This window comes from Oryctolagus cuniculus, chromosome 19, assembly GCF_964237555.1.
Source record: "Oryctolagus cuniculus chromosome 19, mOryCun1.1, whole genome shotgun sequence".
Taxonomy (NCBI): Eukaryota; Metazoa; Chordata; class Mammalia; order Lagomorpha; family Leporidae; genus Oryctolagus; species Oryctolagus cuniculus.
This window is the reverse complement of record NC_091450.1, coordinates 5,828,101-5,932,218: the sequence shown is the minus strand read 5'-3', so window position 1 is coordinate 5,932,218 and position 104,118 is coordinate 5,828,101. Positions and strand designations below refer to the sequence as shown.

Genomic DNA, 104,118 nt, shown 5'->3' with positions numbered 1-104,118 from the left:
TGGGAGAACTTTGACCAAAGCCAATGCAGCTTTCCTGCTAACTTACAGCCTCACAGCCTGGTTGGTCTCCTCCTCCTCCTCCTCTCCCTCTCTTCTTCATTCTTCTTCCTTCCTTGATTTATTTATTTATTTGAAAGTCAGAATTAAAGAGAGGGAGAGGGAAAGGGAGAGGTGGAGAGAGAGACAGAGACAGAGACAGAGACAGAGACACAGAGAGGTCTTCCATCCGCTGCTTCACTCCCCAAATGGCTACAACAACTGGGCTGGACCATGCTAAAACCAGGAGCCAGGAGCTTCTTCCAGATCTCCCATGCAGGTGCAAGGGCCCAAGCACTTGGGCCATTTTCCGCTGCTTTCCCAGGCCATAAGCAGGGAGCTGGATAGGAAGTGGAGCAGTTGGAACTAGAACCAGTGCCCATATGAGATGCTGGCACTGCAGGTGGTGGCTTTACCTGCTATGCCACAGCGCTGGGTCCCTGGTTTCTTCTTACCTTAGGCCTTATTTCCCTTCTCCTCTGACATTTACCTGCTAACGGGCAGGTGGACGTTGTCTGTTGGCATTTCTTCTCTCTGATGACAAAGTCACTTTTCGTATGGAGGTATTAGATGCAAAAAGAATCTGTAGAAGAACATTAAAAGCATCCTGTGGCAAATTAAAGAGAGACACAAGTTTTTTTGGACACAGTTCTCATTGAGAGATGAGATCTGCATGTCTCTCCTTGGTTGTGGATAACCTCTGGGACGGCTTGAGCAGTAGAATGTGGCAGAAGCGGTACTGTCCGTTTCCAGATTAAAATCCAAAGAGACTGGAAACTTTCCCATCCTGCCTTATGGAAGGAACGCTCGCTCTGAAAATGCAGCCAGCGTGCTGGGAGAAGCCAGAGCCATCGGAGAGGGCACAGGCAAGGGGCTCCAGGGGACAGCTCCTGCAGCAGGCAGCAAGGCACCAGCCGTGAGCGTGACTGGGAGATGGGAAGCCCGAGTGAGAAGAGTCTGGCCCTGGTTCCTGATCTGACTGCAGTCATGTGAAAGACTCCAGAGAGAACTTCTGAGGTCAGGCAGTTCACAGCACCGTGAGTGAGAAACTGCTGTTTTCAGCTGCTAAGTTTGGAATGGTTGCTGTGCAGCTATAGATAACTGGAACTTACTCACAGTCCTCCCAATTTGGAAATAGCTGATTTTGTTTTGCCTGCATACACACACACACATATATATGTATATGTACATATGGAGATTTATGTATTTGAAAGAGTGACACACACACACACACACACAGAGACAGAGAGACGGAGAGATTTTCTAGTTTACCCTCTAAATGCCTTCAACATCCAGGGTTGGACCAAGCTGAAGTCAGGAGCCTGGAACTCCATCTGGGTCTCCCATATGGGTGGCAGGAACCCAGCCACCTTCTGCTGCTTTCCCAGGTTCATCAGCAGGAAGCTGGATCAGAAGTGGGGTAGCTGGGACTCAAATAGGCACCATGATATGGGATGTGGGCTTAACACACTTAACATGCTGAGCCACGATACCTGTCTTCAACACACATATATCTTTTTTTAAAAGAATTATTTTATTTATTTGAAAGAGTTACAGAGAGAGGTAGAGTGAGAGCGAGAGTGAGAGAAAATCTTTCATTGCACTGGTTCACTCCCCAAATGACTGCAATGGCCAGACCTGGGCCATCCAGAGCCAGGAGCCAGAAGCTTCCTCTGGGTCTCCCACACGGGTGCAGGGGCCCAAGCACTTGGGCCATCTTCCACTGCTTTCCCAGGCCATAGCAGAGAGCTGGGTTGGAAGTGGAGCAACCGGGACTCAAACCGGCGCCCATATGGGATGCTGGTGCTGTAGGCTGCAGCTTTACCCACTACACCACACTGCCAGCCCCTGCAAAGCATCTTGTTGAGCGACATAGAGACTGGCCTTCCATACTGATTTGATCCACATGCATACTTCAGATACACACTCCAGGAGCCCCACCCCGATCCATTCAGCTTTGTTTTTTTTCTTTACTTTAAAAGCATTGAAACAATTTTGGGAGGGGGAGATTGACAGTCGCGGTGTGTATTCATAGGGTACAGTGTGCAATGTGAACTGATATCATCAGACGAATCAGCATCTCCCCCACTGCAATTGACCTACCCTAGAAGCAAACAGGTGACAGATGGCACCTTTTGGATAGTGATCTTGGTGGTTTGGGCCAGGAAGCGGGGTCAGGAGGGAGAGGGGGCTGTATGCAGTCCCAGGAGTGAGGTCAGGCATGGCCTGGTGCTCACAGGGCCTCCGCCCTCTTCCTTTGGGTCTTTGCAGACTTCTGCTTCCTACTTCTCTATTTTTGGTCTGCCTGGCTTTGGTGGCTTCCTTGAAGTGGCTCAGTGGAGCCTACGACCTCAAGACTCTCACTCCTTCCAGGCCCCTGGCTCTTCCAGCCATGACTTACAGGATCCTTCTGCTAACAGGTGCACCTGGGGCTTGGGGTGGGGGAGGGAGTGGGGTTGAGGGGCTCAGGGTGGAGGAGGGGAATTTTTTGTTTTTGTGGGTGCTGAGAGATGAGTATGTCGGGGTTGGATGTTGCAGGCAAAGGGGATTTGGGGGAGGGTGATGGATGGAGGACCATCAGAGCGTAGAGTGAGAGCAAGGTGGGATGGCCAGGAGGGGCAGAGACGGTGCAAGGCCATTTGGTTGGTCCCTTCACCTCTCATATCAGGAAACAGAGGCCCAGAGAGGTGAGGTGAGCTACCCATGGGTGCACAGCTGCTGGATTCTTCTGCTGTGGTGTTTCTTTTTGGATGCCACCAGACCCCGCCACCTCCCACTGGTCCCATTTCCCAAGGACCCGAGTATGGATGCTTGTTGAATGACAGATGATTCAAAATGATTCCTGTTTCTCTTTATGCCCATGTTTTGTTGGGGAGGGGCAGTGGGGAATGGGTCACAAAGGGAAGGAAATGATTGGAGCCACGTAGGAAGGAAATTGTCAAACAGAGTAAAGCTGTAGGAACTTGACCGTTGGGCAAGTCACTGGGGTGCTGGTACCAGTGGAAGAGCTCCTTGGTGTGCTCTCAGAGGCTGGCTGAGTCCACCCCACGCTGGTCTCCGGAGGCTATGAGCCAGGGTTGGAGATGGAACATGGGCAAATCCACTCCATGATGGAGGAACCCTCGTTCTGTGAAACGCTGTCTTCCACCACCCTCCGGAACCCCATTTATCTCACTAACAAACCTGTATTCAAAAAGAATTGTACTCAGCAATCCATTTCTGAATTCCCTTAACAAAGTTACAGGATACTTCACCAAGTCCTTGGAAAAGTGGAACTGAAAGAGAAGTTTTGGGGGTGCAAAAAATTTTGAAATCTGTGCATAGTTTTTTTTTTCTTTTTTCCATGAGCTTCCTGGAGCCTCTTGGCCTACAAAGGCTGAAACATTTGCTATCTGGGCTTCTATAGAGAGGAGGGCAGGAGGTGTAGACTTCCCAGGCCGGGGCTGGAGAAGCTGGACTGGAAGGTGCCCGGAGCAGGCAGGTGCACCCTTCCTGTACTGATCCTCGCCCCTTGTTCTCCCTCCAGCCGTGGCCTTGTGTCATGGGTTCAACCTGGAGACTGAGAACACCATGACCTTCAGCAGAAACGAGAAGGGCTTCGGGCAGAGCGTGGTCCAGTTTGAAGGCTCCCGGTAAGCATCTTGCACAGAGTCCCCTCCCTCACGCACTTAATCTCTGAGACTTAAATTCATGTGGAAAACAAATCAATTAAAAAAATTACTGGGGTTGGCACTGTGGCGTAGTAGGCTAAGCCTTCACTTGCAGTGCCGGCATCCCATATGGACACTGGTTTGAGACCTGGCTTCTCCTCTTCCAATCCAGCTCCTTGCTATGGCCTGGGAAAGCAGTAGAAGATGGCCCAGGTGTTCGGGCCCTTGCACTCACATGGGAGACCCAGAGGAAGCTTCTGGCTTCTGGCTTTGGATTGGCCCAGCTCTGGCTGTTGCAGCCATTTGGGGAATAAACCAGCAGAAGGAAGACCTTTCTCTCCATCTCTCCCTCTCTCCGTCTGTAACTCTGCCTCTCAAAAAAATAAGTAAAATCTTAGAAAAAAATTACTGATTTTGAAAGGCAGAGTGACAGAGAGTAGAGAAAAAATCTTCTATTCACTGGTTTCACAATCCCAAATGATCACAAAAGCCAGGGCTGGACCAGGCTGAAGCCAAGAGCCAGGAGCTCTGTCCAGGTCTCCCATGTAGGTGGTGAGAATTTGAGTACTTGGGCTCATCTTCTGCTTCCCAGGTGCAGTGGTAGGAAGCAGAGTAGCTGGGATTCGAACTGGTGCTCTGATGTGGGACACAGGCGTTCCAAGTGGCAGCCCTAGGCTGTCTTGTGTTGATTTTTTAGACTGGGTAATAGTCTATAAAAGGATGTTATGAGTCAAATCCTCTTTCTCACCCTCCTCCCACAGTTCCCTTCCCAGGAGGGAGGCTGGCTGATTGTTTCTGGTGTGTTCCCCTAGAGAGATTCCACACCTGCAGAGGTCACCTCCCTTACCCGACCCTGCACGCACTTGGTCGCTTATGTTCCCTGTGCGTGGCAGCCTGCCTGTTGCAGGCACCTCTGTTTGTACATGACTTTTCCTGGGCACGGCCCCGCCCACTTGTCACTTGCTTGTGCTGCTACCGTGGCCAAATCAAGTAGCTGTGACAGCGATTTCACAGCAGGCAAGGGCCTAAAATGCTGACCTTCATAGAAATAACATTTACGGCAGGGATAATTACCTTCATTTTTAAAAAAGATTTATTTTATTTATTTGAAAGACAGAATTACAGAGAGATGTAGAGCCAGAGAGAGAGAGAGAGAGAGAGGTCTCCCATCTGCAGGTTCACTCCCTAAATGGCCGCAACAGACAGAGCTGAGCTGATCCGAAGCCAAGAGCCAGGATCTTCTTCCAGGTTTCCCATGCAGGTGCAGGAGTCCAAGAACTTGGGCCATCTTCCACTGCTTTCCTAGGCTATAGCAGAGAGCTGGATCAGAAATGGAGCAGGGGCCGACGCTGTGGCGTAGTGGGTAAAGCTGCCACCTGCAGTGCTGGCATCGCATGTCCTTGCTGCCCCACTTCCAATCAAGCTCTGCTATGGCCTGGGAAAGCAGTGGAAAATGTCCTGGGTCCGTGAGCCCCTGCACCCACGTGGGAGACCCAGAAGCTCCTGGCTTCAGATTGGCACAGTACTGGCTGTTGCGGCTAATTGGGGATTGAACCAGTGGATGGAAGACCTTTCTCTCTCTGCCTTTTCTTCCCTCTCTGTGTAACTCTGCCTTTCAAATAAATAAATAAATAAATAAATCTTAAAAAAAAAATAAAGGAAGTGGAGCAGCCAGGACTCGAACTGGTAGTACCTCACAGCAAACTGGGGCAAGTCTCAGTTCCCATCCTGCACCCCTCCCCCCACCTTAATCTGACTCCATCAGATGTAGGTGTAAAGAGATAAAGATAAAGGCAGAAAGTGCTTGCACCCTAGTCTGTCAGGAGGCGGGACTGCGGTTCACTATTGCTTTGCAGTCAATCTCTCTGAGGATTCTTATTTTATTTATTTGAAAGACACACACACACCCACACACACACACACAGATATCTCCCATCTTCTGGTTCACTGCCCAAAAAACTCCAACAGCTAGGGCTGGGACAAGTTGAAGCCAAGAGCCAGGAGCTCAGGGCAGGCTTCACACAGAGTGGCAGGGACCTGAGTATTTGCCTCCCAGGGAGCGCATTAGCAGGATGTTGGAATGGGGAACAGAGCCAGAACTCAAAGCCAGGCCCTTGGATCTGGGATGTCAGCATCCCAAAAGGCATGTTAATCGCTCTGCTGAACACCTGCCCCTAGATCTCTTCTTAGTGGATGCAGGGATTATTTCCACACTTTAGTGGCATGGACAATGCTGTCATCTTGCACATGAACAAGCATGTTTGGAAGTCAGTCCCTGGAATTGGGATTGCTGGGTCGAAGGGCTATGCATGTCTATGCAATGTTCATAGATCCTTCACCCCCAAGATATCTGGTGTAGGAATTTAGGAGGGCGCCTGCTTCCCCAGCCCTTTGCCATGCATCCTGCGCTTTGCCATCGAGTAGAGGAGAGAGGTGGTATTGCAACGCACAGGTTTCCTCTGGCTGTGAGAGCGGTGTTTCCTTTCCCTTGAACACCTGTTTCTGATCCGTTGCTCGTTTTTTGACTGTTTTGCCCTTCCTGGTTTGTAGGAGCGCTGAGTACTCTATCGGGTCTGCACTGGATTTAACCAACAGCATGATAGGTTTTTGTCGCTTTTGAATGACCTCTGGGTTCTGTGTCATTCTTAGCAAGATCTTCTTCATTCTCAGACTTAACATTTTCCCATTTTCTTCCCCCTTCAAGGCTGGTTCTCCTTCCTGTTGTGGAAATTGAGGAATTGGTATGCAGGTCGGGGCAGAACTTCTCATGTTTTTTTCCTTCTCTCACGTCTGTTCCTGCCTCTTCCCCAGGGTGGTGGTTGGAGCTCCCCAGGAGATAACGGCTCCCAACCAAACAGGTGGCCTCTACCAGTGTGACTACAGCTCGAACTCGTGCGATCCCATCCAGCTGCAGGGTGAGCCCTGCACCTGTCCCAGCCCAGGGCTGGGACCCACCTGTGTGCACATACCTGGACTTACCTGGCATTCCTGAGTTCTGGGGGTGCAGGGGTCTGCTCCCCAGCCTCTGTTCTGTCTGCAGAGTCCCCCAGATACCCTCAGGAAGCCCCCCTTCCCATGACCCTGGGTGTCCCAGGGGACCCCTGCCCAGCCTTTCATCCCCCTGAGGGTGATTGTGCGCATATCTGTCCCCCAGTACCCCCCGAGGCTGTGAACATGTCCCTGGGCCTGTCCCTGGCGGCCTCCACCAGCCCCTTTCAGCTGCTGGTGAGTTGTCTTGGAGGGCACTCAGGGGGAGGTGTGGGGACCCGGGCTGTGGGCCTGGGGGCCTTGTGGAGGTGCCAGGGTGAAGGAAAGGACAGAAGCAGGGGCGGCTCCTTCCATGGGCACCCTTCCCCCTCCCCCCAGGCCTGCGGCCCTACTATGCACCAGTTTTGCAAAGAGAACACGTATGTGAATGGCCTCTGCTTCCTGTTTGGATCCAACCTGCTGCAGTCACCCCAGAGGGTCCCAGAGACCCTCAGAGGTAGGTCGCTGGAGTGCAGGGGCAGGGGTGGGGTGGGGTAGGAGCTAGCTGAGGCCTGGCTGAGGTCTGGAGGTGAAGGTGAGGGTGGGGGAGCCAAGTTCCATCAGACAGGGGTCCAGGGGAGGTGCTAGGGTCCTACACTTTCAGGAAAGTCCTCATGCAGCCACTCACCTCGGCGTGAGGAGCAGACAAGTTCTCACAGATGTCCTGATCATTGTCATCTGAGTAAGGCCTGAGCCTCCCAACCTTGGTCTTTGATGGTCTCCATGGTGCAGCCCCCACCTACCTCCAAGATCCCCCCAGCTCTTGCACTGCTCCAGCTGCTCCAAGAAACCACTCCAGCTGTGCCTGCCCCAGGGCCTTTGCACTGGCTCTTCCCTTCTCCCAGCATGCTCTCCCCCAGTTCTCAGTGGACAACCCGTCATTGCCATCTGAGCTCAGATGTCACCTTTCTGAGGAGGCCTTTCCTGTGTGGCTTTCTAATCGTTTCCACCATCACTTCCTGCCACACTGCTCTATTCTACCATCTTTCTAGCTATGTATTCGCGCATGTCCTTCCTTCTGTAACAGAGGGGATATTGTCTAAGCTTGTTCACTGCTATATGCCCTGTAGCAGAACCAATCACCCCTGACCTCAGTGGTGTAAAACCACCAATACTCATGATCTCAAGATTTCGCTAAGTCAGGAAGCTGGGGATGGCTTAGCCCCTGCCTCCGCCTCAGCTTCAAAGTCTCTTGTGAGCCTGAGGTCTGGTTGTCCAGACAAGGTTTTGGTCTCAGCTGAAGGCTTGACTTGGCGAAGATCTCCAGTCTACCCTGTGGTGTTGCATAGGGGGGTCCTGGTTCCTCCCTGGCCACGTGGACCTCTCCATAGCTCACAAAGTAGACCTGGGTCCCGACAGAGTGAACCAGAGAGAGTGAGAGCCGGAGAGAGTCGACCCCTGAGACAGGAGCCACAGTCTTTTCATAACCTAATAGCGGGAATGACGTCTTTTGGCTTCTGCCATGATCTGTCCTTTCAAAATCAGTCAACAAGTTGCAGCTCACACTTGTGCATGGAGGTGGGAATCTTGGGGGACCACCCTCGGGGGTGCCTACCACACCCCTGCTCCCCAAACATTTGTTGATTGAAAAAGCAGGTGAGTGAGTGCATCTCCCCAAGGGCCTTCTTCAAGTGGCTTTTGTTCAACTGTGAGGCCATCTTTATCCTTGTCTCCAACTTGACTCTGGAACCCAAGTAGATGTCCCAAAGTAGATGGGTCCCCTTTCCCAAGCTCTGCTCCTCCATCCACAGAGAATACAGGGTTCTGTGCTGGCACCGACTTTGGCAGCGTCTTGCTGGTTGTCTGTCGGCTTTGCGTGACCCATCCTCCCATCCGGGCTCCTGAGGATCTCTCTAGCCACCTACGGAGCCGCAGCTCCTGTCATTACATTTTCTCCAGGAGTTTGGGGTCTCCCCTTTTGCTAAATTGAACATGTGTGTGCTACCTGGACCCTAGTGTTGTGGGCTAGGCTGAGCCTAAATTAATTTTCCAGCCTCTTGTCTTTTACTTGGAGAAGAATTCTAAGTCCGGGCACAAACACGACCTGCAGTGTGACTGGCTTTATTTACGAAGTGAGAAAAATACACAGGCATTGGGAGCAGCAAGCCACAGAATCGGGTAGCAGTCACGAGGCCCCTCCCTCTCCCCTTCACCCCGGCCACCTTCTCTCCCTCTGCCCCCGACGCCTTGAGCGGCTCCTCCAGTCTTTTCTGCGTCTCCCCCCACCCCACCCTGTTCCACAATTCTTCATCCCTGGAGGTCTGGCTTCTGTCCACCTCGCACACACCTTGCTCTTAAACTGTGGCATCTCTGACCCTGTAAATGCCAAATGTTTTCCATCCCCATGTTCATTGACTTTTTCTTTCTTTTTTAAAAAATATTTCTTTTTTCATTTCAGATGAGTTACAGAATCATGGAGAGAGAAAGAGAGGGAGGAAGGGAAGGAGAGAGAGAAAGAGAGAGAGATCTCCCAATTGCTGGTTCATTCCCCAAATGACTGCAATGGCCAGGGCTGGGCCAGGTTGAAGCCAGGAGCCAGAAGCTTCATCTGGGTCTCCCATGTGAGTGGCAGGGGCCCAAGCACTTGGGCCATCTGCTTCTGCCTTCCCAGGTGCATTAGCAGGGAACTGGATTGGAAGTGGAGCAGCTGGGACTCCAACCAGTGTCCGATGTCACTGGCTGTGGCTCAATCCACTGTACCAGATTTGTGAATTTTTAAAACACATTTTCCATAACCACCATTGTAGTCAGGATACTCAAAAGTTCTGTTCTTCCACCCAAAGTCCTTCGTACTATCCCTAGATGGTCAGATTTCCTCTCCCTTCACTCCCAACCCCAGGCACCCGCTGATGGATTCTCTCTCACTGTGATTTTGTCTTTTCAAAAATGTTACACAAATAGAATCACAGCCTTTGAGATGAATCCGTCTTGCTACACGGGTATCAGCTGTATCCATGCAGTGTGTACAAGTCATCCATTCCTTTTTCCTTGCTGAGGAGTGTTCTACTGTATGGATTTGCCACAGTCCCAATCACCAGATGCTTACATTGTTTCTAATGTTTGACACTCAGACCTGTAGGGACTCACTGCCCTGGCAATCTTCCTAAATTGCAAGACAGCTCCTGTTGCCTTCTTTTCCTAAGAACCTTCCAGCTCCCCGTCACTTGAGGGAGCTCCTCTGTACGAGCCAGTGTCTTAGCTGGGACAGCTATCACCATCCAGTTAGGACAATGTGAAGAGGGTTGACTTAAAAAAGGTCTGATTGTAAAGGTGTCGTAGGCCTAAGGGAACCGCAGTGATAGTCCAAGAGCCCAGGGCAAGCACTGGCAGAGCTGTTACCTCCAGCTGATGCGACAGGCAGAGCGAGGAGTCACCTGAACCCGAAACGGGAGAGAGTGGGGAGCAGGGGTCTTTGGTTGAGGACAGAGATGGCCCAAGGCGGCCTCACAGGGAAGGGGCCAAGGGGAGAGTATTCTGACCTCACCCTCCTGTAAGCCTCCAATTGGCCAAATCCAGCCAGCAGCGGGGGAGAAGGGAACCCAGCTGATGTGGGCCTTGGGCCCCCCGCAGAGTGAAGGTAGGACGTAGCACTGGGGGTGGGAGAAGAGGGAGGAGCACACCCATCCCCCGGCACCTGTGCCATTTGTGTTCCCACAACCCCTTTCTCCCTCTGAACTCTTGACCAGCGATTTCATGTCCTTTATGGTTCAGCCCAATAGCACCACTTCCCTTGAGTGCGTTGGGAAGAATGAACCAACAATTTCTGTGCCAGTTGGTCTGGGTTTTAAATATATTTTATTTGTTATCAATGTCCAGTCCCAACACCTTTGCAAACAGGTTCTCTTTTTCTCCACATCCTCACCAACATTTGATAATTCTTGGTCTTGGTGGTAAATAGCGATTCTAATAGGTGTGAGGCTATGTCTCATTGTGGTTTTAACTTGGATTTCCTTGATGATTAAGTGACAGTGAACATTTTTCCATGTACCCATTGGCCATTTGTATGTCTTTTTTTTGTGAAATATCTCTTCAGTTCTTTGCCCATTTTAAAACCTTATTTGTTTTCAGTAATTTATTTTTCCAAAAAATTTTTAAAAATGTTTATTTAAGTTATACAAGTTTCATGTATTTCATGTATACAGATCTAGGAACATAGCGATACTTCCAACCTTACCCTCCCTCCTGCCCATGCTCCAACCCCTCCTCCTCCTCCCTCTTCCATTCCCACTCTTAATTTTTACAAAGATCTATTTTCAAATTCCTTTATATTCATAAGGTTAACCCCACACTAAGTAAAAGAGTTCAACAAATAGTAGGAAGAAAAAAACACTGCTCTCCAATGGGAGAGACAAGGGCTATAAACAATCATTGGATCTCAAAATGTCCATTTCACTCCAATACATTACATTTTAGTTACTCTATTAGTTAACTCAAATCAGGGAAAACATATGGTATCTGTCTTTTTGGGACTGGCTTATTTCAGTAATTATAATTTTTCCAGTTGCATCCATCTTGTTGCAAAACAGTATTTCATTTTTTTTTACAGCTGAGTAGTACTCCATACTGTATATAGACCATAATTTCATCATCCAGTCAACAGTTGCTGGCCATCTGGGTTGATTCCACATCTGAGCTGTTGTGAATTGTGCTGCAATGAATGTGGGGGTAGAGATAACTCTTTCATATGCTGATATCTGTTGGTTAAAATCTTATTTTTATTATTTATTTATGTTTTGCTATTGAGCTGTTTGAACTCTTGATATTCTGGATATTAGCTTCTTGCCAGATATATAGACTGAAAACATTTTTTCCCCATCCTGTAGATTGTCTCTTTACTTCGTTGGGCAGAAGCTTTTCAGTTCAACACAATCCTGTTTCTCTAGTGTTGACTTTGTTGCCTGTGCTTTTGGGATCTTATCCAAAAAAACTGCTTATCCAGACCCAGGCCAGGAGGAATTCCCCAATGTGTTCGTTTGGTGGCTTCCCAGTTTCTGGTCTCGTATTTAAGTCTTTAATCCACTTTGAGTTGGGTTTGTTATGGTGAGAGAGTGCTTTACTTTCATTCTTCTGCATGTGCATAGTCCATTTTTCAAAAACAATTTATTGAAGGTACTGTCCTTTCCCCCATGTGTCTTCTTGGCATGTTGGTTGAAACTCAGTTGTCTTTAGACCTGTGCATTTATTTCTGAGCTCTCTGTTCTGTTCTGTTCCATGTCTGTTTTTATGCGAGTAACAGTTTTTAAGCTTTATTTATTTATTTATTTATTTGAAAAGCAGAGTTGAAAGAGAGAGAGAGAGGGTGAAAGAGAGAGAGAGGACTTCCATCTGCTGGTTCACTCCCCAGCTGGCGGCAACAGCCAGAGATGCACTGATCTAAAGCCAGGAGCCAGGAGCTTCTTCCTGGTCCCCTGCGTAGGTGCAGGGACCCAAGGGCTTGGGCCATCTCTACTGCTTTCCCAGGCCACAGCAGAGAGCTGGATCTGAAGTGGAGCAGCCAGGACTTGAACTGGTGCCCATATGGGGTGCCGACGCTGCAGGCAGAGGCCTTACCTGCTACACCACAGCGAGGCCCGTAACATGGTGGTTTGGCTGCTATTGTTTTGTTGTGTATTTTGAAGACAGGTACTGTGATGTCTCCAGCTTTGTTCTTTTAGGGGTTGCTTTGGCCATTTGGGGTCTTTTGTGGTTTCATTTTAAGGTTGTTTTGATTTATATGAAGAATGTTATTGTTGTTTTTTTTTTTAAAAGATTTATTTATTTATTTAAAGTCAGAGTTACACAGAGAGAGAAGGAGAGGCAGAGAGAGAGAGAGAGAGAGAGAGAGAGAGAGAGGTCTTCCATCCGATGATTCACTCCCCAATTGGCTGCAACAGCTGGAACTGCTCTGATCTGAAGCCGGGAGCCAGGAGCTTCCTCTGGGTCTCCCATGTTGGTGCAGGGGCCCAAGGACTTGGGACATCCTCCACTGCTTTCTCAGGCAATAGCAGAGAGCTGGATCAGAAGTGGAGCAGACGGGTCTCGAACCGGTGCTTCAGGCCAGGGCTTTAACCCGCTGCGCCACAGCGCTGGCCCCTGTTATTGGTGTTTTGATAGGGATTGCATGAACTCTGTAGGGAGCTTTGGATATGATGGGCCTTTTGACGGTCTTTTTTTTTTTTTTTAAAGATGTATTTATTTTATTTGAAAATCAGAGTTATGAGAGAGAGAGAGAGAGAGAGAGAGAGAGGGAGAGAGAGGGAGGGAGAGAGAGATCTTCTATCTTCTGGTTTACTCCCCAAATGGCCACAATGATTGGGGCTGGGCCAAATCCAGGAACCAGGAACTGCATCTGGGTCTCCCTTGTGGTTGATAGGGGCCAAGCGCTAAGACCATCTTCTGCTGCTTTCCCAGGAGCATTAGCAGGGAGCTAGATTGGAAGTGGAGCAGCTGGGACTCGAACTGGCACCCATATGGACAATACTAATTAAATTTTTTTGTTTATTTGAAAAGCAGAGTAACAGAGAGAGAAGGAAAGAGAAAGAGGGGGGAGAGAGAGAAGAGAGAGAGATCGAGAGAGAGAGAGATCTTCCATCTATTCCCCAAATAGCCTCAATGGTCAGAAGCCAGGAGCCAGGAGCCTAGAACTCTGTCAGAGTCTCCCACATGGGTGACAGGGGCCCAAGCACTTGGGCCATCTTCTGCTGCTTTCCCAGGTCCATTAGCAGGGAGCTGGATCAGAAGTGGAGCAGCTCCAGTGCACAGATGAATTGCCAGCATCACAGGCAGTGGTTTTACCTGCTGTGCCACTGCACTGGGCCCAACAATATTGATTTTCCCAATCTACAAATACAGGATGACTTCATTTTTGTGTCCTTGGCAATTTCTTTGGTCCGTGTTTTATAATTTTCAGTGTAGAAATCTTTCAAAACTCCTTGGTTCAATTTATTCCTAGCTGCCCACCCCTGCCCCCTTTTTGGTAGCTATTGCAAATGGAATATGTTCTTTTTTTTTTTTGACAGGCAGAGTGGATAGTGAGAGAGACAGAGAGAAAGGTCTTCCTTTTGCCGTTGGTTCACCCTCCAATGGCTGCCACGGCCAGTGCACTGCAGCCGGCGCACCGTGCTGATCCAAAGGCAGGAGCCAGGTGCTTCTCCTGGTCTCCCATGGGGTGCAGGGCCCAAGCACCTGGGCCATCCTCCACTGCACTCCCTGGCCACAGCAGAGAGCTGGCCTGGAAGAGGGACAACCAGGACAGAATCCGGCACCCCGACTGGGACTAGAACCCGGTGTGCCGGCGCCGCTAGGTGGAGGATTAGCCTATTGAGCCGCGGCGCCGGCCTGGAATATGTTCTTGATTGTTTTTCAGAGAGCATATAAAAACTCTATGGAATTTTGCATACTGATTTTGCATCCTGCAACTTGAATGAAATCATTTTTGTGGTAGTTTTCTGGTGGAGTTTCTAGGGTTTTCTATATATAAGATCATGTTGTCTGCAAACCATGATGGTTTACTTCCTCTTTCCCAATTTGAATGCTTTGATTTTCTTCTGGCCACTTGCTCTGGCTTGGACTTCCAGTACTATGCTGAATAAAAGTGGTCCAAGTGGACATCCTTGTCTTGTTCCACATCATAGAGGAAAAGTTGAAAACTTTTTCTTATTTGGCATGATGTTAGCTGTGGGTTTGTTGGATATGACCATGTTGAGGTACGTACATTCTGTGCCAAAGTTTTTGAAAGTTTTTATCATGAGGGATGTTAAATTTTTTTTTTTTTGGCAGAGTTAGACACAGGGAAAGAGACAGAGAGAAAGGTCTTCCTTTTTCTGTTGGTTCACCTCCCAAATGGCCGCTACAATCCGAAGCCAGGAGCCAGGTGCTTCCTCCTGGTCTCCCACGCAGGTGCAGGGCCCAAGCACTTGGGCCATCCTCCATTGCCTTCCCAGGCCACAGCAGAGAGCTGGACTGGAAGAGGAGCAACCAGGATAGAACCGGTGTCCCAACCGGGACTAGAACCTTGGGTGCCAGTGCCACAGGCAGAGGATTAGCTTAGTGAGTCGTGGCGCAAGCTAAGGGATGTTAAATTTTGTCAAGTGCTTTTTAAACATTAATTCAAATGATCCCCTATGGGATACTGGCATCACAGGCAGCCCCTTAACCCACTGTGCCACACAGTACCAGCCCCAATAATGATCTTTGCCTCTTGTGACAATATTTATTTTTTTTTAAAGATTTATTTACTTATTTGAAGGTCAGAGTTACACAGAGAGAGAAGGAGAGGAAGAGAGAGAGAGAGGTCTTCCATCTACTGGTTCACTCCTCAATTGGCCACAACGGCTGGAGCTGTGCTGATCTGAATTCAGGAGCCAGGAGCTTCTTCTGGGTCTCCCATGTGAGTGCAGGGACCCAAGGATTTGGGCCATCTTCTACTGCTTTCCCAGGCCATAGCAGAGAGCTGGATCAGATGTGGAGCATCCGGGACTTGAACCGGCACCCATATGGGATTCTGGCACTGCAACAGTGGCTTTATGTACTATGCGATAGTGCCAGCCCCAACAATATTTATCTTGAAGTCAGGTTAATCTGATAAAGTCATAGCTGTTCTCTTTTGGTTACCATTTGCATGGACTATCTTCTTCCATTCCTTTACTTTCTTTTTTTTTTTTTTAAGATTTATTTATTTATTTGAAAGTCAGAGTTACACATGGAGAGAAGGTGAGGCAGAGAGAGAGAGAGAGAGAGAGAGAGAGAGAGAGAGGTCTTCCATCAGCTGGTTCACTCCCAATTAGCTGCAATGGCTGGAGCTGCACTGATCGGAAGCCAGGAGCCAGGTGCTTTTTCCAGGTCTCCCACCCGCAGGCAGGGGCCCAACAACTTGGACCAACTTCTACTGCTTTCCCAGGCCATGGCAGAGAGCTGGATCGAAAGTGGAGCAGCCGGGACTCCAACCGGTGCCCGTATGGGATGCTGGCACTGCAGGTGGCGGCTTTACCTGTTATGGCACAGTACCAGCTCCCCCATTCCTTTACTTTCAGTCTCTGTGTGTTTTTAGGCTAAAGCAGGTCACTTGTAGGCAATAGATGAATTTTCTTTTTTTTTAAATTATTTATTTATTGAGAGGTGCACACACACGCACTTCCCAAATGCCCACAACAGCCTTCTAGGGGCTGAAGCCTCGAGCCAGAAACTTAATCTGGGTGTCCCATGTAGGTGGCGGCAGGGACCTAACTATATGAGTCATCACCTGTAGCCTCTCAGGGTGCCCATTAGCAGGTTGTTGGATCAGAAGAGTAGCTAAAACTTGAAACTACACACTCCTCATTTTTGTGTATACACACACACACACATACTTTTTATTTATTTGAGGAGGGGAGAGAGAGAGGCCGGCGCCGCGGCTCACTAGGCTAATCCTCCGCCTAGCGGCGCTGGCACACCGGGTTCTAGTCCCGGTTGGGGCGCCGGATTCTGTCCCGGTTGCCCCTCTTCCAGGCCAGCTCTCTGCTGTGGCCAGGGAGTGCAGTGGAGGATGGCCCAAGTGCTTGGGCCCTGCACCCCATGGGAGACCAGGAAAAGCACCTGGCTCCTGGCTCCTGCCATTGGATCAGCGTGGTGCGCCAGCTGCAGCGCGCCGGCCATGGCAGCCATTGGAGGGTGAACCAACGGCAACGGAAGACCTTTCTCTCTGTCTCTCTCTCTCACTGTCCACTCTGCCTGTCAAAAAAAAAAAAAAAAAAAGGTGGGGGGGAGAGAAAGAAAGAAAAGAGAGAAGAAGAGGGAGGGAGAGAGAGAGAGGGAGAGGGAGAGAGGCAGAGAGGGAAACTGCTGGTTCACTCCCCAAATGCCAGCAACAGCCAGAGCCGGCTGGGCTGGAGCTGTGAACTGGCAACTCAGTCCAGAGCCGGCTGGGCTGGAGCTGTGAACTGGCAACTCAGTCCAGGTCTCCCTTGTGGGTGGCAGCAGACCGATTACTTGAGCCTCCGAGTCTGCATTAGCAGGTGCCAGGATCTGGAGGCAGGATTTGAGCCCAGGTACCCTGATGGGAGGTCTGGGTGTTCCATCAGCTTTGTAACTGTCAGACCAAATGCCTGCCCGATTTTAATTTTGATGTCGCAATTGATGTCTTTTTATAAGATGTAGCTCTCAAATGATCATAGCTGTCCTTATTTTGGACTATCTTGAGTTTTAACCTTTATATTTGCAGAAATCTTCCCCACAGGGAGAAGTCCCTTCTGTTTCCAAGCTGATGTTGGCTGTGGGATGGGCTACTGAGCCGGATGTTTGCTTCCATTCTCTGTGTGGTCATCTTGGTTTCTGTACTCCGTGGCATACTGCTACTCCTTTGATAGACACTGATGCTTTCCTGTAGTTAATTGTCTTTTAAAAGTTTTTCCTCTCCTCCCTCCCTCCTTCCCTCCCTCCCTCTCCTTTCCTCCCTCCCTCCCTTCCTTCCTTCCTTCCTTCCTTCCTTCCTTCCTTCCTTCCTTCCAGGGTGCATATTACCATTCAGAAGCTTGAACTGAGAGCAGAGCTAGGACTTGAACCCAGACACTCTGATATGGGGTATAGGCATCCCAAGTGGCGTATTAACTGCTGTGCCAAATGCCTACTCTAATCACTTCTTGGCCACTTGGCTAAGATCAAGTATAGTTATTCTTATCAAAATGTAGTAGTCTGGGGCCAGTGCTGTGTGGCCTAACAGGTTAAGCTGCTACCTGTAGTGCCAGCATCTCATAGGGATGCTGGTTTGATTCCCAGCTGCTGCACTTCTGATCCAGCTCTCTGCTAGAGCGCCTGGAAAAGCAGCAGAGGATGGCCCAAGTGCTTGGGCCCCTGCCACCCACTTGCAAGACCCAGATGAAGCTCCTGGCTTCAGCCTGGCTCAGTTCCGGGCATTCCAGCCCATTTGGGAAGTGAATCAGCAGGTGGAAGATCTCTCCCTCTCTCTCTTTCTGTGACTCCACCTTTCAAATAAAATAGATCTTTATAAAAATTAGCATTGTCTTTAAAAAAAGTAGCAGTTTGTGATTTTGTCTGTCTGTGGGATGGACAGGTGTTAAAAGTTTCCAAAGGGCACTGGCACTGTGGTGTATCAGGTAAAGCCGCCGCCTGCAGTGCCGGCATCCCATATGGACGCCGGTTCGAGTCCCGGCTGCTCCACTTCTGATCCAGCTCTCTGCTGTGGCCTGGGAAAGCAGTAGAAGATGGCCAAGACCTTGGGCGCCTGTACCCACATGGGAAGACTGGGAGGAAGCTTCTGGCTCTTGGCTTTGGATCGGCTCAGCTCTGGCCATTGCAGCCAATTAGGGAGTGAACCAGTGGATGGAAGATCTCTCTCTCTCTGCCTATCCTTCTCTCTCTGTGTAACTCTGACTTTCAAATAAATAAATAAATAAATAAATCTTTAAAGAAAAAAAAAGAGTTTCCAGCTGGGGCCAGTGCTGCGGTGCTGGCATCCCATATGGGCACCAGTTTGAGTCCCAGCTGCTCCACTTCTTCTTTTTTTTTAAAGGCAGAGTTAGACAGTGAGAGAGAGAGAGAGAGAGAGACAGAGAGAAAGGTCTTCTTTCCATTGGTTCACCCCACAAATGCCTGCCACAGCTGGTGCGCTGCACCGATCCGAAGCCAGGAGCTGGGTGCTTCCTGCTGGTCTCCCATGCGGGTGCAGAGCCCAAGCACTTGGGCCATCCTCCACTGCCTTCCCGGGCCACAGCAGAGCCAGCGGCTCCACTTCTGATCCAGCTGTCTGCTAGGGCCTGGGAAAGCAGTAGAAGATGGCCCAAGTCCTTGGGCCCCTGCACCCGTGTGGGAGATCCGGAAGAGGCACCTGCTCCTGGCTTCAGATCAGCGCAGCTCCAGCCGTTGCAGCCAATTGAGGAATGAACCAGTGGATGGAAGACTTCTCTCTGTCCTGCCCTCTCACTCTCAAATAAATAAAATCTTAAAAAAAAAAAAAAGAGTTTCCAGCTGGCCCTCCTGCTGAGGTCCAAGACGTCGTCTATATTTTTATTTAGCTGGGTTTCGTTCACCTCTTAGCCTCATTACCCAGCAGAGAGCTGCTGGGCAAACCCACGGGAGCCTCTAACTGCTCCATCAGCTTCCTCTCTTTCCCTGCCCCCCAGGATGTCCTCAGCAGGAGAGTGACATTGCCTTCCTGATTGATGGCTCCGGTAGCATTGACTCAACGGACTTCCAGAGGATGAAGGAGTTTGTCTCCACCGTGATGGAGCAATTCACGAAGTCCAATTCCCTGGTGAGGGCCGGTGGGGGGCGGGTCAGGGCAGGCAGGCGGGTCCGTGGCGACCTCCGCAGGGTGGTAACTGGCCTTCTCTGCCATGATTCTCGCTCGTGCTGTGTCTGCACGCAGCCTCAGCATTCTGTCTGCCCTGTGCCCGCGTGGGGGTTGGCATAGGAGAGGAACCCTGCGAGCCATCTCGGGCTGAGTTCTAGGTGGAGAAGTGGGAGCTGCGGAGCATGGATCTGGAAGGCAGGGCTTGTGGGCGGTGGGGGTCGAGGGCGCCTCCCCCGGGTGACGCCAGGGGTACCCGCTCCCGCTCTCCACTCCCCGTCTGCCAGTTCGCCTTGATGCAGTACTCCGAAGAGTTCCGGACTCACTTTACCTTCAGTGACTTCAAAAGAAACCCCAACCCTAGAGCGCTGGTGAAGCCGATCCGACAGCTGCTTGGGAGGACGCACACGGCCACGGGGATCCTCAAAGTCGTGTAAGCGCGGGTGGAGGCGGGGACATCGGGGTGGGGGACAGGTGTTTCCGTGGGGGGAGCAGCATGAGGAACACTGTGAAGCGGAGCTGTGCTCCGAGTGTGTGTGTGTGAGTGTAGGTGAAGGTGGGGTTGGGACAGACATCTGGAAGATGATCCAGTGTGCAGTGTTACAGAAGTCTGATGAAGGCCTGGTGAAGTTTATTTCTTTATTTTTTAACATTTGAAAGTACTGGTGTGCAGTTTAAATAGCAAACGATGCCAAGGTATGTGAAAGCAGCGGGGGGTCCTTTCTGCCCTCCCCTTGCTCCCCGCTGCTGCCTGTGCAGGTCTCAGGGCCCTCACATGCAGGGTGAGGTCTCAGGGGAGAGAGGACCCCTCCGGGCTCTGTGACGCTGCTGGCGTCTCTTCCCAAACCTTCACGGCATCTCTGCCTGCTCGGCTTGGCCATGTGTCTCCTCTTCCCCGCACAGGACAGAGCTGTTTCATAGCAGTAGCGGGGCCAGGGCGAACGCCCGGAAGGTCCTCGTGGTGATCACGGATGGAGAGAAGTTCGGCGACACCTTGGAGTATGAGGATGTCATCCCGAGGGCAGAAAGGGAGGGCGTCATTCGCTACGTCGTTGGGGTAGGAGATGTGGCCGCGTGCCTGGTGCTCTGTGTGGATCGGGACTTTGATAAGTCCTCCCTTCAGTTTGCAAACAGCAGTGGGATCAAGGTGCAGTTTGGGTAACTTGTAAGCCATGCGTGCTCACAGAAGTTACTTGTCGTCACCGTTTGCTAGGGAACACTCTATCCCAAAGAGCAGTGCCTTAAAACAGTGAGTAAGTCTGCAGTCAGCTGGGCATTCTTTCTGGCTGCAGCTGGGCTCTGAGCTCTGCGGATCTCTCTCCATTTCTGAGGGTCTCCAGCTGGATAGTGGCCCTTGGCTGGACCAGCTGTGCCAGCTGGCCCTTCTACTCCCGCGATTTCTCCTTTTCCGATGGGCTAGCCTGGGCTTAGGCAAGGCACAGGCAGAGGAACAAGAGAACAAGTGGAAATGGGCTGTCTGCATTGTGCTTGTTAACATCCCTGGGCTACAACAAGACCTGTGGCTGAGCTGAGTCGATGAAGGGCACGGCAAGGCTCTGGGGAAGGGTCTTGGATATAGGAAGAGGTAGAGTTAAGGTCATCAGTGTGATCAAACTACCAAAGCACTTTTGTGACATAAAACACTGTCATCATGGGTGCGTGGCTTGGCAAGGAGGAAATCTAGAATTTAAAGAAAAAGACTTCTCTTCTCTAGGATGGGTTGGTCCTACCCTAGGAGGCTTGGCACAGAGAATGGGTCGCAGGCTGGGTTTTAGCTCCCATGTGACCCTGTGCAGTAACCTGCCCAGCCACTCCTGACAGCTCTTTCCCCAGTGGTGCATCCCCTCCCTTGAGTAACATCCCAGAGTCTTTCCCCAGGAAGTTCTCTTTGCTAGGTGACACTGCTGCTCCCCATGCCGTGTCTGATGTGGCGTCTGTTCCTGAGCACAGGTGGGAGACGCCTTCAACAGTGAGCAAAGCCGCCAAGAGCTCAATACCATTGCGTCCAAGCCGTCTCGTGAGCACGTGTTCCGGGTGAACAACTTCGAAGCCCTGAACACCATTCGGAATCAGCTTCAGGAAAAGATCTTTGCAATCGAGGGTGAGCTGCCTCCCCCCCCCCCCCCTTCTAGAACCGTTCCAGAGATGGTACCCTCCCCTCCCCCAATCAGAGCATTTTTATTCCAGAAACAAGACCCTATTTATTCTTGTTACCCTGACTCTCGACATCAACTCTCCCAGGCGTCCTGGACTCAATGGATCAATTTCTTTGAAATTAAAAAATGTAGACTTTTTATCTGTGACTTTGCCAGTCTTGGCTTCAGGCTGATAAGTTGGAGTGCAGGGGAGTCAGGTGTCTCCCAACAGTTTGAGTATGTTGCCAGCATTTGTCTGTTTGGTTCACTGTGGTATCTCCCCTTTGCACTGAATTGTGTCCATACCCTTTAAGAGGGACAAGTGCCACCATCCCTTTAAGAGGGGCGTGCGTGCTTTCCTGTTCAACACAGAGCCTGCCTAAGCCCTCTTTTGCCTGGACGCCCCAGTCCTTGCGTCTCCAGCTCTTGTTCAGGGCCTCCCTGCTCGCTTTGATGTGTGTGTCCCACCCTCCAGGTACTCAGTCAGGAAGTACCAGCTCTTTTGAGCACGAGATGTCTCAGGAAGGGTTCAGCGCTGCCATCACTTCTGTAAGCTCCTGCCGTGAAATCCGGGCCAGGGGTGAGTGGGGTGTGGGGCAGGAAGAAGGCAGCGAAGAGGTGCAAGGGTTTGGGGCTCTTCTCTGTGATGGGCTGTTGTTGGCAAGTGCCTCTCCGATGGGCAGTCCTGGTCCCCTCTTCCTTTCTTCTCAGTCCTGTTGTACCCCTTTCCCTAGAGTGGCCCCCTACTGGGCTCTGTGGGGAGCTTTGATTGGGCTGGTGGAGCTTTTTTGCACACATCCAAGAGTGCCGTCACCTTCATCAACACCACGAGGGTGGATTCAGACATGAACGATGCTTACTTGGGTAAGTGGGGGTGGGGGCTGGGGGAGGGGAGGCATGGGTTACTTTTGGGGTCAGGATGTGGCCCAACTCAACTATTGCTGATGGTGTTGGATCTTTCATAGGCCTTTGGGATAGATTTCAAAGATTTCATTTTCATTATCTTCTCCAAGAGGAATATGGTGTAGGGCTCAGTTCCTGAGACCCACCAAACATGGGAATGTCTCATTGCTTCTGCTCAAAGGGTTGGGCCTGCATGGTGGAGAGGGGGCTGGGGTCTGCAGGGCAGAGCACTTTGCCTATGAGACCGCCATCTTCAGGTTACGCCTCTGCAGTCATCTTGCGGAACCGGGTGAAGAGCATAGTTCTCGGGGCTCCTCGCTATCAGCACATCGGCCTGGTGGTGATGTTCAGACAGAGCGCTCGCGTCTGGGAGGTCAACGGTGAAATCAAAGGCAGCCAGGTATGTGCAGAGGGTGTGGAGCAGGACTCCATGGACAGAGGCGCCCTGGAGGCTGAGAGATTCCAGGATGGGCATTGCCAGAGTTTTGGAGAGGAGCCTTCTGTGGGTTGAAGTTGAAAGATCATGGGATCAGCTTTGCATTCGAGATGGTTGTGTCCTTGGCTTGTCTAACAACAATAGACAGCAATGCTTGGCTGTCCAGAGCTCCCTGTGAGTCTGTGTACCCAGAGCTGGTAGTCAACCAGTACACAACCACTCAACCATGCTGATTGTGGACATATTGGAATAGTTCCCTATCTGTTGACCTGTGGCTGCTTCCCTGAGATGCCCATCTGCACTCATGCACTCTGACTGCTCCCCGTGGTGTTCTTTGGGCTTCCTCATGATCTAGAATCCCCAGGACCTGCCCCAGCCCCCCGTCTGCTCAGAACCTGTATAGCCCTGGTAGGTCAACATCTTGAACATCATTCCTGCAAAAGCATTGTGGTTGCACTTTAAGTGGGAGCTGGGAGGGAAGGCAAAAATACCTAGTGAAATCATTCTAGCAAATTCTCAAAATGGGCCTGCCTTTTTGGTGTTGTGCCTATAGTTCCGTGAGTATCCATTTAATTTTTATCCATGATTCTCTTTGACCTGCAATGAATGTGTTGTGTGTGGTTGAAGCCTCATACCCAAACAGCTTGTCTCCACTCCTTGCCAATAGTCAAATTCTTCATGTGGTCTTTCCTTGTGCTTCACTAACACCTGTGGGTCATTGATGGCATCTGTGCCTGGCACATATATAGGGCACGGGGCGAGAGGAATGTGTTGGGAATTCTGAAAGTCAAGTGCGGATACGATGCTACTTTTCTGCTTTGTGTGCATTGTTCAGGATTGCAGGAGCCAGGCTGGCTTATCACCCTCACTACACATGCATTCAGGTACATGCAAGTTACCATCAAGGGTGACAAATACTACAGCTGGGAGTTAGAACGAATGAGAGGGCACCCACACAGGGCCTTAGGGAAGCTTCCTGGAGGAAGTGACAGATAAGCCAAGGCCTGAAGTGCGAGGACCAGAGAAGTGAAGAGCAGATGTAGGAGGAGGAAAAGGGCCAGAGAGAAGGGAGATAATGGGACAGGGTTCAGAGTGTGGGTGCTTGGGGTGGGGGGACAGCAGTGGGAAGGAGAGCGCGTTGGCTTTGTCCAAGGTTCAGAGTGTGGGTGCTTGGGGTGAGGGGACAGCAGTGGGAAGGAGAGCGCATTGGCTTTGTCCAAGGTTCAGAGTGTGGGTGCTTGGGGTGGGGGGACAGCAGTGGGAAGGAGAGCGCGTTGGCTTTGTCCAAGGTTCAGAGTGTGGGTGCTTGGGGTGGGGGGACAGCAGTGGGAAGGAGAGTGCGTTGGCTTTGTCCAGGTATGCAGGGAAGCACATGCTGAGGTTCCTATGGAAATGCCGGGCGCAGGGTAGTCAGAATGACTGGAGAAAAGGAGAACAGAGGTGGAGGACTCGCCTTTTCCAGGGGCAACCTCCAGATCCACAGAGCAAGAAAACAGACTTGGGTGGCCCAGGGTGGGGTGGGGTGGGAGTTGCCAGCGACTGCTCACAGAGACTTTACTTTCTCTCTCTCTTTTTAATGAGGAACTCAACTGAACAGTGGACTTTTTTTAGTCTTATTTATTTATTTGAAAGTCAGAGTTACACAGAGAGAGGAGAGAGGAGAGAGGAGAGAGGAGAGAGGAAAGAGGAGAGAGAGAGAGGAGATAAAGAGAGAGAGAGAGAGAGAGAGAGAGGTTTTCCATCTGCTGGTTCACTCCCAAATTGGCTGCAGTGGCCACAGCTGCGCTGATCTGAAGCCAGGAGCCAGGAGCTTCCTTTGGGTCTTCCCACGCGGGTGCACGGGCCCAAGGACTTGGGCCATCTTCTACTGTTTTCCCAGGCCATTGCAGAGAGCTGGATCAGAAGTGGAGCAGCCAGGACTTGAACCGGCGCCCCTATGGGATGCCGGCATTGCAGGCAGCAGCTTTACCTGCTACACCACAGTGTGCACCCCTCACAGAGAGTTTCTAGGGGAGATGGTCGTGTTTCTGAGATTGGTGCTGATGATTGCACAATCTTGTGAATATAAAAACCAAATACCCACAACAGCCAGGGCTGGGCCAGGAGCCCAGAACTCCATCTGGGTCTCCCAAGTGGGTGACAGGGACTCCAGTCCTGCCTTCCAGGACTATCACAAATAGAAAAGTGATTTTGATATACAGCAATGGAACTAATCATAACAGCAGATTAGAGAAGCAAAACACATACTCATCTTAATTAATACAGAAAAAAAGTTGACAAAATATCACACCTTTTCATGATGAAAAGCTCTCTGTGAGCTGGAATCCATGGAGAACTTCCTCAACCTGAAGAAGACTCGTGGCATAAAATTTATGGCTGACATCATGTTGAAAAGGGAGACAATGCTTCCCTCCTGAAGTTAGAACCAGGCAGAATATCCATTCTTTTTTTTAAGGTTTATTTATTTGAAAGAGTTAGAGAGGTAGAGACAGAGAGAGAGGTCCTCTATCTGCTGGTTCACTCCCCAGATGGCCACAACGGCTGGAGCTGAGTCAGGAGCTTCTTCCAGGTCTCCCAGGCAGGAGCGGGGGCCCTGGTTCATCCTCCGCTGCTTTCCCAAGCACACTAGCAGGGAGATGGATCAGAATTGGAACGTCCAGGACTCGAACCGGTGCCCATATGGGATGCTGGTGCTGCTGGTCAGGGCTTTAACCTTCTACACCACAGCACCGGCCCCAAGAATATCCACTCTTAATACTGCAACTCAATATTGTATCGGAAGATCTAGCCAGTGCAATAAGTCAAGAAAAAGTAAAAAAAAAAAAAAGCATATGGCATGGAAAGGAAGAAATAAAACTATCTCTATTTGCCAATGACATGATTGCATGGAAAATTCCAAAGAATCCATAGAAATGGCTACTATGTTACATTATTTCAATAAGTTCTCAGCATATAAGATCAACATATAAAAATCAGTTGTCTGTGTAGTGTCGTTGAACAAGTGGAAATTTAAATTTTAAAAAGGTACCATTTATGATAGAACCAAAGACCATGAAAATCTAACAAAATGTGTACCATATCTGTATGCTGAAAACTACAAAACACTAATGAGAGAAACCTAAGACATAAATAAATGGAGAGACAGACTGTGGTCATGGATTGAAAATTCCAAGTTGGCCTGTGGTCAATGCAACAAAAATCCTGAGGGTATCTTTTGTAGAACTGACAAGATGATTTTACAGTTTATATCTAAGTTCAAAGAAAGTAATTATGTAAAAGTTTTGAAAATAATTCAGATAAACACCATTAAGTATTTTTATTATTTTTAACTTTTATTTAATGAATATAAATTTCTGAAGTACAGCTTATGGATTACAATGGATTTTCTCCCCCCCATAACTTCCCTCCCACCCGCAACCCTCCCCTCTCCCGCTCCCTCTCCCATTCCATTCACATAAAGATTTATTTTCAATTCTCTTTATATACAGAAGATCAATTTAGTATATATTAAGTAAAGATTTCAACAGTTTGCACCCACATAGAAGCACAAATTGAAAAATTCTGTTTGAGTACTAGTTATAGCATTAAATCACAATGTACAGCACATTTAGGACAGAGATCCTACATGAGGAGTAAGTGCACAGTGACTCCTGTTGTTGACTTTACAAATTGACACTCTTGTTTATGGCATCAGTAATCACTCTAGGTTCTTGTCATGAGTTGCCAAGGCTATGGAGTCCTTTTGAGTTCGCTGACTCTGATCTTATTTAGACAAGGTCGTAGTCAGAGTGGAAGTTCTCTCCTCCCTTCAGAGAAAGGTACCTCCTTCTTTGATGACCTATTCTTTCCACTGGGATCTCACTCGCAGAGATACCATTAAGTATTTTTAAAGGACATGTTTTCCACATTGATTTTTTTGAAATATTTATTTTTATTTATTTGAAAGGCATAGTTACAGAGAGAGAAAGAGAGAGACAGAGACAGACAAAAAGAGAATTTCCACCTCACAGTTCACTCCCCAAATGGCCCCAAAGGTTAGGAATGGGGCAGACTGAAGCTAGGAGCCAGGAGCTACCTCCAGTCTCCCACGTGGGCACAAGGGCCCAAGCACTTGAACCATCTTCCACTGATTTCCTAGGCTACAGCAGAGAGCTGGATTGGAAGAGGAGCAGCTGGGACATGAACTGGCTCCCATATGGGGTGCTGGCGCTACAGGCGGTGGCTTAGTCACAGTGCTGGCCCCCCTGGTTTTATTTTTAACAAATTTTCTTCCCTCCCTCCCCATCAGGTAGTCTATACAAATAGCAAGAGTGTATATTTATAGTATAAAATGTACAATGTGCAAAGTTTGGCATATGAGTATGTATACATTGTGAGAAGATCAAATCAAGTATTAATATATCTATCACCTTGCATACTCATCATTTTTATAGTGAGAACTTTTCAAATGTACCCTGTAGTTCTCCAACACGTGTTAACTAAGACCACTGTATTTTATGATAAATTTATACAGAACCTACTCATCCTATCTGCTCATCTTCTGCCTCCCAGAATGTGCTTAGCAGGAAGCTGGAATCAGAAACTGGAGCCAGGTGTCAAATAGAGACCCTGATGTGGGCCACAGGCAACCTAACTCGTGTTTTATTCAACTGCTAAGTCACATGACTGCCCCTAACAGCCATTTCAAAGTGGGTTGCTTGTTTCCTTGCATTCCTTATACATTTGGATATTAACCCTTTACCAGATGAAGGGCTTGCAAGCTCTTGTCCCATTGCACAGGTTTGCTCCCGTCTTTATCCTGTCAACTATTTCCTTTGCTGTGTGGATTGTAGACTTGGATAGGGTCATATTTGGCTGTTTTACATTTGTCACCTGTGCTTTCGGGTCAGATCCAAAACAATGACTGTCCGGATCAATGTCAAGAAACTTTCCCATTGTGTTTTCCTCCTGCATTTTCACAGCTTCAGTCCTTAGCCCATTTTTGAGCTTTTTAAAAAAAGATTTATTTTTATTTTTACTCTAAAGTCAGAGTTACACGGAGAGAGAAAGAGAAAGAGAGAGAGAGAGAGAGAGAGAGAGAGAGAGAGAGAGGTCTTCCATCCGCCAGTTCACTCCCTAATTGGCTGCAACGGCCAGAGCTGCACGGATCTGGAGCCAGGAGCCAGGAGCTTCTTCTGGGTCTCTCACGTGGGTACAGGGCTCACGTGGGTACAGGTCATCTTCTACTGCTTTCCCAGGTCATAGCAGAGAGCTGGACCAGAAGTAGAGAGCCGGGACTTGAACCGGCGCCCATATGGGATGCTGGCACTGCATGCAGCGGGTTTACCTGCTATGCCACAGCACCAGCCCCTTGAGCTGACTTTTTTTTTAAAGATTTATTTATTTGAAAGTCAGAGTTACACAGAGAGAGGAGAGGCAGAGAGAGAGAGAGAGAGAGAGAGAGAGAGAGAGAGAGAGGGCTTCATCTGATGGTTCACTCCCCAGTTGGCTGCAATAGCCAGAGCTGCGCCGATCCGAAGCCAGGAGCCAGGAGCTTCCTGTGGGTCTCCCACATGGGTGCGGAGGCCCAAGGAGTTGGACCATCCTCTACTGCTTTCCCAGGCCGTAGCAAAGAGCTGGATCGGAGGAGGAGCAGCTGGGACTAGAACCGGTGCCCGTGTGGAATGCCAGTGCTTCAGGCCAGGGCGCCACAGCACCACAGTGCCGGCCCCGAGCTGACTTTTAATACACGGTGTGAGAAAAGGGTCGTTGTCATTCTCCTGCATGTGGATATTCAGTTTTCTCAACATTATTTGTTGGAGAGACTGTCTTCTCCATTGTGCGTTCTTGGCTCTTCTGGCACAGTTCCCATGACCCTAAATGCATGGGTTAATTTCTGGGCGTTCTATTCTGTCCCATGGACTGATGCATCTGTTTCTTATGCCAGTACTATGGTAGCTTTTGAAAAAATTCTTATGAGAACTGGTGTTATTTTTTTACTTGTAAGTTTTGAAAAAATTGATGTGTGATAATTGTGTACATTATGCATATATACAATGTGTAATGATCAGATTAGGGTAATTAGAATGTCCTTATCATTTCTTTGTGTTAGGAACATACAAAATCCTCTCTTCCAGCTGTTTTTTTAATAAAAGATTTAATTATTTATTTGAAAGTCAGGGTTACACACAGAGAGAAGGAGAGGCACAGAGAGCGAGGTCCTCCATCCACTGGTTCACTCCCCAGATGGCCGCAACGGCCAGAGCTGCGCCGATCCAAAGCCAGGAGCCAGGAGCTTCTTCTAGGTCCCCCACGCAGGTGCAGGGGCCCAAGGACTTGGGCCATCTTCTACTGCTTTCCCAGGCCATAGCAGAGAGCTGGATCAGAAGTGAACAACTGGGACTTGAATTGGCGCCCATATGGGATGCCTGCACTGCAGGTGGTGGCTTCACCCACTACGCCACAGTGCCGGCCCCCTAAGCGTATGTTTTAAAGGTATTTTATTTATCTCAGCTTAGTGTTGGAAGTGAGCTGTGGGTATTTATTTCTGCAGGAACTTGCTCTGCCCTCTCAGTCACTTCCCCATTTCTTTCTTCTCTTTTCTTTTGTTTGCTTCAAATTTAAAATTTTCTGCTGCTTTTTTAAAATTTTGATTCATATAAAGAGAACAGATTTCATAAATTTCCTAGATACAATTCTAAGATAACCATACTTCCCTTCCATCCTCTCTCCCTCCCTCAATCCCCTTCCTTCCTTCTGTCCTTTTTTTTCCTTTATTTTTTTTGAAAAAACATAATTTCAATCCACTCTTTAATCTCATATGCACCACTAACCACGAGATTAAAGAAGTAAAAAGTAGGAAGACCACAGTTCTATAGGCATATAAACAAGGACTGAAAGCAACAATCAAATCAGTGACTCTTGGTGTGATTTCTTCTGTACTTCTCCTTCCTAGAACTTGCCCGGTTTGAAACTGCTATCTGCATCTTCCTGTTTATCTGTTTACTACTCTTCCTCCCCCACCCCGCTGCACCAACAACCCTGGCAAGGCGTGGGGTCTCTACCAACAGCCTGGTGCTCAGCAAAGAGCAAAGCCCTTGTTTCTTGAATGCATGAATGCTTGAATGAATGGGTGATTAAATGGCTGAATACTATGACATTGAGTGTATTTAAAAAATCTTTTTCCTGGTAGGTAGCTATTATTTCCTTTTTTAAAAAATATTTATTTATTTGAAAGGCAGAGAGATAGAAAGATGAGAGAGATAGCCTTCTCATTTACTGGTTCACTCCCCAAATGCCCACAACATTCAGAGCTGCACCAGGCTGAAGCAAGGAGCCAGGAACTCAATCCAAGCTTCCCACGTGGGTGGCAGAGTCCCAGCTACTTGAGGGTGTACATTAGCAGGAAGCTGAAATTGGAACCGGGGCTGCCCAAGCAGTGTCCTAACCACTAGGTCAAATGTCCATCTCATGTCTTTCTTTTTTAAAAATTATTTATTTCTTTGAGAGGTCAAGTTACAGACAAACAGAGAGAGAGAAAGGTCTTCCATCTGCTGGTTCACTCACCAAATGGCCACAATGGCTGGAAACCAGGAGCCAGGAGCTCCTTCCAGGTCTCCCAGGGAGGAGGACTTCTCCCCAAGCACTTGAGCTGTCCTCTGCTGCTTTCCCAGGTGCATCAGCAGGGAGCTGGATTGGAAGTGGAGCAGCCCGGAGGTGAACTAGCAGCCATGTGGGATGCCAGCATGGCAGACAGAAGCTTTATCCTCTGTGCCACAGCACCAGCCCCAGCAACAGTTATTATTATTTTAAAGATTTATTTATTTGAAAAAGTTACACACAGAGAGAAGGAGAGGCAAAGGGAGAGAGAGAGAGAGAGAGAGAGAGAGAGAGAGAGAGAGAGAGGTCTTCCATCCGCTGGTTCACTCCCCAGATGACCGCAATGGCCGGAGCTGTGCCGATCCAAAGCCAGGAGCCAGGAGCTTCTTCTGGGTCTCCCACATGGGTGCAGAGGCCCAAGGACCTGGGTTGGGTCACCTTCCACTACTTTCCCAGGCCATAGCAGAGAGCTGGATTGGAAGTGGAGCAGCCAGGACTCAAACTGGTGCCCATATGGGATGCTGGCACTGCAGGTGGCGGCTTCACCCGCTATGCCACAGTGCTGGCCCCAGCAAGTTATTTTTAACCCAAACCACTTGGTTCCTTGTTGCTCAGATGCCAGCCTTGCCTTCTTACCCTCCCTCAAGGTGTCTGACGTATGCAAAGGATATCCTGTTCGCTTTTCTAGGCGTTTCTGTGGTTTCCTCTCTGCCCCAGTAATGCCCTTTTGGAAGACCCTTTGGGGTGAATCCTCACTCACTGCCATGCTCCCTGCTCCTCTGGCTGGCAGCACAGTGAACGAGTGTTTATCATGAACCATGTGGAAAATCAGACCCGCTCCAGCAGGCTTTCCCAGGTGTGCTGCGCTGCCTTCTCAGGAAGCTCCCGGCTGTTTTAGAGCTGAAAAGTGTGGGACCTTGATCTCTCTCTCTTGCAGATCGGCTCCTACTTCGGGAGCTCCCTCTGCTCCGTGGACGTGGACAGAGACGGCAGCACCGACCTGGTCCTCATCGGGGCCCCCCATTACTATGAGCAGACGCGAGGGGGCCAGGTGTCCGTGTGCCCCTTGCCCCGGGGGGTGAGTGGCTGACGGACCCAGGGCTGGGTGGGGCTGGGTGTGGGGCGGAGGGGTTGCCTGGGTGCAGTCTTGACGCTGATTTTCTTCAGCAGCGGGCTCGGTGGCAGTGTGAGCGTGTTCTCTCTGGGGAGCAGGGCCACCCCTGGGGCCGCTTCGGGGCGGCTCTGACCGTGCTGGGGGACGTGAATGGGGACAAGCTGGCAGATGTGGCCATCGGGGCCCCAGGGGAGCAGGAGAACCGGGGCGCTGTCTACCTGTTTCATGGAGTCCCGGGATTCAGCATCAGCTCTTCCCACAGCCAGGTAAGACCTGGTCACTGCCTGTGTCGTGACGATGGGCTCCTTGCTGCTCTGTTCTCTTCCAACTCCGCATTCCCACGGACTGCTTCTCCACTACTTCTTCAGAACCTCCAAAACCAATAACACCTGCTTCAGAGAAGCCTCCAAGAATCCTACTTCTAAGTCAATCTTTTCTACAGTGATAGGAGGTGCATGCTGTGGGGGTGGGGCACTATCAGCCCACTTTACAGATGTGTAGATTGAGGCCCAGAGATGGTAAATGGCAAGCTGGAGGTGTTGCGATGTGGGCATTCATTTCTTCTGAATCTGCCCTGGGGAGGGTGACCGAGAGTCCTACCTCACCAGATCTCATCCAGTTTAGCACTGAAAGTCCCACATCCCAGGGAGCCAAAGACTGTTCGTAGTTACAGCCCTGCAAGCTTTCTGGGCCTCTCGCAGAAGGGGCCTGGGCTGGCTGCAGTGCTCTGCTGTGGCCACGTGGAAATTCTACTCTATTGCTGAACAAAGGAGCGGGATGCTCATTTGCACTTAGGTCTTGCAAATGAGGCAGCCCCTCCTGGTGGTGGGTCACCCCGCTGGGTCCTGGTCTGCTCTCATGAGATGGCTATTTTGTGCTGGGGTTGAGGAGTCCACTGTCTGGAGGGACCTCTGTTTGGACACACCTCTGCTGTGCCACGTCCTCCCCCACTGTGGCCAGCTCTCTGCTCTTCCTTCTTTAGTCTCACATTTTTCTTTTATTTTTTTAATTTATTTTTTATTAAAAATATTATTTGTTTGAAAGGCAGTCTTTGAAAGGCAGAGTTATTGGCCGGCGCCGCGGCTCACTAGGCTAATCCTCCGCCTAGCGGCGCCGGCACACCGGGTTCTAGTCCCGGTCGGGGCGCCGGATTCTGTCCCGGTTGCCCCTCTTCCAGGCCAGCCCTCTGCTGTGGCCCGGGAGTGCAGTGGAGGATGGCCCAGGTGCTTGGGCCCTGCACCCACATGGGAGACCAGGAGAAGCACCTGGCTCCTGGCTTTGGATTGGTGCAGCTCTGGCTGTTGTGGCCATTTGGGGGGTGAACCAATGGAAGGAAGACCCTTTCTCTCTCTCTCTCTCACTGTCTAACTCTGCCTGTCCAAAAAAAAAAAAAAAAAAAAAAAAGAGAGAATGACTACAGCACAGCAGTTATAAAAAAAAAAGTCCATCATCTGGGAGAGGGGTGGTGTGACGCAGTGGTTGTACCACTATCCCATGTTGGAGCACCAGTTCCAGTCTTGCTGCTCTGCTTCTGATTCAGTTCCCTGCTGATGTATCTGGGAAAGCAGCTAATGATGGCCCAAGCGCTTAGGCCCCTGCCACCCACCTGGGAGACGTGGATGAAGCTCCTGGCTCCCAGCCATTTGAGGAGTGAACCAGCGAATGGAAGATCTTTTTTTTTTTTTTTTGGACAGGCAGAGTGGACAGTGAGAGAGAGAGACAGAGAGAAAGGTCTTCCTTTGCTGTTGGTTCACCCTCCAATGGCCGCCGCGGCTGGCGCGCTGCAGCCGGCGCGCCGCGCTGATCTGATGGCAGGAGCCAGGAGCCAGGTGCTTTTCCTGGTCTCCCATGGGGTGCAGGGCCCAAGCACCTGGGCCATCCTCCACTGCACTCCCTGGCCACAGCAGAGAGCTGGCCTGGAAGAGGGGCAACCGGGACAGAATCCGGCGCCCCAACCGGGACTAGAACCCGGTGTGCCGGCGCCGCAAGGCAGAGGATTAGCCTAGTGAGTCGCGGCGCCGGCCTTTATTATTATGTTTTTAAAGATTTATTTATTTATTTGAAAGTCAGAGTTACACAGGGAGAGAAGGAGAGGCAGAGCGAGCGAGAGAGAGGTCTTTCATCCATTGGTTCACTCCTCAATTGGCTGCAACAGCCGGAGTTGAGCCAATCTGAAGCCAGGATCCAGGAGCTTCTTCCATGTCTCCCATGTAGGTGCAGGGGCCCAAGGACTTGGGCCATCTTCCACTGCTTTCCCAGGCCACAGCAGAGAGCTGGATCGGATGTGGAGCAGCCAAGTCTCGAGCCGGCGCCCATATTCACCATTTTATGACAGAATACTATTCTAGTGTGTGTGTGTGTACATTTTCTTTCTCCATTCATCCATTGATGGACACTTTGATTGATTGATTTTATATCTGTGCTGTGATAAATATGATGTCTCTTTGTGATACTGATTTTATTTCCTCTGGATATATATGTCCAGAAGTGGGATTGCTCAATCATAGGGTAATTCTGTTTTGACTTTTCTGAGGGAACTCCATAGTATTTTCGATGAAAAGTGCACTAATTTGCGTTCCCACCAACAGGTGTAAGGTCTTCCTTTTCCCTTACATCTTCACCAATGTTTGTTATCTCTTTTCCTTTCTCCTGAGATCCACCCTAACATCTCATTGAGATTTGATTTGTGTTTCTCTGATGCTGACTGATATCGATTATTTTCCCATACCCTTGTGGGTCATTTGTATGTCTTGTTTTGAGAGATGTTTCTTCAGGTCTGTGGTGGTGTGGGTAGGGTTTGAAGGTGTCCTCTGAAGGTTCATGTGCTTGGGTCTCTCCAGAGCTTTGTCCTCCACGTGGCTGTGTGGAGGTGGTGGCACATTTAAGAGGCAGAACTTGTCAAAGGCAGCACCCTCAGAGGATTAATGCTGGTTTTGCAGAGTGAGTTAGTTCCCATAAAAATGAGTTGCTGTAGAGTGAGCCTGGCTGCTTTGGCTTGTTCTCTCATCTCCCGTCTTGCTGTGACAGGCATTGCTACCCTGATAGCATCCACCATGCTGTGACACAGCCAGAAGACCCTCACCAGAGCTGAACAGATGCTTGCACCTCCAAAACTATGAGCTAAATGAACCCGTTTTCCATATAAGTTATCCAGCCTCAGACATTTTGTTATAGCAACACAAAACAAACTAGGACAAGGAATGTTTCTTGAGTGGGGCTATTTCTTTTCTTGCTATTGAGTTGCTTAAACCCCTTATACATTTTGGATATTATCCCTTATCAGGTGTATAGTTTATAAACATTGCCTCCCACTCCGTAGGTTTTTTCTTTTTCTTTTTTTCTTTTTTTTGGACAGGCAGAGTGGACAGTCAGAGAGACAGAGAGAAAGGTCTTCCTTTTGCCGTTGGTTCACCCTCCAATGGCCGCCGCGGCCGGTGCGCTGCGGCCGGCGCACTGCGCTGATCCGATGGCAGGAGCCAGGTACTTATCCTGGTCTCCCATGGGGTGCAGGGCCCAAGGACTTGGGCCATCCTCCACTGCACTCCGGGCAACAGCAGAGAGCTGGCCTGGAAGAGGGGCAACCGGGAAAGAATCCGGCACCCCAACCGGGACTAGAACCCGGTGTGCTGGTGCCACAAGGCGGAGGATTAGCCTAGTGAGTCGCGGCGCTGGCTGGTTTTTTCTTTATTCTATTGATTGCTTACTTTGCAGTGCAGAAGCTTTTGAATTTGATGTAATCTGTGGTAGAGTCTTTAGGGCTTTATAAGATAATATTGTCAGCTGGTAGAGGCAACTTTACTTTTTCCTTTTCTACTTTTTCCCTTCTCTTTCTTTCTCTTGCCTAATTCTCTGGTTAGTATTTGTAGCACTAGGTTGAAAAGAAGTGGTTGAATGGGCATCCTTGTGTTGTCTCTGACCTTAAGGGAAGAGCTTCCACTTTCCATCATGGAGAACGATGTTAGCTGCAGATTTGTCATACATGGTCTTTGTTGTGTTGCCACATGGTGACTCTATACCTAAGATGTTGAGAGTTTTTCTCATGAAAGCATGTTTAATTTTGTCCTAATTTGCACCTATGGAGATCATCATATGATTTTTACCCTTCATTTTGCTAGTGTGATATATATCCCATTTGTTGATTTGTTTATGTCTAATCACGTGTGCATCCCAGGGATAAATCCAACTTGATCACGGTGAATGATAATTTTTGTGTTTCCTTGCATTCAACTTGCTGATATTTTATTAAGGAATTTTGCATCTATATGCATTAGGGCTATTGGCTTATAATTTTCTTTCCTTGTAGTGTCTTCATCTGACTTTGGTATTGGGGTGATGCTAATGTCTTCAATTTTGGGGGAAGAGTTATAGAAGAATTGATGTTACTGTTTTAAGCATTTGGTGGAGGTCGGCTATGAAGTCATCTAGTTCTGTGCATTTGAGAAGATAGTCGCCCCCTCCAGCTTTGCCTGTGTTCTTTGGTGGCTATGGACCTCCACTATTGGGTCTAGTCTAAGGTTCTGGTGGGCTGGCTGGTGACAACCTCCAACAGGCAGACTTTAGTGTCAGATTTTCTGCTTTCTTCCGGTACCCTGAGGTCGAATGGTACTGCTACCTGGACTCCTGGCTGGACTCTGCCTTCAGGTGGGGCTGTTGGTTGGGCTCTGCAATTGCCTCTGCATGACCAGCATTGAAGAGTGTATTCTTTGGCTGGGTGGTCCTGCTGTTTGGAATCTGTATTTGGCAGGGCCGTGTGATGGGCTCCAAGGTCAGGTGAGGTCTCTGGAGTTGCTGCCTGGGCACCTAGGATGCACAGAACTTCAGGTCATGCTGTGTAGATACCTGTGGATGTGCCTTGCCCTTGGCCTAAGGCACGCTTCAGCCGATTGCTGGGATTTGGTGGAGGAGCTGCCCAGCAGCTGGAGTTGAGCAGGGGCAGCTGCTCCCTCTGGGATGATCACTGAACTGCAGTGATCTAGGGAGGGTGCCCTGCTGGGAGTGTGCAAGCTGCTGTGGATTTGAGCCTGGAAGGCTTGTGGACTGGGCTTCCTGCAGTGTGGTGCTGTTGGCTCACTTCTCGCCTGTGGCTGGACTGCAGAGATCCACGTGCTGGGTGCTGTTAGCCCCACTCTTGTTCTTCGTTTCCAGCTGCTACTGGTGATCTGGCGCTGCCCGAGCACCCAGTGTTTCCTGAAGGATGAGCCAGGAGCGAGAATCCTGTGAAGTCTCAGACTCACCTTTCCCATTCTGGGAACCATGGACTGAGGGACTTCTCTGTGCAGTGCAGTGCCATTCTGCAGAAGGGGCCCAACAAATTGATCCTTGGTACCTTGGGATCCCTCCACCTTGGCTTTTCTTAGTTTTGCAGTCCAGCGAGGTGTTTCAGCCTCTCATCCAAGTTCTGAGACATTCAGGGTGGTGTACTTGCCTGTGCATGGTTGTCAGTATGATTCTACCATCTTCCCAACACCACTCACACATTTCATTTTTTTTTTGACAGGCGGTGTTAGACAGTGAGAGAGAGAGACAAAAAGAAAGGTCTTCCTTCCGTTGTTTCACCCCTCAAATGGCTTCCACGGCTGGCGCGCTGCGCCGATCCAAAGCCAGGAGCCAGGCGCTTCCTCCTGGTCTCCCATGCGGGTGCAGGACCCAAGCGCTTGGGCCATCCTCCACTGCCTTCCCCGGCCACAGCAGAGAGCTGGACTGGAAGAGGGGCAACCGGGACAGAACCGGCACCCCAACTGGGACTAGAACCTGGAGTGCCAGCGCCGCAGGCAGATTAGCCTAGTGAGCCGCGGTGCTGGCCACTCATTTCAATTTTTAATGCATTTCAGATTAAGTTGCAGTGTCAGCGTACTTCACCCCCTTGCTAGAATTAGATATTTATTTAGTTATTTCTAAGATAAAATGTATAGACAAGAAATGCACAAATCTTTAATTATTCAGTGAGCTTTAACACACCTACCAAGATGCAGCACATAGGGGCTGGCACTGTGATGTAGTGTGTAAAGCCGCTCTCTGAAGTGCCGGCATCCCATGTGGGTGCCAGTTCAAGTCCCAGCTGTTCCCTTCCAATCCAGCTCTCTTCTGTGGCCTGGGAAAGCAGTAGAAGATGGCTCAAGTCCTTGGGCCCCTGCACCCATGTGGGAGACCTGGAGGAAGCTCCTGGCTCCTGGCTTCAGATCAGCCCAGGTCTAGATGTTTTGGCCATTTGGAAAGTGAACCAGCAGATGGAAGACCTCTCTCTCTCTCTCTCTCTCTCTCTCTCTCTCCCCCTCCCTCCTTCCCTCTGCCTTTCTGTAAGTCTGCTTTTCAAATAAATAAATAAATAAATAAATCTTTTTTAAAAAGATGCAGAACATCAATCAGCAACCCAGAAAGTTCTTTTTAAAATATTTATTTTTATTTATTTGATAAGAAGGGAGGGAGACAGGCAGGGAGGGAGGAAGAGAGAGATCTTCCAATTCTAGTTTGCTCCCCAAATGCCTGCAACAGACAGGCTGGGCCAGGCCAAAGGCAGGAGCTGGGAACTCCATCCAGGCCTCCCATGTGGCTGGCAGGGACTCAAGCACTTGATCCATCCCCTGCTCCCTCCCAGGGTGCTCATTAGCAGAAAGCTGAATCAGAAGGGGGGCTGGGACTCGAACCTAGGCTCTGTGAGATGGGGATGTGAGTGTCCCTCACAGCGCGTTAACTGCTCTGCCAAATGCCTGCCACAACCCAGAAAGTTCTCTCTGGCGCCTTCCCAGTTGATGCATTTCCCGCTCTCCATCTCAGGGGTGAGAACTGGTCTGATTATTTCTCATTGTCAATTACATTTTCCCGTTCTAGGGCTTCATGTGCATGGAGGAATCCAGCAGGCAGGCCGTGGTGTGTGCTGCAAACTCCTTTTAGGCACAGCCAGGGCTGAGAGTAGTGCGTTAAATGACTTCTGAGATCATGTGAATGTTGTCATCGTGTTTCCTTCTGTTTTCTTTGCTGCGTGTTCATTCTTCCTGTGAATGGGGCTTGAACTCTTCAGTTTTCCTTTTATTTTTGTTACAGTTGCTTGCAAGTTGTTACAGTCTTTTTGTTCACGTTGATTGATTTATTTGAAAGGCAGAGTTACAGAGAGAGGGAGAGACACATCCAGAGAAGGGGGTGGTGGTGGAGCTCTTCCATCCGCTGGTTCACTCCTCAGATGGCCAAAAATGGCCCTGAGCTGGGCTGAGCCAAAACCAGGAGCCAGGAGCTTCATGCAGGTCTCCCTGGATGGCAGGGGCCCAAGCACTTGGCCTGTTTTCTGTTTGCCACCTCAGACACATTTGCAAGAAGCTGGATTAGAAGTTGAGCAGCCAGGATTCAAACCAGCACCCATATGGGATGTTGATGTCTCAGGTTGTGGCTTAACCTGCTACACCAAAGTGGCTGCCCCATTACAGTCTGGATGGCTCAAGGAGTCAGGTCCCTTGCCACCCACGTGGGAGACCCAGGTTGAATTTCCAGCTCTTGGCCCTGGCCCTAATCCCCAGCTATGGCTGTTGTGTGCACTGGGGGAGTGACCCCACAGATGGGAGCTGTCTGTCCTTTTGTTTCTCCAAAACAAACAAATAAATTAAAACAAAAAAGTCATGTTCTCCTATTGTTCTGCTGTTTGCATTTTTTTACTTCTTTTTTTCTTGTGACTGAAGCTGGAAGTGGTCAGTGTTTGGACAATGACAACCTCATCATTTTGCATAATTCCCAAACCCAACTTCCCTCCAACAGATTAGTGCACAGTTTTCTTATTTAAAAATCGATGTAATACATGCAGGAAGTGGATAAGAAGGGATGGACTTTTGCGTAACAGTAAACCCAGTACTACCACCCAGGCTGGGATGGAGGGCACTTCCTGCAGCCCAGCTCTCTCTCTCTCTCTCTCTCTCTCTCTCACACACACACACACACACACACACACACACACAGAAAGTTTTCCATGCATTGGTTCACGCCACAAATGGTTGCAACAGCTGGAGTTGCACCAATCCGAAGCCAGGAGCCAGGAGTTTCTTCTGGGTCTCCCAAGTGAGTGCAGGGGCCCAAGCACTTGGGCCATCTTCCACTGCTTTCCCAGGCCACAGCAGAGAGCTGGATTGGAAGTGGAGTAGCTGGGTCTCGAACCAGCACCCGTATGGGATGCCAGCACTGCAGGCGAAAGCTTTATCTGCTAAGCCACACACTGACTCCTTCAGTGTTATTTTTATAGAGTTAAGGTGCTCCTGAAAGATTCATCGTGAAAAACAATTCCCATGCACATTTCTGCAGCTTTTTCAATAATTTTCCATATGCCCAAGTAGCATGATGCTTTTGCTACTTCTGTGTGAAACAGACACAGAGAGAGAGAGAGAGAGAGAAAGAGAGAGAGAGAGAGACAGAGACAGAGAGAGAGAAAGAGAGAGAGAGAGAGAGCGAGCTTCCATTGGCTGGTTCACTCTCCAAATATTTACAACAGCTGAAACTGACCAGGCCAAATCCAGGAGCTAGGAATTCTGTTTGGGTCCCCTATGTGGGTGGAGGGACCCAAGTATTTGAGCAGTTTCCTGCTGCCTCCCAGGGAATACATCAACAGGAAGTTGGAATTAGAAATGAAGCCAGGACTTGAATCCAAGCACTCTGGTATGGGATGTGGGCATCCCATGTGGCACCTTAACTGCTGTGCCAAATACCAACTCCTTGTCTATGTTTATGAAACACAGTATAGTAATCTGATACCTACATATAATGTGGAATGATGAAATCAGGGTGGTTAGTCTTTCCACTTCCTTAAAGTTATCATTTCAATACATTGGGAACTGCTGGTGTCTCCTCTCTAGTTATTTTGAAATATGTCCTAAGTCATTGTTGGCTATAGTTACCCCACCGTGCTGTAGAGCACAGAGCAAAATCCTCCTTTCTGGTGGTGTTTTGGTGCCCATTATCTAACTTTTCTCCGCCCCTCCCCTTCCCTGTCCCTGGTGACCACTGTTCCACTCACTGCTTATTTTTTTTTAAGATTTATTTATTTATTTGAAAGAGTTACACAGAGAGAAGGAGAGACAGAGAAGGAGGGAGAGAGAGAGAGAGAGAGAGGGAGAGAGAGAGAGAGAGAGATCTTCCATCCACTGGTTCACTCCTCAATTGGCTGCAATGGCTGGAGCTGTGCCAATCCAAAGCCAGGAGCCAGGAGCTTCTTCTGGGTCTCCCACGTGGGTGCAGGGACTCAAGCCCTCAGGTCATCTTCCACTGCTTTCCCAGGCCATAGCAGGGAGCTGGATGAGAAGAGGAGCAGTAGTGACACAAACCAGTGCCCATATGGGATGCTGGCGCCCATAGGCAAAAAGTCTAGCCCACTATGCCACAGTGCCAGCCCCTCCCATTATCTAATTATAGCAGGTAAAAAATGGGCAAAAGACTTGAATAGACATTTCTCAACAGAAGGCATGCAAATGACCAACAATTATATGAAAAAAATGCTCAATATCGCTCATCAACAGGGAAACACAAAACTACAATAATATATCATCTCACTTAAATTGGCTATTAGTATTATCAAAAAGACAAAGAATGGCAAATACTGGCAAGGGTGCAGAGAGAAGGAACTGACATCCTGATGGTGGAAATGTAGATTAGAGCAGATGCTATGGATGACAGTGCGGAGTTTCCACATAAAGCTAACAATAGGGACAGGTTTCAGCTCAGCGGTTCAGCCACCACCTGGGACAGCCACATCCCATATTGGAGGGCCTGGGTTCGAGTCCCAGCTCTGCATCTGGTTCCAGCTTCCGGTTAATGTGCACCCTAGGAGGTAATGGCTCAAGTACTTGGGTCCTTGCTACCCACAAGGGGGACCCAGATTGAATTTCCAGCTCCTGGTCTAGTTGTGGCTGTTGCCAGGATTTGGGGAGTGAACTAGTGGATGCAAAGTCTGTCTCTGTCTCTGCCTTTCAAATAAAATTACATTTTTAAAAATGATTAAAAAGAGAACTAGTTTGGGGCCGGCACTGTGGCGCAGCAGGTTAAAGCCCTTGTCTGAAGCACCGGCATCCTATCTGGGCACCAGTTTGAGTCCTGGCTGCTCCACTTCTGATCCAGCTCTCTGCTGTGGCCTGGGAGGGCAGTAGAGGATGGCCTAAGTCCTTGGGCCCCTGCACCTACATGGGAGACCCAGAGGAAGCTCCTGGTTCCTGGCTTCTGGTGCAGCTCTGGCTGTTGCAGCCATCTGGGAAGTGAATCCGTGGATGGAAGATCTCTCTGTCTCTGTCTCTGTCTCTGTCTCTACCTCTCTCTGTAACTCTGTCTTTCAAATAAATAAAATAAGTCTTTAAAAAAATAGAACTAGTATGTGACCTATCTGTATCACTACAGGGTGTATATGCAAAGGAGATGAAATCATATGTCAAAGATGTACTTGCCCTTCCAGGTTTGCTGCCCTACTGTTAGTAGCACTCAAGATCTAGACTCTGCAGCAGGTGTAAATGGATACAGAATATTTAGCTAGGTCTTGAGTTTTGTGTAGCATTGACTTCTCCCCAGGGAACACCAGCACAGAACTCTCTCTCCACCTCCTTCCTGGCACATATTAACATCCCCTCTTGTTTATATGCTAATTTTGGTTAGATCAGTGTTGGCATTATCCTGCCCATGCAAAGGAGATTTTCAGCTGAGCCAAATCATATGTTTATTTCCTGCAGGGGTGGGAAACTTTGTTGTTGTTGTTAAGGGTCATGTGGATATTCTATAACACCATTCAGGACCCTACAAAAATTATCAAGTTACAAATTAGCCTGCTATCTCCAGTTATTGAGTTTCGAGTTCCACTCCCCTGTGTTGAAACCTTTGTAAGTTGCCCTACTTCCCTTGATGAGTTGTGGGAGATGAGACGTGAGTGGAGCAACTGCGTCCCCTTGGCCCAGCTCCTTCCTCCCCCCTTTCTCTCCTTGTCTCCCCTCAGCGCATCGCAGGTGCCCAGCTGTCCCCCAGGCTCCAGTACTTCGGGCAGGCGCTCAGCGGGGGTCAGGACCTCACCCAGGACGGCCTGGTGGACCTGTCTGTAGGGGCCAAGGGACAGGTGCTGCTGCTCAGGTGAGAAGCCCTTTCGGAGCACCCCACTGAGTCTCCCCTTAAAGAGCTTCTGTGCTGCCTGAGTCGCCCCTCCCCTACCATGGTCCTCCCGTGGTGTCTCCACAGGTCCCAGCCGGTGCTGAGAGTTGAGGCGTCCATGGAGTTCACACCCAGGGAAGTGGCAAGGAGTGTGTTTGAGTGTCGGGAGCAGGCCGCTCGGGTAAAGCCAGCCGGGGAGGTCCGAGTGTGCCTCCAGGTCCGCAAGAGCACCCGGGATCGGCTCCGTGAAGGTGAGGTTTTGGGGTGGCAAAGCTCAGATCCGCCTGGCATTGCAGGGGTGCCCAGGAAAGCCGAGTGGCTCCAAGCAAACAGGCTCTGGGTGCGGAGGCCCTGCAAACCTCCTCAGAGAGGTGTGGCTCCTCCTTGTCCTTTCAGTGTCTCAGGGGACCAAGGACCCATATCTGTGAGCTTTACAAAATATATTTATTTAATGTATTTGAAGGGCAGAGAGACACAGCGTGAGTGAGCAAGATCTCCCATCTGTTGCATTGTTCCCCAGATGCCTCCCCCCAGGAGCTCCATCTAAGTCTCCCATGTGGGTGTGGCAGGGACCCAAGTATTTGAGCCATCACCTACTGCCTTCAAGAGTGCACATTAGCTGGGACTGAAACCCAAGCATTCTGACACAGATGCAGGGGTCCCAAGTAGTGTCTTCGCTGCTACACCAAATACCCACCTATCATTTTTTTTTTAAACTAAGAGAGAACTCATCTGAGGCGATTTAGTACATAGAATCAAACACAAATTCACAAAGCATTCAGATATGCGTTTTTCTACCAGTAACCTGATTTCTTCCCTTGTCCATATTCTCAAGAAGTGGCGTTGTGCTTGGGTAGGGGGATACTCATGGCAAGGCCAGAAAAAGACAGGAGGAGGAGATAGAGTTACCTTTCCAGCTGTCAGAAGAGACAGCCAACAGAGATCGGGGAAGCCAGCGTGGGTAGAAATAGAGAGCCGAGTTTCAAAATCCAAAATCTCCATGGAAACCCCTCTCTGGCTGACTCCTAGGCTGGGAATATCTAGGTTGATAACCCAGGAAATCTGGTAGGAAAAAAAAAAGCAACTGAAAAGCTACTGAATTGTGCAGAGAATTAAGCAGGTTCCCAGTGCTGGGGAGACAGAGACAGAAGAGGGGCTTCAGTAATCACCTTGGACTTTGCATTTAGACATTGGCAGGCAACCAAGTGCAACAATGGTCAATAGAAACAGACCCACAGGAGATGCAGAAATCAGAGTGATTAGATAGGAATTTAAAAAACCCTACAGTTATTTCCAGGAAGTGAAAACAGGAAAGGAGGCAGACCTTCAGTGAAGACTTGGAATTCATGCAACAGAGACTCCAACACTGAAGAATGTGACTGAAATTAAGAAGTCAGTAGATTTTATAGCATATTAGAAGCAAAATCAGGAATGGGTAAACAGGAAGATAAGTCAATTGAAAGTAACTAGATTAACACAGAGAGAAAACAATGAAGAATGGGAAATGAGATGCATGGGAAATGGTGAAAAAAATCTAACAAACATGATTTGAGAGAGAAATAGAATATCTATAGAAACAGTGGCTAAAATTTTCAAAAACCAATGAAAGGGGCTGGCGCTGTGGCGCAGTAGGTTAATTCTCTGCCTGCGACACTGGCATTCCATATGGGCACGGGTTCTAGTCCCGGCTGCTCCTCTTCTGATCCAGCTCTCTGCTATGGCCTGGGAAAGCAGCAGAAGATGGCCCAAACCCCTGGGCCCCTGCACCCACGTGGGAGACCAGGAGGAAGCTCCTGGCTCCTGGCTTTGGATCAGCACAGCTCCAGCCATTGTGGCCATTTTGGGAGTGAACCAATGGACGGAAGACCTTTCTCTCTGTCTCTCCCTCTCACTGTAACTCTACCTCTCAAATAAATAAATAAAATCTTAAAAATAAATAAACAAATAAAAACCAATGAAAGACATAAAGATTCTTTACAAGGGTTGATGTTGTGGTGCAGTGGGTTTAGCCACAGCCTGAGGCACTGGCATCACATATTGGAGCACTGATTCCAGTCCTGACTGGTCCATTCCCCATTCAGCTCCCTGCTGATGCACCTGGGAAAGCATCGGAGGATGGCCCAAGTGCTTGGCCCCCTGCACCCATGTGGGAGAGACCCGGATGCAGTTCTGGGTTCCTGACTTTGGCCTGGACCGGTCCTGGCCACTGTGGCCAATCGGGGAATGAATCAGTAGATGGAAGCTCTCTCGCTCTGTCTCTCTTTCAAATAAATAAATAAATAAATATTTTAAGAAACGATTACTTAAAAAGTCTTATCTTCAAACTGCTAAGGACCAATGACAAAGAGAAAAATAATTCAAAAGGCAGTCAGAAAAATACCATTAATTTTCTAGTATGTAACGGAACAGCCCCTGTTTATTGAGCACTTACGATGGGCAGGTACCCAGTGCTTTGTGGGCATCTCATTTTCTTTCACTTCATTGTATTTCTTTCATTTTCACCAATGGAAAGGTGTAATAAATTGCCTCACTCTGAAAATAAGGAACTGGGAATCAGAGATGTCAGTCTGACCTTCCCAAGGCCACGCAGCGGTGGAGTGAAGGAGCTGGGGGCAGAGAGCCCGTCTGGCTGGCTCCACACCCTGGGCGCTCACCACTGTGCCACTCTGCTCCTTCAGGAGATATCCAGAGCACCATCACTTACGACCTGGCGCTGGACGCTGGACGCCAGTATCCCAGGGCCATCTTCGACAGGACCAAGAACAACACAGGCAGACATACGCAGACCCTGGGGCTGACCCCGAAGTGCGAGACGTTGAAGCTGTCATTACCGGTGAGCACGCAGGGCCCTCCCCAAGGACGGGCTGGGCTTGCGCAGCTGAGGCGAGCAGGTGCCCAGACTCCCCACTGTCCCCCAGGACTGTGTGGAGGACTCCGTGGGCCCCATCGTCCTGCGTCTCAACTTCTCTCTGGTGGGGAAGCCGCTGCCCACTTTTGGGAACCTGCGGCCGGTGCTGGCTGCAGACGCTCAGACACTCTTCATGGGTATGGTGAGTCCTGGGGTGGGAGGGACCAGACCGAGACTGATGTCACGTGAGCCCATGTCACAGCATCCCTTCATGGCGTCTCACCGTGTCCCTTGTCCTCTCCTGTTTTGGGGCAGTTTCCCTTCGAGAAGAATTGTGGCAGCGACAGCATTTGCCAGGATGACCTCAGCGTCACCTTCAGTCTGAAGTGAATTTCTTTCCCTTGTTGCCTCCTCCAAACCTGCATCCCTGCTCTCCTCCTGGTCCCTGGGATCCCTCAGGGCTGCCCCGTCCCCTGGGGTTTCTCTCCAGGCACCCCACCCCCACCCCAACCTGCCCAAGCACAGACGGGGATGCTCTTGGTGTCTCATGGCCCTGTCTTGCTGCTCCCACAGCCTGGACACCGTGGTGGTGGGCAGCCCCCAGGACTTCAACGTGACCCTGACCGTGAGAAATGAGGGTGAGGACTCCTATAGGACTCAGGTGACCTTCGACCCAGTTGGCTTATCCTATCGGAAGGTGTCAGAGGTTCAGGTACCTGGATCCTCCTTGGGCTCCAGCTAACCTTTGCCCTCGCCACCCCTGATGCTGGTGACTAAGGCAGCCCACTCCGTGTCCCTCACCGTCCAGAACCAGCGTTCCCAACGCTCCTGGCGCCTGAACTGTGAGTCCATCCCTTCCTCCAAAGACTCCCTGACCTTGAAGAACACGAGCTGCAGCATCAGCCACCCCATCTTCCCTGGCAACTCGGAGGTTAGTGATGCTGGCTTGCTTCTTTGTCTTCTTCCAGAAACTTCGCTTCCTCTTGTTTAAAAAGTACAGCCTCTATGTTACAGAACAGCTTTATTGCATACTATGAACAGCTTTATTGCATACTATGAACAAGCTAGGCATGGGCTTTGGAAATTTTTCTGCACCCACATTTATCTTTTAATTCTGTTTCCATGAAATTTTTGAAGTACTAATGTGTACTTCTTACACCATACACTTCTCCGTTTTTTAAAAAAGATTTATTTGGCAGGCGCCGCAGCTCAATAGGCTAATCCTCCGCCTGTGGCGCCTGCACCCCAGGTTCTAGTCCTGGTCGGGGCGCCGGATTCTGTCCCGGTTGCCCCTCTTCCAGGCCAGCTCTCTGCTGTGGCCAGGGAGTGCAGTGGAGGATGGTCCAAGTGCTTGAGCCCTGCACCCCATGGGAGACCAGGAGAAGCACCTGGCTCCTGGCTTCAGATGGGTGCAGTGCGCCGGCCGCAGCAGCAACTGGGGGGTGAACCAATGGAAAATGAAGACCTTTCTCTGTGTCTTTCTCTCTCTCACACTATCCACTCTGCCTGTCAAAAAACAAAAACAAAACAAAAAAAGATTTATTTATTTGAAAGAGTTATAGAGAGGTAGAGAGGTAGAGAGAGAGAGAGAGAGAGAGGATCTCTTCCATCTGTTGGTTCACTCCCCAGATGGCCACAATGGCCAGGGCTGAGCCAAGACAAGGCCAGGAGCCAGGAGCTTTATCCAGGTCTCCCACATGCGTGCAGGAGTCCAAGCACTGGGGCCATCTTCCACTGCTTTCCCAGGTCATTAGCAGGGAGTTGGAACAAAAGTGGAGCAGCCAGGACTTGAACTAGTGCCCATATGGGATGCTGGCATTACAGGCAGCAGCTTTACCCACTGCGCCATAATGCTGACTCTAATTCTCCCATTTTTAAAAGTATATTATGCATTTGAAAGGCAGAATTACAGAGAGAGGGAGAGACAGAGAAAGAGAGGGAAAGATCCACTTTTCATCCGCTGGTTCACTCCCCAGATGGCTGCCACGGCTAGGGCTGGGTGCTTCTCCAGGTGCATTAGCAGGAAGCTGGATTAGAAATGGAGCATCCGGGACTCAAAGAAGTGCTCATATGGGATGCCACAGCCACAGGCAGCAGCTTAACACACTGTGCCAAGCCAGTGGCCTCATAATTCTTCCACTTAAAGTATACAAGTCCGTGGCTTTTAGCTGTGTTCCCATCATCCTGATGCATTGTAAGCATCTTAATTATCCCCTAAGGACACCTCACTCCCCTTGGCCATCAGCCCCAAATCTCCCATCCCCAGGCCCTAGGCAATCACCGCTCTACTCTGTATGGCTTTGTGCACTCTGGACATTTTAAGGGAGTTGAATCAGGCAGTAGGAGTTCCTTTGTGATCGGCTTCCTAGGACATGTGCCGGGTTCTGAGTCAGTACCTCCCTCTTCCCTTTATTGCTGAGTGATCACCGAGTCACCTGGATGGACCATACCTCCTTCATCCCCTCATCAATGGATGCACACTGATCACTGCCCCTCATTTCTCCACCTCCAGGTCACCTTTAACATCACCTTTTATGTGGAGTCCGATGCTTACCTGGGAAGCAAACTGCTCCTCAAAGCCCGTGTGACCAGGTGCACTGTGCCCACCGTGACAAGCATCCCCCACCCCTTCAAAGCCCCAGCCCCTGGCCCAGGGTGCACCTTGGCTCCCTCCCCACCGGTTCTCCCTTCAGCTCGTTCATTCATTCATTCATTCATTCAACAAACACTGGCTGAGCACCACCTTGTGCTGAGTGTTGGCTTGTGCTTGTCACCCTCACGGAGGTTATCACTTAGTGGCTCAGATAGACAAGAAAACTGGTGACAGCCACACAGCATGAAACAAATGATCCAGGAAGGATGTTCAGTGTTCAGGGGAGCTTGGCGTTCCCAGAAAATTCCTGGAGAAAATACAGTTAGGCTGTGGGTGAGCCAAGCACAGGCATAGACATTGGGGTGGGCATGAAGACAGAAGGAAGGAAGCAGGTGCCAAGAGGAGCCTGAGCACTGGGCAGACCAGGATGCCTTATGCCTTTAGAACACCACACGGGATTTCAGGGAGGAGATTTTTGGTTTAATCCATGGGAGCAACCCTGATGGCATTTTGCCAGGACATCACTCCCCAGGGGGGCTGGGGTGGAGGAGGGAGCAGAGATGGACTCAGGGCGCAGTAGAAGGGGCGAATGTAGACACCAGGTGAGCAAGGGCGGAGAACAGGGGCGGTGCTGGGGGGGCACAGGTATGCCGGGACTCCCTGATGACTGGGGTGGGGGTGGGGCTGGCGGAGAGGGAGAAAGAGAGGCTGTGGCTCAGTGCTCCGGAGCTGGCTAAGCGCTGTCTCTTCCTTCAGTGAGAACAACATGCCCAGCACCAGCAAATCCGAGTTCCAGATGGAGCTGCCTGTGAAATACGCTGTCTACTTGGTGGTCACCAGGTGCTGGTTTCCGGGGCGCGGGCTGAGCCTTCACCGTGGGGCCGGGCATGGCCACTTGAGTGTCTGTGGGCATGAGTCTGGGCTTGTGCTTGTGCGTGTCTGAGGATCTAGGCACGCGCATGTATTTGTGCGTGCATGTGTGTGTGTGTGTGTGTCCCAAGCCGGCACATACTGTGTGTCCAGCACACATTTTCCCTCTCCTCCTCCCCACGCTATCCATGCCACCCCCTCCCGGCTGCACTACCTCTGTACCTGTTCACTGCACACGCAGGACCCCCTCCCAGGACCCTAGCCCCTCATATTCTGTCGTTTCCCACTCCTTTCCTCTCTCTCCCTTCAGCGGTGAGGTCTCCACCAAATATCTCAACTTCACGGCTTCCGAGAAGAGCACGCGGGTTCTGCAGCACGAATATCAGGTGCGGGAGCCATGGGGGCAGGCGGCTCCGGAGAAGGAGGCAGGGAGGGAAGTGACTTGAACGCAGAGACGTCGGTGCCGGGCTCACGCACACAGTGCCTGGCCATGGCTGCAAGCTTACACGCACCCCATTAGGAATGCCCCCTGGCGGCGTGCAGGTGTGCAGACCCCTGGTATATGCGCACACACTCATTTCATTCTGTAAACACCCCAGCTTACAGAGGAGGAAGCCGAGGCTCTGAGGGGTGGGCAAAACCTGCTCAGACCCCTTAACACTGCCCCACTGCCCCCCCATCCCCTCTTAGTAACTAGCCGCAAAGTGGGGACACAACAAGCAGCCTCTTGGACTCTGGAACCTGGGTTTATTTATTTATTAAAATTTTTTTCAAGACAATCTGTTCTTTTATTAATGTTAATTTTTAAAAGATTTTTCAAAAGATTTAATTTGAGGGTCACAGAGTTAGAGAGAATCTTCCAACCACTGGTTCACTCCCCAAATGGCTGCAACGGTTGGGACTTGACCAACCCGAATCCAGGAGCCAGGAGCTTCTTCCGGGTCTCCCACGTGGGTGATAGAGACCCAAAGACTTGTGCCATCTTCTGCTGCTTTCCTAGGAGCATTAGCAGGGAGCTGGATGGGAAGTGGAGCAGCCAGGACTTGACTGGATACTCAGATGTGATGCTGGCACTGCAGGTGGCAACCTAAAAGTGCTGTGCCTCAATGTTGGCCCCTATTTATTTTATTTATTAGAGAGAGAGAGAGAGAGAGAGAGAGAGAGAGAGAGATTCTATTCACTCCCCAAATGGCTACAACAGCCGGGACTAGACCAGGCCAAAGTCAGGAGGCCAACACACTCAATGCGGGTCTCCCATGTGGTGACAGGGACTCAGCTGGTCCAGGCATCTCCTGCTGTCTCCCAGGGTGCACACCAGCAGGAAGCTGGAATTGGATGCAGAGCTGGCACTGCAGCCCAGGCACTCTGACAGGGGATGCGGGTGTCCTGAGCCAGTGGTTTTAACCATTGCACCAAGCACCTATGTCTGGAATATGTCTTCAGAGGCTCCACTCGGCTGCCCCCCACCCCCTACCCCCAAGGCACCGGCCACTGGGGTCTCTTTCGGGTGTGCTGGGCAGAGGGGAGGGGCAGGATGACTCAGGAGTTGGGGGAGGGGGGACAACGAAGGCAGAACCCAGACTGCCCCGCCCTCACCCCCATGCAGTTCAACAACCTGGGCCAGAGGAGGCTCCCCATCAGCGTGGTGTTTTGGGTGCCGGTGCGGCTGCAGGAGAAGACCGTGTGGGACGACCCACAGGCCATTTTCTCCCTGGTGAGTCCGGCTGAGCGGGGGGAGGTGTGCGCCCAGCTCCTGCCTGCGCAGCCCTTCCCTGGTCCTGCCTAACATCACCGCCCGCCTCCTGCCTTGGATTCTGGAGCGCCTTCCGAGGCTCTCCGGGGCCAGGCTGTCCCCGCATCCTTTCCCTCTCGTCTTTCCTCAGAACCTCTCCAGTGGGTGCCACAGTGAGGAGAGGCTTCCGCCTCGCTCTGACTTCCTGGCTCAGCTGAACAAGTCCCCGGTGGTGGTGAGAGCCGAGCCCAGTGCACCTGGACGGGGATGTTTTTGGCATCTGCCTCCCTCCATCACCTCCCTCTCCTGCCCCCCCTCAGAACTGCTCCATCGCCGTCTGTCGGAGGATTCAGTGCGACATCCCCTCCCTCAGCCACCGGGAACAATTCAACGTCACCCTCCAAGGCAACCTCTCCTTTGACTGGTACATTAAGGTACGAGGGGGTGCTGGGGTGTGGCGGGGCGCAGGTGCGGGTGCTTCCAGGTCGTTGGATGCAGCCGCCGTCCCACCCCATGCCTTCCACAGACAGCGCACAACCACCTCCTGCTGGTGAGCGCGGCAGAGATTTTGTTCAACCAGTCCGCTTTCACCCTGCTTCCCGGCCAGGACGCCTTTGTGAGGGCCCAGGTACCCATCGAGGGCACGCAGGGGCTGGCACAGGGAGAAAGGGAGGAGGCAGGGGTCGGAGAGGTCAGGGAGACGGGGTGGCGGGGGCCAGGAGGAGGTGGAGCTGAGGAATAAGGAGGTGGGAGTGGGGGGTGAGGGCTAGAGTGTTGGGGGTGCACAAGATCACAGTGGGGAAGGTTCCCGAAGCCTGGAGTCCACCCCCACCATGCACCTTCTCCATGCTCTCCCTAGACGGAGACCAAGGTGGAGCTGTACCAGGTTCATGACCCTGTGCCACTCATCGTGGGCAGCTCCATTGGGGGGCTGGTGCTGCTGGCCCTCATCACTGCCGGGCTCTACAAGGTACCCCCACTCCAAACCCCCCGTACCCCGGCTGCCACCCCGCCCCGGGCTGGCCTGCTTTCTGTCCCCTCTCACTCATCAGCTCCTCCCTGCCTGTGTGTGACTAGGGCATATGTCTGTGCCTCAGTTTCCTTAGTGTAGAACGAGACCATCAGTGTCATGTTCAGCACTTCCGATGGTCTCCAGCCCAGAATGGCCACTCTGTCAGGTCGGCTGTTCTTGTTAGGCTTTGTATCTGGCCCCCAGCACCAATGCTCCCTGTGCCACTCCTCCCAGGGACCCCCCCTGGCCCCCCACCCCACGAGTCTTTGCCCTTGGTGGCCCTTCCCCTTCCTCTCCTGGTCTGTCAGACCCTCACCAGCACCCCCACCTCCCCGGCGGCTGTGGCCCTTACACATCCGTCTCCGCCCAACAGCTCGGCTTCTTCAAACGACAGTACAAGGACATGATGAGTGAGGCCGCTCCCCAAGAGGCTCCCCAAGAGGCTCCACCTCAGTAACAGCCGCTTCTCCACCAAGGGGGCCGACCACCTGCTGCAGACTGAACTTGGTTCAGAGCCACACACAACCCCCACCCCTGGCTGTGGGACAGATGGGTCTGTGGGGAGACTGGGGCAGTGATGTCTCACTCTGAAAGATCCACTTGGCTTCCGTGTGTGTGTGTTGCATGTGCAAGTATGCACCTGTGTGTGTGTGTGTGCACGTGGACCAGTGCTTCCACAATGCTCTCAGGCAGAAAGGCATCAGCTTGGGCTTGCTCGTGTGTGTGGGCGAGGATGCTTCAGGATTTTCCTCCAGGAGACGGAGTGGATCCAATGGAACCAGGACAGGTGCCTGTCCAAACCCATCCCCCACCAGCGCTCATGGGATGGATAAGGATGACGGATCAATCTCCCATGTGAATTTTGTGTTGCTTTTTCATTTTCTTTCTTTCCCTTTCTCTCTTTCTCTTTCTCTTTCTCTTTCTCTTTCCTTCCTTCCTTCCTTCCTTCTTTCCTTCCTTCCTTCCTTCCTTCCTTCCTTCCTTCCTTCTTTCCTTCCTTCCTTCCTTCCTCTTTCTTTCTCTTTCTTTTTCTTTCTTTCTTTCTCTCTCTTTCTCTCTCTTTCTTTCTTTCTTTCTTTCTTTCTTTCTTTCTTTCTTTCTTTCTTTCTTTCTTTCTTTCTTTCTTTCTTTCTTTCTTTCCCTTCCTTCCTTCCTTCCTTCCTTCCTTCCTTCCTTCCTTCCTTCCTTCCCTCCCTCCCTCCCTCCCTCCCTCCCTCCTTCCTTCTCCTTTCTTTTCCTTTCTTTTCGATCTGATAAACATGTCCATAGTAAGAAGACATCAGAAGATGCCCGAGGATGGACAGGGAAAGGTCTCCCTTCCCAAGACTTCAGGTCCTGTCTTGGGGGGAACAGATGAGGCCAGGTGGTTTTGGATTTCCTCCTAGAGGGACCCAGGCTATGCACGCGTGCGCGCGCGCGCGCTCACACACACACACACACAAGCTTTTGCATACAGATGGTAGCACTCTTTGTATTGTTCCACACCCTGCTGTTTTCATTCACAGAGTGCAGGCATTGTTTCCTATCTAGACAACAATTACTTTTTTATTCTTTTATACAACTTCATAGTAGTCTATCATGTGGGTTGCACTGTGAGGTGTCTGCGCAGTCTCTAGTTGAAATTTCCTTTTCATCCTCTCGCTATTACAAACAATACTGAGTTAATAAATTGGCTATGTGTCATTTTGGCCTATGTGTAAGGATAATTTCTAGGACATGTAAAGATGTATTCCCAGTGGCTTGAGTTTTTTCCCAGAAGCAAACCTGAGAGAAGAATTGAGGAGAAGGAAGCATATTTGGGGCCAGCGCTGTGGCATTGTGAATAAAGCCACCAGCTGCAGTGCTGGCATTCCATATGGAACCATCCCAGCTGGTTCGAGTCCTGGCTGCTCCACTTCCGATCCAGCCCTCTGCTATGGCCTGGGAGGGCAGTGGAAGATGGCCCGAGTCCAATCTTTAAAAAAAAAGTTTACTTAAGAGATGGTCCCAAGAACACTAACAGGTGGGGGGAATGGGCTGGGGAGGGAAAGGTAGCCAACACAGGTGCGTCCGTATGTAAGGCACTTTGGCAAGCCCTGGGAACTTGGTCCCACTGGGCAATCCTGGGAGATGAACATGAAGGTCAGTGTTTGCCTGCCCAAGGGCAGAAGGAGCTGGGGTGTGGACACAGTGCATAGTTTTTCACCCAGGGGCTGCTGCTGGTGCGGGAGAGAGTGGGGATCCCCTGGCACTTCTGACCTGACCTGGGTGTGGGCAGAGCAGGCAGTGGTGGGCAGAGACCGAGACGCAGGTGCTACTGCTGAGGAACCTGACTGCTGAGCACAGCCCTGAGTGAAGTCCCTGAGGTGGTGGGTTGTGGACAGAGCACCAATAGCACTCACGACCACGAGGATGTGAAGGTAGTTTTTCTGATTAATGAAAGAATGAATTAACTTGGGGGTGGGGGAGAAGAGCATGCCCAACCCACCAGTTCACTTCTCCGATGTCCCCAATAGCTGGGGGTGGGGGTGGCTGCACTTGGGAACTAAGAGAGATCTTCCACCTGCTGGTTCACTCTCCAAATGGCCTTGATGGCTGGAGCTGGGCCAATCCAAAGCCAGGAGCCAGGAGTTTCCTTGGGGTCTCCCACATGGGTGCAGGGGCTCAAGCACTTGGGCCATCTTCTACTACTTTCCCAGGTGTATTAGCAGGGAGCTGGATGGGAAGTAGAGTAGCCAGGACTCGAACTGGCACCCATAGGGAATGCTGACACTGCAGGTGGCAGCTTAACCTCATATACCACAGTGCCAGTCCCTGGACCCCCTATTCTTACACTATTAAGGAGGAAGGAGTGAACACTGTTCTGAGCCCCCAAGGCAGCAGCTGCCCTCTTCTATAACTTAGATCATTGCCTTCCTGAAGGTTGCTTCCCCAGTTGGTCCAAGAAGCTGCCCTGTGGTAAAACTGCAGGCTTCTACTAGCATTTCCGTTCCCTTCCTCTGAGATGGTCAGCACCCCGGAGGGCTCCCTTCTATCCATCCTGGGGATGGTCACTGGTTGCAGGTACATTTTTTCCACGTGGAGGACCTTCCTGGTGAGCCTGCTAGATTCGATCTCCAAAGATTTATCCTCAGCTTCTGAGAGTGTCCTGGGGGTGGGGGGTCTCTCCATTCCCAGCTGGGGGCAGAAGCACCTGACCGGGAAATCAGCAGTGACCATCTCTCCTGCAGATGAGGAGAAAGGCGCTTTCCCTTCCATCTCTGCGGATGCTCCCTAGAGATGTGTCCCTGGGAAAGTCTGAGCTGCTAACCACTTCTGCTTCAGAAAAGAGCCTTCAAACTGGCAGCCCACAGGCCAGATCCAGCCTTAAGCTCTAATTTGGCCCAAGTGGTCTTGTTGGTTTGTTTTGGATTATTGCTGACATTTTAAAACAGAGATTTCCGAGAGATACCTGTATGCATGATTTTTTCTTGGAAAACGGGAAGGTGTGGCAGCATGAGGCTCTGCCGTCACCCAGGCGCTGGGAACTGGGCTCACGTGTGTTTAAGGTGATCTTGCAAAGCCGCCGGCCTCTGTGGTTCATCTTCTGCTCTTGCTCCTCCTCCTCTCAATTACACCTTCACAGCGGGAGACTCAGGATCCTTCTGAAAGGGAAAGACCTGTGACCAGGGTGCCACGGCCCCGTCTGGGACAGATCAGGACCTGCAGGTGTCCCCTCCCCCAACCGTACTCCCTCTACCTTATGCCTGCACTGGACCTTCTTCCCAGAACCCCCTTTGCCTCCTCCATCACCTGACTTTTGCCACAGCATCAGTATCAGCTTCACTTCCTCCACACCCCCTCCCACCCCTACCCTCCAGCTGAAATAGGCTGTACCTCTCTCTCTCTCTCTCTCTCTCACACACACACACACACACAGGCACAGACATCTGCTTTCTTCCCCTGGAGACTGCATATCCTCCAAGGATAGGAACCCTCATTGTACCCCAGGCCGTAGGGCGGTACCTGAACTGTAACCAATAGTTGCTGAATATGTGTGCCCAGTGAATGAATGAATGAGGGAAAAGGCTGGGGTTTCCAGCTGTCTGTTGTCCTCTACAAGGAGACAGAGTTCCCAAAAATGTTTCCCTGTATCCAGTGTATGTCTTTATTTTAAAAATTTATTTATTTGAGGAGTAGCGAGAGAGGGAGAGGAAGAGGAAGAGGAAGAGGGAGAGGGGGAGAGAGAGAGAGAGAGAGAGAGAGAGAGAGAGAGAGAGAGAATCCACTGGTTCATCCCCAAATGCCAGCCCAGGCCAGGGCTGGGGCTGAAACCAGAGTGCCAGGAACATAACCCAGGTCTCCTATGTGTTTGGCAGAAGCCCAGTCACTTGGGCCATCACCACTGTTCCCAGGGTCTGCACTAGCAGGAAGCTGGAGTCAGATCTGGGAAGCAAACCCAGACACCCTGATGTGGGAGGTGGGCATCTTAACTGCAGGGTGAATGCCTGCTCCACTCCCAAATAATTTCTTCAGGAGCCTGTGGTGTCCAATTTGTCTACTTCACACTTTGTAGATCTGGAGAGACCGAATGTGCAAAGGGACAACGGCCAGATCATATTAAAAAATAAACAGACCCCAGAACCTGCCACACCCAACCTATTAGCTACCATAATCAGCCTAGGAAGCCAGAGCACTAGCTGTCAATCAGATGTCCCAAGTGCCCCAGGTCCTGTGTTGGGAAGGGACCGACTGAGGCCAGAGTCTCACGTGGCAAAAAGAATCCACCAGAGAAGAGTGAGCAGAGCTAGACTCATTGAACACGTGGCAAGGAAGTAGTAGGAAGGTGGGTCAGATAAGGGTTGATGATGGCAGTGATATGGACTACAATTGAGGGGTTCACCTGTAAAGGCAGGCCCTTCTTAGTTTGGGTGACTGCTGCCATAAGCTTTTAATGGAGCAGCAGGGAGACATCCAGAGGCTGTCCATTTCAATAAGGACTATAATCAAGAAGCATCCTTGTAACTGCAGTATTTCCTCAGTTAGGGTGCGTTTTCTATGGTCTCTGAGGTTTTCCCAGGTAGGTGATCTGCTCTCTGGGCGGAGCTGGGGGGCTGACATCCCCCTTTTTCTTAAGGGACCCCACCAAATGTACTGGGGCCACGTCCACATGTCCAGGACTCCATAGATAAATGACAGCTTTCCTAATTTTTGTGTCTGCTTCCAACTTAGCACCAACCACAGCAAGCCAGATATGCCCCCCTTAACCAATCACGTGGAGGCCCTGTGTCTAGTGAACTGGCCTACAGCTCCCCCAGGGCATATGGGAAGCTCTCCCTCCTGTCTGCTACACAGCCAACTTCCTCCTTGGCCGGAATCCCTGCCAGACACCAGCGATGGTAGCGGACGTCCCGGCCAGAGCAACTCTGAATAAGTAGCCTTTGCTTCACTTGGTTGGATTTTGTTTACTTCCACAATCCTCTGGCTCAGCTACTCTGATAAATACACACATACAATGATTTCCTTTCCACATCCTCTGTGGGCATTCCTGTTTTGGCACAGGATTTGGAGAACAATGGCTGGAATCATTCCCCTTATCTGCCTGCCATCCCCATTGCCCGTTAAAGTACCAGGCGGGGTTGAATGAACCAGAGTTAAATGCATTGGTTGCCAACTTCTGCTGTCTGTGCATTTGCTTGTGGAGAAGAACCCTGCTACCAAGCCAAGGTCCTGATAGAGAAGCTGAGTACGATGCTCCAGCCTTATTTTTTAAAATTTATTTGAAAGGGGAGAGAGAGAGAGAGAGAGAGAGAGAGAGAGAGAGAGACTCTTTCATCCACTGGTTCATTCTCCAAATGGCAGGAGCTGGACCAGGCTGAAGCCAGGAGTCCGGAAGTCCAGCCAGGTCTCCCATGTGGGTGCAGTGCCCCAAGTCTTTGGGCCATCTTCCTCTGCCTTCCCAAGCGCATTAGCAGGGAACTAGACCCAAAGTGGAGCAGTTAGGACAAGCCCGTTGCTCTGGTATGGGATTCTGGTGGCCCAGGTGATGGCTTTTCCAACTGTGCCATGGCGCCAGCTGCCCAGCCTTCCTGTTTCTCTCTGGAATCCTCCCTCGGCCACTTCAGATGGGTATCTCCAGCCCAGCCCTGCTGAGGCCCCGCCCCTCCTGGGCCACGTTCTTGCTGGGACACTGAGATCTCTGTTTTGTGCTCTCACCCCAGGGCTCACAGCATCCTCCTCCCTTGTGTGGCTCAGTGGGAGTGGCCTCTGTCCCTCTGTGGGGGGCAGTGGGGTGGAGGCAGAAGAGCAGTCAGTGATCCCTGAAGGGCCCACCAGGGAGCACCAAGGCTTCCTGAGACTCTGGCTTCAAGTGGCTCCTATTCCATGTCACAATTCGTGGTTCACAGCTCCCCCTGCAGTCAGGCTGATGCTGGATTCCAATAGAGACCTCATTGTCGCTCCCCGTCCCTGCCTCCCTCATCCCCTTCTCCTAAGACCCTCCTTCAGGAAATTCCTGCCTAGCAAACCAGTCCTAAGACGGCTGCCGTGAGAGGCGCTCTCTGGCCCAATCTCTTCATCTCTGTACAGGCTCTCATTCCTTTCTGTTTCCTGGCCCTGGCTTTGGTGTCGGGCGCCTGGGGGCAGGGGTTGTCTGTTTTTGTTCCTCGGGGTTGTCTGCAGTGCCTGGCACAGAGTAGGAACTCAATGGGTACTTGCTGAATGAATGAATGTATGAATGAATGAAGCTTGTGATAAGACAAAGGGTCTTGGGCTAGTGCTTGCTAGTGGGTAAGTGACTGGGAGATACATGGGGGAATCCAGTGGGAGATAAGGTAAGGGTTATGCATTTTAGTAAGGTTTTGTTTGAACAGATTCATCTAGGTATCAGCTCACTATTTCTGGTGATAAGGATGCTGTCAGGACACTTCATGGGACACCTGAATCCCATGTTGGGGGGCCTGGGCTCAAGACCTGGATTCCCTCCTGACTCTAGCTTCCTTGTTATGTGTCCCCAGGGAGGAAGCAGACCATAGCTCAAATAGTACGTGATTCCTGCCACCCACTTGAGAGACCTGATGGAACTCCTGGCTCCTGGCTTTGACTTGGTCCAGCCTCAGCTATTGCGGGCACTTGGGGAATGAGCCAGTGAATGGGAGATCTCTCTCTCTCTCTCTTAAGATTTATTTATTTATTTATTTATTTTTTAAAGATTTATTTATTTACTTGAAAGTTGAAGTTACACACAGAAGGAGAGGCAGAAGGGGGGTGGTCTTCCATCCACTGGTTCACTCCCTAGTTGGCTGCAATGACTGGAACTGTGCCGATCCGAAGTCAAGAGCCAGGAGCTTCTTCCCGGTCTCCCACATGGGTGCAGGGCCCAAGGACTTGGGCCATCTTCTGCTTTCCCAGGCCATAGCAGAGAGCTGGATCGGAAATGGAGCAGCCAGGTCTCGAACTGGTGTCCATATGGGATACCGGCACTGCAGGCAGCAGCTTTACCCATTATGCCACAGCACTGGCCCTTACTTATTTATTTGAAAGTCAAAGTAATAGAGAGAGAGCGAGAGACAGAGATCCTCCATCCACTAATTAATTCCCCAGATGGCTGCAATGGCCAGGGCTGGGCCAGGCTGAAGCCAGGAGCTTCATCAGGGTCTCTCATGTGGGTAACAGGAGCCCAAGGACTTGGACCATCTTCTGTAGCTTTCTCAGGTCATTAGCAGAGAGCTGGATTGGAAGTGGAGCAGCCGGGTCTCAAACCAGTGCCCAGGTGGGATGCTGGAGTCATAGGTGGTAGCTTTACCTGCTATACCACAACGCCAGCCCCAGGAGATCTCTCTCTCTCCCTTTCTGAAAAAATAAATACATAAATTAAAAAAAAAAAACGTTCTGCTCTTCCTGTACAGGAGGGTACCTTTCACACAGGAAGTCTGATGTTCAGCAACTGGTGGAAACAGAGAGGGCTGACAGCCTGCTTGCACCTGTTGCAGCCCTGGTGCCTTCAGCACAAAAGAACCAGTTTGGCAAAGTGGCGCATCTGGGGTGGCGGCTCTGAGCTCCTCCAGGGCCAATCCTGTCTCTTTGATTCCTTCCCAAGGGACAGTGTGTGGTTGGTGAACGAGGATGCTGGTGATGAGTGCCCCAAGCGAGGCAGGCTTCTCATGGCTTGGACTCCAGCCCAACCTGACTGCTCCCCTCTGTTTGGGGGGAGCTGAGGCTGGGAACTTCCAGGAAACACCATGGAGGCTGCAAATGGCAAGGAAACCAAGAATGAGATCTGGCTGGTCGTCAGCCCTTCAAACCCAACCCCCTCCTCGGACAGCCTCTCTCCTGGGAGCTTTCCTCTTCTCTTGCTCTCCCTGTGTCTCAGTGACCTGTCTTCATTTCCTCTTTTCTCCTCTCTCTCCTGCCTTGAGTTTAAGTGCCACTGGAGCACAGACACGCCTCCTTTGATTGTGTGTCACTTTGACTGTACTCTGCCTTTGTAACAAATTGGAGGTTTGTGCAATCCTGCATTGAGCGCACCTTCTGGAACCATTTCTCTCACAGCTCATACGGTGGCTTGCATTTTTCAGCAATAATACATTTTAAAATTAAGACATGTACTTTTCTTTTAGACATGATAGGATTGCACTTTTTAAGAAATATTTATTTATTTATTTATTTGAAAGTCAGAATTACAAAGAGAGAGAGAGAAGGAGAGGCAGAGAGAGAGAGAGAGAGAGAGAGAGAGGTCTTCCATCTGCTGGTTCACTCCCCAATTGGCTGCAATGGCTGGAGCTGTGCCGATCCGAAGCCAGGAGCCAGGAGCTTCCCTTGCGTCTTCCCACGTGGGTGCAGGGGCCCAGTGACTTGAGCCTTCTTCTACTGCTTTCCCAGATCATAGCAGAGAGCTGGCTCGGAAGTGGAGCAGCCGGGTCTCAAACCGGTGCCCATATGGCATGCTGGCGCTGCAGGTGGCAGCTTTCACTACTACGCCACAGTGCCAGCCCCCACGATTGCACTTTAGACTAATATGTTTATGCATTGGGAAGCCGAAAAATGCATGTGACTTTTGTGTTGTTGCACCATTGGCTTTACTGCAATGGCCTGAAACTCAGCCTGCGCTGTCTCTGAGAGAGGCCTCCGTGGTGTCCTTCTCATTCTGACAGTGTCACTTGCCAGCCTCAGAGCTGGGGCAAGCACAGCCCTTAGGGGCCTCAGGGTTTTTGCCGATGCATAGAAGCCACCACTGCTTCTCCCTTCCTCTTCCTCTTGCCGCGGCCCCAGTCATTTTCCTTGTAGACCTGGTACACATCGGCTGTGTTCCCTAGAGCTTTCTTCACTCCCCTCGACCTGACTTACTTCCTGCAGACTTTTACCCAGACTGCTGCAGGAGTCTGCGGTTATTACCGTTCTTTTTCTCTGGGAAGGGCTCGTGTCTCGTGTCCATGAAGAATGAGGCACACAGACAGGGAAGAGTGTGTAAAGCTGAGGTGGTTTATCAAAAGACAGCAGAGAAGTTACAGCAAAAATGAAAGAAAACAGCTGCTGGCAACCCGAGAGAGGTCCCCGAAGGAGAGAGCCGCTGAGGCTGACCATCCAGAGGTTTCTGTAGGCTGTAAAATGGGGATGTTCTCACGATTGGTCCAGGACAGGGACAGTTCTGATTGGTCGACTGGATGAAAGTTCCCACTGAGACTCAGTACAGGCAACAGAAAACTCACGGAACTTTCTCCCGAGGTGCACAGAAGTCTCATTACTGACATCAGTCATGGCAGCACAGATAAACCTTGCTGACAAGGACTAGCAGTCGGCATCGCCTTCCTTCACGGAAGCCGGCTGCATGCCTTTTCTCAGCTCCTTCAAGACTCATCTCCAGATGGTGGGGGAGGAGCCCCTGCTTCCAGTCAATCTGGCTTGGGAGGCTCTCTCTCTCTCTCTCTCTCTCTCTCTCTCTCTCTCCCTCTCTCTCCCTCTCTCTCCCTCTCTCCCTCCCTCTCCCTCTCTCTCCCTCTCCCTCTCTCCCTTTTTCTCTCTCTCTCCCTCTCTCCCTCCCTCTCCCTCTCTCCCTCCCTCTCCCTCTCTCCCTCTCTCTCCCTCTCCCTCTCTCCCTCTTTCTCTCTCTCTCCCTCTCTCCCTCCCTCTGTGGGGAGCAATTCGGACTAGACTAAGTTACTGGAATTAAGACTTATTCTATGCATCTGCTCTCCCACAATATGGCGCTGGGAGAGAAGAAAACAGCTTCTACACAGCTGCCTCCAGTTCAGCCAATAAACTGTAGGACTTGCTCCTGACTGGAGGAGAGCAGCGTACTCGGCGTGTGGGCAGCCGAGTTGGGATTGGCGGAGGAGGACTATAAAGGAGGAGAGAGACGGCATGCACCAGGAACATCTAAGAGGAACATCTATCTGAAGGAACACCTGTGCAGCCCCCGAGAGAGCCGGCCGGCGGTGTGCCGCTCCCCTGCGGAAGTGGGGAAAGTGGCAGGGGGAGCCGCCCTTCCACAGAGGTGGAAGGGTCGGTAGCCAACCCGGGAAGAACCAGCAGCAAACCCGGGGAGGGCCGAGCAGACGAAAGAACAGCGCAGGGTCCTGTGTCGTTCCTCCACAAAGAGGGGGAGCGACATAATGGTGCCGTGACTCGGATATGAAGCCTAGGCAGGGTTTAGTGTCTTTCCTCCATGAAGAGGGGGAGCGACACCCTCTCTCTCTCTCCCTCTCTCCCTCCCTCTCCCTCTCTCCCAAAACGAACCGACTTCTTGTTTGATCCTAACTGTGCACCAAATCAAGTCTGTCTGCCTCTTGGCAAGCCTGCTTGTCACTCTCTCTGATTGAGCCTCAGGACACTGATGCATTTATCCAACAGGCCTTTGTGTGGTCTGCATGCAGCATTTGGCCTGTTCTTGTCCATGCCCCTGGTTGTATTTGCTCATGGTCTAATGCCCGTCGTTGGAGAAACAAGGAGAGATGTCACACAGGCTCTGCCCTCCATGAATTCTTACCTGGAGGGTGCCACCTTTTATTCTTCCCTAACAAAGACTGATTGCTAACTGTTCTCCTCCTCTGCTCTTCGGGTATGACATGTGCACCAAAAAGCAGTAGCAGACGCTGTCTCCCAAGCATGAAACTGAGACTGGAGCTTCAGATTTTCTGTATCAAGAAATCTGTTGTAACATTCTGTCATCCTTTCTTTTCATTATTTTTTTTAAAGATTTATTTATTTATTTGAAAGTCAGAGTTACACAGAGCGAGAAGGAGGAGAGGGAGAGGGAGAAGGAGAGGGGGAGAGAGAGAGAGAGAGAGAGGTCTTCCATCGGTGGTTCACTCCCCAATTGGCTGCGATGGCCGGAGCTGCACCGATCTGAAGCCAGGAGCCAGGAGCTTCTTCCAGGTCTCCCATGTGGGTGCAGGGGCCCAATGACGTGAGCCATATTCTACTGCTTTCCCAGGCTATAGCAGAAGTGGAGCAGCTGGGACTTGAACCGGCGTCCATATGGGATGCCGGCACCACAGTGGCTGCTTTACCTGCTACGCCACAGTACTGGCCCCTCCTTTCATTCTTGCACTGTGTGCCTCCTACTCTTCAGGCATTGCACCCAGTGCTGGGGCTAGAACTAGGTTTGAAGGACACAGCTGGTGCTGGTGCTACGGCATAGAATGCTAAGCCTAAGCCTGCAGTGCCGGCATCCTATATGGGCGCCGGTTCGAGTCCCAGTTGCTCCATTTCTGATCCAGCTCTCTGCTAATGTGCCTGGGAAAGCAAGTGCTTGGGCCCCTGCAGGTGCAGGGTGGGAGACCAAGAAGAAGCTCCTGGCTCTTGGCTTCAGCCTGGCCCAGCCCCGGCAGTAGCAGTCATTTGGGTAGTGAACCAGTGGATAGAAGACCTCTCTCTCTGGCTCTCCCTTTCTGTAACTCTTTCAAATATTTTTTTTTTTTTTTAAGAAAAAGGACACGGTCCCTACACCAAAGAAATCAGCAGTCCCCACCCTGGCATCTGGCATAGGAAAGCATTTTATTATTATTATTTTACTCATTCATATTGTTTATTAAGAGCAAAAGTCAAGCCATCTCATGTGTGTGACACTGGCACATGAAAAGTCACATACAAAATAAAGAGACCTCATAGAACCAGGAGCCTTTCAACAGTACAGAGCTGTAGAGTCTGCACTTGAAACAAATGATCCCTTGGGGCAGGCGCTGTGGTGCAATAGGGTAATCCTCTTCCTGCAATGCTGGCATCCCATACGGGCACCGGTTCAAGTCCCAGGTGCTCCTTTTCCAATCCAGCTTGGAAAAGCAGTAAAGGATGGTCCAATCGCTTGGGCCCCTGTACCTGTGTGGGAGACCCAGAAGAAGCTCCTGGCTCCTGGCTTTGGATCGGCCCAGCTCTGGCCATTGCAGTCATCTGGGGAGGAACCAGTGAATGGGAGACCTCTCTCTCTCTCTCTCTCTCTCTCTCTCTCTCTCTCCTTCTCACTGTCTATAATTTTACCTCTCAAATAAATAAATAAAATCTTAAAAAAAATGATCCCTCCAATCTGGTAGGAGATGAGTACAATACAAGGAGGCCTGGAATGGAAGGGCATGAACTTTTCAATAAAGCAGTTACAAAATGGAAAGAGGAAAGACCCATAGCCACAAACGCTCTGCGGAGCACAGGACGGTGGCGACGTGACACAGGGACCCTGCGCCACCTGGGACCGCTGGCAGTGTACTCATCAGAAGAAAGACCCCAAGGGTTTGCGTGTCAGGATGCAAGCTTGATGAAGAACTGAGTGTAGACATTTCTGCTTCAAGCGAATCTCTCTGAGACTCACCAAAGCAGAGCTAACCACTTCCTCTCCCGACTGCGCTGCTGTCTAGTAAAGCATCTGGGCTCTGATCCCCCTTCCTGGGCGGGGTTCCCTGGTGGGCTAGGTGCCCTCCCAGCGTGCCTTGCTTCCCACAGCAGCCAGCCCAGAGTCTGACTGTGTGAGCGGCTCAGGTCCATGGCAGGAATGGTCAAGGGCACAGGCAGTGGGGGAGGCAGGAAGAGGAAGTGAATTCATAGCAGCTTCTGCACACCAACAGAGACAATCAGCAGAGAGGAGACAGCTGACAGCGGGGTGTGTGTGTGTAATATTTACAAGCTACTTAGCCAAGAAAGGATTAATATCCAAAAGAACAAAGATACCACCAGCGGCCAGTATTGTGGCACAGGGGTTTAAGCCACCTTTTGTGATGCCTGCATCCCACATCAGAGCACCTGTTCCAGTCCCGGTTACTCCTCTTCCTATGCTCCCTGCTAATGCGCCTGGGGAAGTAATGGGCGATGGCCCGAGAACTTGGGTCTCTGTTACCCACGTGGGAGATGCAGATGGAATTTCTGCCTCTTGGCTGTAGCTTGGCCCAGCCTTGGCTGCTATGAGCATTTGGGGGAGTGAATCAGCAGATGGAAGACCTGTGTCTCTCCCTCTCTCTCTTTCTTTCTCTCCTCTTTGTTTGTATTTGAAACTCTAACACTCTGCCTTTTGAATAATAAATAAATCTTTAAAAAAATGCCAACCAATCCATTTAAGAAATGAGCGAAGGTCTTGAACAGATATTTCTCAAAAGAAGAAATACAAACAGCCAACAAATACATGGGAAAAAATGCTCAATCTCACTATACATCAGGGAAATGCAAGTCAAACTCACAAGGTGGTATTACCTCACACCAGTTAGATTGGCTATCACCCACCAGACATCCTTGTGGAGATGAATGGATTATATAATGCAATATTATTCAGCAATAAAAGAGTGAAATCCTGTCACCTGAAGCCAAATGGACAGAACTGGGGGACATCATGTTAATCGAAATAAGCCAGACACAGAAAGACAAACACCAGAAGTTCACCCTCAACTGTGGCATCTAAAAAACAAACAAACAAACAAACCAAACCAACCAAAACCAAAACTAAATCCGAACACAGAATGGTGACAACTAGAGGCTGGGAGGAGTAGGAGGGGGCAGAGGGAGTTTGGGTACCAGGTACCCAATCAGTGTTGCATTGAAGGAATGAGTTCCTGGTGTAACACAGCACAGTGTGGGTGAATGTAGTTCACAACAACCTGTTGTGTGTTTTAGGAGCAAATGGAAGAAAGGAGCTTCACAGCTCTAATACCAGGTAATGCCAAAGACGTTCAACGTGGATTTGATCCGCACAGGTCATAGATACACATATTTAAATATCACACTGTAGAGCCATAAGTATGACAGCATTGCTAATCTTAAAAATCACCAGCTGGAGCCAGTGCTGTGGCTCAGTAGGTTAATCCTACACCTGTGGTGCCGGCATCCCATATGGGTGCTGGTTTGAGTCCTGGCTGCTCCACTTCTGATCCAGCTCTCTGCTATGGCCTGGGAAAGCAGTAGAAGATGGCCCAGACGCATGGGCCCCTGCACCCATGTGGGAGAGCCAGAGGAGGCTCCTGGCTCCTGGCTGCTGGCTTCAGATAGGCTCAGCTCCAGCTGTTGCAGCCATTTGGAGAGTGAACCAGCAGATGGAAGACTTTTCTCTCTGTCTCTCCTGCTCACTGTCTATAGCTCGATCTCTCAAATAAATAAATAAAATCTTAAAAAAAAATCACTAGCAGCGTGGTAAAGATGCTAGCACCTTGAATCTAGTCCTCAGCTTGTACTAGCTGGGTGACCCCAGGCAAATGACTCGGCTCCTTTGTGACTCAATTCTGCAACTGAAAATGGGGCTGAGAGCAGTCTCCCTGCGTGGTGCTAACAGAAGTAAAGTGCATGGTCGGACACCCATGATAGTCAGTCTGCTCACAGCTGTTTTCCCCCATGTCTGCTTTTCCCTTCTGCATCCAAGGCTCCAAGCAAGCATGGGCCCAAGTCCTCTAGCTCCCTTGTGTCATTCCTCACACCCAGGGATCGGGGAGTGAGGGAGAACCAGCCGCCTCCCGAGGGGAGCCTCTGCCTGAGCTCTCACGCAGATGTGTGCTTCTACAGCATGAAAAGAGAACAGACACGGATTCAAGAGGAAACGTGGGAGTGCAGTCTTCAGACAGCAAGAGGAAGGACAGACTTTAGGGTCACTCCATTCAGGCCCTGGGGTGAGCATGGGGGTGGAAGTGCACCGTGAAATCCTGGGACTTCTGCCTCCTGCCCCCGCCTCAGATTTCTGTTCTCTTTGCATGGAGAACCAATGACCCTGGAGATGGACCCCAGACTGTTCAGTTCCACTCGACTCAGGCAAATCAGACTTGAATTAAAGCGCAACTTCAGATCTGGTTTCCCTACCCTCCACTCTGCCGTGGGATGTGCTAGAGCAGGTGCAGCCCCCTCCTGCCTCCCCCAGGATCCTTGAACTCAGAATGGAAGCAGACACTTAGTGAGGGAGGTGGCGTGGTGGAGCAGTGGGTGAAGCCTCTGCTTCTGCCGCCAGCATCCCATGTCAGAGTGCTGGCTCCAGTCCTGGCTTCTCTGCTTCCCATCCAGCTCCCTGCTAATGCACCTGGGAAGGCAGCTGATCATGGCTCAGGTGCTTGGGCTCCTGCCGTCCATATGGGAGACCAAGGTAGAGTTCTTGGCTCCTGGCTTTAGCCTAGCCCAGCTCTGGCTATTGTGGGTTATTTGTGGAGTGGGAACCAGTGAGTGAAAGATTTCTTTCTCTCTCTGCCATTTTGCCTTTCGAATGCAGACATTTTTAAAACCAAAAAAAAAAAAAAAAAAGAATTATTCAACCAGGAACTCAGCTGTGGGAGAGGCTGGCTGCCCCCAGGGGTACCAGAAGGCTGGGTTTGACTGACTCAGGTCCCACGGGACTGCGGGGGTGCGTGACTTGTGCATCTGCCCCTCCCTGGCTTATGTCACCCCCTCCTCCGGGGCTGACACAGTCATAAGTCACCACAACGGGGCTGTGAGTTTTAGACACCACAACCGAGGTGCTGGACTGGAGCGCACTGGACTGACCTCATCCGTGAAGTGGATACGTTGAAAACGCGATGCGTTCTGCTCCACACTTTCGTGACCCCACACTGTCCCGGCCAAAAACCGCCTTACCTTCCATGGCTCTGCTCAGAATCCACCTTGAGGGAGCCTGAAGCATCCTGGCAGACTGTGGGGGTCCGTGGGAGAGGGATGGGTGCCCCCAGTCCCGTGTTCTAGTCTCTTCCCTCACCCTCCGCCCCATCTTCGCAGGGCCCCTCACCCCAGGTTCTGAATGGCAGCCCCGAGGCCCGCCTCCTCTGGTCTCAGCCACTTGCGGTTCGGTTTTTACGGTGACCACTTCCCCTTTCTCTTGGCGGGGTTTCTGTCCCGCTTCCTTCTCGGAAGCCCGCTTCCCACCTCCTCCGTCGGGCCGCCCTCACCTCCTCAGGGCCTCTCCCGGGGTGGGGGAGGTTTCTGCGGCACCCTTCCCGGGCCCACGCCGGACAGAACAGCCTGGCTCCCCGGCTCCTGGGCTTCCTGCCGTGCGGGTCCCTGGACGCCCTGCGTGCCCCCTCCCACTGCCTCAAGGCTCCCGCTCAGTTTCCCCGGGCGCCTACCCCGCTGCCCGCCTCGGGGCTTCCCTAAGACCTGCCATGGGCCCATTTTTCTTCTCCCTCTCCACTGGACCTCACCCAGCTCCTCTGCTGAGAGCTCCAACCCCCAGACTCTTCCATGTAGACGCAGACCCCCTACATCCACCTGCCTCCTTGCACACCGCCTCCTGGACCCCTCTCAGGGCCCGGCTACCCACTATAGTAGCCGCCATGATAACACCCCGAAAGAAGCCCTCACTTGCTGTTGGAAGCATTCCACACCACGCGTCTTTCCGTTATCACCCCCATTCTGCAGATGCTGTAACTAAGGCTCAGAGAAGTTGGAATAGTCCACACCCCTAAATGCTGCCCTCTGCCTTTTTCAAAACCAAGGTTGGGGGTTGGTGTTTAGCACAGCAGGTTAAACCCTCACTTGTGGGGCTGGCATCCCACGTCGGAGCATCGGTGCCAGTCCTGGCTATTCCACTTACCATTCGGCTTCCTTGCTAATGCACCTGGGAAGGCACTGGAAGATGGTCCAAATGCTTGGACTCCGGCCATACATATGGCAAACCCAGATGGAATATCCTGGCTTCCGGTTTCAACCTGGCCCAATCCTAGGTGCTGTGGGCATTTGGGGAGTAAACCAGTGGGTAGAAGAGCTCTTTCTTGTTCTGACTTTTGTATCAATCAATCAATTTTTTTTTTGACACGCAGAGTGGACAGTGAGAGAGAGAGAGAGAGAGACAGACAGACAGACAGACAGAGAGAAAGGTCTTCCTTTGCCGTTGGTTCACCCTCCAATGGCCGCCGCGGAAGGCGCGCTGCGGCTGGCGTTCCGTGCTGATCCGATAGCAGGAGCCAGGTACTTATCCTGGTCTCCCATGGGGTGCAGGGCCCAAGCATTTGGGCCATCCTCCACTGCACTCCCTGGCCACAGCAGAGAGCTGGCCTAGAAGAGGGGCAACCGGGACAGAATCCGGCACCCCGACCGGCACTAGAACCCGGTGTGCCAGCGCTGCAAGGCAGAGGATTAGCCTAGTGAGCCGCGGCGCCGGACAATCAATCAATTTTTTTTAAGGTTTATTTATTTGAAAGGCAGAGTTACAGAGAGGCAGAGGCAGAGAGAGAGAGAGAGAGAGAGAGAGAGAGAGAAGGAGAGAGATATGTTCCATCTGCTGGTTCATCCCCCAAATGGCCACAACAGCTGGACCTGCACTGATCCAAAGCCAGAAGCCAGGAGCTTCTTCCAGGTCTCCCACACGGGTGCAGGGGCCCAAGGACTTGGACCATCTTCTACTGCTTTCCCAGGCCATAGCAGAGAACTGGACTGGAAGTGGAGCAGCTGGGACTCGAACTGGCACCCATATGGGATGCTGACACTGCAGGTGGTGGCATTACTCACTATGCCACAGCGCTGGCCCCTCATAGGGGTGGGTGAGTGAGCATTTGATGTAACAGTTCAGCCTGTGTCTTATATCTGAGTGCCTGGTTAGAGTGTGGCTTCACTCCTGATTCCAGCTTCCTGCCAACAGGTACCACTGGGAGGCAGCAGGTGATAGCTCAAGTAGTTGGGTCCCTGCCACCTGCATGGGAGACTCAGACTGAGCTCCTGGCTCCTAGCTCCTGTCTTGGTCCAACCCTGGCTATTGCAGGCATTTGTGGAATGACCAGTGGATGGGAGATCTCATCTGTCTGCCTCTAGATGGCTCAATGAAATAAAATAAAATTAATCACATTTTTTGAAACAGAACAAAAAGAAAACTCAAAGTCTTCCACCCCTAAGTCCCTTCCCTCCCCTCCAGGGCTCTCTGGCTCAGGGACCACTGCCGGCCGCTTTCAGGGACAGTCAGCAGGCTGCTAGCCTCTCCCTCCTGATACCTGTGTCTGCAGCCACTTGGCTCCCAGCTTCCCACAAGGACGCTATGCAGCTCTCAGTTGTCACCCATTCCTTGAATCAGAACTACCACGGCTTCGGGGGGTTTCCGCCGCCTGCTTCCCCTTCCCCTCCCCGCCACAGCCCTGACCTCATCCCTCCCCCCCACCCCTCCCACCTCCCGTCATGGCCCATCACCCACTCCACAAGCAGACCCTCGGGTCTCATGGCACAGCCACAGCTGTTTCCCCTTCTGAAACACAGTGCCCAGGAGTCCCCTGTCTTTGGTTACCAACAAGGATCAGGCCAGGGCCACCTCCCTCGGGAAGCCTCCCTAGAACCCACCAGCACCAACAGAAGGCACCTGTGGTCCCCAGACTTCCCCTCTTCTGGCCACTCTCTGCTGTTCACCCTTGCCTTGCCTCCTCCACTGGCCCCACAGCTGCAATCTGATGGTTGCCTGCTCCTTGCCCAGCAGAAGGCTTGACATGCTGAGCCGCACATCAGACGTGGTAGAGAACGGAACAAGTGACCCAACTGCTTGAGTGAATGAATGAATTCACACTCTGTGCTCCTCCTCAAACCAGATGCCTAATCCTAGGGCACAGGTCAGGAGTCGGGGTGCCCACCAGGGTTGCCATGGGGATCCCGAGAGAGGCTGGTATCTGCCTGTTTCTCCTCCCCATGCTGAGTGGGACTTCAAGGTCAAGGGGAACCTTTTGCCACTACAAGAAGGGCATTGGGAAGGAGTTCAAGGCCAGGTAGGGGAGTGGCATCCACTCAAGCAAGGGCAAGGCCAGGGAAGCACTGGGCAGAGACCGTGGACTGGGATTGTGCAGGCTTCCCTGGCCCCCTCTTCTGCCCATTTCAGTCGCAGTCCCCGCCCTCCTCCTCTGAGTCACCCTGCCCACTTCCCTCCTTGCCTTGGACCACCTGACCACTCTGCACTGCTCTCTTGCTTCTTCCGTACCTTGGTCCAGTTGCTGCTCTTGCTGTCCAGGAGACAGGAGCGTCACCTTGGACCTTCCAGTCATGAGTGGGGCCAGGACAGCCTTGCTCCTGTCTGTAGGTGAGCCTAGGTCCCTGGGGAAGGGACACTGTGTGAGTGTGTGTGTGTGTGTGTGTGTGTGGTGGGGAGGTGAGGGATCCAGGACCAAGTGAACCAGGGTTTCATCCTAGGGGTTCTGGCTGCGGGTGATTAGAGTCCTAATGGGGAGTGAGTCTCAGCCGCTAGGGGAGCTGGGATCTGGAGTTTGTGGAGGGAGGGGATATTGAAGAATCCTTTTGGTGGGTGGGGGTGCAGAATTCAGGGGATGCTGGAGGAGATGTTGGTGGCCTAGACCATCTGCAGATTTCTAAAGCAAGCAGAGTGAGTCCCAGGGCCCCCCCCCCCATGTTTTCCTCGACTAACCCCCAGAGGAGCCCCAGGGGCAAGGGTGGGGCAGTGCTCTTTGCGAATTTGGGTGCCGCTTTGTGGAAATGCAGAATTGAAACTTTCCGGGGTGATGGGTGAAGGGCCATCCCTGTGCCATGTGAAAGAGGGGCGGGCAGAGGAGGCCTGGGAGATGGATGGAGCAGAGGTAGGGGGAATGGGGCCAGAGAGGAGAAGATGCCCAAGCTCTCTTCCCGCCCTCCTCCTAGCCCTGGCTTCTGCTTTCTGCTTCAACTTGGACACAGAGAAGCTGACCACCTTTCGCATGCCCAGCACTGGCTTTGGACACAGCGTGGCCCAGTACGCCAGCTCCTGGTGAGGCTCCGGTGATGATCAATCAGTGATTCTCATCAGCTCCTCTCTCCACACGTGGCCCTGGCCCTTCCCACCACCTGCCTCCTCTGTTGCTATTTACTGTCAGATGTTTAAGTTTCCCCAGGGTTTTGAGTAGTTACATGGAGAGAGGGCCCTGTTTTGACACAGCCAGCACTTACGGAGCACATACTGAGTACCAGGTACAGTGCCAAGTGTTATGAGGTAGGAACCATTGAACAGTCATTCAACAAACATTAAGTATCTATTACATGTCTTGGGGCTCTGCATACATCAGAGAACGAAACAGACACAAAATCCTTCCAATGGGAATTTAAATTGGCATGGAATTCCATTTCACAGATGTGGAAACTGAGGCTGAGAGGTAAAGCAAACTCACTGGAGCAGTGGTTGGGCTCTTGCCGTGCTCACTGTGACTGCAATGTTCTCTTGTCCCCTCCCCCTCCAGGGTGGTGGTCGGAGCCCCCCAGGAGATAACAGCTCCCAACCAAACAGGTGGCCTCTACCAGTGTGACTACGGATCAGGCTTATGCGTGCCCATCCAGCTGCAGGGTGAGCCCTGCACCTGCCCCGGCCCAGGGCTGGGACCCACCTGTGCGCACACCTGGACTTACCTGGCATTCCTGAGTTCTGGGGGTGCAGGGGTCTGTTCCCCAGCCTCTGTTCTGTCTGCAGAGTCCCCCAGATACCCTAAGGAAGCCCCCCCTTCCCATGACCCCGGGTGTCTCTTGGCCTGTCAGACCTCTGTGTCTCCCTGGGGACCCCTGCCCAGCCTTTCATCCCCTTGAGGGTGACCATGTGCTTACCTGTCCCCCCAGTCCCCCCCGAGGCTGTGAACATGTCCCTGGGCCTGTCTTTGGCAGCCTCCACCAGCCCCTCCCAGCTGCTGGTGAGTTGTCCTGGTTCACGGAAGGGTCTGATGTGGCGGAGTGGTGGAGCTTCTAGGGCTGGGAGCCTTGTGGAGGGTGGGGGCGCTGGTTTGGGAGGGAGCAGGGGCAGCCCCTCGATAGAGCTCCCTCTGTCCCCAGGCCTGTGGCCCTACCGTGCAGCATGCATGCAGGGAGAACATGCACTTGACTGGGTTCTGCTTCCTGCTGGACCAAACCTCCCAGCAGCCCAGGATGTTCCCGACTGCCCTGCAAGGTGAGTGTTGGGGTCACCAGGTCCCTTGAGGACCCGCAGACTCCCAGTCTGGGGTATCTTGGAGGCCAGGTGGAATAGGAAAGGGAGGATCTGGGACTGTTACTGGGTGGTGCAGCGGCTCCACCACCTGCTGCAGAGCCACCGCCTGTGGTCACAAGCAGCCCTGCCATTGTCCTGCTCTGTGACCCTGCCTGGGACCTTCTGCTCCTGAGCTTCGGTTTCTTCTTCTGTCAGATGAGGATGGTAACACACCCAGCACTGAAAGTAGCATAGACTGATCCTGGCCAGGGTTTAGCACAGTTCCTGACAGGAAGCGAGGGCTGCCTGATGCCAGCTGCATCGCCGTCATCCTGGGAGTTCACCAGTTGGTGTGTGAGGGTAAACTCAGTAGTGTGTGCATGCACACATGTGTGTGCATGCATGTATACATATGTGTGTGCCCATATGTGTATATGGCTGTGTGCATGTGGATATGTGAGCTGTGTGTGTGTGCACATGGCTATGAGTAATATGTGTGCACCCATGTGTATATGGATCTGTGAATGTACACATGGATACATGTGTGTGCATATGTGCATATGAGTGCATTTGCAGGTTGAGACGCAGGGCCTGGCTTCCCTGGGCTGATGGCTATGCAAGAGGAGGAAGAGAGATAGTGAGCTTTCTTCTTCTTTTTTTTTTTTTTAAAGATTTATTTTATTTGAAAGTCAGAGCTACAGAGAGAGGAGAGGCAGAGAGAGAGAGAGAGAGAGAGGTCTTCCATCTGATGGTTCACTCCCCAATCGGCCACAATGGCCAGAGCTATGCCAATCTGAAGCCAGGAGCCAGGACTTGGGCCATCTTCTACTGCTTTCCCAGGCCATAGCAGAGAGCTGGATTGGAAGTGGAGCAGCTGGGACTTGAACTGGTATCCACAAGAGATACCAGCCCCGCAGGCAGCAGCTTTACCCGCTACACCACAGCGCCGGCCCCGAGGTCCCTCTCTTTCACAGTCACCCTCGGGAGACTGGCATCTGGCCTGTGAGGGGGCCCCCTCCAGGCACCTTCTTGTGTCTAGACTCCACCTGAGTGACTGGACAGCCATTGGAACACCTAGGACACCACTCTCCCTGTGGGGTGGACAGTGCAGCTGGGAGGCAGGAGGGAAGGGGGCTCCCCTCTCTTGAACTGAAGGGCTTCCTCTACAGATTCTGCTTTTTTCCCCGAAGAGGAGTGCGGCTTGTATTTAGGCGAACAGAATAGGGCGAGTATGTGGCTGTTGCCAGAGATGACACACAAAACATTTGGGGTGGGCATTTGGTTCGGTGACTGAGACGTCACTTGGGACACCCACATCCTACATGCAAGCACCTAGGTTCTGCCCCCAGCTCTGCTCCATAGTCCAGCTTCCTGCTAATGTGCATTTTGGGAGGTACCTACCACCCACATGGGAGGGCCAGCTTGCCCAGACATTTGGGGAGTGCACCAGAAGTTGGAAATCTCTCTCCCCCCCCTTCTCTCCCTTTATCCCTCTCTGCCTCTTAAATAAAAGTAAATGAATAAAACTTTACAAAAGTACACACATTTAATGAAAGTAGAGTTTAGTGCCAATCAGCATGAACATACAGTGGCCAGGGGCTGGTGCAGGCTCCTTTCCTTGCTGGATGCTAGGGTGTTGCGGGAGTGGGGATCTGGACAAGAAGGAGAGGGGCCCTCAGCTTCTTTCCACCTGGACTAGAGGAACTTTCACTGTTTTATGAGCCAGGCTGGCTGCATGGAGAGAGAGAGAGAGAGAGAGAGAGAGAGAGAGAGAGAGAGGAGAGAGGTGTCTTCCATCTGCTGGCTCACTCCCCAGATGGCTGCAATGGCCGGAGCTGAGCTGATCTGAAGCCAGGAGCCAGGAGCTTCTTCTGGTGCAGGTGCAGGAGCCCAAGGACTTGGGCCATCTTCTACTGCTTTTTCCAGGCCATAGCAGAGAGCGGGATCAGAAGTGGAGCAGTCGGGACTTGAACTGGTGCCCATATGGGATGCCAGCACTGCACGCAGTGGCTTTATCTGCTACACCACTGCACTGGCACCCCATCCCCACTGTTGTGGACTTTTTACAACACTTTAGGGGACTGATGGGTTAGGGAGGTCTGCTCCTGACAAGGAGAGGAAGCAGGGTGCAGGCAGACTCTGATTGCCATTCTTTGGGGCTGGGTATTGGCATAATGAGTTCTTGGGGCCACAAAGCCGAGGTCCTAGGTTCTGGGGTTGTCTCTTAGGGGACAGTGCCAACCTCTTCCACAGAGTGTCCCAAGCTGGAGCAGGACATTGTATTCCTGATCGATGGCTCTGGCAGCATCTCCTTCTCCAATTTTGCCACCATGAAGAACTTCGTGAAGGCTGTGATGAGCCAGTTCCCCAGACCCAGCACCCAGGTGTGGCCTCGGGGGGTGGCTGGCTGGGTGGGGAGAGGAATGGGGGCCCTGGAGAGGCAGCCTCAGCCCCCAGCCCCCATGTGGTTCTCCTAGTTCTCCCTGATGCAATTCTCCAACGAATTCAAAACACACTTCACCTTCAACGACTTCGTCTCCAGCACAAATCCTCTGCAGCTGTTGGATCGTGTGTATCAGCTGATGGGGACCACCCACACAGCAACAGCCATCCTGAGGGTCGTGTGAGTCCTGGCTTCTCCAGGGGCTTTCCCAGAGCATCCAGATCTTTATTTGGGTCTCATCTGTCTTCCCAAGAAAGGGTCAGGCTAGGATTGGAATCCAGTCTCAGGGCCCCCTTGCCAGGCTGGGGTCTGCCAGGGGCAGGTGCACCCCCTCACGTCACACACATGTCAGGGGTGGGTACAGTGCTGCTTGCAGGCCTCTGGATGCTCTTCTTTCTTTGACAGAGACCAGCTGTTCCATGCCTCCACTGGGGCCCGCAAAGATGCCACCAAGATCCTTATTGTCATCACTGATGGCCAGAAACTAGATGACCCCCTGGGTTATGAGGACGTCATCCCCAAGGCTGAGGCAGCGGGCATAATTCGCTATGCAATTGGGGTAGGACTCGGGGTGCCTGCCCTGGCTTCCTCTCAAAGCAGCTCCCCTTTTGAGGGTAGAACCTCAGCTCTCTCAGCTCCTGCTGTCTTTGGAATCAAGACTGTTTCTCAGTCCAGGCACCCAAGATCCTTTTCCCTTCTCGATGCTGTCTTTTTTTTTTTTTTTTTTTTTTGTCTGTCCACTGGGTGTTTTGACAGTGATCCTGCAGGGCTCCTGGAAGACATGCGCACCCAGCACACGTGAGGCATATTCAGTTGATTATTTCACTGGAACAGGTGGGATTGGCTTTCCAAGTCGTCTCTTCCCTAAGGGAACTATATGACATTGCATCGGAGCCCGCACACGAACACGTATTTAGAGTGGAGAACTTTGATGCTTTGAGAGATATCCAAGGCCGGCTGAAGGAGAAGATCTTTGCCATCGAGGGTAAGTCAGGGATGGAGACGCTGCTCAGAAATCCACAGGGGACAGGTGCTGTGGCCCAGTGGGTTAAACCATTGCTGGGGACATGCACATCCCCACCTCAGAATGCCTGGGGTCAAGTCCTTCCTCCACTTCCAAGCCAGCTTCCCACTAATGCACACCTTAGAAGGCTGCAAGTAATGGCCCAAGTACTTAGGTGCCTGCTACCTATGGCTTTGACCTGGCCCAGCCCCAGCCATTATGGGCATTTGAGGGAGTGAACCAGTAGATGCGTGATCTCTGTCTGTCTCTCCCTCCCTCTCTATCGATCTGCCTTTCAGATGAATGAATGAATCTTTAAAAAAAGAACTCCATCAGTTCTTTGCCTATTTGAGCCCACACACCCCTGTTACAGTCACCAACCCCCTGCAGGGGCTGGTCTCTCACTGTGGGTTCTCATAAGCTGTGGGGTGGCCTTGCCTGTCTCTCCCCCTGCAAACCTAAGCACCTGCTTCCATGCAGGGACAGAGACCACGAGGAGCAGCGCCTTTGAGCTGGAGATGTCCCAGGAGGGCTTCAGCGCCGTGCTCACGCCTGTGCGTGGGGCCCCTTGGGGTGGGACAGGAGGGAGGGGAGGGGGTGTCAGATGGGTGAGTGGGTTAGGGCGGGCGCTGCTTTGGCTCAGGCTGGCTCCCGCCCAGGCCCGCTCAGCATCGGAATCCTCCCCCCCAGGAAGGACCGGTGCTGGGGGCTGTGGGCAGCTTCGATTGGTCCGGGGGTGCTTTCCTGTACCCCCCAGGCGGGAGCCCCACCTTCATCAACATGTCTCAGCAGAACGTGGACATGAGGGACTCCTACCTGGGTGAGGAAGGGGTGGGGGTGGGGACAGGTGGGAGCTGAGCCCTAGGGTGGGGTGGGGCTGGGCTGGGTGGGGAGGGAAGAGGAGGGAAGAGGAGGGGAGAAGAGGGGAGGGGAGGGAAGCCCTGTGCTGAGCCCTGCCTCCTCAGGCTACTCCAGCCAGCTGGTGCTTTGGAAGGGGGTGCAGAGCCTGGTCCTGGGGGCGCCTCGCTACAAGCACATGGGGAAGGTCGTCCTCTTCACCCAGACGTCCACGCACTGGGAGATGAGAGCCGAAGTCACAGGGACCCAGGTGGGTGTGGACGCAGCCAGAGTGGACCAGGGGTGAAGAGGGAGAAGGCGAGGGGCGGAGGGTGCCTGGGCAGGGGTTGAGGGGGATGCCTGTGGCAGGGGCAGGTGGATGACCACAGCCTTTGCCCTCCAGATTGGCTCCTACTTCGGGAGCTCCCTCTGCTCCGTGGACGTGGACAGAGACGGCAGCACCGATCTGGTCCTCATCGGGGCCCCCCATTACTATGAGCAGACGCGAGGGGGCCGGGTGTCCGTGTGTCCCTTGCCCCGGGGGGTGAGTGGCTGATGGACCCGGGGCTGGGTGGGGTTGGGTGTGGGGCGGAGGGGTTGCCTGGGTGCAGTAGTGACGCTGGTTTTCTTCGGCAGTGGGCTCCGTGGCGATGTGAGCGTGTTCTCCGCGGGGAGCAGGGCCACCCCTGGGGCCGCTTCGGGGCAGCTCTGACCGTGCTGGGGGATGTGAACGGGGACCAGCTGGCAGATGTGGCCATCGGGGCCCCAGGGGAGCAGGAGAACCGGGGCGCTGTCTACCTGTTTCATGGAGCCCCGGGGCTGGACATGAGCCCCACCCACAGCCAGGTGAGGACTGGTCACTGTCCCTGTCACTGCACAGCCGCCTCTCTGCTTCCCCAAAACCTTTCTCAGAGCCACCTAGCCGCTCCCTTTCTTTACAGTATCTGACCACTAATGCCTGGCTCTGTACACCTGCAGGCATCTGGGGGACACAAGGCCTAGCGTCTGACCGTCACTTCCCCTACCCCACCTCTCCTTTTTAGGCTTATTGGTGGGGCTTTTCCACTGCCAGCCCCTCTTTCTGTCACTCACCTTCCTACCTGCCTGTTCCTCTTACTGATTCCTGACTTATTCCCTCTACCCACTGGGATCCTGCATGCTCAGTTACTGTAACAAAATATCTGAGGCTGGGCCTATGTAAAGAGAGGGTCCTTTAGTCCACAGTTTTGCCGACTAGAAGTCCAAACAGCAAGGTCCTAGCTCTAACAAGGGCTCACCAGCTGTGTCACACTGTGGCAGCTGGCATCAAGGCTGGAGCTTGTGGGGCCGTGGAGGAGCCAATCCACCAGGCTCCGCCTCTTAATGCGCCGGCCACCTCTAACACAGAGGACAAACCACACCTGGTACACAGCAGCCTCCCCCAACCTGACTCACTTTCTTCTCTCTGCCCAGCGCATCGCGGGTGCCCAGCTCTCCCCCACGCTCCAGTATTTCGGGCAGGCGCTGAGCGGGGGTCAGGACCTCACCCAAGATGGCCTGATGGATCTGGCTGTGGGGGCCCAGGGACAGGTGCTGCTGCTAAGGTGAGATTGGACATTCCCAGGTCCAGACTAGGACCCTGCCCCACCCCAGAGCAGGAGATGCTCCCTGGCTCCGGGGGCCTGTGGTCAGCTCTGGGTTGTGTCTGCAGGACCAGACCTATTCTCAGGGTGAGGGTGGACATGCGCTTCGCGCCTGCGGAGGTCACCAGGTCTGTGTTTGAGTGTCTGGAGCCGGCAGCCTCTTTGCAGGCGCTGGGGGACGCCTTCGTCTGCCTTCAGGTTTATGAAAGTCCCAAGAACCAGCTGGGTGAGTCTGCCCTTCCCCACCCGGGACGCCCTGACTTGTGCAGCCACCCAGCCGTGGACTCCTGCCTCCTACTTTGCCCCTGGCCCATCTAAGGGAATTCCTGGCTTTTCTAAGCTCTTCCTTGCTTGCCCCATAGGTGAACTCAGAAGCTCTGTGTCCTTTGACCTTGCCCTTGACCCTGGCCGCCTGAATCCCCGAGCCGTCTTCAAGGAGACAAAAACCCGGAGTCTGAGCCGAGAGCAAGTCCTTGGCTTGGACCCGTACTGCGAAGCCCTGCCGCTGCTCCTCCCGGTGAGGGGCTATGTGGAACTGGATATGGATGGAGACCATTCGGGGGAAGGCAGGGGGCTGGGCGTAGGAAGAAGAGGATGTGTCCTGGTTGTCCCTGGGGTTCAGCATGAGCCCAGCCCCTGGTGTGCAGGATGTGCTCAATGCACTGTGGTTGAATTAGTGAGTGGATGAATGAATGCAGTGAACGGCCAGGGCAAGAGGCGGCACAGCTGATGGCAGGAAGATGTAGCTGCTTGGGAGAGCGTGGGAGCTTTGAGCTGGGATCCTTTCAGTCATTCATTGGGCACAGATTTTTTAAAAAAATTGTTTTTATTTAGTAAATATAAATTTCCAAAGTACAGTTTATGGATTACAATGGCTCCCCCCCCATAATTTCCCTCCCACTCACACCCCTCCCATCTCCCGCTCCCTCTCCCATTCCATTCACATCAAGATTCATTTTTGGCCAGTGCCGCAGCTCACTAGGCTATTCCTCTGCCTTGCGGCACTGGCACACCAGGTTCTAGTCCCGGTCGGGGCACTGGATTCTGTCCCGGTTGTCCCTCTTCCAGGCCAGCTCTCTGCTGTGGCCAGGGGTACAGTGGAGGATGGCCCAAGTGCTTGGGCCCTGCACCCCATGGGAGACCAGGATAAGTACCTGGCTCCTGCCATTGGATCAGCGCGGTGCGCCGGCCACAGCGTGCCGGCCGCGGTAGCCATTGGAGGGTGAACCAACGGCAAAGGAAGAACTTTCTCTCTCTCTCTCTCTCTCACTGTCCACTCTGCCTGTCAAAAAATAAAAAAGATTAATTTTCAATTATCTTTATATACAGAAGATCGATTTAGTATATATTAAGTAAAGATTTCATCAGTTTGCACCCACACAGAAACACAAAGTGTAAAATACTGTTTCAGTACTAGTTACAGCATTACTTCACATTGGACAACACATTAAGGACAGATCCCACATGAGGACTAAGTACACAGTGACTCCTGTTGTTGACTTAACAATTTGACACTCTTGTTTATGGCGTCAGTAATCTCCCTAGGCTCTAGTCATGAGTTGCCAAGGCTATGGAAGCCTTTTGAGTTCGCCGACTTCGATCTTATTCTGACAGGGTCATAGTCAAAGTGGAAGTTCTCTCCTCCCTTCAGAGAAAGGTACCTCCTTCTTTGATGGCCCCGTTCTTTCCACTGGGATCTCACAGAGATCTTTCATTTAGGTTTTTTTTTTTTTTTTCCCAGAGTGTCTTGGCTTTCCATGCCTAAAATACTCTCATGGGCTCTTCAGCCATATCCGAATGCCTTAAGGGCTGATTCTGAGGCCAGAGTGCTATTTGGGACATCTGCCATTCTATGAGTCTGCTGTGTATCCCATTTCCCATGATGGATCGTTCAGTGACTTGATCAGCTCTTATCCTGACTGTTGATGTACAATGTAATACTTTATCCATTTTAGTATTTTTTTTGTTTTGTTCTAGTACTATTGGTTGAACTCTGTAATTAACACACAATTATTCTTAGGTGTTTAAATTTTAACTGAAAAGTGATCCCTGTTAAATATAAGAGTGGGAATAAGAGAGGGAGGAGATGTACAATTTGGGACATGCTCAATCGGACTTGCTCCAAATGGTGGAGTTAGAAACGTGCCAGGGGATTCCAATACAATCCCATCAAGGTGGCATGTACCAATACCATCTTACTAGTCCAAGTGATCAATTTCAGTTCACAATTGATCACACTGAGAGGTCTAAGAGTCAAAGGGATCACACAAACAAGACTAGTGTCTGCTAATACTAACTGATAGAATCAAAAAGGGAGAGAACAATCCAACATGGGAAGCGGGATACACAGCAGACTCACTGGGCACAGATTTATGCAGCTGGTCCTCTGGTCTGGGGACACAGCAGGTAACAAATGGTTGTTGTGCTCAGGGAGCTCCAAAAGGGGGCGACCAAACCCAGTTTCTAGATGATAGATGTCAGATGGTGGTTATGGAAGATAAAACCAGGAAAGACAAGAGATAAAACCAGGAAATACAAGGTGTCTGGGGGGCCTTTTGCAGGAATGAAGCTGCAGAAGACGCTGAGTGAAGAGAGAGGGCTGGGGCGGAGGCTGTGCTTGGCAGGTTACTCAGAGGCACCGATCGAGGATCAGCGGTATTGACGTAGAGACTGGATCCAGCCGCTCCCTTCCCTGTCTGTCCCGCAGGCCTGTGTGGAGGACGTGGTGACACCTATCACCTTGCGTCTCAACTTCTCCCTGGTGGGCATGCCCCTCCCTTCCTTGGGAGACCTCCGGCCGATGCTGGCCGTGGATGCTCAGACATATTTCACGGCCTCTGTGAGTCCTGCCACGGGTGTCTCTCCCAGGAGGGGGTGCTGGGGTGGGTGGGCTCTGGACGTCACAGAGAAACCCAACATGGACTTTCTCTCAGCTCCCCTTTGAGAAGAACTGTGGAGCCGACCACATCTGCCAGGATGATCTTGCCATCTCCTTTGGCTTCTCGGGGTGAGACTGCACCCCTTAGCCCGGTCCTGGTGTCCTGGGACCAGAGACCCCTTGGCCTTGATCCACCCAGGTCTCCCACCTCCCACCCCAGGCCATTTCTAGCTTCAGTCACAGAATCCTTTCCTCCCCCACTCCTCTCTGGACCCCCAGCTTGAAGATCCTGGTGGTGGGGAACAACCTGGAGCTGAATGCGGAGGTGACCGTGCGGAATGATGGCGAAGACTCCTACGGAACCACCGTCACCTTCTCCTACCCGGCAGGGCTGTCTTACCGACGCGTGGCAGGGGCCCAGGTACCGGCTCTGGGGAAGGCAGCGGCAGCATGACTGGGAATCCTCACAGATCTGAGCTGGCTTCTGAGCTCGGGGCAGGCTGCCATTGCTTGGCTGCTTCTCCAAGGTCAGGAATCTGGGCTGGTGCTGGCAGGGTAGGCGTGGATCATGCAGAGTTCAACACAGGGCATCGCATTTTCTGGACACTGGCTATCAGGGATGGGTTCCTGGGAGGTCACGAGTGTGGACACAGAGGGGACTTTGCCTTGGGGGTCTTTGTACTCCATGGCATGTGAGCATTCTTCTTTTAAAGGAAAACACATCTCAGTTTTCATATATCTATTGTTTTTTAAAAATTTATTTTATTTATTTGACAGATAGAATTAAAGGGAGAGGTAAACACACACACACACACACACACACACACGGGGTGGGGGAGGGAGGGAGAGAGAGAGATCTTCCATCCGCTAGTTCACTCCAGAATGGCTGCAATGGCTAGAGTTGAGCCGATCTGAAGCCAGGAGCCAGAAGTTTCCTCTGGGTCTCTCACATGAGTGCAGGGGCCCAAGGACTTGGGCCATCTTCTGCTTTCCCAGACCATAGCAGAGAGCTGGATCGGAAGTGGAGCAGCCGGGACTTGAACCGGCACCCATATGGGATGCCAGTGCTACAGGCTGGGACTTTAATCCGCTGCACCACAGCGCTGGCCCTATCACATATCTATTTTTAAGGATTTTAAATGTTTGAAAGGCAGAGTGAGAGAGAGAGAGAGAGAGATCTTCCATGTGCTGGTTCACTCTCCAAATGGCTGAAATGGCTGGGGCTGGTGCAGGCTGAAGCCAGGAGCCTGGAACTCCACCTGGGTCTCCCACGTGGGTAGCAGGGATCCAAGGACTTGGGCCTTCTTCTGCTACTTGCTGGGGCTCATGCAAGGAGCTGGATCTGAAGCAGAGCAGCCAGGACTCTAACTGGTGCTCTGATCTGGGGTGCCAGCATCCAGGGCTGCACCCTAACCTTCGTGCCAACCCTGGCCTTCACATATTTTCAAACATTGTCCTGTAGAAGGGGTTGAACTTGTAAGTTCCTCTGATTCATGGCTTGGCAAACCTTTTTCTATAAAGAAATAGATTGCAAATGCTTCAGCTTTGTCCTTTGTACGGAGTCTGCCGTAGCTACTCAACTCTGCTGTTGTCGAGTGAATCAGCCGTGTATGTGAGTACATGAATGAGTATAGTAGCAGTGATCCAAAAAGCATTTGTAGCTAAAGATAGGGAACGGTCTGATGTTTGCCAGCATTTGTTCTAGAAGACAGAATCAGGATCACAGGGAGCCAAGGAGAAATAGACTTTTTACAAAAATGTTATGGTGAAAGATTTTTAAACATTGATAGAAGCAGGAATTAGTTCAACACACTTTGCCATATTTCTTTCACCTGTGGTCCCTTGCACCACCACTGAAGTATTTTGGAATGAGCCCCAGACTTTGGGTCATTGTACCACTATGTATTTCCCTCTTCAGGCCTGGAGAGTGGGGATGTCCTTGTCATACCCGGTGAAATGAATGATGTCTTGGCATTTAGACCACACTTTCAATACCTCCTGGTTTATCTGCACCAGGTTTCACAGATTACATCTGGTTGTGTATGTATGCATGTGTGTGTGTGTTTTAATATTTATTTTATTTATTTGAAAGGCAGAATGAGAGAGAGAGATGGAGAGGGAGAAAGAGGTCTTCCATCTGCTAATTCACTCTCCAAATGGCTGCAATGGCCAAGAGTGGGCCAGGCTGAAGGAGCCAGGAGCTTTATCTGGGTCTCCCATGTGGGTGCAGGGACCAAGGACCAGGACCGTCCTCTGCTGCTTTCCCAGGCACATCAGCAGGGGGCTGGATTGGAAGAGGAGCAGCCAGGACTCGAGCCAGCGCCCCTTGGGATGCTGGTATTGCAGTCAGTTGCTCAGCCCCCTGCGCCACAGTGCTGGTCTTCCTGGTTGTGGTTTTTGCTCCATCTCTCTTAGTCTAGTATTCTCAGCAAGAACATTCTCCTGTTGTGATTGCTGTGTGAACAACGCACTAGGAAAGGCCACCTCCCGTGTGTCAGGGGCAACTGCCCAGCCATCGACAGTGCAATGGGTGGGCCTGCATTGGTCAGCTTTGAGTTGCTACAATATCTGAGGCAGCAAAGCTGATGGAGAAAAGATGCACTTTGCTCACATTTTTGGAGGTTCAAGTTCATGGTGCCTGCATTGGTCATTTTTGGCAAAGGCCCTTCTGGTTGTGGTTCCTTCACAGCAGAGGTGTGTGTGTGTGTGTGTGTGTGTGTGTGTGTGTAAGGAAGAGTTTGCATCACCCAACGGGAAGTTGGAGACAGACTGGGGTCCCACAACTCCTTCTTTGAAAAAACCTATTTATTATTTATTTATTTATATTTATTTGAAAGGCAGAGAGAGAGGGAGAGAGAGAGAGAGAGAGAGAGAGATCGTCCATTGGCTGGTTCTTCCTGAAATACCTGCAACAGGTGGGGTCGGGCCAGGCTGAAGCCAGGGACTGGGGACTCAGTCCAGGTCTCCCATGTGGGAGGCAGGGACCCAACAATGGGAAATGGGTGCTTCAACTGGCATTTTAACCACTGCAACAAATATCCACCCTCCACAATTCCTTCTAGGGGCACACCCCCAATGACCTAAGGACCTCCCACCAAGGTCCACCTCCCAAAGCTTCTACCGCTAGAAGCCAAGGCTTTAATCATTGACCTTTGAGGGGGCACCAGACCAATATCCAGACCATGGCAAGCTTTGGCTGGATATTGACTTAATAAATGTGCAATAAAATAACATGACTGAGATATTAGGGAGTTGTTCATTTTGGTGGGTAGGGCTTGCTGGGTCTTGTGATTATGTCATAAAATAACCTTATCAGTGGGCATATACAGCAAGATAGATATGGATGAAACAGTGTATGTTTGGAATGTGCTTTACATTGTTCAGAAAAAGGAGGACAGCTGAATGCAGCCACAGAAGAATGTTGGCACCTCACTCAGGTGAGCAGTGGATACACAGAGGTTGATTTTCTAGTCTCTTTGCTTTCAAATGGTTAACATTGTCACCAAAAACAAAAACAAACAAACAAACAAACAAAAAAAAAACAACAAAAAAAAACACAACACTTTAGCAATAAATACAAAGGGAAAACTGTAACAGTTTTAGATTCTACGTTTGCAGGAAGCTTGGCAAGACAGTGTCTGAAGATCTTTTAACAAACCCAACCTTGAAGTAGATCCTGGGAAATGGCATCACTTCTTTGCGAGTTTCTGGAACATTCACCCATTGTCACCTGCCTTTTTGTTTTGACCTGACTTTGCCCAGACCCAGCTGCAGCTGCAGCCCCTGCGTCTGACATGTGACAGCGTCCCCTCCGGGAGCCAGGACACCCGGAGCACCAGCTGCAGCCTCAAACACCTCATCTTCCGCGGGGGCACCCAGGTCAGCCTGGCTTCCCCATACCCCTGCTCCTCCGCCCTGCCCTGCCTTGCTCCTCTGTGACCTGTTCCTGCCTCTTCCTCAGATCACCTTCTTGACTACCTTTGACGTCTCCCCTAAGGCTGAGCTGGGAGACCGGCTGCTTCTGACAGCCAACGTGAGCAGGTGCGCACGCCCTCACTCCCAGCCTCACCCGCCCCCCTTTGGAGCTCCCCCAGTGATTGGGCCTCTCCTCCTTGTCCAGTGAGAACAACACGCCCAGGACCAGCAAGAGCACCTTCCAGCTGGAGCTCCCGGTCATGTATGCCGTCTACACCGTGATCAGCAGGTGGGTCCCCAGAAGGGCTCTCCCCCATCCCCCTGATGGGGGCGTGGTTTTCACCCCAGCAGCAGTTGGACGTCTGAGACAACAGAACATCTCTATGGTGGGAGCCCACTTCTCGTTACTGTGATGAAATGCCCGAGGCAGGCTAGCAGAGTCTGCTGCGGCTCACGGTTCTGGCGGTGCCAGACGTAAGGGTTTCACCGGGCAATGACTGCCCTCTCTGGCAGAGTCTGAGGGGGTGCAGCCACCCCAGGGAGCACGTATGTCCATCCATGTCTGTGTGTCCGGCTCTGCTCCTCTTCCAAAGCCACCGGGATTCCATCGCTGGAGAGCGTCATCCACACCCAATCACTTTCCAAAGGCCTCATTTCTGGATATCACCCTCTTAGCACTGTGACCCTGTGGTTTGCCAATTAAACTGTGTGTGTTTAAGGAGACATCCTATACACCCACACCACAGCAGCCGCCCTTCCTGGGCCGGGGGGACTGCTACTAGCAGTGCTTACTGACCTAGCACTTACTGTGGGCCAGTAATTGTGACATCATCACCTTTACCATCACTGTCATCATTGCCATCACCATCACCACCATCACATCACCATTACTATCATCATCACATCATTATCATCACCATCACCATTACCATCATCACCATCATTATTACCATCATCATCATCACCATCACCACCACAACTGCCACCATCACCATCACCACCAACACATCACTATTACCATCATCATAAACATCACTATCATCACCATCACCATTACCATCATCACCATCATTATTACCATCATCATTATCACCATCACCACCACAACTGCCACCATCACCATCACCATCACCACCATGACCACCACCATCACCGTCACCACCACCACCATCACTGTCGCCATCACCACCACCACCATCACCATCATCACCATCATCACTGTCACCACCACCACCACCACCACCACCATCACCATCACCACCATGACCATCACCATCACCATCACCGTCACCACCACCACCATCACCATCATCACCATCACCATCACCATCAACACAACCACCATCACCATCACCATCACCACCATGACCATCACCATCACCGTCACCACCACCACCATCACCATCATCACCGTCACCACCACCACCACCATCACCATCACCATCACCACCATGACCATCACCATGACCACCACCACCACCACCATCAACACCACCACCATCACCACCACCATCATCACCATCACCTTTATATTCTACATTAATAGAGGTGCTAGGTCTCAGAGGGCTTTCTTGACAGTCCCACATTCTCTTGGGCTCCCTAGGCAGTATGAGATGTGTTCCTGACTTGGAGGTTCTTGCAGCCTTCATGGGGAGCAAGATGACCCTCAATGAAACCAGGATCTCAGCCAGGGCTGCCCTGTGGCTCTGCACCCTGTGTGTGTGTGTGTGTGTGTGTGCACGTGTGCACACAAGGCCTCCTGTAAAGGAAGGCTTCACTCGCTGCTGAAGGCCCACAACCTTGAACTTGGCTAGCAGTGCTTCTCAAAGGTGCCCCTGGCATTTGTGCAGTGCAAGGAACAGACTTGCACTCTGAGGGGCTTTTCCCCAGTCCCCCTGGCGAAGGATAGGAACAGAGGTCCCAGCAGCTGCAGGTGTCAGGGAGGAGCCCTACAGCGCTGCCTAAGGCAGTTAGACGAGGCCTTAGACATGAAGAGGCCGAGTTAAGCATCTGAGCAGATGCAGTTCCCGACAGGGACACCTTCCCAGCATTGCCGTGTGCTGGCCCCATGCAGGGCTCACCTCCATCGATGCATTACGAGGAAGATTTTGCCACGCCTCTGGCTTGTGAAGTCTGAACTAGACATAGACCCCCGCCCTTGTGCGACACACCTGCTTAGATGCTCTCTTCCCACCTCTGCTTTGCACCTGCCCATCTGAGGTTCTCAAGCCACGCGTGGGATCCAAGCTGTTTCCTGGCTTGTTCACAGGGGTTCTGACGCCTCCTGCAGGGGGTACCACCTCTAGGCATGTGTGTTCTCTCAGCCCAGCCACACCCGCAGCCACAGCGCCCAGACCTACTGCACCTCCTGCCCAGCCCCCTGAGTGGAGGCAGCTTCTGCACAAAGCCCAGCCCCCTGCTCCCTAAACCGTCCTTTACCCCAGCTCAGCCACAGGCCTCCACCAGGCCACCCCATGTCCCGCTGACCACCTCATCCACCTTGCTCATGGTCTCAGCCTCCTCACAGAACCCCAGACCCACCCACGCCTCTTCTCTCCCCAGCCACGAGCAGTCCACCAAGTACCTGAACTTCTCGGCCTCAGAGAAGGAGGGGAGTGGCATGGCCCAGCACAGATACCAGGCACGTGGTGGAGACCTGGGGGCTGGGGCATCTGGGAGGGGTGTGGCTTGCATCCTCACTGCCCTCTGTACAGGTCAACAACCTAGGACAGAGGGACCTACCGGTCAGCATCACCTTCTGGGTGCCAGTGGAGCTGAATGGGGCACGCGTGTGGCCGGAGGTGGAGGTCTCCCATCCCCAGGTACCCAGGGGCAAGCATGACTCCTCCCCATGTGCTCTGTTCCTGGTTCCCTGTGTCCCGCCCCTCCCCCAAGCCCTCCATGTTCCAGCTGAGTACCCCGTTCTCTCTGTGTCTCCCAGAACCCGGCCGTCCAGTGCCCTTCGGAGAAAGTTGCTCCAGAGTCCGGGCTCCTGACCCACATTCACAAAAGTGCTGTGCTGGTGAGGCTGGGGCTCTGGGGCACGGCGCTCAGTCTCTGGGTCCCACTCACAGCTGCTTCCCTCAGGTCACTGTGGCCTCTACTTACCCTTCTCTGTCCCAATGCTGCTTCCCTGGTCCCTAGGACTGCAGCATTGCGCACTGCCTGAGGTTCCGCTGCCACATCCCCGCCTTCGGCATCCAGGAGGAGCTCCACTTCACCCTGAAGGGCAACCTCAGCTTCGCCTGGATCAGCCAGGTGCGGAGGCCCCAGCGGCAGCGCCCCTCCCCCACCCACGGGCGGCACCTGCTGTGGCTGCGCCATGCTCCAGCCTGGACAGTTCTGGAACTCTGAGCACCCCCAGAGCCAACCGCCCGGCTCCTCTCGCCCTTGCAGATGCCGCAAAAGAAGGTGTCGGTGGTGAGCGTGGCCGAGATCACCTTCAACAGGGCCGTGTACTCCCAAGTTCCGGGCGAGGAGCCCTTTATGAGAGCCCAGGTAGGGTCTGCGTGGGAGGCTGGGCCAGGCCCCCAGGGCTCCTGGTGCTGCATAGCTAATGCTGGGTGGGGTTGCCAGGGTGCAGGGAGGAAGAGGAGGGGTGAAGGTCTCTGGGCAGGACGGTTGTCCCTGAGCTCAGGGGTCTCTGCCTGGCAGCCCTTGGAGCAGGGGCGGGAGGGAGAGGAGGCGGGAGCTGGGAGGGAGTGGGGGCAGAAGGCCTGATGCCCGTGCAGGTGGAGACGGTGCTGGAGGAGTATGAGGAGCACGACCCCGTCCCCCTGGTGGTGGGCAGCTGCGTGGGCGGCCTGCTGCTGCTGGCTCTCATCTCAGCCACGCTGTACAAGGTGAGCGCGTGGCCCTCTCTCCCCATCCCCAGTGTCGGTTCCCACGCTGTCTAAAGTGTGAGAGGGAGGTCACTGCGGGGTCCGGGCACTTTCTCACTAGGTCACCTCGTGTGAGAAACTCTCTCTCACCTTCGATGCCTCCCCCCAAGTGTCCCCAAGTTTGTGCCTTCCTGTGTGACCCACAGGTCTCACTCCCCCCTTTCATCTCCACCTCTCTGAAGGTTCCCTCCCCGGCAGGCAGTGACACCAAAGGGCAGGCTGGGTTGGCATGGTGACAGCACCTCCCAGTCTTTCTTAGCCAGGTCCACTCTGGGGCTTAATTTGTCAGTGTGAAACTGCTGCCACCCAGCTCACTGTGTCTTGGCTGGGCCCAAGTGATGTAGCATGCACAAGTCCCTGGTGTCGTGCGGTGAGCCCTGCATGGCTCTCTACCCAGCAGCTCCTTGCTCTCCCCTCCACCTAATGCCCTGAGCTGCTGCTTCTCTCCCCCGCTCCCACCCCTAGGTCGGCTTCTTCAAACGGCAGTACAAAGAAATGATGCAGGAAGCAAATGGACAGATTGCTCAGGAAAATGCAACGTCAGAGCCCCAAGTGGCCCAGTGAGGACCTACCTCCTGTCCCCCGCGGAGGTTTCCCTACTCCCTGGCTCTCACCGAGGTCAAGCCAGTGTGGGACGACACCTTCCCCTCAACACAGGGGAGACAGATGCAGCTACTTTTCCCCTCTGGATGCCCTTGGTCGCATCAAGGCAAAAAAAGCCCCAGGACAGGGTCCCCGCTGTGGCCCCCAGGGGACCTGATCTGGGATTTGTGTTTGGAAATTCATGGACAATAACCTCAGGATCCACTCTGCCCAGCTCCGCTAAAGACACCAGCCGTCTCTCTAATGAACAGTTATGGGGGTGGGCATTTGGCGTCATGGTGATGATGTCACATGGGCCTCCTGCATCCCCTAGCAGAGTGCCTGGGCTTAGCCCCAGCTCTTCTTCCTATCTGAGCTTCCTGTTACTGTGCACCCTGGGAGATAGCAGGTGCTGGCTCAAGTGCTTGGGTTCCTGCCACCCACGTGGACTTCTGGGCTGCTGGCTTTGGCCTGGCTCATCTCTGGTTATTGCAGGCATTTGGGAAAGTGAACTGTGGGTTGGGGCATCTCTGTCTCTGTCTGCCTTTTAAATAAATTGAAAATGAAGTGTCGCTCCCCCTCTTCGTGGAGGAACGGCACAGGACCCTGCGTTCTTTCGTCTGCTCGGCCCTCCCCGGGTTTGCTGCTGGTTCTTCCCGGGTTTGCTACCGTCCCTTCCACCTCCGTGGAAGGGCGGTTCCCCCTGCCACATTCCCCACTTCCGCGGGGGAGCGGCACACCGCCGGCCGGCTCTCTCGGGGGCTGCACAGGTGTTCCTTCAGATAGATGTTCCTGGTGCATGCCGTCTCTCTCCTCCTTTATAGTCTTCCACCAATCCCAACTCTGCTACCCACACGCCGAGTACGCTGCTCTCCTCCAATCAGGAGCAGGTCCCACAGTTTATTGGTTGAACTGGAGGCAGCTGTGTAGAAGCTGCTTCTCCCTTCTCAGCGCCATATTGTGGGAGAGCAGATGCATAGAATAAGTCTTAATTCCAGTAACTTAGTCTAGTCCGAGTTGCTCCCCACATGAAGACCAATGAGAAAGCCACACTCACTTGCATCTGCCCTGCCAACTCTGAGCAGCCCGGAAGTGTTAGAGAAGCAGGAAGGCAGGGGGTTGGTCATAGGAGTAGAGGGAAGCTGAAAAGGGACCCTCTCCCTTCCTCCTCAAATCTCCCCTCCAGACACCAGCATGGCGTCCCAAGTCTGGTCAAGCTCTAATGTTCTTGAATTCCCAGAAGGAGCAGTGATGATCGAATGTCCCCAGGCAGGACCTCTGATGACCAGATGTTCCCCAGACGGGGGCTGCTGGTGGTCTTCTAAGCGCTTGTGTTTTCAAGAGAAAAAAAAAATCCGTAAACAGTTTCACCCTACCTACATCTCCAGCGTTTGCGAGGGGTAATTTGCAGACACTGTGTGTAGCTGTGCTGTTCTGAAAAGCTGCACAGGCACCCCCAGGCCTGCAGAGTCCTGGCTGCTCCAATTCCGATCCAGCTCTCTGCTGTGGCCTGGGAAAACAGTGGAAGATGGCCCAAGTCCTTGGGACCCTGCACCCGCGTAGGAGACCCAGAAGAAGCTTCCGGCTCCTGGCTTCTTCCTGGCCCAGCCCTGGCTGTGCAGACATTTGGGGAGTGAACCAGCAGATGGAAGACATCACTCTCTGTGTCTGTCTCTCTCTCCCTCCCTTCCTCTCTCTCTGTGTGACTCTGCCTTTTAAATGACTTTTAATAAAAAAAAAAAAACCATGATTGCTGCAACTCAGAACAGTATCATCAAAGTCAATGTGGATTTTTCTGTATTCAGCCCAGTGTCCGCAGAAGACCGAAATGCATGAATGCTGGGGTGAATGTGTGTGAGCTGCAGGACTCAAATATATGTAAAAATATGACACCATCTGAAAATCGGATTGTATTGGTGACTTTGCATATTTGTTCCTAGACGGTTGTCCATTCTGAAATTTGGTCAAAGGGTGGTGTGAAGCTCTCAAAGCTTTTGTGCCTTTTCAAACCAAGCAGAACAAGCTTTCAGGCAAAGCTAGAGATTTAACAGGTTAAGCTGCTGTCCGGGGATGCTGGCATCCCTTGTGGGCACTGGTTCGAGTCCCAGCTGCTCCATTTCCAATCCAGTTCCCTGCTAATGTACCTGGGAAAGCAGCAGAAGATGGTCCAGGTCCTTGGGCCCCTGCACCCACGTGAGAGACCCAGATGAAGTGCCTGGCTTTGGCTTGGCCTAACCCTGACCATTGTGGCCATTTATGAAGTGAACCAGCAGATGGAAGATTCTCTCTCTCTCTCTCTCCCCTTCTTCCCCAATAAATAACTGAAAATTAAAAAAATTTAAAGTGGCTCTTATAGACAAGGCAGACACAGTCACATGATTTCCAAGAGGCCTGACAAAGCAGCCTTGAGCTCAAGCCGTGTTAGAAGGCTGCGTTTGGCTGCTGGTGAGAGGAGCACTGAGGATGCTGATGTGCTAACGTGGGCCCTCCCACAACAGCAGGTCCAGCTGCAGGCTGTTGTGTAGTTCCATGGCTCAACAACCACATTAAGACACAGACTCCTGGAGCTGGCACTGTGGGGTAGCGGGTGGGACTGCCAACTGTAGTGCTGGCATCCCATATGGGTGTGGTTCAAGTCCCAGCTGTTCCACTTCCTATCCAGCTCTCTGCTGTGGCCTGGGAAAACAGTAGAAAATGACCCAAGTCCTTGGGCCCCTGCCCCCGTGTGAGAGACCCAGAGGAAGCTCCTGACTCCTGGTTCCTGGCTTCAGATTGGCCCAGCTCTGGTCATTGCAGCCATTTGGGAAGTAAACCAACAAATGGAAGATCTCTCTCTCTCTCTCTCTCTCTCTCTGCGTCTGCCTCTCTGTTACTCTGCCTTTCAAATAAATGAATAAATCTTAAAAAAAAAAAGAGACTCTTTCCAAACTTCCAGTCGCCCATCCATATGTGGCCTTTGTCTGTGCCATGCCTTCATGGTTGCAAGAGGGCTGCCAGGGCTCCAGGCAGTGCATCCTCAACTCACTGCCCCAAAGGCAAGCAGGATACTTTCTCTTTATCAAAGAGGCAAATGTTTTCTAGAAATCATCGTATTTCCTATTACTACCCAATGCCCATGATCGACGCCAAATTCCATCCCCTCTGCTCAAGGGGTGCTGAGATAAACATCAGGTTTCTGTAGGCTTAATAGCTTTAACAGCCAGAAAGATAGTGGTCATGGGATGGGTTACAGTCTAGGACCAAGCGCTTGAAGAATAAGGAACATCCCTTCTCGAGGACCGGCTTGGACACTGAGCAATGTCAAAGGTAGACAATGGAACAGCAGTGACTCATTCTGGCACATGGGAGAGTGAGTGTCACCTGGTCCTTGGATGAAGTCCTGGATGTGCAAAGTCTAGATCAGTTCTGGGCTTTGTGCAATGTGTCCTTGTGGGAGACGCTTTATCCCCGGGAGTCCAAGTAACAGAAGACAAATTTTGTGTGTGTGTATATGTGTGTGTGTGTGTTAAGATTTATTTATTTGTTTGAAAGTCAGAGTTACACACACACACACACACACACACAGAGAGAGAGAGAGAGAGAGAGAGAGAGAGAGAGAGATCTTTCATCCAATGGTTCACTCCCCAATTGGCTGCAATGGTCAGATCTGTGCCGATCTGAAGCCAGGAACCAGGAGTCAGGAGCTTCCTCCGGGTCCCCCATGTGGGTGCATGGGCCCAAGGACTTGAGCCATCTTCTACTGTTTTCCCAGGCCATAGCAGAGAGCTGGGTCAGAAGTGGAGCAGCTGGGTCTCGAACTGGTGCCCATATGGGATGCCGGTTCTTCAGGCCAGAGCATTAACCTGCTGTGCCACGGCACTGGCCCCGATGGCTTTGATTTGATTGGTACACATTGTGTCCAATTGTTGAAGAGTCTCACTGTACCCCCTTCTAAGTGCAATTGTTGAGTGGTTAATAAAATTTAAAAAAAATTTTTTTGAGGAGATAGAAATGCTAATTAACCTGATTTGATCATCTCCCATTCAATACATGTATTGAATCATGATGCTGTACCTCATACATATGTGCAATTGAAATAATTTTTTGTTATTTGAGAGGCAGATAGAGAGGAGAGAGAGAGAGGGAGAGAGAGAAATTGACAGACAACCTTCCCTCTGCAGGTGCACTCCCCAGTTGGCAGCAAGGGCTAGGACTGGGCCAGAACCAGAGCTGGGAGCCAGGAACTCAATCCAGGTCCCCCACATGGGTGACAGGAACCTGAACTACTTGAGCTATCATTTCTGCCTTCTTAGTGTTTGGAGCTAGACCTGGGGATCAAACCCTGGGCACTTCTATGTGGGACGTGGTGTCTTAACAGCTGGCTAAGCGCCCATTTAAAAATTTAATTTTGCTTTATTTTATTTTATTTGAGAGGCTGAGAGACAGAGTGAAATAATTTTTAAGAATTGTGGTAGTGGGCTGGTGCTGTGGCATACGAGGTAAAGCCACCACCTGTGTGCTGGCATCTTATATGGGTGCCGGTTCGAGTCCTGGCTGCTCCACTTCCAATGCAGCTCTCTGCTATGGCCTGGGAAAGCAGCGGAAGATGACCCAAGTCCTTGGGCCCCTGCACTCATGTGGGAAACCCGGAAGAAGCTCCTGGCTCCTGGCTTCGGATCGGCACAGCTCCGACCATGCGACGAATTGGGGAATGAACCAACAGATGGAAGACCCCTCTCTCTCTCTGTATAACTCTGACTCACAAATAAATAAATAAATTAAAAAAAGAGATTTGTGGTAAAACATATATAACATAAAATTTACTGTCACAACCATTTTCAAGTGTGCAGTTCAATAGGTGCATTCCCAGCATGCTGCAACCAATTTTAAGAATTTGTCATCTCGTCAGAGTGAAACTTTGCACCCATTGAACAGCTCCCCACTCTCCCCCTCCCCGGATTCCGACAACCACTAGTCCACTTTTGACCTCTACAAATTTGACTACTTCGGCACCTCCTATAAGTGGAACCACTGTGTTTGTCCTTTTGTGGCTGGCTGCTTCGCTGAGCCCAAGGTCCTCCTGGCTCATCCGCATGGTAGCACTTGTCAGCATTGCCTTCTTTTTCTAAGACTGAATGGCAGCCCATCGTACGGACAGACCACATTCTGGTTATCCATTCATCTGCCAATGAACACCGGGTTGCTTCTGCCTTTTGGCTCTTGTGAATAAGGCTGCAGGGAACATGGGTATGAAAACACCTTTTTGAGATCCTTCTTTCAATTCTCTCATGCCTGTAGCCCGAAACACCACTACTGGCTGAACCCTATGGAATTCGATTTGTAATTCCCTGCTGAATAGTCACACTGGCTTCCACAGTGGTTGTACCATTTTATATTCCCACCCACCGACATTGCACTTGTATCCACATCTTAGCAACACCTATTTCCTTGTTTTTGTTTGGATAGTAACTGTCCAAATGAGTAGGAGGTTATATCGCACTGTGCCTTTTAAAAAAATTTTATTTATTTATTTATTTGAAACTTAGAGTTACACACAGAGAGAAGGAGAGGCAGAGAGAGAGAGAGGGGGAGAGAAACAGGGAGAGGGAGAGAGAGAGAGAGAGAGAGAGAGAGAGATCTTCCATCTACTGATTCACTCCGCAATTGACTGCAACAGCCGGAGCTGCGCTGATCCAAAGCCAGGAGCCAGGAGCTTCTTCTGGGTCTCCCACGTGGGTGCAGGGGCCCAAGGACTGGGTCATCTTCCACTGCTTTCCCAGGCCATAGCAGAGACCTGGATTGGAAGTGGCGCAGCCGGGTCTCGAACTGGCGCCCATATGGGATGCCAGCACTGCAGGCACCCACTTAACCTGCTCCGTCTTAGTACCGGCCCCTCCAGATTCATTTTTTATAAATGTTTCCCCCCACCTTATATTTTGACTTTTGCTCTATTGATTATGTCCTTTGATGCATAAAAGTTTTTAATTTTGGTGGTTTTTTTTTTTTTTGTGCTTTTGGTGTCAGAGCTAAGAAATCATTGCCCAATCCAATGTCATACACTTTTGCCTTATGTTTTCTTTAAAGAGTTTTCTATGAGAGTGCTTTAAAAAGCTCACTGAGGGGGCCAGCATTCTGGTGCAGTGGGTTAAGCAATGCTGGCATCCATATCACACTGCTAGTGCCAGGCTCCTGGCTTTGGGCTGGCCCAGCCCCAGCTGCTGTGGACATTTGGGGAGTGAATCAGCAGATGGGAGAGCTCTCTTTCTCTTTGTGTCTCTACAGGTCTTCCCTGGGTAGCAGGGGTCCAAGGACTAGAGCCATCTTTCGCTGCTTTCCCAGGCACATTAGCAGACAGCTGGATCGGAAGTGGAGCAGCCAGGACATGAACTGTTGCCCATATGGGATGCCGGCACTGCAGGTGGTGGCTTTACCCGCTACGCCACAATGCTGGCCCTTTCCATTCTATTTTTGCACGACCTTTTTGAAGCACTCTCATGGTTTTAGCTCTGTGGTCTGCTTGAGTTAATTTGTGTATATGGTGTGGGTAAGGGGCCAACTCTGTTATTTTGCATGCGGTTTTCTGGTTTTCCCACCATTCTTTGCTGCTTCATTCCCCTCTCCTCCATACTCAGGCCACTACTGATCTGCTTCCTGTCACCGTAGATCAGTTTGCATTTCTTAGGTTTTGTGTTACTGGAATCATACAGTATTTGCTATCTTCTGTATGGCACAGTTCCTTTGAGATTCATCCACATGGTTGTGTTTATGAATGTTTCATCCCTTTTTGTGGGTGAGTAATATTTCATTACCGTGACGTGGAACTTTAAAATGACTGATGTGATTTAAAACTTTTGATCAGATCCTGAGGGCGACCATCAGTCCAGTTTTTAAATTCTCAGAGGCTTGTTCAAGCTGCACATCTGTAGTTTTCAGTATCTTCAATGTCCTAAACCTGCGCCACCTAGGGCCCCACACCACAATTCTAAGTGTTAAGGAAAAGTTATTGTGATTTTTTTAAAAAAGATTTATTTACTTATTTGAAAGGCAGAGAGAGAGAGAGAGAGAGAGAGAGAGAGAGAGAGGAAAGGTCTTTCATCCTCTACCTTATTCCCCAAGTGGCTGCAACAGCCGGAGCTGAACCAAGTCAAGACCAGGAGGCCACAACTGCACATGGGTGCAGGGAACCAAGTACTTGGGCCATCCTCTGCTACTTTCTTTCTTTTTTAAGATTTATTTATTTATTTGAAAGAGTTACACACAGAGAGAAGGAGAGGCAGAGGGAGAGAGAGAGAGAGGTCTTCCATCCACTGGTTCACTTTTCAATTGGCCACAACCGCACCAACCTGAAGCCAGAAGCCAGGAGCTTCTTCTGGGTCTCCCACGTGGATGCAGGGGCCCAAGGACTTGGGCCATCTTCTACTGTTTTCCCAGGCCATAGTAGCGAGCTGGATTGGAAGTGGAGCAGCCGGGATTTGAACCAGCACCCATATGGGATGCAGGCACTGCAGGTGGTGGCTTTACTTGGTATACCACAGCGCCCGCCCCTCCCCCCAACACTATCCCAGGTGCATTAACAGAGAACTGGATCGGAATCAGAGCAAATGGGAGTGAACCATTGCTCCGACATAGGATGCTGGTGTTGCAAGTAGCAGCTATTGTGTTTTCTTCAAATTAAATTATAGACTTTTCCACACTTGAAGGTTTTTTTTTTTTTTTTTTTAATCAGCAACAAATGATGTACTACTGAGCATAGTCAAATACAACAAAGGACAGGATTAGGAACCATTTGAGTATCCCCAAACTGCAGCAGGTAACTACCCTGCCTCCATCACTGGGATTCTCACACACTTGCACCTGAAGGAACTCTGACAATTGTCTGAGAAACTTCTCCACACTTTGGGATTCATTTTTTTCCCTGAAAATACAAAACTCTCACCACAACTGTCAAGACACGCTGCCATTTCTGGTCACCTGTAATTGTGTGTTAGGCTGTCACAAAACACACCAAACACCGGAGTAAGGGAAAGGGTTTATTGGGGAAACCCTGCAGGCTGGAGGGAAGGGGTGAAGAAGGCAAAAGAGAGAGAAGGAGACTGTAAGAGAGAGACAGAGAAGAGAGGAGCTAGCGAGGAGAGAAGAGAGACGAGAGGAGGAGAGGAGAGCAGAGTAGAGGAGCCAGGAGAGCTTTGCCGGAGGGCGGGCAGGGAAACAGGAGCAGCGAATCCCATTAGGATGGGGGTGGAGCTTGACACCGGTGGTTGGGCCATGTGGCCACCTGGCTTCCAGCAATGGCGGCGGGGGCTAGAGCCTAAGATGGTGTCAGGGTGTAGATCGCGCCATAGAAAAAACTGCGGCATTTTCCTAACATTGTGATTTGGGGTTTTGTTTTATCCAAAGAAAGAAGAGGAGGTTGAAGAGACCACTTGCAGAATGGGAGAAGATGTTCGAGAGCTATTCATTCAACAAGAGATCCACATCCATAAAGTAAAAGGAACTCAAACAACTCAAAGGGAAAATCCAAATATGAATAAGAAATGGGTAAATGAGCTAAAGAGGTGTCTCTCAAGAGAAGGCATTCAAATAGCCAACAAGTGTAGGAAAAATGCTCACTACCACTAACCATCAGGAAAACGCAAATCCAAACCACCATGAGATGCCATCTCACCCTGGTTAGCATGGCTACCTCCAGAAAGATGAAATAATAACCAATACTGGCAAGGGTGTGGAGGAACAGGAAATCTTATACATGGTTGGTGGGCATGTAGATCAGTACTGCCATTATGGAGAACAGCACGGAGTTCTCCTTGAAAACTAAAACTACGGGCTGGAGTTGTAGCCAAGTGGGTTAAAACACTGCTTGTGACTTTAGCAGTCCATAACAGATGGGGTGCTGGTTCCAGTCCTGGCTGCGCTGCTTCTGACTCCACTTCCTGCTAATGCACCTGGGAAAGCAGCAAGTGATGGTGCAAGTACTGGGGTTCCTGCCACCCATTTGGGAGACCCATTTGGATGGAACCCTTTCTCCTGGCTTTGGCCAGGCCCAGCCCTGGCTGTTGCAGGCATTTAGGAGAGTATGGAGGGTCTCTCACTCTCTCTGTCACTCTGCCTTTCAAATCAATCTCTATGAAAACTAAAAATAGAACTGTCACTTCGGGGTACATAGCCAGGGGAAATGAGATCATGTTGCCAAACAGACACCTGCACTTCCATACTTACCCAGCACTATTCACAACAGCCAAGATGAGGAATCGGCCAAGGTGTTGCATGAGGAGAGAGGCTGGGACAGTGGCCACCTTCCGCGTTAGTCTGAAGAGGTTCGGAAACCGCTGTTTGCTATGGACATGATGATCTGATGGATCCCAGCCTCCATACCTCTGTTACTTCCAGAATAACTGCACAAACATTGTCATTAGCAAGGATGGTGAAGGCGGCTTGTGATTCTCTCGTGGGGATTTCCACCCTTCAGATGAACTCACTGGGGATGCGATTTTAGGTTGTGCATATGTGTGTGTGTACATATTTAAAAGATTTATTTTATTTATTTGAAAGGCTGACTTGCAGAGAGAGAGAGAGAGAAGCAGAGAGGTCTTCCATTCTCTGGTTCACTCTCCAAATGGCCACAACAGCCAGAGCTGGGCCAAGCCAAAGCCAGGGGCCAGGAGTTTCTTCCACATCTCCCTTGTTGGTGCAGGGTCCCTCAAAAAAGCAATGAGTCATCTTCCACTGCTTTCCCAGGCACATTAGTAGGGAGCTGGATCAAAGGTAGAGCAGCAACAAACAGGCCCCTCCTTCCTTCGGAATCTCTGCATTTACCATGAGAATAACAAGGGAGTGGTGATCCCAGCTTATAGTAAAAAGCCAGTTACCTATCCCCCTTCTGGATGGCTTTTTGTTTTATCATGAGCAAGTGAATCAGGTCTTTGGATGGGTTTTGCCTTTGAAAGTGTACTTAGAAACCCCAGTGCCACAGGGTCCTTTAGGTTTTTTCCTCTCTGGGAAGCTCCTCTCCATGCCGCTCTGGTTGAAGGTCTTTGACTTTAATAAATCTTTTTATTTTTGTTCATTTATTTATTTATTTTTGACAGGCAGAGTGGACAGTGAGAGACAGAGACAGAGAGAAAGGTCTTTCTTTTCCATTGGTTCACCCCTCAATGGGCGCTGCAGCCGGCGCACCGCGCTGATCCGAAGCCAGGAGCCAGGTGCTTCTCCTGGTCTCCCATGCGGATGCAGGGCCCAAGGGCCTGGGCCATCCTCCACTGCACTCCCTGGCCACAGCAGAGAGCTGGACTGGAAGAGGAGCAACCGGGACAGAATCCGGCGCCCTGACTGGGTCTAGAACCCGGTGTGCCGGCGCCGCAGGTAGAGGATTAGCCTATTGAGCCATGGTGCCAGCCTCTAATAAATCTTTTTAAATCTCAAAAAAAAAAAAAAAATTGGAGCAGCTGGGACTGGAACTGGTGCCCATGTAGGATGCCGGTGTCACAGGTGGGGGCTTTACCCGCTATGCCACAACACTGACCCCTAAATTTTATATATATGTATATATGTATACATACATGTATGTATGTATGTGTACACACACATGCATATACACATACATATGCATGTATATTCATATATATATTTAAAGATTTATTTATTTACTTGAGGCAGAATTACAGACAGAGAGAGGTCTTCCATCTACTGGTTCACTCCCAAAATGGCTGCAATGGCTGAAACTGGGCCTATCTGAACCCAGGAGCCAAGAGCTTCTTCTGGTCTCCCACCCAGGTGCAGGGGCCCAAGGACTTGGGCCATCCTCTACTGCTTTCTCAGACCATAGCAGAGAGTGGGATAGAAAGTAGAGCAGCCTGGACTCAAACCCATACAGGATGTCAGCACTGCAGGTGGCGGCTTCACTCAGGCCACAGCACCAGCCCTGAAATCATTCTTCTCTTTGTGGTTTTGTCAACAATTTGTTACACAATTAAGGGAGAGGCAGAGAGAGAGAGAGAGAGAGAGAGGTCATCCATCCACTGGTTCACTCCCCAATTGGCTGCAAGAGCCAGAGCTGCGCCGCTCCGAAACCAGGAGCCAGGAACTTCCTCCAAGTCTTCCCATGCGGGTGCAGGGGCCTAAGGACTTGGGCCATCTTCTATTGCTTTCCCAGGCCATAGCAGAAAGCGTGATCAGAAGTGCAGCAGCTGGGACTAGAACCGGTGCCCATATGGGACGCCTGCACTGCAGACAGTAGCTTTATCCACTATGCCACAGCCCCATATTTTAAAATTTCTATACAGCATAAAGCACTCAGAGGACTCCAAAGTGTTATATGTGCATATGTACACATATATGTACATGTGTGTACACATGCACATTCAGGGACAGTTTCTATCCCTGTGCCTTTTGCCATTTATTTTGAAAGTTAGAGAAGCAGAGAGAGAGAGAGAGGAGAGAGAGAGAGACAGACAGAGCTTGCAATCCCCTGGCTCACTCTCTCCACATTCTTGCAACAGCCAGGGCTGGGCTGGGCCAAAGCCAGGAGACCAGAACTCAATCCCGGCCTCCCATGAGTGTGGCAGGGACGCAAGTACTTGATCCATCACCTGCTTCCTCCCAGGGTGTGCATTAGCAGGAAGCTGGAACTCTGATATAGGACGTGGGCATCCTGAGTGCATTCTGAACTGTGGTGCCAAATACCCACTCCCATAAATAACCATTGGTATTGTGTTAGGTTCATCTTTCTACTGTACTGAAATACCAGTAAATTTCTATTTGTAGTTGCTTTGTCGTGTGTTAAGTTGATCAAAACAATTGTGTTGAAAGTTGGCTTTGTCAGCGTGGAAGCCGCCTGCAGTCCCTGGGATGCCCGAGCTTGGGGAACGTGGTCCCCAGCTGGCACAGGCTCAGAGCTGGCAGCGTTGGCCCAGGGCTGCAGGGGGAGGCTGCCTTGGCAGGGGTGGGGGTTGCAAGCATTGAAGCTCCCACTGCATTTTACCCTCATTGTTCTCTAAAAACCAGTGAAAAACAAAGCACTTTTGCTGAGACAAGGGATAATACGGCAGGGGCACAGAAGGCAATTTTTACAGTTGCTAAAATCAGCAAAACCTTGAAGCTGTGTGTGTGGAAGGAAGTCCCAGTGCACACGTTAGGCACGGTGCCACCCCCAAGTGCACGGAAAGGATGAGGGCGTGAGGACGGGACGAGGCCAGCAGTGTAGGCTCGGAACACAGAGTCACGGAAAGCTCATCCCGGGCTTCCACACGCAGATCCCAGACAGCGAGCGGTGCAGCCTGTCCTGGCCCCTGGGCACAGCGGGAGAAAGCTGTGCTCAGCTTGGCCTTGCAGGGACGTAGGTAAACCAGCCTCCCAGCTAGGATCACAGCCCTCAGCCTGGTCCTGCGGCCCGTGGCAGTGCAGCACAGTCCATTTCTTCTGTCTATCACACGGAAGTCAAGTGTTTGTCTAGAAAACTATTTTATAATCTTTAGGCTTGACATTTCATCCACATTTTATTTCATTCTTGAAGATTTATATTTATTTGAAAGGGAGAGAAAGAGATCCATCTTCTGTCTTCTGGATCGCTCCCCCAAGTGGCTGCAATGGCCAGGGCTGGGCAGCGCCAAAGCCAGGAGCCTGGAACTCTTTATTTATTTGAAAGGCACAGTTACAGAGAGTGAGAAGGCCACCCACCCCCCACCCACCCACACACACACACACAGATCTTCCATTCAATGGTTCACTCTCAAATGGTCAAAACAGCCAGACTGAAGGCAGGAGCCAGGAGCTTCTTCCACATTTCCCTCGTGGGTACAGGGGCCCAAGGATGTGGGTCATCTTCCGATGCTTTCCCAGGCCACTAGCAGGGAGCTGCATGGGAAGTGGAGCAGCCAGGACACAAATGGGCATCCAGACTGGATGCCGGCATCGCCATTGGTGGCTTGACCCAATACGCCACAATGCCAGCCCTTACATTATCTATTTTTAAAAACCCAGGAACAGACTCTGAATATTACAACATATGACAAAAATATCTATTTCAAGCATAAATTATTTTGTGTATAAATGTGACAACTATTTAAAGTACTGAAAATTTAGATTAGGAGCCACCATTGTGGCACATCGGGTTAAATCACCTCTGGGACTCCAGCATCTCATATGGGTGCAGATTCAAGTCCTGGCTGCTCCACTTCTGATCAGCTCCTGCTAAATGTGCCTGAGAAGGCAGCGGAGGACAGCCCAAGTGCTTGGACTCCTGCCACCCGCATGGGAGACCCAGGTGGAGTTCCAGTTGATTTACGCTTGGCTGTGGAATATGTTAAACACACACACTAAATACACAGCATAAATAACAGTGACATTATTGATCTAACCCTTCATTTAACAACTTTAAGTGTTAAATGCTAAAAGGAACCAAATGCTGGAGGCATCCTCCATATTCTACCAGAGGCAATTGGTCTTCTAGTTCTAGCTTCATAGGTTTTGTCTGTTCTTTAACTTCATATGAAAGAAATCACACTTCAGCACTCTGATGCCTGGTTTCCTTCGCTAGGGGTGAAATTGGGGGGTGGGGTGGGCATTGGTACAGTGGTTATGAGGCTGCTTGGGCACATACATCCCCTAACAGGTGCCTGGGGTTGATTCCTGGCTTTGCTCTCAATTCTGGCTCCCCCCCCCCCCCCCTTGTTGTGCTCCCTGGGAGGCAGCAGGTGGTGGTGTAGGATGCCTGAGTCTCTGTGGCCCACATGGGAGACCTGCACTGAGTTCCGAGCCTTCAGCCTAACGCAGCCTTGGACGTTGTGGGCATTTGTGGAGAGAACCAGTGGATGGACGGTCTCTCTTTGTCTGGCTGCCTTTAAATAAACCATCAATAAAATTTACAAAGTAAGGGCCTGCACTGTGGTGTGGTGGGCTAAAGGCTCTGCCTGTGGCACCTGCATTCCTAATGGGTGCCAGTTCAAGTCCCAGCTGCTCTTCCTCCAATCCAGCTCTGCTATGGCCTGGGAAAGCAGTGGAAGATGGCTCAAGTGCTTAGGCCCCTGCACCTGCCCGGAACACCAGGAAAGAAGCTCCTGACTCCATGCTTCAGATCAGCCCAGGTCTGGCCACTGTGACCATTTTGAGGAGTGAACCAGCGGATGGGAGACTTTTCTCTCTGTCTCTCCCTCTCTCTGTCTGTAACTCTACCTCTCAAAATAAATAAATAAAATATTTTTTAAAAAATTTACAAAGTAAAATCATAGACATAAAAAGATGAAATTAGGTTCACCTGCACTGTTATCGCATCTGCAGTCTCTTCTAATTTATTGCCGGTAGCAGGCCGCTGTAGGAATTTACCACTGTGGTTACTCTTCTCTTGGGAGAGGGGCTGCTCTTTAAACCCACATCCTGACCCAGCTGCCTGCTCCCTCTCCCCTGCCCCAGCCCACTAAGGGGTGGCCTGTACCTCTTAAGTCCAGGTGCACCTG

The 104,118-nt window shown here is 51.4% G+C and overlaps 2 protein-coding genes and 1 long non-coding RNA gene across 5 annotated transcripts; 2 read left to right on the top strand and 1 right to left on the bottom strand.

Annotated features, from left to right (window-relative positions):
• The first annotated feature begins 2,318 nt into the window (after nucleotides 1–2,318).
• ITGAM (integrin subunit alpha M) lies at nucleotides 2,319–52,973 on the top strand. Of its 3 annotated transcripts, none has more exons than XM_008248697.4 (30): nucleotides 2,319–2,456; nucleotides 3,563–3,668; nucleotides 6,498–6,601; nucleotides 6,841–6,911; nucleotides 7,053–7,170; nucleotides 18,809–18,939; nucleotides 19,263–19,408; nucleotides 19,879–20,032; nucleotides 20,926–21,076; nucleotides 21,586–21,659; nucleotides 21,845–21,974; nucleotides 22,271–22,413; nucleotides 30,965–31,105; nucleotides 31,198–31,407; nucleotides 42,087–42,217; nucleotides 42,323–42,486; nucleotides 44,914–45,068; nucleotides 45,154–45,285; nucleotides 45,399–45,469; nucleotides 45,657–45,795; nucleotides 45,892–46,014; nucleotides 47,596–47,675; nucleotides 48,433–48,516; nucleotides 48,857–48,932; nucleotides 50,153–50,260; nucleotides 50,430–50,513; nucleotides 50,599–50,712; nucleotides 50,805–50,906; nucleotides 51,138–51,248; nucleotides 51,664–52,973. In XM_008248697.4, exons 1-30 carry the CDS (start codon nucleotides 2,429–2,431, stop codon nucleotides 51,745–51,747), a joined length of 3,465 nt encoding a protein of 1,154 aa, XP_008246919.1. In that variant the 5' UTR covers nucleotides 2,319–2,428; the 3' UTR covers nucleotides 51,748–52,973. The 3 variants fall into 3 exon arrangements, with proteins under 3 accessions (XP_008246919.1, XP_002721795.1, XP_069920941.1); XM_002721749.5 differs by having other exon boundaries at nucleotides 31,195–31,407; XM_070064840.1 differs by lacking the exons at nucleotides 2,319–2,456; nucleotides 6,498–6,601; nucleotides 6,841–6,911; nucleotides 7,053–7,170 and having other exon boundaries at nucleotides 3,560–3,668; nucleotides 31,195–31,407.
• Nucleotides 49,277–67,439, bottom strand: LOC103345194 (uncharacterized). The gene is made up of 3 exons (XR_515180.4): nucleotides 67,269–67,439; nucleotides 54,721–54,913; nucleotides 49,277–49,662 (listed from the first exon to the last, which is right to left on the bottom strand). It is a non-coding gene; the product is annotated as an uncharacterized lncRNA (long non-coding RNA).
• A 3,112-nt stretch (nucleotides 67,440–70,551) lies between these two features.
• On the top strand, nucleotides 70,552–90,301 carry ITGAX (integrin subunit alpha X). Its single transcript, XM_051834952.2, has 30 exons — nucleotides 70,552–70,674; nucleotides 71,247–71,352; nucleotides 71,819–71,922; nucleotides 72,189–72,259; nucleotides 72,399–72,513; nucleotides 74,785–74,915; nucleotides 75,009–75,154; nucleotides 75,380–75,533; nucleotides 75,809–75,959; nucleotides 76,458–76,531; nucleotides 76,668–76,797; nucleotides 76,943–77,085; nucleotides 77,218–77,358; nucleotides 77,451–77,660; nucleotides 78,267–78,397; nucleotides 78,505–78,662; nucleotides 78,799–78,953; nucleotides 81,144–81,275; nucleotides 81,370–81,443; nucleotides 81,594–81,735; nucleotides 85,077–85,193; nucleotides 85,276–85,355; nucleotides 85,435–85,518; nucleotides 87,792–87,870; nucleotides 87,944–88,051; nucleotides 88,171–88,251; nucleotides 88,374–88,487; nucleotides 88,626–88,727; nucleotides 88,961–89,071; nucleotides 89,576–90,301. The coding sequence occupies exons 1-30, from the start codon at nucleotides 70,638–70,640 to the stop codon at nucleotides 89,672–89,674; spliced, it is 3,480 nt and encodes a 1,159-aa protein (XP_051690912.2). The 5' UTR covers nucleotides 70,552–70,637; the 3' UTR covers nucleotides 89,675–90,301.
• Nucleotides 90,302–104,118: the final 13,817 nt, after the last annotated feature.

Bases quoted from the DNA above. Each gene is read 5' to 3' on its own strand.
- ITGAM (XM_002721749.5), top strand. From the start codon at position 2,429: ATGACTTACAGGATCCTTCTGCTAACAG. The intron at 2,457-3,562 runs GTGCACCTGGGG...TTCTCCCTCCAG, and splicing joins CAGGATCCTTCTGCTAACAG to CCGTGGCCTTGTGTCATGGG. The intron at 3,669-6,497 runs GTAAGCATCTTG...CCTCTTCCCCAG, and splicing joins GTCCAGTTTGAAGGCTCCCG to GGTGGTGGTTGGAGCTCCCC.
- ITGAX (XM_051834952.2), top strand. From the start codon at position 70,638: ATGAGTGGGGCCAGGACAGCCTTGCTCCTGTCTGTAG. The intron at 76,532-76,667 runs GTGCGTGGGGCC...CCTCCCCCCCAG, and splicing joins TCAGCGCCGTGCTCACGCCT to GAAGGACCGGTGCTGGGGGC. The intron at 87,871-87,943 runs GCACGTGGTGGA...CCCTCTGTACAG, and splicing joins TGGCCCAGCACAGATACCAG to GTCAACAACCTAGGACAGAG.